The sequence below is a fragment of the Trachurus trachurus genome (genome assembly GCF_905171665.1).
Source record: "Trachurus trachurus genome assembly, chromosome: 6".
Lineage (NCBI taxonomy): Eukaryota > Metazoa > Chordata > Actinopteri > Carangiformes > Carangidae > Trachurus > Trachurus trachurus.
This window is the reverse complement of record NC_139897.1, coordinates 36,090,576-36,203,995: the sequence shown is the minus strand read 5'-3', so window position 1 is coordinate 36,203,995 and position 113,420 is coordinate 36,090,576. Positions and strand designations below refer to the sequence as shown.

General features: G+C 43.8%; 2 protein-coding genes across 2 annotated transcripts; one reads left to right on the top strand and one right to left on the bottom strand.

The window, feature by feature from the left end:
* Window positions 1-15,528: 15,528 nt before the first annotated feature.
* On the top strand, window positions 15,529-62,735 carry LOC310987981 (sodium channel protein type 4 subunit alpha B-like). Its single transcript, XM_083974450.1, has 32 exons — window positions 15,529-15,688; window positions 18,967-19,096; window positions 19,837-19,974; window positions 22,986-23,115; window positions 28,684-28,768; window positions 28,944-29,072; window positions 30,592-30,680; window positions 34,184-34,354; window positions 41,082-41,150; window positions 41,249-41,312; window positions 41,523-41,664; window positions 42,398-42,604; window positions 42,700-42,751; window positions 42,845-43,041; window positions 43,827-43,898; window positions 44,006-44,107; window positions 44,198-44,554; window positions 53,358-53,565; window positions 53,709-53,842; window positions 53,935-53,977; window positions 54,959-55,113; window positions 55,214-55,387; window positions 56,086-56,205; window positions 56,521-56,805; window positions 56,909-56,962; window positions 57,067-57,208; window positions 57,380-57,477; window positions 58,070-58,340; window positions 59,262-59,853; window positions 61,361-61,505; window positions 61,587-61,655; window positions 62,493-62,735. Exons 1-32 carry the CDS (start codon window positions 15,600-15,602, stop codon window positions 62,634-62,636), a joined length of 4,857 nt encoding a protein of 1,618 aa, XP_083830576.1. The 5' UTR covers window positions 15,529-15,599; the 3' UTR covers window positions 62,637-62,735.
* Window positions 62,736-68,873: 6,138 nt separating this feature from the next.
* lamb1a (laminin, beta 1a) lies at window positions 68,874-107,893 on the bottom strand (the record flags this gene model as incomplete). The annotated part of the gene is made up of 33 exons (XM_083974449.1): window positions 68,874-69,697; window positions 69,875-70,034; window positions 72,158-72,334; window positions 72,907-73,048; window positions 74,478-74,685; window positions 75,163-75,307; window positions 75,783-75,989; window positions 76,986-77,227; window positions 77,870-78,054; window positions 78,774-79,143; window positions 81,492-81,588; window positions 83,218-83,435; window positions 84,001-84,225; window positions 86,835-86,998; window positions 88,603-88,834; window positions 89,317-89,460; window positions 90,806-91,058; window positions 91,849-91,969; window positions 93,262-93,389; window positions 94,549-94,707; window positions 95,201-95,336; window positions 96,463-96,542; window positions 96,713-96,825; window positions 97,036-97,212; window positions 97,951-98,139; window positions 98,610-98,730; window positions 98,811-99,010; window positions 99,671-99,734; window positions 99,835-100,023; window positions 100,293-100,366; window positions 102,653-102,791; window positions 104,029-104,231; window positions 107,863-107,893. The coding sequence occupies 33 exons, from the start codon at window positions 107,891-107,893 to the stop codon at window positions 69,558-69,560; spliced, it is 5,433 nt and encodes a 1,810-aa protein (XP_083830575.1). The 3' UTR covers window positions 68,874-69,557.
* Window positions 107,894-113,420: the final 5,527 nt, after the last annotated feature.

Here is a 113,420-nt window from a genome sequence, read left to right as displayed (position 1 = left end):
CGTCCAGGGGGGGGGGGCAAAGTCCGTAGATGGAAACAGACACGATTCAAATTGAAGATGAAGATACAAAACATCTGGAGTGTTGTTCATTGTGACTACAGACCCCGGATGTTGATAACAGCTAACCCCGGACTCAGAGGGGAATAGCACTAGCCTATCACAACTACATATTGGTGAAATGAAGGAGTTTCTCTGCAGGTAATGTGTTATTTAGAGGCTGTAGCAACCAATAACGTAATAACAGCCAATAACGTAATAATTTTGGCCATTTTAAATGTAATAAAGCCAATAATGTAATAACGTGCCAATAATGTAATAACATTTTTGAGCCAATAACGTAATAACATTTTGCCAATAATGTAACAAGTTATTACATTATTGGCTGGTTATTACGTTATTGGCCTAGTATTAAAAAAAACTTTGAAAATGTAAGAATTGGTGCCAATAATGTAATAATACATAAATATGACTGCAGTTCTTGGAAATAAAAAGCTTTTTTGCAGTTTTGTGCAGTTTGCTAATCAAAAATAGGTAAGTGGATGACATAGTCGTCATATTTATTCATCCAAGATGTAGGCTACTATCTTTCACCTCTCTCTCTCTCTCTTCTACCATGCTTAATGATATGTTTGCAAACTGAAGAAGTAAGCATTGTAGGCTATCAACAACCTCCAAAACATAACCAAACTTGTGTATTGAATGGTGTCTGCAGCCAGTTTATGTTTCAGTCATGTGTAACTTCCTGCCTCAGACAAACCATTGGGAATAGGTCATGTTAAATGTGATAATTCCAGCATGGCTCGGAGGAGCAATGGCGTTGATTTGGTTTTACCATTGATTTTTTTTTTTTAAATTAACATTTAGCCATGATTTGTCCAACTTGATGAAACTTGAGTGAGTGAGTAAAGATAGTACATATCTTGGATGAATAAATATGACGACTATGTCATCCACACCTATTTTTAATTAGCAAACTGCACAAAAACTGCAATAACCCTTTTTATTTCCAAGAACTGCAGTCATATTTATGTATTATTACATTATCGACACCAGTTATTACCAGCCAATAATGTAATAACTTATTACATTATTGGCAAAAAAGTTATTACGTTATTGGCTCAAAAGTTTTATTACATTATTGGCACGTTATTACATCATTGGCTTTATTACATTTAAAATGGCCAAAATTATTACGTTATTGGCTGTTATTACGTTTTTGGTTGCTACAGACCCTGTAGACTCCATTATACGGATATACGCTACGCTAACGCTAACGCTAACTGCCCTGTAGACTCCATTATACGGATATACGCTACGCTACGCTAACTGCCCTGTAGACTCCATTATACGGATATACGCTACGCTAACACTAACTGCCCTGTAGACTCCATTATACGGATATACGCTAACGCTAACTGCCCTGTAGACTCCATTATACGGATATATACTGGTATTGATAGCGTTATGGGATACGCAGGAATGTCATGCACAAATCAGATGTAACGTAAACATTAGCCTGCATGAAGTTGTGAACAAATTGCGAGCATCCACGCTACACGGATATTGTAACCCGAGCAATATGAGATCTAACAACAGCTATCCTTGTCTGCTATCTATGCAGGGACTCCAGAAGAAACCAGACGGCTCATCCGCTTCAGAGCTGAGAATGAGCAGCGTTTCCTCAAATCGAAGGCTGCTTCAAAACAACTTTGGGAGTGAGTAATTTGTTTTAGGTTGCTTGACTGCATACATAATTTTTTTTTTTTTTAATCTTGCTTTTCATTGTTTTTACATCACTCCTCATGTTTGTTATGATACAGGACGTTGATGAAAGAGCTTGGCCTGGAAGGCAAAATTACTTGCCAACAAATCTCCAAAAAGTGGGAGAATTTGAAAAAAATATATAAGGTAAGCAAGAAGCACTGTAGTTCTAATTTAGATAGATGCCTAATTGTAATCTGTAATCTTTCAGTTAGCGCTGCAATGATGAACAGCATATTTATACGTTTTTTTTTTTATTATTGCAGGAGCTGAAAACTCCAAAAACAGGTTCTGGAACAGATGCCGGTGAAAGCACAGCATCTACTTGGCAATTCTACGAGGACATGCATCAGGTCTTGGGAGCCAGGCCATCCATGGACCCTCCTGTTGTGGTCGCATCATATGGTCCTGATGATCCTATCACTCTTCTTATGGTAAAGATACAGCCACATCATGTATTGTTATTGATTATTGATCTTTTGATATGAAAATGATAACGTATATGTTGTTCATTAGAACCCAGCATCTTAAGAAATATATTTTCAACATACATGTTGTTATTATGTATTGTACATACATACACATGGCCATCATATCACCTACTTCAGGAATATAATACCTTCTCAATTTGCTTTGTTGTTTTAGGAGATTGTCGAGCCCACTACCCCGGCCACAGCTTCTTCCGAGGCAGCCAGTTGCTCTGATGCTCCTACCTCTGTTCCTGCTACGGTGGCTACGCCAACCCCAACCCCCTCCCCCAGAAAAAAGAAGAGGAAGGTAAACCACATTGTGGATTTTCTGGCACAGGAAAGTGTCAAGGAGCAGAAAAGACACGAGGAAAGTGAGGAGAAAACAGAGCGTTTTTTAGGCCTGTTTGAGCGACTGATTGATAAAATGTGAAAGAAAAAAAAGTGTTTTTTGTGCAATATGTCCCCTGTTTTATCACACTAGTTCCTGTGATGACTATTGTTGCACTGTTCTGATGTTTACCTCAGAAGTACTGTTGTTCTCAGGACCAAATTAAGAAATGATGTGTTGTCCTGTGTGTGTGATAACTTGTTTACTTGTTTTACTTGTCTACCTCAAAAGCACAGCTGACTGTGTGTGTGTTTTTTTTTCTTTTATTATAGTTCTTAAATATTTGTAAGACAAACTAAATTGAAATGCATCTGAATGTGATGTCAGTGACATAATAAAGTGCAATATTGTTTTCTAATACAAGTTTGTGAGCATGAATATCACACCAGCTAAACATTAATAACACCTGAAACAAATATTAGCATTAAAATAGATTTATTCAAAAAGAAAAACTTCACACATCCCTGAGGTAAGATAACAAAAAACTATATACATTGTCCATTTCCGGATCAGTCAGCGTCTTCATGGGGCCTGCACATTGCCTGAGACCAGGGCAGCCAGTCTGTCCCTTGTTGCATTGCCAGACCTCTCATTAGCTGCCAGGGGCTCACGGGGAGGTTGGGGGTCTAGCATATCCTGTGCAGCATCGTCATCTGGCTCAAGCATGTCCCCATTATCCAGACACACATTGTGAAGAAAGGCACAGGACGCAATAACCTGAGGTGCAAATGTTGGTTTTACCTCCAAGGCTTTGAAAAGTGTACACCTCCACCTGGTCTTCATCATTCCAAAGGCCCTTTCGATTATGCTGCGGCCCTTGGAATGATAATGATTGAAGCGCCCCTGTATTGGTCCATTAACTGGCTCCTTGTACGGTGTAATCAGGCAGATTGGTATGTCCAAACATGGGTAGCCACCGTCTCCTAGAAGAATGTAGCCTGTGGGAGGGTACCGTCTTGCTCTGTAAAAGCTGCTGTTCTTCATGACTCGTGTGTCATGAACTGACCCCGGGTAACCAACAAAGATGTCCAGGAATCTTCCACTGGAATCACATATTGCCTGCATGTTTACTGAATAGAATCCCTTATAATTTAAATAGTCTATTCGGTGCTGTGCTGGTGGTTTTATCCTAATATGGCTTCCATCTATTGCACCCACAACATTGTTGAATGCAGGGGTCCCTGATAGGTGGGCAAATCCTTGTCCAACTGCATGAAGCTGTCCTATCTGGGGGAAAGAGATGACACGCTTCAGGTTGATCCATATAGCATTCACTATTTTGTGGATGATGCGGTGGACTGTGGATTTGGGCACATTGAAAACACAAGATACAACTCGGTAAGACAGTCCATGAGCCAGCCAGTAAACATAGATGAGCACTTCTAGCTGACTCCCCCAGCCATGGTCCTGTTCACTCTGCAGCAGCCTCTGCAGACTATTCATGGCTCTTCTGCTGAGGCGAAAATCCTGCTGCAGCTCTGCCTCCACGTTAAACCACAACCGCAGGATGGGCACGTTGTGGTTCAGTTTGCAATATGATGCAGGGTGACCAGCCTGGAAAAAGAAATATGTTCATGTCATTAGTCTCAATTAGAAGGATTTAACTATAGTTTTATCTGCAGGACATTTGGCTTTTCCCCACCGCAAAAACGCATTAATAACATCTACAATACAGTCATGCTACGTATTTATACTGTATTTTATCTTATCAGATCTGCCCACTGATAAAGTGAGCACATTACATGTGTATCACAAACGGTAGAATGCAAATGTTATACATACTAACGTTAGGTTAACGTTACCAAGCTTTTGTACAAAACAGACTAGCGTTACCGATGTTAAAATGCTATCGTTAGCATGCTAACGTCGGTAGGAACACAGTGATTTCTATTGCACACAAACGTTCTCCATTACGTTCTACATACCATAACATAATCCACCAGCATTCCCAGGCGTTGAAGACGTCTTCGTTTTCTTGCATTGCTCCGTTTAGCTGCAGACAACCGTAAAAGGATGCCAATAGCCCACGCAAGAGAGATCACCACAGCTGTAGACGGCATGATTTCCCAAGATTTCCGTAAACAGCTTGTCGCGGCTGCCTACGTAAGAGCCAGTGGCGACTACTGATGACGTACGCGATTGTCGAGGGGTGTCCCAATTCGGAGGGCTTGAATTTCAGCCCTACCCCTTGGCACTCCGTTTCAAGGGGCGAGGGGCAAGGGGTAGGGGTACAAAAGAGAAATGGGATTGGGCCTAACTGCCCTGTAGACTCCATTATACGGATATACGCTATGCTAACGCTAACGCTAACTGCCCTGTAGACTCCATTATACAGATATACGCTAATGCTAACGCTAACTGCCCTGTAGACTCCTGTTACACCCCAGCTAGGGGTGTCTGAGGAGCAACATGAAAGTGTGACATTCTCTCCCCAAAACTCAAGCAGCCACAGAGCCAGAAGTAAATAAACCAATATTTATTGGTACAGATTAAATGATAATTAAATAATGACAGGGTTCAGTAACTTCTGGGTGGACCTAGGCCAAAATAACAAACAAAAGAGGATCTAACTCAGAGGGACAAACTAACCTGCAAAGGAAACCAAAAACAACAGAACACAGGCTGACCTCCCTGACTTAACCAAAAACAGGAGAGAACTGGATAACTCAAATGGCAGTCCACCCCTACGGGAGAACACAACAAAGACTAAAGGTGGCTGGTTGGGTGAGGGGGAGGAACGCGTGGTCTGCCTCGCTCTGGCCCAGCTGCCGACTGCCACTCGGGGTTTTTATGCCAGGACCCAGGCCCGCTCTCAGACGCCGCACCAATCACCCGCCAGCTCAGAAGCGCCGCACCAATCCCCAGCCAGCTCAGAAGCACCAATCGGGACCAGAGGGGGAGGAGTCTGGCCACCCGACTAAGGAGCTGCAAAAACATAAACACACACGCAGGCACACCTACACACATACCCAATACACACCAAGCCAGCGACGGCAGAAATACATATGCACCCTTATAATCACCCAGGCCAAACGACGGCAGTCGTAGCACTCCATTATACGGATATACGCTACGCTAACGCTAACGCTAACTGCCCTGTAGACTCCATTATACGGATATACGCTATGCTAACGCTAACGCTAACTGCCCTGTAGACTCCATTATACAGATATACGCTAATGCTAACGCTAACTGCCCTGTAGACTCCATTATACGGATATACGCTACGCTAACGCTAACGCTAACTGCCCTGTAGACTCCATTACACGGATATACGCTAACTCTAACTGCCCTGTGGACTCCATTATACGGATATACGCTACGCTAACGCTAACTGCCCTGTAGACTCCATTATACGGATATACGCTACGCTAACGCTAACGCTAACTGCCCTGTAGACTCCATTATACAGATATACGCTAATGCTAACGCTAACTGCCCTGTAGACTCCATTATACGGATATACGCTACGCTACGCTAACGCTAACTGCCCTGTAGACTCCATTATACGGATATACGCTAATGCTAACGCTAACTGCCCTGTAGACTCCATTATACGGATATACGCTACGCTAACGCTAACGCTAACTGCCCTGTAGACTCCATTATACAGATATATGCTAATGCTAACGCTAACTGCCCTGTAGACTCCATTATACGGATATACGCTACGCTAACGCTAACGCTAACTGCCCTGTAGACTCCATTATACGGATATACGCTATGCTAACGCTAACGCTAACTGCCCTGTAGACTCCATTATACAGATATACGCTAATGCTAACGCTAACTGCCCTGTAGACTCCATTATACGGATATACGCTACGCTAACGCTAACGCTAACTGCCCTGTAGACTCCATTACACGGATATACGCTAACGCTAACTGCCCTGTGGACTCCATTATACGGATATACGCTACGCTAACGCTAACTGCCCTGTAGACTCCATTATACGGATATACGCTACGCTAACGCTAACGCTAACTGCCCTGTAGACTCCATTATACAGATATACGCTAATGCTAACGCTAACTGCCCTGTAGACTCCATTATACGGATATACGCTACGCTACGCTACGCTACGCTACGCTAACGCTACGCTACGCTAACTTGGCTTGAGTTGGTGGACAAAAGTGGCTGATTGACTCTTCTTCTGAATCTTCTTCTCATCTTCTCTTCTTTTGTTTTTGTTTTTCTTTAAATGGGGATTATTAGTGATGCCTTGCTATATTTGTGTTTATATACTGGCTGTTGCGTTGATCGGGAGATGTTTGTCTTCCACATTGTTTACTTCTGGCTGTCGCAGAACAAATGCGTCACTTCCCCAAAAGACGTTTGTGAGAGGACCTCGTGGTTGTCATGGGTAGGCCATGATGCTGCCAGTGCATAATAATTTTTTATTCTCTCTTTCTCATTGCAGATATTGTAGTTCTTTGTTTGTTTTGTTTTGTTTTCTGCTTTTTCTCTGCAGGCTATGATTATGTATGAACATGGGAGTGTGTATTTTTTTTTTTTTTTTTTTTTTTTTTTTCTCCTTCTCTCCCTTTCTCTGTAAGCAGACAGAGCATTTTGAGTCCATAGTGAATCCTTACTGGTATGCCCTGGGCTATGGAACCCATGGAACCTGATGCTACCTGGGTTAAAGCTTGGGCATCCTCTATTGATTTATCTTTTTATTTTTTTGTTATTTGTTGTGAGTGTGTGTTTTGTGTGTGTTTTATGTGTGTTTTGACTTATTGCAACCTCATTTTTGTGTTAACTATTTTGTCTGGTGACGGTATCGATAGCATCAAAAAATACAATGGATGATATTAAAGGATTAAAAGTAATTCACTTAAATATCAGAAGTCTTGTACCCAAGATTGATTTACTGCGTGCGTGGGTTTATTTGCACAAACCAAGTATCATTACACTTTCGGAAACATTTCTGAATAGTGACATCTCTGATAATGAAATCAGTATAACAAATTATGTATTATATAGGGCAGATAGACTCACTAGGCATGGAGGGGTGGCTATTTATGTTTCTGCTGACATTGTATCTGAACTTATTACTCCCTCTGTTGCTCCACAGGGCTTTGAGTCGGTTTTTGTGAAAATTGTTTTACATACTAACAAGAGTTTACACATAGGCAGCATATACAGACCACCCTCTTCTCCAGTGGACTCTTTCAAAAATTTGATTTCAACTATTACATCCATATCTGCCATGAATGAACTAATTTTACTGGGTGATTTCAATAGAAATTGGCTAGATAAGTCATCCGACACAATTAAAAGAAAATTCATTGGCATAAATCTTACCCAGCTAATAAATGAACCAACAAGGGTCACCAAAAAAACAAACTCTCTACTGGACTGGATATTGGTCTCACATCCTGACAGGATTATTAAATCTGGAGTTATGTCGGACTGCTTTAGTGATCACTCGATCATTTACTGTATATGGAAAATTAAGCTCCCCAAATCACCACCAAAGCTGATCAAGATCAGGCAACATAGGAAAATGGATCCAGAATTATTTTGTAATGACTTAATTAATATAAATTGGGACCGTTTTCAGTTGATACCCAACGTTCAGGATGCCTGGGACTATTTTTTCACTGAATATAACGAAGTGCTTGATAAACATGCTCCGTGGAAGATGATCAAGGTCAGAGGCCAACATCTTCCCTGGATTACCCCAGAACTTATCAGTCTCTTCAGGCAGAGAGACAAAGCATGGTCTGTTTATCGGAGAACAAGAAATAATGCTGACTGGGAAGTGTACAGACAACTCAGAAATCAGAGTAAAATTATAACTCGTAATGCCAAGTCTAATTATTATAATGAATGTTTGAACTCTGAATTCAAAAATCCAAAACAATTTTGGCGGAAGATGAAATCGATTACAAATGATAAAGAAAAGCATATAATTAACAAACTAAGAATTGATGGTAATATTTTGCATGATTCTTTATCCGTTGCCCAAGCATTTAATCAGCATTTTTCTTCTGTCTGTTCTACTCTTCTTCCTGTCTCGAACACCAATGAATGGTATGGCAGCACTTCACCTCCTGTCAGTTCATCTTTTTCATTTAGAAAAATCATGCCAACCGAAGTACGGAATGCTATTAAAGAATCCAATGGTAATAGTAGCGCTGGACTTGATGGACTAGAAAATAGATATATAAAATTAGCTGTCAATGTTCTTATGTATCCTCTTGCGGATCTGTTCAATCTATCATTTTCAACAAATGAATTACCTATTATCTGGAAACTGGCACGAATCACACCGCTCCACAAAGCAGGTGATGTTCTTGACTGTAATAATTATAGACCCATATCTATTATTTGTTCAATTGCAAAAATCTTTGAAAAACTGGTTCATTCTCAACTCACAGATTATCTCAAGACTAATAATATTCTATCACCCGCTCAATCTGGCTTCAGATCCAATCATTCAACAACCACTGCATTGCTGAAAATAACAAATGACATCTTCACTGCTGCAGGCAATGGAGAAGTCACAGGTGCAATATTTATTGACCTAACCAAAGCATTTGATTTTGTTGACCGGTATTTGTTATTAGATAAACTGTACAATATAGGTCTATCTAAGAATGCAATTTTGTGGTTTAGTGCGTTTCTCCACAATAGAAAACAATGTGTTGCATTAGATGGCAAATTTTCTGACTGTCTGATCCAGGAAAGAGGAGTGCCACAAGGTTCTACCTTGGGACCCCTTCTTTTTTCTATATATGTAAATGATTTACCATCAATCTTCAATAATTCCTCTGTACAACTGTATGCCGATGACACGGTCATCTATACATCAAAATCTGACCCACTGGAAGTGCAGGCCATTCTTCAATCTGACTTTAATAGACTTGAAGACTGGCTCTCGTGCAACAAATTACTTCTTAATAAAAACAAATCTGTCACTATGATCTTTGGTTCTAACTTGAAATTGAAATCTATATCAAGCTCACTGTCTATATCCTGTAACGATGGCACACTTCTGCAGAAGGTCGACAAATTTAAATATCTCGGTGTATGGATGGATCCCACCTTGTCATTTAATACACATATTGAAAGTATTGTACGTAAAGTGAATTGTCGGATAAACATGTTACATAGATCCAGAAAATGTTTTACAAATCGTGTTAGAAAGAGACTGGTTGTGCAACTGATCCTTCCGATATTTGACTATTGTGATGTTGTTTACTTTTCCTCTTCTAAATGTGTTTTAGCTCCTCTTAACAAAGTGTACAATAGAATCTGCAGATTTATACTGGACTGTCCTTATCATACTCACCATTGTTCAATGTACCAGTCTCTTCACTTCCCTTCTCTTCATACTCGACGACAGACACACTGGTTGCAATTTATATTTAAATGTATTTATTATGATTACCCGCCTTATTTAAAACAGTATTTTGTACAACTTACATCTCACTATCAAACCAGGCAATCTACTTATCCTTACTTTGCAGTGCCTCACAATAGAAAATCAATAGGTACAAAAGCATTCATGTTTAAAGGTCCAAACGACTGGAACCATCTACCTGTAGTTATCAGATCATCGCAATCATTAACCTGTTTTAATCAAGTCCTATCCACTTACCTTGAAACACCCTGCTCCTGCTTTCATTAACTCTGTCACCATATTTTTATTTTTATTTTCTCACCTATTATTTTCTCATCTAATATTTGTTCAAACTCTGGTTGCAATTTTGTCTAAGTAATTTTTGTATATGTCTGTCTTGTTTGTTCTCTTGCTTTGATCGTTTGTTTGTTTTTTGTCTTGTTTTAGTGTTTGTATTGTATTGTATTGTATTGTCTTGTTTCCTTTCATTGTATTGTGCTGAGTTGTGTTATGTCTTGATGTTTTTTGTGTAGGACCCCCTCGTAAACGAGTTGTTACAACTCAAGGGGCTTATCCTACTATAAATAAAGAACTTCAACAACAACAACAACGCTAACTGCCCTGTAGACTCCATTATACGGATATACGCTAATGCTAACGCTAACTGCCCTGTAGACTCCATTATACGGATATACGCTACGCTAACGCTAACGCTAACTGCCCTGTAGACTCCATTATACAGATATACGCTAATGCTAACGCTAACTGCCCTGTAGACTCCATTATACGGATATACGCTACGCTACGCTACACTACGCTACGCTAACGCTAACTGCCCTGTAGACTCCATTATACGGATATACGCTAATGCTAACGCTAACTGCCCTGTAGACTCCATTATACGGATATACGCTACGCTACGCTAACGCTAACTGCCCTGTAGACTCCATTATACAGATATACGCTAATGCTAACGCTAACTGCCCTGTAGACTCCATTATACGGATATACGCTACGCTAACGCTAACTGCCCTGTAGACTCCATTATACGGATATACGCTAACGCTAACTGCCCTGTAGACTCCATTATACGGATATACGCTAACGCTAACTGCCCTGTAGACTCCATTATACGGATATACGCTACGCTAACGCTAACTGCCCTGTAGACTCCATTATACGGATATACGCTACGCTAACTGCCCTGTAGACTCCATTATACGGATATACGCTACGCTAACGCTAACTGCCCTGTAGACTCCATTATACGGATATACGCTACGCTAACGCTAACGCTAACTGCCCTGTATACTCCATTATACGGATATACGCTACGCTACGCTAACGCTAACTGCCCTGTAGACTCCATTATACGGATATACGCTACGCTAACGCTAACTGCCCTGTAGACTCCATTATACGGATATACGCTACGCTAACGCTAACTGCCCTGTAGACTCCATTATACGGATATACGCTACGCTAACGCTAACTGCCCTGTAGACTCCATTATACGGATATACGCGCCTCTCGGCTGGAGCTCATTTCATCACAACCACTTGTAATGACACCAAAGTTATCTGGGGGAGGAAATGATTGGATTTTATGATAGAAATAAGGTCCAGATTGTAAAAAAAAAACACCCAAAAGGACCCAATGACTATGTCAATGTTGTTGAACAAAGAATTACAACACTTCCTCACAAAAAGTGTTGTAACTCTGCACCAGTGAGTCTTTGAGGGTTAATGTTGCTGTTGAACAGTTTGGACCCGAACGGATGTGAGCCAATCACACCAGAGACCGAAGCAAGGCACATCCTACACACAGACATGTGGAAGTAGAGGAGGGGGGGGGGGGGGGGGGGGGGTCCAGAGGGATGAAGATACAGATACAAAACATCTGGAGGATGAAGATACAGATACAAAACATCTGGAGTGAGGCAACAAGACGGGAAGAAGTTAAAAGATGCAACATGTTGAATCCAAGACGATGTGAGAGAGAAGAGCTGAAGACCAGAGGTCAGGGGTCATTCCTATGTTCCCTCAGCCCTATGTTCCCTCAGCCCTTTGGTCCCACCATTGGTTGGGTTTAGGCAATGAAGAAAGGAGTTGGTTTATTTATTTATGTATTGGATCTGTAATGGTCTGTACTGGTCTGTACTGGTCTCCAATGGCCGTCTCATAGGGTAGGATGATTGTTTTTACCAACACCCACACTACTGTTGCTGCACCATTAAATGAAACAGTTTCAGCTAAAATGTATAGCTACGTTTCTCTGGAGTTTGTTACAATATAAAGCAGCAAGGAGTTCCACTGCAGAACGGCTCTAAACAAGGCAGATTTCTTCAACACGTTGGTATTTGCCCGAGGCAGAATAAACCTCCCTCTGCAGCAGCATGTCTCGTCAAATAATAGTGTTGACTCAACTGATGTGAGAAAAGGCAGAAAAAAAGTTAGGAGACTTATTCACAATAATATTCCTGATCAAGTTCAACAAAACATAAGAACTTCTTCGAGTGACACTTAGCCAACCAAGTCGCTCATGCATGTGTCACATTTGTTCTATACGAGCACTGCAGGACGGTAGAGAGAGTCCTGTGGGAACATAGGGCTGAGGGAACATAGTGCTGAGGGAACATAGTGCTGAGGGAACATAGGGCTGAGGGAACACAGGGCTGAGGGAACATAGGGCTGAGGGAACACAGGGCTGAGGGAACATAGCGCTGAGGGAACATAGTGCTGAGGGAACACAGGGCTGAGGGAACACAGGGCTGAGGGAACATAGTGCTGAGGGAACATAGGGCTGAGGGAACATAGGGCTGAGGGAACATAGGGCTGAGGGAACACAGGGCTGAGGGAACATAGGGCTGAGGGAACACAGGGCTGAGGGAACATAGGGCTGAGGGAACATAGGGCTGAGGGAACACAGGGCTGAGGGAACATAGGGCTGAGGGAACATAGGGCTGAGGGAACACAGGGCTGAGGGAACATAGGGCTGAGGGAACACAGGGCTGAGGGAACATAGGGCTGAGGGAACATAGGGCTGAGGGAACACAGGGCTGAGGGAACATAGTGCTGAGGGAACACAGGGCTGAGGGAACATAGGGCTGAGGGAACATAGGGCTGAGGGAACACAGGGCTGAGGGAACACAGGGCTGAGGGAACACAGGGCTGAGGGAACACAGGGCTGAGGGAACACAGGGCTGAGGGAACATAGGGCTGAGGGAACACAGGGCTGAGGGAACACAGGGCTGAGGGAACACAGGGCTGAGGGAACACAGGGCTGAGGGAACACAGGGCTAACCCCCTTTATGCTAAAGCTCTGGTTGCTAATTGTAAAACTTAAACACAAAAATTGTGTAAACAATCGAGAAAAACTGTAACAGGTCATCGAAAATATACAGACACACAATGAAAAGGGTTGGGGCATATTATAGCTACTGGTAACCATGACAACACCGTTTAAAGTTAATTGAAAACTGATGAGAGAATCAAGTAGCCTAGTTCCAGTGTCTAGGTAGTCAGGTGCAAATATGACTTGACCCCAAAAAAATTCTAACAAAAGGTTTCTCAGTTGTTTTTTATAGTATTAGATGTCCTTAATAACATACTAAAAGTTTACCAAAGTTTGACCACTAGAAAGGTGTCATTTTCAAGATGGCGTCCAAGATGGATAGGAAGCCTGAGGAGACACCACAGGTGAATAGGGTAAAATTTTTAACTAACAGATATCACCATGAAACTTCCCAAGTTTATCACTGACATTAAGACAAATATTTTTTGTATTACAAGTTTTGTCAAATTGTATGTTTAAATATGTAAATGAGGCAATATCTCATTAAATATGCGCTAATTTGCATACATTTCCAGAACCAAAATCTGAACAATGGATAAAAGCCACTTTCAAAATTCTTGTTTTATTTTGTTGACATACTAGAGTCAGAAGTTTTTACAGAGGGGATTTTGGATATCTCTCTTTATCACTCTGTAAATGAGAAAATACTGTCACCAGCCCTAAAAATTCAAGTTGGTCGTGTTTTTAGGTGTAAAATGTTGTATAAATCAGGCTATGAATGATATATCAACAATCCCCTCTGTAAAAACCTTCAGAATATAGAAAGGGATCAAACTGGAAGGTTTGGTGTCTGTAAGTGCTGCTGAAGTGGAGATTTCGGGCTCTTATACAACATTTTACTCCTAAAAACACGACAATATTTGAATTTTTAGGGCTGCTAGTATTTTCTCATTTACAGAGTGATAAAGAGAGATATCCAAAATCCCCTCTGTAAAAACTTCTGACTCTAGTATGTCAACAAAATAAAACAAGAATTTTGAAAGTGGCTTTTATCCATTGTTCAGATTTCGGTATATGCAAATTAGCGCATATTTAATGAGATATTGCCAAATTTACATATTTAAACATACAATTTGACAAAACTTGTAATACAAAAAATATTTGTCTTAATGTAAGTGATAAACTTGGGAAGTTTCATGGTGATATCTGTTAGTTAAAAATGTTTACCCTATTCACCTCTGGTGTCTCCCCGGGCTTCCTATCCATCTTGGACGCCATCTTGAAAATGACACCTTTCTAGTGGTCAAACTTTGGTAAACTTTTAGTATGTTATTAAGGACATCTAATACTATAAAAAACAACTGAGAAACCTTTTGTTAGAATTTTTTTTAGGGTTAGGTGTTTTTTTTCATATATGCACCCGCCTAAGGAGCTGACACACACACACACACACACAATCCTCCTGTGTTAGTGTGTTGTTCCATGTGCTTGGACCATTGTGTGTGTGTGTGTGTGTGTGTGTGTGTGTGTGTGTGTGTGTGTGTGTGTGTGTGTGTGTGTGTGTGTGTGTGTGTGTGTGTGTGTGTGTGTGTGTGTGTCTGTGTGTGTGTGTGTGTGTGTGTCTGTGTGTGTGTGTGTGTGTGTGTGTGTGTGTGTGTCTGTGTGTGTGTGTGTGTGTGTGTGTGTGTGTGCTGCATAGCTGAGTGTTGGCCGTGTGAGGGTCCTAACAGACAGAGTGAATAAAGCTTTTGTGTCTTGTTCTTCTCTTCATATTTAAACTGTATGTGTGTGTGTGTGTGATTCTGTGTGTGTGTGTGTGTGTGTGTGTTACAGTGTGTGTTACAGTGTGTGTGTGTGTGTGTTGCTGAACCACTATTAGGACGGCAGGAAGTTGGACTGATAGTTTCCAGGAATCTGTGTGTGTGTGTGTGTGTGTGTGTGTGTGTGTGTGTGTGTAGAAGACAACAGAGAGGATGGACCGAGGCAGAGCAGCAGCAGAGTCATGTGGAGCCTCGGTTGGAGCAGCAACATCACAGTGGATTATGGGATGGATGTGTAATGTGACTGTCTGTTCTGTCTGTTGCCGTAGCGACGAGCGGCCGCGGCGCCTCGAGGCTGCGTGACCCCGAGGACGAAACACTCTGGATGAAGAAGAAGAAGATAAAGACTGAGACCAGAGCAGAGGACCAGACCACCAGACCACCAGACCGCTGACTGACTGACGGACAGACAGACGGGTGGACGGGTGGACAGGTAGTGAGACAGACAGGTGGATGGTTAGAGAGACAGACAGGTAGTGAGACAGGTAGTGAGACAGGTGGACAGACAGACAGAACGATGTCTTTCTTTGACTGGTGGACGAGCCAACGGGAGCGAGGAGAAGTCCTGAGGAGAACCAATCAGCTGAGACTCCGCCCTTCACACCTGTAAGTCTGGACAGAGAGAGAGAGAGAGAGACAACACCTGTGTGTGTGTGTTTGTGTGTATGTGTGTGTGTGTGTTTGTGTGTATGTGTGTGTGTGTGTGTGTGTGTGTGTGTGTGTGTCAATCAATTTGTTTATTTCGGGCATGTCAATTTAAATCATCATCATCACACTTCATCTTAGTTCGAGTAATACAATACATACACTTGTACAGCTACACATGTGAGGACCAGTTTGAGTTTTAACCCTAGAACACCAACGTCGGGTGATTTTCACCCATGAATTATTGTTTCATAATTGTCATGATGTAGCTGTTGTCTGAGTTTCATGGTCCTGTAGCTTCATGCTGCTCACTGACGTCACTGAAGGTCGGCATGTTACCATAACCCTAACCCTAACCCTATCACCATGGATGTATTATAGATCCATGCATGTTTCCCTGCTCCCATCCCTAGGTTTTTCAGCAGGCACATGTCCGGTTTATTTCACCCAACGTTAGTGTTTATGTATTAAATCTGGCGACCGTTTCGGGTGATGCTGAAAATTTTTCTTTTTTCTTTTAACTCCACCAAATAAGGCTCAGATGGGTGGTCTGAAGGACAAAGTCCCAGCTCCATTAGTTTTTTTTTTTAAGGAAGTTTTTGTTAAAAAAACAAACAAAAAATCACAAATTTTGGACATTTTTTTATAGGGTCACCATGATACCTTTTTTTCATTTTGTGAAACATTGTATAGTGGAAAATTAAGGAAGTGTACTTCAATTTGCCATGTATTGTTATATTTTAATATACTTTGATGAGAAATATTTTTTTATGGGTATATTATATCGGGTAAAAAATAGGCAAGGCAAGGCAATTTTATTTGTATAGCCCGTTTTTACAAACAGTTTGTCTCAAAGGGCTTTACATCCCATCATAACAACATCCTCTGTCCTTAGACCCTCACATCCACTGAGGAAAAACTCCATGGAAAACCCTTTTAACAGGGAAAACCAGGAGAAAGCTCAGGGTGAGCAACAGAGGAGGGATCCCTCACCTAGGACAGAGATGTTGTTACAGACAAGAAAACTGTTTACAGTTTAGAAAACAGTTTACATACCCGGCGTTAGTGATGATGTTACTATTTTAACGTTAGTGAGGACATTTTGGGCGGTCCTCACGTTCTCAGACCCCTTCTAAGGCTGTTTGAGGGTTAAGACTTCATAACAACTAGGTTATTATAATTAGGTTAAGTTAGGTTTAGAGTAATGGTTAAGTTTAGGCATTTGTTTTGGATGGTTAAGGTTAGGGTTAGGGGCTAGGGAATATGAGTGTCCTCACAACGACTGCTGTACAAGAGTGTGTGTGTTTGTGTGTGTGTCTATGTGTGTTTTTAGTATGTATGTGTGTGTGTTTAGTGTATGTGTGTGTGTGTTTAGTGTGTGCGTAGGAGACAACATCTGAGATCGATCACATCATTTCAGACTCATGGAAACTGACTTTATGTTTACTGATGTAAAAACCTGTGAATGCATTCACACACACACACACACACACACATACACATACACACACACACACATGCACATGCACACACACACACACACACACACACACACATGCACATGCACACACACACACACACACACATACACATACACACACACACACACACACATACACACACCCACCCACACGCGCGCGGCCACACCCAGCGGCTGCAGAACAGAGCGACACAGGAAGAGGAGGAGGAGTCAGACTGAACTGTGTCTTTGTGTCTCCGCTGATGATCGCTGCTCTCATCGTCATGGTGACACCGAGGGGGTTTGTTTGATGTAAACGTCACGGTTACCGGTAACGTTTGACCACTGGAGCTCAGTGTGTCGTAACCACAGCAACACTGAAGCAGTTATTTTGATTTGATTTGAAAACCTTCAATGTCCCCGAAGGGCAATTTGGTTTGAGTCAACACAGTAGAGCTCACATAGCACACACATGATACAATAAATACATATAGATACATATAGATACATATAGTCATCACAGATTACAGTACTGTTATGATGCTAAACAACAATAAACAGAAAACTCTGTCCACTAACCATCTGCTTTACGGGGTTTTTAGATAGATAGATAGACACGGTGGGAATGCAGGACCCAAATGCAGACAGGTTCAGTGCAAAAAAGGGATTTATTATGAACTCACACGTAGGCAAGGCAAGGCATCTTTATTTATATAGCGCATTTCATACCAAGGCAACTCAATGTGCTTTACATAAAGACAAAACATTAAAAAAAGAAGACGCATAAAACAGAATAAAAACAAACAGAGTTAAAAGCAAGAGCAAATAAAAGTAAAATAAAAGAAAATAGATAAAGTTTAAAGCATGTGAAAAGAGAAATGTTTTTAACCCCCAAGGGTTAAATTATTGAAAACACCACACTGGCTCATTCACCAACAATGCAGAGATGTCAGTTCTTGGGCGCTTTTGCAAAACCCATATTCCTCCACCAGGAGGCGCTTCCATTGGACCAATGCTGTCCTTACTCTCTCTTACAGAGCTCTAGTTGTACGGGAACACGGGAGCATGAAGCCACGGGGACAAAGACAAAGGGAGACACTGAGGTTAAATACATGAGCCCAGACTCTGCCCAGCCTCACGGTCTTCCCCTCGACCCCCTTCCCCTCGACCCGTTCCCTCCGGGGCCCCGTTCCATTGCTCTTCCCGTCATTCCCCTGGCCTTGCCCCTAGTTCCCTCCTCCGGACCCCCTCCACCCACCCTGGTCGGTGCTGTTGGGGCTGTCTGGCCAGTAAGATCATCGGGGTCACATTATCCGATCTGTCCATAATCTCTCACAGGAGGATCATCTCTAAGGCTCAGGACACTATTCTGAGTTTGAGCTCCTTCCCTCCAGCAGGAGACTCAGATTGCCAAAGCCAAATCAAATAGACTGAAAAACTCATTCATAACACAAGCCATTATCCAACTTAATTCAAATACTAAACAGTTATGATACACTCTTATTAATGTATTACTTTTTTTTTACCTTGATTGTATGGCACAGCTCCCAGTTTTCCCTCTGGGGTACTGCCAATTAATGTTGTCCAATGTTGTGTAGAGTTTGTGTGGATGTGCTCTATATGTTCTGTGTTTTTTGCCTTTCTGCAACATGAATTTCCCTTTGGGGACGATAAAGTTGAAAGTTGAAAGTACAATGAGGCTATAAGGAGATCGATAGAGACTGTTTCGTTGCTATGGTGTTCTGACTCGATGCCCCCCCCCCCCCTCCGTTTCCCACAGGAAGCGGTTGCTAGGTGACAGTACAGTTCGTGCAGAGCTGCATGATGTCAGGACGGTGTCTCTGCTGCCTCCTGTTGGGACGGAGGTTTTCAGACGTTTCACGTCGGCCTCGCTGGAGAAGAACAAAGAGGTACATCGATCAATACATACGGAGCGCACTGATCAATACGGAACATCGATCGATACGGAACATTGATCGATACGGAATGCATTGATACGGAGCGCATTGATCGATACGGAACGCATTGATCGATACGGAGCGCATTGATCGATACGGAACGTATTGATCGATACGGAGCGCATTGATCGATACGGAACATCGATCAATACGGAACATCGATCAAAACGGAGCGTATTGATCAATACAGAACGCATTGATCAGGTGTGAGTTTTCACACTGCAAAAACTCAAACTCTTACCAAGAATATTTGTCTTATTTCGAGTCAAAACAATCTCATTATACTTAAAAGCAGCTTGTTTTTAGACACTTTTTACTTCTTTCAAGCAGATTTTCACTTGAAATAAGTAGAAAAATCTGATAGTGGAGCAAGTTTTTCTTTCTTATTACAAACACAAAAAAACTTGCTTTCACTGGCAGATTTTTCTACTTATTTCAAGTGAAAATTAGTTTGAAACAAGTGAAAATGATCTAAAAACAAGTTAATTTTTAGGTGATGAGTCTTATTTAAAGTGGAAAGAGATTAGTTTTGACTAGAAATGAGACATTTTGACAAGAAATAAGACAAATATTATTGGAAAGATTTAGAGTTTTTGCAGTGCAGTACTGAGGGATCAATGATGACCAGATTCTGTTGACTATAAGTCATGTTGTCCCTCCAGCTCACGGCTCAACTTCTCTCTGATTGACAGGTGGAAGAGAAAGGCCCACCTGAACAACCTAATCACCTTGAGGCTGAGAAGCCCCTCCCCTTCATATACGGAGACCCGCCCCCTGAACTCCTCAACACCCCATTGGAGGAGCTGGATCCCGCCCACCAATCACACAAGGTCGCTGTGTTCATACGTTTAAAATGAGATTGAGACTAAGGGCGTATTCACACCAGGAAAGTCTGATAGTTCACTTGCTTTGGTGCGGACTACATTTTTTTTTTACTTGGTGCGGTTTGTATTCACATCGCATTTTTTCACAAGCGGATCAACTTTGTAAACAAAAGCACGTGTGTCCCACAGTCGCTCAATCATTGGAAAAAAATAGCTACACAGTGGAGGTCATGAATGTGTTTCTTGCTGCCTTTTTCCAGTTGCACCTGTCCTGTGTTTATTCATCACTTGGAGGCTATGTGGCCGTTATGCAGCCGTCCCCGTGAAGGACGGTCAGACAACAAACACACACACGTCTGCATGTGCGTCTGAAGGATGGTGCGCTAAAAAAAAGAAAAAAAGGACGGCACAGGAAAAAACAAAACACAAAAAACAAAAAACATAATCATTCTCTCAGGATGCCGCGTTGTCGATCGGCATAATCCTAGTCACATTTATTTCTGTTAACGGTTATTAATCGGATAACGACTTTCTGTTACCAGTTTAAAAAAAATATTAAGAATGTGCATCGTTAACGGCGACGGGTGCGTCCTCTCCAGCATCTGATAAATGTTTTCCACTGACCAGATATCAAGGCAGCGTGTCTATCTGTGCTCCATGTCGACCCACGGCTCATTGTTGAAGCCTGTTGAATCCAAAAAGGCGCTTGGATTTTGCATTTGGTTCGGGAAAGGTTCGGTTTGCGTTCACACCGTACGCGAATCGCACCAGGGTTCGTTTGGGACTCTGGTGTGGATCAAACAAGTGGACCGAGTCCCAGCTGCAGAAGTGGTCTCGGTTCACTGGTTTGATCCGCACCAGAGTCCGCTGGTTTGTATTCACACCTCCCCAAAAAGTCCGCACCAGAGGAAAAGTCCGTTTCAAGCGGACCAAACGAGCCTGGTGTGAATACGCCCTAATAGTACCAATACTGACCAAAAGAGTCGAGGGCTGCCACATGTTGTAGAAGCTGCGTGAGGAACCTTTCAAGATTTAATTATCTCTAATGCACTGTAATACGTCCTGCATCCATTTATTATGAGTCATGATGGCAGCTGTTTATTAAATCCAAAGCAGGCAGGCGAACACAACACCATGACATAAACAAGAATCACACAAGGAACTGAAAGAAACACAAGACTAATGCTGCGTTCGATTGCACAATTTCCGAGGTAAACGCGTTTCATTGGAACCTCTGAAAACATGGCTGGGCCACAGTGAGCTGACGTCTTCAGAGCATCACAAAGTAGCTGCTGCTGGGGAAGAACATTAGCTGCTTGGGGGAGAGAGAGAAAGAGAAACGTCACTTCTGCAACACACGGTCTTGAACGCAGCAGCAAGGGGAATCCTGCACGTGTCACAGCGAGCCGTGCAGATTCAACTCTTGCTGCAGTAGCGTAGAACTAGGCGAGGGAGTGAATTCCAGAGGGTGGGGGCGGCAACGGAGAAGGCTCTGTCCCCCCAGGTTTGGTGCTTGGTCTGGGGGGGTAGGGTCAGGAGATTTCCTGCTGAGGATCGGAGGGCACGGGGGGGGGGGGGGGGGGGGGGGGGGGTTGTAGTGGTGAAGAAGGTCTGTGAGGTAGGTGGGGGCAGGTTGTTAAGTGATTTGTAGGTGAGTAGGAGGATTTTGAATTGTATACGGTGTGCGATGGGGAGCCAGTGCAGTTTCTGGAGGACAGGGGTGATGTGTTCTCGGGAGCGGGTGTGGGTGAGCAGACGGGCAGCAGAGTTCTGGATGTATTGCAGTTTATTGAGGAGTTTGGATGATGAGCCGTATAGGATGCTATTGCAGTAGTCCAGTCTGGATGTGATAAAAGCATGAATCAGGGTTTCAGCAGCAGAGTTGGTGAGTGCGGGGTGGACACGGGCAATGTTTTTGAGGTGAAAGAAGGCGGTCCTGGTGATGTGGTTGATGTGGTGGTCGAACTTAAGCTGGCTGTCGAAGATGATTCCAAGGTTCCGGATGTGTGGGGAAGGGGACAGAGTGCAGTTGTTGAAGGTGAGGCTGAAGTTTTGGGTTGTTCTGGTGCAGGATGTGGGACCGATGATGATGATGTCTGATTTGTTACTGTTTAATTGGAGATAGTTTCTTTGCATCCATTTGTTAATTTCGGTGAGACAGTTACTGAGTGTGAAGTGGGTGGAATTGGTGATGGCTTTGGTGGAGATGTATAGTTGGATGTTGTCAGCGTAACAGTGAAACTGGAGTCCGTAATGGTGGATGATTTTTCCGAGGGGGAGGATGTAGAGGATGAAGAGGAGGGGACCAAGCACCGATCAATCAGTTTGTCCAATAATGTAAGACAGGAAATAGAGGAGCAACATTAAGTTCAGGAAGTAGTGGAGCTGTGCATAGAGTCCATTGAATGCAGCATAACAACAGAACTAATCAAAGCAACAAGCAACAGGTGAGGAGACAGGAGGGCAAAGAAAGCTGATTGGTGAGACACACCAGGAGCAAGGCCGGGCTGACGGTGTGCAAGGAGAGTGTGGAGGGAAAATAAAGGAAGTAACACTAGAACAAATGCACAAGAACTGAACTACAAAATAAAACAGGAACTGAAGAAAACAAGAGTCCAAAACAACAGAATTCGACACCCGCGGGGGTTAAAAACCTTCGAAAATCGCCTCGGTCATTTTCTCCAAAACCTCTGGCCCGATTTCAACCAAACTTCTGCGTTGGACTCCCCTCAGCCCCCCAGATGACATATCCGAATTTGGAGAAATTTGATCTTTGGTCAAAAAAAACTTTCGACACCCGCAGGGCTTAAAAATCTTTGAAAATCGCCACGGTCATTTTCAGCAAAACCACTGGTTTTCGGTTGGAGCGAATCACATTCAGTACAGCAAAGACCGGTATGCCTGTCGTAAAATAGCGCTTGCTCAGAAGCGTCTGAACCGATCTTGTTCCAGACGCTGACCTCTGACCCCTGACCTCTGAACTCTGAACCCTGACCCCTGACCTCTGACCTCTGCAGACGTTCATCGTGCTCAGTAAAGGAAACGTCGTCCACAGGTTCGATGCCGGCTCACCCTGTTTCCTGTTGAGTCCACTCAGTCCAGTGAGGAAGGCTGCCATCGGGGTCCTCACTCACTCATATCCTTTATGTCACATGACCCTCTGACTGTTGACTGACTGTTGACTGACTGACTGTTGACTGACTGTTGACTGACTGTTGACTGACTGACTGACTGACTGTTGACTGACTGTTGACTGACTGACTGACTGACTGTTGACTGACTGTTGACTGACTGACTGACTGACTGACTGACTGTTGACTGACTGTTGACTGACTGACTGACTGACTGACTGACTGACTGTTGACTGACTGTTGACTGACTGACTGACTGACTGTTGACTGACTGACTGACTGACTGACTGACTGACTGACTGTTGACTGACTGTTGACTGACTGACTGACTGACTGACTGACTGTTGACTGACTGTTGACTGACTGACTGACTGACTGACTGACTGACTGTTGACTGACTGTTGACTGACTGTTGACTGACTGTTGACTGACTGACTGACTGTTGACTGACTGACTGTTGACTGACTGTTGACTGACTGTTGACTGTTGACTGACTGTTGACTGTTGACTGACTGTTGACTGACTGACTGTTGACTGACTGTTGACTGACTGTTGACTGACTGACTGTTGACTGACTGACTGACTGTTGACTGACTGACTGTTGACTGACTGTTGACTGACTGACTGTTGACTGACTGTTGACTGACTGTTGACTGACTGACTGACTGACTGACTGTTGACTGACTGACTGTTGACTGACTGACTGACTGACTGTTGACTGACTGTTGACTGTTGACTGACTGACTGACTGTTGACTGACTGACTGACTGACTGTTGACTGTTGACTGACTGTTGACTGACTGTTGACTGTTGACTGTTGACTGACTGACTGACTGACTGACTGTTGACTGTTGACTGACTGACTGTTGACTGTTGACTGACTGTTGACTGACTGTTGACTGTTGACTGACTGACTGTTGACTGTTGACTGACTGACTGTTGACTGTTGACTGACTGACTGTTGACTGACTGACTGACTGACTGTTGACTGTTGACTGACTGACTGTTGACTGTTGACTGACTGTTGACTGTTGACTGACTGTTGACTGTTGACTGACTGACTGTTGACTGTTGACTGACTGTTGACTGACTGACTGACTGTTGACTGTTGACTGACTGACTGTTGACTGTTGACTGACTGTTGACTGACTGTTGACTGTTGACTGACTGACTGTTGACTGTTGACTGACTGACTGTTGACTGTTGACTGACTGACTGTTGACTGACTGTTGACTGACTGTTGACTGACTGTTGACTGACTGACTGTTGACTGACTGACTGACTGACTGACTGACTGTTGACTGACTGTTGACTGTTGACTGACTGACTGACTGACTGTTGACTGACTGACTGTTGACTGACTGTTGACTGTTGACTGACTGACTGACTGTTGACTGACTGACTGACTGACTGTTGACTGACTGACTGACTGTTGACTGTTGACTGACTGACTGACTGACTGTTGACTGACTGACTGTTGACTGACTGACTGTTGACTGACTGTTGACTGTTGACTGACTGACTGTTGACTGTTGACTGACTGACTGACTGTTGACTGACTGACTGACTGACTGACTGACTGACTGACTGACTGACTGTTGACTGACTGTTGACTGACTGTTGACTGACTGTTGACCGACTGACTGTTGACTGACTGACTGACTGTTGACTGACTGACTGACTGACTGACTGTTGACTGACTGACTGACTGACTGACTGTTGACTGACTGACTGACTGACTGACTGTTGACTGACTGACTGACTGACTGTTGACTGACTGACTGACTGACTGACTGTTGACTGACTGACTGACTGACTGTTGACTGACTGTTGACTGACTGACTGACTGTTGACTGACTGACTGACTGACTGACTGACTGTTGACTGACTGACTGACTGACTGACTGACTGACTGACTGTTGACTGACTGTTGACTGACTGACTGACTGACTGACTGACTGTTGACTGACTGTTGACTGACTGACTGACTGTTGACTGACTGACTGACTGTTGACTGTTGACTGACTGACTGACTGACTGACTGACTGACTGACTGACTGACTGTTGACTGACTGACTGACTGACTGACTGACTGACTGACTGTTGACTGACTGACTGACTGACTGACTGTTGACTGACTGTTGACTGACTGACTGACTGACTGTTGACTGACTGACTGACTGACTGACTGACTGACTGACTGACTGTTGACTGACTGTTGACTGACTGACTGACTGACTGTTGACTGACTGTTGACTGGCTGACTGACTGACTGACTGACTGACTGTTGACTGACTGTTGACTGACTGACTGACTGACTGACTGACTGACTGTTGACTGACTGACTGACTGACTGACTGACTGTTGACTGACTGTTGACTGACTGACTGACTGACTGACTGACTGACTGACTGACTGTTGACTGACTGTTGACTGACTGACTGACTAACTGACTGACTGTTGACTGACTGTTGACTGACTGACTGACTGACTGACTGACTGTTGACTGACTGTTGACTGACTGACTGACTGACTGACTGACTGACTGACTGACTGTTGACTGACTGTTGACTGACTGACTGACTGACTGACTGACTGACTGACTGACTGACTGTTGACTGACTGTTGACTGACTGACTGACTAACTGACTGACTGACTGTTGACTGACTGTTGACTGACTGACTGACTGACTGACTGTTGACTGACTGACTGACTGTTGACTGACTGTTGACTGACTGTTGACTGACTGACTGACTGTTGACTGACTGACTGTTGACTGACTGACTGACTGACTGTTGACTGACTGACTGTTGACTGACTGACTGACTGTTGACTGACTGTTGACTGACTGTTGACTGACTGACTGACTAACTGACTGACTGACTGTTGACTGACTGACTGACTGACTGTTGACTGACTGACTGACTGTTGACTGACTGACTGTTGACTGACTGTTGACTGACTGTTGACTGACTGTTGACTGACTGACTGACTGACTGACTGTTGACTGACTAACTGACTGACTGACTGTTGACTGACTGACTGACTGACTGACTGTTGACTGACTAACTGACTGTTGACTGACTGACTGACTGACTGACTGACTGACTGACTGACTGACTGTTGACTGACTGACTGACTGACTGACTGACTGACTGACTGTTGACTGACTGACTGACTGACTGACTGTTGACTGACTGTTGACTGACTGACTGACTGACTGACTGTTGACTGACTGTTGACTGACTGACTGACTGACTGACTGACTGACTGTTGACTGACTGACTGACTGACTGACTGACTGTTGACTGACTGTTGACTGACTGACTAACTGACTGACTGACTGTTGACTGACTGTTGACTGACTGACTGACTGACTGACTGTTGACTGACTGACTGACTGTTGACTGACTGTTGACTGACTGTTGACTGACTGACTGACTGTTGACTGACTGACTGTTGACTGACTGACTGACTGACTGACTGTTGACTGACTGACTGACTGTTGACTGACTGTTGACTGACTGACTGTTGACTGACTGTTGACTGACTGACTGACTGTTGACTGACTGTTGACTGACTGTTGACTGACTGACTGACTGTTGACTGACTAACTGACTGACTGACTGTTGACTGACTGACTGACTGTTGACTGACTGACTGTTGACTGACTAACTGACTGACTGACTGTTGACTGACTGACTGACTGACTGTTGACTGACTGACTGACTGACTGTTGACTGACTGTTGACTGACTGACTGACTGACTGTTGACTGACTGACTGACTGACTGTTGACTGACTGTTGACTGACTGTTGACTGACTGTTGACTGACTGACTGACTGTTGACTGACTGACTGTTGACTGACTGACTAACTGACTGACTGACTGTTGACTGTTGACTGACTGACTGACTGTTGACTGACTGACTGTTGACTGACTGTTGACTGACTGACTGACTGTTGACTGACTGACTGTTGACTGACTGTTGACTGACTGTTGACTGACTGTTGACTGACTGTTGACTGACTGTTGACTGACTGTTGACTGACTGACTGACTGTTGACTGACTGTTGACTGACTGTTGACTGACTGTTGACTGACTGACTGTTGACTAACTGACTGACTGACTGACTGTTGACTGACTGTTGACTGACTGTTGACTGACTGTTGACTGACTGACTGACTGTTGACTGACTGTTGACTGACTGACTGTTGACTGACTGTTGACTGACTGTTGACTGACTGTTGACTGACTGACTGTTGACTGACTGTTGACTGTTGACTGACTGTTGACTGACAGACTGACTGTTGACTGACTGACTGTTGACAGACTGACTGACTGACTGTTGACTGACTGTTGACTGTTGACTGACTGTTGACTGACTGACTGTTGACAGACTGACTGACTGACTGTTGACTAACTGACTGACTGACTGTTGACTGACTGTTGACTGACTGACTGTTGACTGACTGTTGACTGACTGACTGACTGACTGACTGTTGACTGACTGACTGACTGTTGACTAACTGACTGACTGACTGTTGACTGACTGTTGACTGACTGACTGTTGACTGACTGTTGACTGACTGACTGACTGACTGACTGTTGACTGACTGACTGACTGTTGACTGACTGTTGACTGACTGACTGTTGACTAACTGTTGACTGTTGACTGACTGTTGACTGTTGACTGACTGTTGACTGACTGACTGTTGACAGACTGACTGACTGACTGTTGACTGACTGTTGACTGTTGACTGACTGTTGACTGACTGACTGTTGACAGACTGACTGACTGACTGTTGACTAACTGACTGACTGACTGTTGACTGACTGTTGACTGACTGACTGTTGACTGACTGTTGACTGACTGACTGTTGACTAACTGTTGACTGACTGTTGACTGACTGACTGTTGACTGACTGACTGTTGACTGACTGTTGACTGACTGACTGTTGACTGACTGACTGTTGACTGACTGATTGACTGACTGACTGTTGACTGACTGACTGTTGACTGACTGACTGTTGACTGACTGTTGACTGACTGACTGACTGACTGTTGACTGACTGTTGACTGACTGTTGACTGACTGTTGACTGACTGACTGTTGACTGACTGTTGACTGACTGACTGACTGACTGCTGACTGACTGTTGACTGACTGACTGTTGACTGACTGTTGACTGACTGACTGTTGACTAACTGTTGACTGACTGTTGACTGACTGACTGACTGACTGACTGACTGACTGTTGACTGACTGACTGTTGACTGACTGATTGACTGACTGACTGTTGACTGACTGACTGTTGACTGACTGACTGTTGACTGACTGTTGACTGACTGTTGACTGACTGACTGTTGACTAACTGTTGACTGACTGTTGACTGACTGACTGTTGACTGACTGACTGTTGACTGACTGATTGACTGACTGACTGTTGACTGACTGACTGTTGACTGACTGACTGTTGACTGACTGTTGACTGACTGTTGACTGACTGTTGACTGACTGTTGACTGACTGTTGACTGACTGACTGTTGACTAACAGACTGTTTTTGTTCCTTAAACCAAAACTTTGTTCCGTTTGTTCGTCTTTTTGACGGTCGTGACCAACTGTGTCTTCATGATGATGAGTTACTCTTCAGCATCGAGGATAGCAGAGTGAGTAGCACACACACACACACACACACAGACAGAGGAGACAAGGACAGAGGAGACGAGGACAGAGGAGACGAGGACTGAGTAGATAAGGACAGAGGACGATGTTTGTTTACGTTGTTTTTATTGATGTATATACATATATTTTCTATACATTGATCATGTTGTGTGTGTTCAGGTACGTGTTCACGGTGGTCTACATCTGTGAGGTCATCATAAAGGTCATGGCCAGAGGATTCTGCATCGGACGCTTCACCTTCCTCAGAGACCCGTGGAACTGGCTGGACGTCCTGGTCGTCAGCACCGCGTAATAAGTAGTAATACACTACAGATACTAATCAATAACACTACAGATACTAATCAATAACGCTACAGACACTAATCAATATCACTACAGACACTAATCAATATCACTACAGACACTAATCAATATCACTACAGACACTAATCAATATCACTACAGATACTAATCAATATCACTACAGACACTAATCAATATCACTACAGATACTAATCAATATCACTACAGACACTAATCAATATCACTACAGATACTAATCAATAACACTACAGATACTAATCAATAACGCTACAGACACTAATCAATATCACTACAGACACTAATCATTAACACTACAGACACTAATCAATATCACTACAGATACTAATCAATATCACTACAGACACTAATCAATATCACTACAGACACTAATCAATATCACTACAGACACTAATCAATATCACTACAGATACTAATCAATAACGCTACAGACACTAATCATTAACACTACAGATACTAATCAATATCACTACAGACACTAATCATTAACACTACAGATACTAATCAATATCACTACAGACACTAATCAATAACACTACAGATACTAATCAATATCACTACAGATACTAATCAATATCACTACAGATACTAATCAATGCTGTAAAGGCCGTTTCCTTCCGTAAGTGTAACGTCCAGTCAGAGAGACACTAGTTGTAACCGCGGTGAAAATAAAATATGAATATTTGGTTGGATATACTGTATTACCCTCTAGGGTTATTTAAGCATTATACCATGGTCTGGGTGAATACTCGATTCTGATTGGCTGCGGGGTGACCCATTAAGTAAGGGATAATGTCCGACGAGGTGTCCATTAAGTAAGGGATAATGCCCGACGAGGTGTCCATTAAGTAAGGGATAATGTCCGACGAGGTGTCCATTAAGTAAGGGATAATGCCCGACGAGGTGTCCATTAAGTAAGGGATAATGCCCGACGAGGTGTCCATTAAGTAAGGGATAATGTCCGACGAGGTGTCCATTAAGTAAGGGATAATGCCCGACGAGGTGTCCATTAAGTAAGGGATAATGTCCGACGAGGTGTCCATTAAGTAAGGGATAATGCCCGACGAGGTGTCCATTAAGTAAGGGATAATGCCCGACGAGGTGTCCATTAAGTAAGGGATAATGTCCGACGAGGTGTCCATTAAGTAAGGGATAATGTCCGACGAGGTGTCCATTAAGTAAGGGATAATGCCCGACGAGGTGTCCATTAAGTAAGGGATAATGTCCGACGAGGTGTCCATTAAGTAAGGGATAATGTCCGACGAGGTGTCCATTAAGTAAGGGATAATGTCCATTATCAGAAATGAATGGACGACGCTGAGGCGTGAACCGTCTGACGCGAACGAAGGGCATTTATCCATTACAGGACCGAGGCGCTCGCACCGCGGTCCGCAAGCGTCACTGAAGAATGATGATGATGATGATGATGATGATGATGATGATGATGATGATGATGATGATGATGATGAAGGTGTGCTTGTTGCAGGTTTCTAACCCCTGACGTGGTCGACCTGGGGAAGGCGGCGGTGCTGAGGATCGCTCCCCGGGCGCTGAAGATGATCTCAGTCTTCACAGGTCACTGTGTGTGTGTGTGTGTGTGTGTGTGTCTGTCTGTCTGTGTGTGTCTGTGTGTGTGTGTGTGTCTGTCTGTCTGTGTGTGTGTGTGTGTGTGTGTGTGTGTGTGTGTGTGTGTGTGTGTGTGTGTGTGTGTGTGTGTGTGTGTGTGTCTGTGTGTGTGTGTGTAACCTCTGCATAAGAGTGTTACACCAATACATCACCAAAGTCTGGACCAGTGAACACATCCCACAGCAATGGCAGAGATGCCAACATTATCACCATTTACAAGAGCATCCGTGGCAACCACAGAGGCATTTCACTCCTCGCTGCTGCTGGTAAGAGGGTGAGTAGAGCCGTTACTCCCAGAGTCACAGAGCGGCTTTAGAAAGAAGAGGAGCAAGAACAGTCGACATGGTCTTCACAGCCCGGCAGCTTCAGGGAAAGTGCAGGGAGCAACATCAGAATCTCTTTATGGCCTTCGTCGACCTCTCCAAAGCCTTTGACGCTGCGCAAAGAGACCTCCTATGGAATGTCCTCCTTAAGTTTGGATGTCCAAAAAGTTTGTGAACATCCTCCGGCAGTTCCATGATGGTATGAATGCTCGGGTGACGATAGGGGGACAGGGGTCTGCCTCCTTTCCCGTCTCTTCAACATCTCCCTCATATGTGTCACGGCTTCTCCATCAGGAGAGTCAGGACAGCAGTGGGGTGTCAGTCGCTCATAGGCTAGACGGTCACCTATTTAACATCAGGAGGCTACAAGCAACTACGCTGCACAATGAAAGAGTCCTTGAGCTTCAATACGCGGATGACTGCGCTCTGGTGGCTCCCACCCCAGAAGACCTCCAGGCTGTCCTCAACGCAGCGGTTAAGGCAACAGAAGGATGGGACTGACCATCAACACTGTCCAAACAGAAGGATGGGACTGACCATCAACACTGTCAAAACAGAAGGATGGGACTGACCATCAACACTGTCCAAACAGAAGGATGGGACTGACCATCAACACTGTCCAAACAGAAGGATGGGACTGACCATCAACACTGTCAGAACAGAAGAATGGGACTGACCATCAACACTGTCAAAACAGAAGGATGGGACTGACCATCAACACTGTCCAAACAGAAGGATGGGACTGACCATCAACACTGTCAGAACAGAAGAATGGGACTGACCATCAACACTGTCAAAACAGAAGGATGGGACTGACCATCAACACTGTCCAAACAGAAGGATGGGACTGACCATCAACACTGTCCAAACAGAAGGATGGGACTGACCATCAACACTGTCAGAACAGAAGGATGGGACTGACCATCAACACTGTCAGAACAGAAGGATGGGACTGACCATCAACACTGTCCAAACAGAAGGATGGGACTGACCATCAACACTGTCAGAACAGAAGGATGGGACTGACCATCAACACTGTCAGAACAGAAGGATGGGACTGACCATCAACACTGTCCAAACAGAAGGATGGGACTGACCATCAACACTGTCAAAACAGAAGGATGGGACTGACCATCAACACTGGCCAAACAGAAGGATGGGACTGACCATCAACACTGTCCAAACAGAAGGATGGGACTGACCATCAACACTGTCAGAACAGAAGGATGGGACTGACCATCAACACTGTCAGAACAGAAGGATGGGACTGACCATCAACACTGTCCAAACAGAAGGATGGGACTGACCATCAACACTGTCAAAACAGAAGGATGGGACTGACCATCAACACTGGCCAAACAGAAGGATGGGACTGACCATCAACACTGTCCAAACAGAAGGATGGGACTGACCATCAACACTGTCCAATAGGGGTGTGCATTGGCACTGCCCTCACGATTCGATTCGATTACGATTCAGCAGGTAACGATTCGATTCGATTCGATTCTACGATGCATTGCAATGCATCAAAATTCTACTGCACACAACACGGCAAATTTTTCATCAGTCATGAAATATTGAACAACAGATTTTATCGGCTGCTATGTGTGTGTATTATCACTCTCCTGTATCTTTGACATAAATGTAATAAAATAAAATAAAATTGAATGATATTGGATATGGGATTTTCAAACCTGAAAAAGAAAACATAAATCACTTCTAGGGCTGCCCCCAAAAATTAGCCGACCAAAATTTCATTGGTCGATTGGTCGCAGGAAAAAACAAACAAACCTTATCTATATGAAAGACTACGGGGCTTTTATTTTGAAGGGCCAGATACAGGAAGTCGTGACACTTTCTGTTGTGGTTGTTTTTACACGGCACGGCAGGTCCCCCATCTCAGTCACTCACCCTCCTCTACTGTGTTTATCGGTGATAAACGGGCATACTGCCTGTAGTGACGGTAAAACCCGACCGGCTTGTTGAATCTCGGACCCAACACGGCCGGACTCACGAGCGTTAATTAATTAATTCTCAACCCGACCGCGGGTGAAAAAAAAAAAAAGGAAAAAGAAAGCCAGCGGCAACACTGCTACCAAAGACGGTTTATAAACCATTTATTGAATATCTTTGCTGCTACTGCTGGTGCTGCTGCTTAGCATGTAGCTACAGGCTGCGCATGTCGTTGCTCCGGAAACGCCCCCGGAGGTAATTGAAACTTTACAACTTTATTTGAGGCCAGAAAATAAACAGTGACATAATCGATTATGGCACGTTGCCGCATCGATGCTGAATCGTGCATGTCCCGCATTGCAATGCATCGCCGAATCGATTATTGTTGACACCCCTACTGTCCAAACAGAAGGATGGGACTGACCATCAACAATGTCCAAACAGAAGGATGGGACTGACCATCAACACTGTCAGAACAGAAGGATGGGACTGACCATCAACACTGTCAGAACAGAAGGATGGGACTGACCATCAACACTGTCAGAACAGAAGGATGGGACTGACCATCAACACTGTCCAAACAGAAGGATGGGACTGACCATCAACACTGTCAGAACAGAAGGATGGGACTGACCATCAACACTGTCCAAACAGAAGGATGGGACTGACCATCAACACTGTCAGAACAGAGGTTGTTTGCCAGTGGAGCACCAACATCCCTCCTACACTCCCCATCTTCACTGTCGCCAATAAACAACTGTCTGTCGTACCATCATTCAGATACCTGGGGAGCATCCTCAGTGAAGACAACAGCATTGATAACGAAGTCCAGAACCGGGTTCAGCAAGCATCGACTGCATTTGGGAGACTCAGGCGTCGGGTCTTTCAAAACAAGAACCTGCATCTTGACACAGAAGTACAACAGACCACCGACTGACAGACAGAGAAGACACAACAGTGGATCCATGATAGGGTTCTACAGCCGTCAGAAGACCCACCGTGAAGACAGAAGTGGACGTCATCGTCGGCTTCAATGGACAACAACAAGCGTCTGTGTGTGTGTGTGTGTGTGTGTGTGTGTGTGTGTGTGTGTGTGTGTGTGTGTGTGAGTGTGTGTCTGTGTGTGAGTGCGCCCCCCATCACAGGTTTTAACTTCAACCCTCTCAAACTCTTCAGGTGTGAAGACGACTGTTGGAGCTCTCGTCCAATCAGTGAAGAGATTGGCTGCGGTCGTCATCCTGATGGTGCTGGTGTTCGGACTCTTGTCTGTGATTGGTCTACAACTCTTCATGGGAACTCTGAGGAACAGCTGTGTCATGTGGCCTGTTAACATCACTGAATACCCATGTAAGACCACCTGTCTATCTGACCACCTGTATGTCTGAACACCTGTCTGTCTGACCACCTGTCTGTCTGATCACCTGTCTGTCTGACCACCTGTCTGTTTTTTTTTTTTGTCATTTAAATTTTTATTGAACTTTTAAGAAACATACAAATAAGTACAGGTTCAAGATACACATGTTTTCTTTTGTGGGTTTTGGTGCTGACATCCTCTCACATACAAAAAGGAGAGATTATGAAATCCAAACAAATATGACACATAAGGAATCCACATGAGAAGAAACTGAGTCCATCAAATAAATGATATAAGGTGTTGTATTTAGTCTTTGGTCTGCTTTGTGTGACTCCAAAAAAGTTCCCAAGAGCTCATCCGGTCTTCCTCTTTGCCTTTCAACCTACAAAGCATAGCTTCATAGGATGCTGTCTCCACCATTGCACCCAACCACTCCCTCAGAGTAGGAGACACAGCCGTCTTCCAATGTCTTAGAGTCACTCTGGAAGCTGTAATCAGGCCCACCATGATAACAGAAAATGTTCCTTTAGATATATTTGGTAACTGAGACCTGTCCCCTAGAAGACACATAACAGGAGTCAAGGGGACTGCTGAACCACACCATTCACTCAGGAAGTCCACAACTTCTACCCAGAATGGAGCCACTAGTGTACACTCCCATATACAGTGCAAAAAAGTTCCCAGTCCTGTTTTACATTTCCAACACTTATTGTCATTCAACAATTTCATTCTATGTAATCTCACAGGAGTGTGATAATATCTGTGTATAATCTTATACTGTGTGAACTTCCCTCGTGCCTCTTTTACATACTTCCCACAGCCTGCCAACATATCCAGCCATTTCTCCTGAGCAATATTTGTCCTCAGGTCCCTCTGCCATAGCAACTTCACATTAGTGCACTCCTCACTTACTGAAAAATTTGTTGATTTATAAAATTGTGAAGCTGTACAGCGTTCAAGTGGCATATTCATATAGTCCATAATAGAATTCTCTGAGGAGTTACTAATTCGAGATTTTACACAATCCCTGATTTGTAAATATTTCCAAAAATGTTGTTTCCCTTCAAGTTTAAAATGACTAATTAATTCCTCATAAGACAAAAATTGTCCATTTTTGTATAGATCTCCTATTGTACATATACCTCTTGAATGCCACTGCTTCCAGTACACCGACACTTTACCAATATGAATGGCAGGATTAAACCATAGTGAAGCGTATGGCTGTACATGATGTGAAACCTTATACATTTTATGTGCTTTGGCCCATACTGCCCTGCTAAGCCAGACCGCAGTAACTACGCGAACAGTGAAACTGAGAAAAATGGCTTTAAAGTTTTTTGATTAGCCTTCCAAATGTGTTGTAGGTAGATTAGTGAAAATACACAGATTTGACAGGTTTTCATTAAGTAATATTTATGCAATAAAATATATGACCACATATTTTATATTTGACCCCTAAAAAGCAGATACTGCGCTCTGGTGCCAGGTTTCCTTAAATAAATACACAGGTAATGCTACGGCAAAGTGCAGTAACTACAATGTTGTTGTTTTTTTCCAGCATGCTTCTAGCCTGTCTAGCCTCTACCTGGTCTTTTTACTGAACTTAACAAACTTCTTTCTTCATGGCCTAAGCTCAACCAAAGCATCAGAGCAGAGAAATATATTTTTTTCTCCCCCATCTGCTGTCAACAGGAGCGGGGGCTGCAGCAGACTCGCGCCCGTGTGGGCTGAGCTCAAGCCGCATACAAGCCGGGTTCAGCCGCGCTGAGCGGAGCGGGGAAGGGAAAAAAAAGTGTAGCCTACCGGTATTTCTTCTACTCTGTGGGACGGTAGATCATAACGGAGGGGGGGAGAAAGCAAGTGGGACAGATCTGCCCAGTCCCTGCAGCAGCGCACGTTTCACAGACAGGCGCACAGTGTAAACAACGTCACCGGTTCAGCACCATGGATAGCTGGGGGGGGGGGGTCCGACGGTCCGAGGGTCCGGGGGGTGGGGGGGAGACGGGGGGGGAGGGGGGGGGGTCCGATGGTCCGGGAGGGGGGGGTCGGAGGGTCCGAACAGCGGTGGGGGGGGGGCGAACCGGTCCCTGTGCTGGTGCTAACCTGCCGAAGCTAACGTTAGCTAGCTACCGTAACTGGCTAGCGGTGTGTAATAGAGCGCAGTAACTACAGCTGGAGTGCAGGCGAAAAGAGGCAGAGTGCAGTAACTGCGCAGTTACTGCGGTTTGGCTCAGTTTTGAGCGTGATTTTGTACAGGGAAACAGATACAGAGTGCAGTAACTGTAGTTACTGCGGTTTGGCTTAGTTTCAAGAGTGATTTTGTAGTTACTGCAATTTTTCATACCTCATAAAACTAAAACTGAGCAATATTGACCGCTGAAAATTTTACACAAGATAAAACATTTATTGACAAGTTAAATTTCACAAAAAAATCAATTTCGAATTTTCGGTAGTTACTGCGGTCTGGCTTAGCAGGGCAGCATACTTCCCTAGAGTGGACTAGCACTGGACTTTTTATGTCACTGCGCTGAGATAGTATCTCCTTTACACTGAATGGTGAACACAACTCATTCTCAGTATCTATCCAGTCTAGCCTGTTATCTGTCAGCTTCCAATATTTGGCCAATTTAGCCATTTCAAAAGATATGGCATATAACCTTGGGTCTAATCCCCCTTTTTCCTTAGGAGTACAAAGTTTACTTAGTTTAATTCGAGCTTTTTTCCCCTCCCATAAAAACTGTTTGACCACATCATCATATTTCTTAAAAATAGCAGGTGGTATTGTGATTGGCAACATCATTACTAAATAATTGAATTGAGGAGCTATTATCATCTTGATAATATTAATTTTTCCCCACAGCGTAAGTTTAATCTTTACCCATTTCTCCAGATTTGTTTTAATTTTTTGTAATAAAGGGTTAAAGTTTAACCAAGGCAGCTCTCCCAGATCTTGACTGAGTTTAACACCAAGATATTTGATACCTTTAGGTACCCACTTAAATTTAAATTTTTCTACCATGTAAGGGAGGCATAATGGAGTCAATGGCATTGCCTCAGATTTATTCCAATTAATTGTATAACCTGACAGTTCAGAGTAGGACTGAATAGTTTCCATCAAACATGGCAGGGATGTCTCAGGGTCTGTCACCACAGCTAGGATATCATCTGCAAATAACAGCAGTTTGTGTTGTTGGCCACCACACTCAATTCCCTTGATACCTGTATTCTTCCTAATACTAACAGCCAGAGTTTCTAAAAAAATTATGAACAATAGGGGGCTTAAGGAGCACCCTTGACGGGTCCCTCTAGAAAGGCGAAAAAAGGGTGATATTACTCCATTAGTTATTACTGCTGCCTTTGGTTCTTTATATAATATCTTTACCCATTGAGAAAAACAGGGACCAAATCCAAAATGTGACAGAGCAGAAAAGAGAAAGCCCCATTCTACCTTGTCAAAAGCCTTCTCGGCGTCTAAAGAGATGGCGGCTATAGGGACATTTTTAGAATGGGCAAGCCACATTAAATGTATTAATTTCCTCATGTTATCTGTGGAAGATCTATTCTTCATGAAGCCAGCTTGATTTCCATGTATAATGATGGGCAAAACTTGTTGAAGACGTAGAGCCAACACTTTGGTCAATATTTTAGAGTCCACATTAAGCAAACTTATTGGTCTAAAATTAGCTGGGTCTGTTATGTCTCTATCTTTTTTTGGAATCAGCGATATTAGAGCTTCATTAAATGTTGGTGGTACATGGCCTTTCTCAAAAGCCTCCTGATATACCTTAACCAACACTGGAGCCAGAATGTCTATGTATTCTTTATAATACTCTGCAGGAAATCCATCATTACCTGGAGATTTCCCAGTGTTCATCAATGATACAGCTTTCCTTATTTCTCCTTCAGTTATAGGAGACTCTAACTTCTCTGCTTGATCTATGTCAAGTTTGGGCATATCAATATTGGAGAAAAACAGTTCCTGCTCCCTTTGGTTATCATTACAGGATACTGTTGATGTATAGAGTTTCTCATAATAGTGTTGAAATGTCTTATTTATGTCTGTTGCTGAGGTTACCAATTTATCCCCTTGTTTAATCGCTGAAATTATACTTGAGGTGTCTTTTCCTTTCACTTGTCTGGCTAATATCTTACCCGTTTTCTCCCCACCCTCATAGAAATTAGTTTTTAATCTATATAGGGAGTATTCTACTTTTTTATTGTAGATTTCGTGCAGCTGAAACTTAAGCTTACAAAGTTCCTGATATTTGGATTCTGAAAATGTTTGTGCCAAATCATTTTCTTTTAATTTAATTTCACCTTCCAATTTTCTAATCTTGTTTAGGCTTTCTTTTTTCTTCAGAGCTGAGTGGGCTATCAGTTTCCCTCTTATATAGGCTTTTGAGGCTTCCCATACTGTTGCAATATTCTCTGTACTGCCTATGTTTAGCTCAAAGAAAGATTTCAAATCTTCACCTAACAATGTCCTAAAGCCTTTATCTTGTAATAAGGAGGTATTCATTCTCCATCTGGTGTTCTTACCCATATCCGGTCCTGCAATCATACACAATTCCACCGCTGCATGGTCTGTAATGGCAATAGATCGTATATTACAACTACTTACACTATTAATTAAAGGGCTTGCAATTAAAAACATATCAATTCTAGAGTGTGATCTATGGCGATGGGAGAAAAAAGTATATTCCCTCTCCCGAGGATTAGTAAGTCTCCAGACATCTACAAGCGCCATATCCTCTTTTAACATGTGTATTGCTTCCCTATCTTTTGTCATCAGTGGACCTTTAAACCGACTTTTATCTAAGATAGGGTCCATCACTTGATTAAAGTCTCCTGCCAGTATTATTTGCCCATCCATTTCTCCTAGAACCTTATTCACCTCGTGAAAAAAGTGTGGGTCCCCTTTATTTGGTGCATAAATGTTGCACAGTATCACCTGTATACCCTCTATTATTGCTTGCACACATATCATTCGTCCCTCTGTGTCTTTAACCTCTTTAAGCAACACAAAATGTATGTTTCTATTGACCAAAATCATTACCCCATTGCGTGAACTTGACAGTGAGCTATAAAAAATATGTCTGACCCAACCTGTTTTAAATTTTTCTGATTCCCCCTCATTTAGGTGGGTTTCCTGTATGAAAACTATGTCTGCCTTATTAGTCTTCAAATATGATAGAACTTTACGCCTTTTGACTGGATTCCCACTCCCATTAATATTCCAAGACATATATCTATATATACATCTCCTTGTCATAATTGTTCAGATCTCTTTCCATAACCATCTATAACACTGTGTATGATCAAGATGTCTACACCTAATGGTATCCTTCTTAGAAGCCCTGTACTTTACAAAACATGAACACATAAACTGGAAAAAGAACGTTTCCAATACAAAACAGGAAAAAAGAAAACGAAAACAAAATTCAAGCCAGACAACGTCTGACAGTCCTGAAGCTGTCATGTGTGCAGCTTTAAATGTCCAACAAAAAAAAAACCTTATCTGGTCCGTGGGTTACTGCTCCTCCCGCCTGTATCCCCGGTGGCAGCTTTGCCCAGTGGAACTCCCCCCGACGTAATCTTTACAACACGTATGGGCTCTTGAATACAAACTTGCGACAGATCTCCTCCCTCGTAGATGTTCAGCCTTCATCCTGGTTGTTGTCGTTGATGAACTTGTCCGCCGCCGTTGCTGTGGTGAAACTCACGTTTTTCCCCTGCCACTTAAACCGCAGTGTGGCCGGATAGGCCAGTGTGTACTTCACTTCCATCTCTTGAAGCTTGCGCTTTACTGATGTGAAGGATTTTCTCTTCTCCGCCAACTCTTTCGTCATGTCGGGGAACACCGACAGCCGACATCCTTCCCATACGATGCCACGCTTTTCTTTTGCCGCATTTATCACTTTATCTCTCGCAGACTGTCTCAGGAACCTAATGAGCACCGGTCTCGGCGGTCGTTCTGGGTCCGGCATAGGTGCGAGCAGGCGATGTGCTCGCTCAATTTCAAACTCAGCAGCGTCAGCCCGAATCCCCAGTCCCTCTTCTAAGATCTTCTGAACACAGCTCAACAATGTCCCATTGGTCCCAAATGTCTCCCTCAGACCTACCAGCCTCACGTTATTCCTTTTGCTGTGATTCTCCATGACTTGAATGCGCACCCACATTGCCTCCATTAGCTTACTTTTCTTGTCCTCGTCAGTGAGGGACTGCTCCGTAGCTTCCTCCAGGCGCATGATGCGTGTCTCGGCTTCCGACAATCTCTCCTGCATGGCCCGCACTGTTAATTGTCGAGACATCCGTCGCGACGCTCGACAGTGTTGTGCTCATTTTAGTAATTTCTGTGAACAAACAGTCGAGGGGGGGAGATGAGTCACCTGCCGAGCTTTCCTCATGCTGGGGGCTTAGCCGGGTCGCCATGCGGTCTGTACTTTTAAAATACTTCGACGACGACATTTTGCCTATTTTCTGTTGTTTCGTTTCAATAAAACAACACCAACCCTATTCTCTTAAAGGCGGAGGTAAATCTTAATCAAATGCGAGCCTCTATTTTGAAATAATTAACGATTTTACATGTCGGGGAGCGGAGAATCCCTAGACAGCCGCCATCTTGTTCGCCGTACCCACGTGACTCTCCACCTGTCTGTTTGATCACCTGTCTGTTTGATCACCTGTCTGTCTGATCACCTGTCTGTCTGATCACCTCAGCCTACGATGACACAGGGCGAGTCGAGACGCGGTTCAGGTTCGACTTCAACACATACATCAACAACAAATGTAAGAGGAGGATGTCTTTCTGATTACCTGTCTGTCTGACCACCTGCCTGTCTGATCACCTGTCTGTCTGATCACCTGTCTGTCTGATTACTTGACAGCAAATCAATACTTCGTCCAAGGTCACATTGATGCTGTGCGGTGTGGAAACGCTTCTCAGGCCGGGTACGTTTTTGTGATACTGATACTATTGTCAACATCAACAACAAGTTGTGTATAGGTGTTCCAGGTGTATATAGGTGTTCCAAGTGTTCCAGGTGTATATAGTTATTCCATGTGCATATAGGTGTTCCATTTGTGTATAGGTGTTCCAGGTGTATATAACCCCAGAGCCGTATGTACTGTGCACTGAATGATGGTCATGTGACTGTTTAGGACGTGTCCTGAAGGCTTCACCTGTTTGAGGACTCAGTCAAACCCCAACTATGGATTCACCAACTACGACTCCATCGGCTGGTCGCTGCTCAATGTCCTCAGACTCATGATGCAGGACTACTGGGAAGACCTGGCCACCCTGGTGACCTCACACACACACACACACGCGCACACGCACACACGCACGCACGCACGCACGCACGCACGCACGCACGCACGCACGCACGCACACACAATGAGGTTCCATCGATATCAAAATAAGCAGAGTGCGTGCATGACTGTGCAACTAACTGAGTAAATACTGTATTAAGTATATTTTTTTGGGGTGGAGGGATTTTGCGTAGTAGTAGAGAGAGACAGGAAGTGGGGAGGCAGAGACAGACATGCAGCAAAGGGCCGCCTGAGTCGGGATTCGATACGGGGCCGACTGCGGCGAGGACTACAGCCTCTGCACATGGGGCGCCTGCTCGACCAACTGAGTCAAACGATGCCCCTAACTTAGTAAATGTTGTTGTGCGTGCCTGCGTTGTTAGGTGCAGATTGTATTTCACGCATGACAAGAAGCTGCGTACTGTACTAACAGCGTGTGCACGTCCATCTGTCACTGTTTGACAAATGTTGTTAAGTGTTCACACGCGCGCTTGCATTTTCTGACACTACGCAACTGGAAATTGATCTTACATGAACGCCTCACATATTTGGCCTTTTCATTTTATTGAGTTAATGGAACACAGAACAACTACGTGAGGTGTTCATGTACGCAGAGTGGTGCGATTACCGGCGTGCGCAGTCATCACTTATATCAAGAAAACACATGACAAACATTTTTTTATGGCTCCTCAAAGTATTAACTTGACAACTCTGTCTCTCTACAGATGTTCCAGACAGATGGTAAATCCCATGTCATCGTTTTCCTGCTCCTCTGCTTCTCCAGCTCATTCTTCCTCTTCAGTGTCATACTGGCCGTGGTTGCCAAGGCGCTTGTTGAGAAGGACAGAGCTGAGGTCGCCGAGGCCGAACAGAGAGAAGACGAGTTCAATAAGATCCAGGAGGTGATGAAGAGGAGGGAGGAGGAGGGGGAGGTAGGAGCTGAGAGTCTGTGATTTGTTAGAATGCAGCTCAATCTCAGATCATAAATAATATTAATAATACAAACACGTGTGTTTGTGTGTTGAAGAGCTCAGCTGCAGCAACAAAGAGCCATGAAGAACAACACTGGGCTGTGGCAGGTACACACACACACACCTGAGGACCCATAATGCATTGTGTTGTCTCGTGTGGACAGTCAGGGGACAGTCAGAAGACAGCTGTGTCTCTTGCAGGGTGTCGTCGGTGCTGCGTGTCCTTCCTGACGTGGACCTGCTGTGGTTGCTGGCAGCAGCAGCTCCACACCTTCGTCTCAAACCCGTTCTTTGACCTCATCGTCGTCGTCTGCCTCGTCCTCAACACCGTGCTCATGGCCATGGAGCATTATCCAATGACGATGGAGTTCGAGGAGCACTTGTCCATCTCACAGCTGGTCAGTGGTGAAGTGAGAACACAACAGTGTTACCATGTGGGTGTGTAGCTTGGCTGAAAGATGCCATGAACGGAAAGGAAGGAGGCGTGCATAACAACAAAATGATTTTCAATTGTTACCAGGCCCGGATAAAAAGGAAAAATACCATGAAAAAATGAAACACACAAACAACTTAACGCAGGAGAGGCCGCCTGACTAACCCTAACCCCTAACCCTCTCCCTACGGCCCAGAGAGCCACTGAGCTGTTCTTTTATCAAACCTGGTTACATGCTGTCATTCCGACATCCCACCACTCCGACATCCCAACATTTAGACATCCCACCACTCTCACATCCCACCACTCTGACATCCCACCATTTAGACATCCCACCATTTAGACATACCACCATTTAGACATACCACCACTCAGACAAGTGTTGCCATTTAGACAATTAGAGGCCTATGTCGGACTGGTGGGATGTTGGAATGGCGGTTGCCCCCCATAAAACCTGGCCCCACCCGATCCCAGAGCTCCGTGTCTAACCACCTGGCCCCTCCCCCAATCAGCTGGTCAGGCTCACACTTACACTCTGATGGTCAACAGGCCTCTCTTCCCGTGTAGATCTTACATCAGTATTCTACAATACGACTCAACGAGTGAATGTTACAACGATGCTTCTCAGTACAAATGTGACGTAATAGACAGGAAGTTAATTAGTCTGAGGCTGCAGCACAAAACAACACTCTCAACTGGATTTGTCCTCAATCTGACCTCTGACCTCTGACCTCTGACCCCCCCCTGCAGGTGTTCACTGGGATCTTCACAGCTGAGATGTTGCTCAGACTCGTGTCCATGGGACCGGCTGGCTACTTCAAGGTCAGACCGTGTGTTGTCTGTTCCTGTGTGTGTGTGTGTGTGTGTGTGTCAGTGTGTGTGTGTGTCGGTGTGTCAGTGTGTGTGACTGTTCTGTTGCTTGGTTACAGGTGAGCTGGCACAGATTGGACTTCATCCTTGTCATCTTCAGTCTGCTGGAGCTGGGACTGGCCGACGTTGAGGGTTTATCGGTGATGCGCAGCTTCCGAATGGTCAGTGTGACATCATCATCCTCTTCATCATCATCCTCATCTTCATCATCATCACAACATACCTGTCTCTCCTGTCTCTCTTGTGTCCAGATGCGTGTCCTGCGGTTGGCCCGCTGGTGGCCGGGCTTCCACCTGTTTCTCCGGATCGTGTGGTCGGCGTTCTCGGCCCTGAGGAACCTGACTCTCATCCTGCTCGTCATGGTCTTCGTCTTCTCTGTGGTCGGCACGCAGCTGTTCCGCGACGACTACGAGTGCGCCGTCTGCCGCATAGCGGAGGACTGCGAGCTTCCCCGATGGCACATGACCGATTTCTTCCACACGTTCGTCCTGGTCTTCCGGGTCCTGTGTGGAGAGTGGGTGGACACCTTGTGGGACTGCATGCAGGTCTCCAGTCCTGGCCTGTGCCTGACCTTCTACATGGTGGTCGTGGTGGTTGGACACCTGCTGGTGAGTCCCACGTGCAGGGCCGGCCACTGGTATCAACCCTCTATGCTGTTGTTCAGGGCCACAGCCGTTAGGTGGGGGGCCACATGATCAGAAAGGTACCGGGGTTCATCAAGTCATTTAAACATCCTGAGGTCTGCACGTGCAGCTATGAGCTTTATATGTAATGTGAAGTCAATATTCAGCTTCTTTTATCTCACATTTGAGACATTTGGTGAAAATAGAATGGCAGAATGAGAACATTTGTGCTCAAAAAGCAATCTTACGGGGCGGTGCGTGGCGCAGTGGTTAAGGCGGCCGCCCCATGTCGAGGCTACAGTCCTCAACGCAGGCGTCCCCGGTTCGAATCCCGCGTCGGGCAGACCTTTCCTGCATGTCATTCCCCCTCTCTCTGCCTCCCCCTTTCCTGTCTATCTATACTGCGTGCTATCAAATAAAAAAAAATTAAAAAAAAAGGCAAAAACGCCCAAAAAAATATACTTAAAAAAAAAAGCAATCTTACAAATTTTCATTTTAGACTTGTTTTCTACACTTGTATTACTATTTCTACTAACTTATATTACTGTATTCATATCCTATTTCAAGCACCAAAAAAGTTCATTCTCATGACTGAAGGTGTGTTTTCACAAGGGATTTGACATTTTTCCAAAATACATAAAACACTTGAGTATTGTTACATCAGCAAGTATCTTAAAAAGATAAATTAAAGAAAATATGTAAAAGTTGAGAAAATGGCCTCAGACCTCAGAGGGCATAAACACGTCTGTATTCAGTTTTAACCAAGGTGTTTGCGCTTAGAGTGCAGGCCACAAACAAAAACCTTGTTTAGGGGCACCAAAATCCTAGGGCCGGCCCTGCCCACGTGTCCGCCCGTCCGTCAGAGACAGGGTCCGTTGGGCTGCCGTGTGGCCCAGTGGTAGGAACACATCCCATGTTGGCATCGTCCCAAGAGGGGACTGTGAGGTACCATTTAGATGCACAACATTTTCTCAAAACGTGTTATCAATCCAAGGATGCTTGGAATGGAACAAGCTACCCATCAATATTAGAGAGTGTCCGACTTTTAGGACTTTTAATGCACAACTTATAGACTGGATACTAGACTAGATACTACCAGGGGTGGAAAGAGTACCAAAAAAATCTACTCAAGTAAAAGTACAGTTACCTTGATGAAATTTTACTCAAGTAAAAGTAAAAGTACTGGTGTAAAAATCTACTCAAGTAAAAGTAAAAAGTAGTTCATTTAAAATTTACTCAGAGTACAAGTTACTTAGTTACTTTTTTTTTTTTTTTGGGGGGGGGGGGGGGGGGGGGGTATAATGGCCAGAGATTGGCCAGAGATTGGCCTAACATTCTCTGTGCATGTCTCTGTGTTCCAAGTTTGTCCCTTCTCCATCGATACACTGTCTCCATCATCTTTGACTTGATTCTGACCTTCTGACACTGCAGTTGTCCAGAGCCAATCAGATGGACAGTTACAGTTACTGGCACTAAGGTTGTCACGATCATGATCATGATACTAACATTTTCAACTCAATATCGATATTAAGGAAAATATTCGATACTCAATACCATTTTCAATACGAATAAAAAAAGAAAAGAAAAATCTCTCTCTCCCTCTTTCACTCACACACACCTGTTTTTTTTACTGTCTTTCCTGTCTGCTCTCAAGGAGGAGGAGGAGGAGGAGGAGGGGGGGGGTTACTGTAGGTTCTCTCTCTCTTGCCTCTTTACTGTAACTGCTCTGAAGCAGGGGGCTGCTTGTCTGTTCCTTTGAGCATGGCCATGGATCTGACTGGGCTCCTACATTTAACTCAACGGACCGCCGGTCCGGCCTTCAGCCCCGGTGTGTCTGGCACGGTCACCGTAAACGTAGCCGAATAGATGGACATGCCTGATAACGTTGTCTTTAATCATTAACGTCAGCTTTTAACCGCTAGCTGTGGCTAATGGCTAATATTAAGACGACAACATAGCGACGAGCCCTGTTATGCACTAACTCACGTAGCAGGGAGGGGGAAAGAGGTGTGTAGCTACCTGCTGCTGCTGTGAGAGAGGCGGCAGCAGCGTAGCTACTTTTGACGACCCACACAGAGTTATATATTTTTTACTTTGTAACTTAAGCTATTTAAAATGTAACTAAGTAAATTTCTTCCAACAATATGTACTCAAGTAAAAGTAAAAGTACTGATTTTAAAAATTACTCAAAAAAGTACAAGTACACAAAAAAGCTACTTAATTACAGTAACTTGAGTAAATGTAACTCGTTACTTTCCACCCCTGGATACTACTATACTATACTATACTACTAGATACTTGGGTAACGCTTTATATTAAGGTCCTTGTAATAAGCATTAGTTAATAGGTAATAAGGCCCTTATAAGTGATTATAAGATGCTTATTAACATTATTATGCATTTATAAGACTATATATGTATTAATAGACTCATTATAATACAGTTAATAGCAGACTATAAGAGATTTATAATAACTTATAATAAACTTAGTTAACTGTTTGTTGATGCTTATGAACATTAATAAAATCCTTATGAGTATCTTATAATTGTTCATAATAACATTACAAACACATATATTGACTCAACTAGCCCAATCATTATGTCTTTGTTATGCCTTTATTAATCCTAAGGTATGTGTAATAAGCGTTAGTTAATAGGTAATAAGGCTCTTATAAGTGCTTACAAGTATTAATAGTCTCATTATAATATAGTTAATAGCAGACTATAAGAGATTTATAATAACTTATAAGAAACTTGTTAACTGTTTGTTGATGCTTAAGAACATTAATAAAATCTTCATGGGTATCTTATAATTGTTCATAATAACATTACAAACACATTGAGTGTAGCCCAACCATGATGTCTTTGTCATGCCTTTATTGATCTTTTTTGTTTGATTTATTAACATTAATATATACTTTATTGCTCATCTATTATAAATTAACTATGCACTTAGTTAACTATGCTTTTTGCAGGTACTGGATCTAAAGCGAGAACAATGTCTTATTAAGGCTGATAAATATTTTATTGTGCATTATTATGCACTTATTATCAGTTAATTATGCACTTGTTAACAGTTAACTATGCTTTTTGCAGGTACTGGATCTAAAGCGAGAACAATGCCTTATTAAGTCTAATAAATCTTTTGTAATGCATTTATTAATGGTTAACAATGATTTTCACAAATTCCACATCTGTAATGAACAATACATGTGGTCAAGGTTGATAAAATGTAAAGAAAAGATTGCATAGTAATACAAATGTTTCAACAGTGAAGCCCAACATTGTTTTAAGTAAAGAGACATTTTACTAAAAATGTATAAAAATAAAAATCACCTAAAACAGGTAGAAAGCACCTTTAAAACATTTAGGCATATTATACAAAACATAATTTAACTCAAAAAAGTGCAATTTTGCAAAGTGCAACGTGATTTTTATACTTAAAATGTATAAAAATAAAAATAACCTAAAACAGGTGTTTGGGGAAAAAAAGTACACTTTTATTTTTATTTTTTTTTAATTCCATTGAACATTTAATTGCTGCTCTTTTGCACTCTTGTTTGCATCAAAAGCAATTCCCTCTTCCTCTTCTTCTTGCCATCATCTGAGGTTGAGGAGCTTGAGGAGAGGAGGGGTCTGTAGAGAATGAGTATGGAGGAAATTTACATCTGAGTTTTCATAATGGCATTTTTTTTATATATATATAAAAACATAAAAATAAAAGTCTCGATATATCCTGCAATAACACTTTACAGTTGAATTTTCAAGCATTTTAAATAGAGTCTTAATGTAGCACATTTCATTAAACTCAAATGACTGTGCTGAATGTTCACAGCAGTAAGTACAGTAGGCTATCATGTACAGAAAAGTGTCAAGAACATATCAGACAATGCACAACGAAAGAGAGAAGTTATATATTTCGACAATGTACACTGTATGTACTGTATATAAGCCTAGCTGGAGACAAAATAAACTACATTTTAATATAAAAACTTTCTCACTGATACACAGAGGAGCGCTTCCGTAGGGCAGCAACAGTCATGAGGCGGCTAGGTCTACACTAGCTTCGGCTAACGTTAGCTATGCATGTTTGAGTTTGTACTAACTAGTTAGCAGCCGTTAAACTTACCAGAAGAGTCATCCTCCGTCTCACAACGCTTCCTCTTGTCAGCTGCTTCTTTTCGAGGCCCAGAATGGGTTTGAATTCTATTCGGGGGCAAAAATGTTGGGCAACTAACTCCATCTTACACATGGGCATGTGTTAAGTTATCAGCGGCTAGCTTAAACCGGAACTTCCGGTTTTGCTGTTTGCCTTCAAAATAAAAGCGAAAGAGGTAGACGAATCACTCAACAGCATAGACTATACACAGACTGAGAAAAAGCAGAAAAGAAGCGGTCCCTCAAAAACACTGGAAGGAGGAGGGAAAAAAAAAAGTGTCTTTGCCAGACACACAAAACAAACTCAGAAAACTGATTTTTGAGAAGAAACTGTGCAGGAGTTTCTCTACAAGTCTGCTCTTCTCCTCCGACGCACTTTTCTGAAAACCAAAATCAAATGCATAATAAAAGATTTATCAGCCTTAATAAGACATTGTTCTCGCTTTAGATCCAGTACCTGCAAAAAGCATAGTTAACTGTTAACAAGTGCATAGTTAACTTATAATAGATGAGCAATAAAGTATATATTAATGTTAATAAATCAAACAAAAAAAACATTAAGGCATGACAAAGACATCATGGTTGGGCTAGATTGATACTCATGAAGATTTTATTAATGTTCTTAAGCATCAACAAACAGTTAACAAGTTTCTTATAAGTTATTATAAATCTCTTATAGTCTGCTATTAACTCATTGAGTGCCGCGCTCCTTTCCAAAGTTTTAGTCAAGTGTACCGGCAATTTAGACCATTTTTGACTTTTTATGTAGAGCCACAGTGTATTCTATATTATTGCCACCAACACATACTGTGGCTCAATTGAAAGGTTTACCTTAATGCTTCAAATGACCACAAACCGTTTGTTTCTACGTGCCTCTGTTCCTGAGAAAAGTCAAGCTAAACATGGCTGGGTTTCACCAAAATCCCTCCTTTTTTTCTAGAAAAGGAGATAGAGCGTCTTTTATGAAAGGTGCTCTGTTTGTGTCTGTCGCTCTTCTGACACTCGCATTTCTGGATCAAAGGGCTCGTATAAGATAAATATATACAACAGTTGTTGTTCTATTCACAAAACCACCATCGGGGGCGGGGGGGGCGCCACTAAACAACAATAACACAGGCGCACCGTGCCGTGTCACAGCTTCTCCCCGCGGAGCGTGAGGGTCAGTCGGCCACCGCGGCTCGGGAAGACCGGTCCCGCCGGTGGTCGCGGTCCTTCTGTGGTACGGGTCGGTGATGCCGGTCTGCTTTGGCCCAGAGACCATCAGATTTTACCGCGGGAGGACTTTGGGGAGGACACGGTGTTGCTCCAGCTGAAGACCGGGCGGACTGTCGGCTGAGAGCTTCCTGGTTCAGCTCCGAGCAGCTGGAGCAGCTGGAGCAGCAGCGCGGGTGAGAGCAGAGCAGCTGCTGCATCTGCGCTGCATCTGCATGCAGAACTCCGTTTGCAGAAGCTGAGTTATGATAAAAACTTCCAGATCATGAGCTGTCATGTGACTTTGATCGTCATCTATTTCAGTTCTCCTCGTCGTAGAGTCCCCAAATTTACATATAATGTGTATTAAAGTGTCTATTTTCATAATTTAAAAAAAAAGCAAAAAACGTAAAATTACGTTGTTGGCACTCAACGCATGGGAACGAAAAACGAGAAATTACGTGGTTGGCACTCAATGAGTTAACTATATTATAATGAGACTATTAATACTTGTAAGCACTTATAAGAGACTTATTACCTAGCAACATGGGTCTAAATAGACCCGAGTGAGTTTTTTTGTGCTATATCTTTGCGAAAAATTTATTTCATCATATAGAATTCCAGGTATTCCTCAATTAACTTGTTTTTGATCATAATACATCCTTATTTTATTTTTTACTTTTTCACTTTTTTAATAAAAACACATTTTGTATCACTACCCCTCTAATGCGCAACATGGGTCTAAAATGACCCACATTCATTTCCAATGTGATTTCATGCTGAGTGATAGTTTCTTTGCTGTAACTTTTGAAATCTATCTATTTTATGATTGAATGTTCCAAGTATTATTTAATATGTTGTTTTTTATTAGTGGGGTCATTATTTCCATTTTTCATTTCTTACTTGTGAACAAAAATGAACAAAAATGTCTCTGTGAGTGGACCAGTTGAAAAAAACAAGTATAGCAAGAATACTTTAATTTTAGCATTTCCTCACTATCTATACCAACAACAGACCATTTTTTCCTTGATTACAATAATGACTAGTCATTACTTGTCCTTTTCCCCCCATTAATAGCTCTGTTGACATATTCTACTGTGGTCAACAGCTAGCCATAGTTTATTCTATCTGAGTAGGCTATTTCAATGTTATATCTTTGAAATCACTGCACAGTATTTATCATTTTCTTCAATCAATCAATCAATCAATCAATCAATCAATCAATCAATCAATCAATCAATCAATCAATCAATCAATCAATCAATCAATCAATCAATCAATCAATCAATCAATCAAACACTTTATTTGTCCCCAAGGGGCAATTTAAAAAGGCATAAAGAGCAGCATTAGGACAAACAAGACATCAGACAACATAGAAACATTCACAAAGTGCTTCAGTTAAAAAATTCTAGCAGCTGTCAATTTCAAAGTGCTCTGTGCATCATGTTAAAGTGCTATGTGCATTCAGTCTGGCGGGGGCTGGGCAAAGTTGTTGAGACAGGGAGGGGTCATTGTTCATAAGTTGGACTGCTGTGGGAACAAAGGTGGCCCTCCTCCTTTGTGTCCTGCAGCGCGGACAACGCAGTCTGCGTCCCGATGGGAGCCACTCGAACACAGAATGTAATGTGTGTGAGGAATCGTGTAGGATCCTGTGAGCGGTGCGGAGTGTTTGCTGGTCACAAAAGGCAGACAAAGCTCTAACAGGATGTCCAATGATTTTAGAGCAGACTTTGGTGATGCTGAGTAAGCGTGTCCGGTCTTGCAGGCTGATTGAGTGAAACCATGAGATGAATGAGAATGTAAGTACGCTCTCAATGAAGGAGTGGTAGAAGGTCAGGAGAATATCTTTGTTCACATCAAACGATCTCAGCTTCCTGAGCAGGTATTGTCTCTGGTGGCACTTCTTGATGATCTCCTCGGTGTTGGAGGAAAACCTTAGAAGGCCGTCGAATGCCTAAATATTCTTTTTTAAGCACATATAATCATATTTACTTGTTTTACAATTATTCCAATTTACCTAAAGAAACATTTGATGACTCATTAAAGATAACTGTGCATAATTGATAAGGTTTTAGTTACCTTGAATAAGTATACATTACTTGTCATAAAGGGAAATACCTTAATATTAGCAAGTTAGCTAACTGTTAACATGATGACATGTTCTAGCTGGTGTCAACAATAGAATAATATTCTATTGTTGTCACCAGCTAGAACATGTCAACAGTTACCCAGCTAGCTAGCTGGTGACATGTTCTACTGTAGTTAACTAATACAGTATAATGTAGAAATGTCAACAGCTAGCTAGCTAACTGGTCCACTCTCTGAGACTTTTTGTCTATTTGTTCATAAAATAAGAAAGTAAAAATGGAAATAACACCCTGCACTAATTAAAAACAAGATATTCAAATGATACTTGGAGGATTCAATCATAAAATATATAGATTTTAAAAGATACCACAAAGAAACACTCACCCAGCATGAATTCACATGGAAAATGAATGCGGGTCATTTTAGACCCATGTTGCGCATTAGAGGGGGTGTGCATATGTTGTGCATCAAAGGGTTAACTAACGCTTATTACACAGACCTTAAGATTAATAAAGGCATAACAAAGACATAATGATTGGGCTAGTTGAGTCAATATATGTGTTTGTAATTTTATTATGAACAATTATAAGATACTCATAAGGATTTTATTAATGTTCATAAGCATCAACAAACAGTTAACTAAGTTTATTATAAGTTATTATAAATCTCTTATAGTCTTCTATTAACTGTATTATAATGAGTCTATTAATACATATATAGTCTTATAAATGCATAATAATGTTAATAAGCATCTTGTAATCAATAAGGGCCTTATTACCTATTAACTAATGCTTATTACAAGGACCTTAATATAAAGCGTTACCGATACTTGTGAGCACCCGTAGTCATGCTTAATCTGGGTCTTTCTTGTGTGTGCAGCTGTATGTCTATGGCCGGTGCGTGTGCAATAGCGTAGTCAGTGTCCAATCATGTAACCATGTTCAGTCTGGGTAAAGTAATCATATCTAGTCTGAGCGTGTGTAATTGTATGTTTTTATAACTCAATGAATCATGTCCAATCCTCCTGCAATCATGTAAATCTACTTATTTTGTTATCTATCGGTCCTCTGTCTTTATAGACCTTTTATGTCAACTGTTGTCTTGTTTGGGGACTACAGATGAAATTTAGCAGCAGTGCTAAGTCCAGTGTATTTACAGTGAGTACTCATGTACTCAGTGTCCATTAATATGCACTGTCCCGTCTAAATAAACAAATAAATAAATCCGCCCTAAAGCGGTTGATGGCCTGTTGCCCCAGATAGTCTCCTACGTATCTGGACAGAGGTCACTTTCATACGAGCAGCGTCAGTTCACCGTTCCTGGTTCTGATCCGGTCCCTGATCTCCCTCCAGGTCTTGAACCTGTTCCTGTCGTTGCTGCTGAGCTCCGTCGCTGGGGGTCGTTTGTCAGCTCCAACAGAAGGACACAACAACTTGTCCAGAGCCGTGAATCAGATCAGAGGGTGTGCTGCTCGGACCAGGACCTGGGTCCTGGAGGATGTCGTGACTCTGTTTGGACAGAAAGAAAACCATGGCAACCGGGACCGGGGACATGAGACAGGTAGGTCTGTAGGTTCAGGTAGGTCTGTAGGTTCAGGTAGGTCTGTAGGTCTGTAGGTCTGTAGGTTCAGGTAGGTCTGTAGGTCTGTAGGTTCAGGTAGGTCTGTAGGTCTGTAGGTTCAGGCTGTCCTGTGTCTCTACCAGATGTTTGTGTTGATTGTTCTGGTTCCTTCCTGTCAGACGTCGACCTGGGCTTGACCTCTGTGACCTCAGACCAGCCGGGGTCAGAGGTCAAGGTCAACACACCTGAATGTGAAGACGACGACAAAAAGCAACAAGTAAAAAACATTTATCAGCACATATGACATCATACATAAACAACAACAAACAGACATCAACAAACATGTTATTTGTTTGTTTCTGTTTGCAGGACGGAGACAAAGGAAACACACCTGAAGACTGCTGCTGCCAGAGTACGAGCACACACACACACACACACACACACACACACACACACACACACACACACACACACACACACACACACACACACACACACACACACACACACACACACACACACACACACACACACACACACACATTCTAAGGGACTGAGTGTGTGTTTAGTTTAGTTTAATAAGTTTATTTGTATCAGAGACAATGAACAAAATAACATTAGTCTGAAAATGAGAGGAGATGCTTTGTACTGGATTTATCTTGCTAGCTACTTTCCATCCGTCGTCCCTGGTCAGGTGAGTAAGAACAGTAAAAAGATAAAGATTGTCAACTTACATAATAAAACAAACATCCATACATGTGCATGTACACACCTATACACACGTCACAAACACTCAGGTATAAAACATATCTCAAACAGAAGGAAATAGGAACATACAGTTATTAAAATACTACTTCATACTTTGAGAAAGTTTAAAATAATTTAGGCTTGAACCTGACAAGACTGATTCCTTAGAATCCGGTTTTTGACTTCACATGAAAAAACGTTGAAGTCTTTACAGAGTTTCAGATGAGTTGGGAGATTGTTCCATGAGTTGACAGATTTAAAAGAGGAAGCAGACTGAGCAAGGGCAGAGCTACGTTTGGAAATGTCTGATCTTGACGATAGCGTGTTCAGAACGGAGCTTGACAAAGATTTTCATTGAGAGAGGAGCAACATTATGGGTAATTTTGTAAACTAAACGGACATCAGAATACGTCATTAAATTATCAAAGCTAAGCGTGTAATATTTGCTTTCTGTCTAAGATTTTCAGGCTTGTTTGAGAAGAGACCTTGTAGCAACCAACCTGGTTGACAGATGCACCTGAGACCAACAAACAATAATTAAAATGAGACAGAATCATGTTCGAGGCTTCAACTGTTAATGAGTTCCTGATGTTTCTAAAGATCCATCAATTATATTACAATGTGTGGCTCATTTTCTTCGTGTCAGGTTGTTACCGTTGCTGTCGGTTCCTGGATGTAGACACGTCCCGGGGCTCAGGGAGGGTCTGGTCTAACTTCAGGAGAACGTGTTTCACCATTGTGGAACATACATCCTTTGAAGCCTTCATCATCTTCATCATCATCCTCAGCAGTGCAGCTCTGGTGAACACACTCCTCATTAAATCCTATTATTAGTTATTGATTAGTTAGTAAATAGTCATCACATCAGATCACTGAGCTGTGTGTGTGTGTGTGTGTACAGGCCTTCGAGGACATCCACCTGCAGCAGCGGCCCGTCCTGCAGACGGTGCTGGTCCAGGCCGACCGGGTCTTCACCTTCCTGTTCCTGGTGGAGATGCTGCTGAAGTGGAGCGGCTACGGACTCAGGAAGTATTTCACCAACGTCTGGTGCTGGATCGACTTCCTCATCTTGGCTGTAAGACCCTGATCAATGACTCTGATTATACCACCACTCTGACATCCCACCATTTAGACATCCCACCATTCCCACATCCCACCGTTTTGACATCCCACCATTTAGACATCCCATCATTCCGACATCCCAGCACTCCAACATCCCACCATTTAGACATATCACCATTCCGACATCCCAGCACTCCAACATCCCACCATTTAGACATATCACCATTCCGACATCCCACCACTCCAACATCCCACCATTTAGGATAGGATAGGATAGGTTTTATTTGTCATTCTTATGCGTCACATAAAAACGAAATTATGTTTCACACATCCACCATTCGAGATCATGATCAGTGCATTAATTTCAACAATAAATAAGTAAAACATGTATAATGTTTAGACATCCCACCATTTAGACATCCCACCATTTTGACATCCCACCATTCCGACATCCCACCACTCCAACATCCCACCATTTAGACATCCCACCATTTAGACATACCAACATGTAGACATCCCACCATTTAGACATCCCACCATTCCGACATCCCACCATGGCTGATCAGTGACTCTGACTATTGGCTGTTAGACCCTGATCAATGACTCTGACTCTGGGTTCAGAGGGTCTGCTGACTAGACTGGGGCTAACCCAGTTTGATGAGTGTGTCAATAGTTGAATGATAGTTGAGTGAGGTATGATGTCATCACCAGATGTCTCTGATGTCATTGACCGTGGACGTGCTGGGAGGCTCAGTGGGGCTGATGCTGATGCTGAGGCCGCTGAGGGCCCTGAGGGCCCTGAGGGGCCTGTCTCGCTCCCACGGCCTGAGGGTAAGACACACCTGTTTCTTGCATTAGTCTCAGAACTGAAGAAGCCTCTTGGATGAGGGGTGAAACGTCTTCAAACAAGAGAAGAAGTCCAGTTGCTTTTTTACTAAAACTCCACAAGAACGACAAAAGTTACGCACTACAGTGTTAATAGGTACTTACCTTTTGGGGCCCCAATAGTCACGGGGCCCCAAGCAGGTGCTTAGTTGGCTTATGCCTTGCTTATGCTTATGCCTCACCTGGTGTCTCTGTCCTGTCTGTCCTCCTCCTGATCACCTGTCTCACCCTCTCTGTCTCTGTGTCCCCTGTCTGTCCCAGACGGTGCTGCGGACCGTGGTCGTGTCCTTGCCGTCCCTGGCCGACATGCTGCTGGTGTCGCTGACCGTGTGGTTGATGTTCAGCGTGATGGGGGTGAATCTGTTTGCGGGGAAGTTCAGATTCTGTTTCAACGAGACGTCGGAGGAGTTTTTCTTCAGCGAGGACGTGAACAACAGGACTGAATGTTTCCTACTGAAAGAGGCCAACTACTCTGAAGTCAGATGGAAGAACTCCAGGTTACACTACGACAACGTGGGAGCTGCGTTCCTGACGCTGCTGCACGTGGTCAGTCTGAGTGACATCACACAGGAGTGTAAACAAACACAAGTGAGGTAGCTCATTGCAGTGAACACATCTTTGTGTGTGTGTGTGTGTTTGTTTTTGTCAGGCGACGTTCAGCCTCTGGCACGATGTCATGCTTTCAGCAGTGGACACCCAAAAGGTTGGTCGGCGCACACACTAGTTTCATGTGTTTCACTGATTTCACTCACACAGCTGCTCCTACTAAACTAGTGTGTGTGTGTGTGTGTGTGTGTGTGTGTGTAGGTGGAGGACCAGCCTGTGTACGAGGCCAACCTGTACATGTACATGTATTTCATCCTCTTCATCATCATCGGCGGCTTCTTCACCTTCAACTTCTTCATCAGAGTCTTCATCGACACGCTGCACAAACTGAGACAGAAGATAGGTGTCTGCAGAGAGAGAGGATGTGTGTGTGTGTGTGTGTGTGTGTGTGTGTGTGTGTGTGTGTGTGTGTGTGTGTGTGTGTGTGTGTGTGTGTGTGTGTTGGGGTTAGGGTAACCATGAAAACAGGTGTGAACAGGTGTGTCATGTCTCTGCTCTGCTCTTTACTTTGGAGGGAAACATCTGTGGATGACGGAGGAGCAGCGCTACTTCTCCCTCGCCGTGAGGAGACGCTTTTACAGGACGACGCGTCCGTCTGCACCGCGACCTCAGGTGTGTTACTGACTTCCTGTCCAGGACTGACTTCCTGGAGGACAGGTGTGTTACTGACTTCCTGTCCAGGACTGACTTCCTGGAGACAGGTGTGTTACTGACTTCCTGTCCTCCAGGACTGACTTCCTGGAGGACAGGTGTGTTACTGACTTCCTGTCCAGGACTGACTTCCTGGAGACAGGTGTGTTACTGACTTCCTGTCCTCCAGGACTGACTTCCTGGAGGACAGGTGTGTTACTGACTTCCTGTCCAGGACTGACTTCCTGGAGGACAGGTGTGTTACTGACAAGGCGTCATGCAACCAAAACATTGGAGGTGAACTGTGCAATAGGAAAAATCTTTGGGGTGGATGCCCTCAAATCACTTATTTTGGGCACTAACTAGTGCTGGGGACCGAAAAGTTGGTAAACTGAGTTTTTTTTATTTTTTAATAGGTACCTACCTTTTGGGGCCCCAATAGTCACGGGGCCCCAAGCAGGTGCTGAGTTGACTTATGCCTTGATCCGGCTCTGGAGACTCACCCCGTGTCTCTGTCCTGTCTGTCTGTCCTCTTCCTGTCTGTCTGTCCTCTTCCTGTCTATCTGTCCTCCAGAATGCCTGCCGTGCTCTGCTGTTCGACCTGGTCACCAAACAGGCGTTCGAGGTCTTCATGGTGGTGGTCATCTGCCTGAACGTGTTGTCCCTGACGATAGAGACGTACGATGACAGCGAACACATGTTGATGGTTCTCCACTGGATGCACTTCACCTTCATCCTCATCTTCCTCACTGAGGTCATCGTCAAGCTCATCGCATTCGGACGCCACTTCTTCTCCGACGGCATCAACATCCTGGACTTCGTGGTCATTGTCCTTTCCATCTTTGGTTAGTGGGCCATGTGGTGATGTCATTGACCTGTCTGATGATGTCATGGGCCATGTGGTCAAAGTCAAAGTCAAAGTGTCTTTATTTGTCCCAAAAAGGGAAAATTGATTTGCAGCCAGGAAGATCCACACATTCAAACACACACACAAATAGACAACACCAAATAACATGTAACATGTAACATATAACATATCATGGGCAGATTAAAAGGACCTACTGCAAGATAAAATATGGTTAACAAGTGCCAATAATGTACACTGTACAAACAAATAAATAATAAACAGCAAAGGGTCTAAAGTGCAAATGCAACAGGTTACAACAGCAGTGAACAGTCTGTATACATACAGTACATACGATTAATTATCTACTGTTTAGCAACTGAATGGCCGTGGGGACAAAGGAAACCTTAAATCAGGCACCTTCCACCGACGGCCTGAGGGCAACAATACACACTCAGACTGGAGGGGGTGATCTACACACTCCAGAATCAAGGAAGACTTCCTGAGAACTTGCCTGCTGTACATATCACTAAGCTGCATTTGACTCCTCGCTGTAACCTTACTGGCCACTTTAACAAGGTTGGCGAGCCTGTTTTTATTGGCCAGAGTCAGGTTTCCATACCAGGCAACCACACAGAACATAAGAACAGATTCAATGAAGCTTCTATAAAAGAGGGTCATCATCTCAGAACAGACATTAAAAGAATACATTTTTCTCAGAAAATAGTGCCGTTGCTGTACTTTCTTTGTTGTGGAGGCAACGTGAGCGTCAAAACACAATTTATTGTCAACGACCACTCCCAAATATGTATAACTGTCCACCAGCTCAATCTCTGCACCTTTAATGCTGGTTAGTGCAGGACAAGGTGGTGATGTCATTGACCTGTCTGATGATGAATATGCCCCTCCCCCTCTTTTTCAGGTCTGTTCGTGTCTGAGTTGTTGGATAAATATTTCGTCTCGTCCAGCTTCTTCGCCGTCCTCAGATTGGTCCGTCTGAGTCGCGTCCTCCCCGTGGTCTCGTGGCTCGTGGCCTTTGTGATGTCACTTCCTGCCCTCTTCAACATCTGCTGCCTCCTCCTCATCCTCATCTTCACCTTCTCCACCTTCGGCATGTTGAGCTTCGCCTACGTGAAGAAGGAAGTCCTGATCAACGACTGGTTTAATTTTGAGACGTTTAGCAGCAGCGTGATGTGTCTGATCTCCATGACGACGGTGACGGGGTGGGGGGGTCTGCTGAGCACCATGACGACCACGCCCCCCGACTGTGACCCGGACCTGGAGAACCCCGGACTGCCGGTCGGCGGCGACTGCGGCAGCCCGGTCCTCGCCGTGGTCTTCTTCACCTCCTACGTGGTCGTGGTCGTCCTGCTGCTCGTCCACATGTACACCGCCGTCGTCATGGAGACCTTCAACATGGACGACGCCCAGAGTCTGAGCGACGGCGACCTGCAGATGTTTTATACAACATGGAAGGAGTTTGACCCCGATGCCTCAGAGGTCATACCGTACAGGTGAGTCTGACCCAGGTGTAGAACCAGAACCACAACCACAACCAGATCTAGACTCCTCTTGTCCTCATGGCTGGGTCAAACTTTTAACTTTCAGTGGTCTCTAGTGGTCTCTAGTGGTCTCTGATGGTCTCTAATGGTCTCTAGTGGTCTCTAATGGTCTCTAATGGTCTCTGATGGTCTCTAGTGGTCTCTAATGGTCTCTAGTGGTCTCTAGTGGTTTATAATGGTCTCTAGTGGTTTCTAGTGGTCTCTAGTGGTTTCTAATGGTCTCTAGTGGTCTCTAATGGTCTCTGATGGTCTCTAGTGGTCTCTAGTGGTTTCTAGTGGTCTCTAGTGGTCTCTAATGGTCTCTAGTGGTCTCTGATGGTCTCTAGTGGTTTCTAGTGGTCTCTAGTGGTCTCTAGTGGTTTCTAATGGTCTCTAGTGGTCTCTAGTGGTTTCTAATGGTCTCTAGTGGTCTCTAATGGTCTCTGATGGTCTCTAGTGGTCTCTAATGGTCTCTGATGGTCTCTAGTGGTTTCTAATGGTCTCTTATAGTCTCTAATGGTCTCTGATTGATTGATTGATTGATTGATTGATTGATTGATTGATTGATTGAGATCTTTACTGACAACAGACAAATGTTTACAAAAGAAAACATACATCGACACAACTGCTGCCAAAGGGATAAAAACACAAAAAAGCGTTCAGCTTATTTCCATTGTAGTCCCTCGAATGGTCTCTAATGGTCTCTAATGGTCTCCGATGGTCTCCGATGGTCTCTAATGGTCTCCGATGGTCTCTGATGGTCTCTGATGGTCTCCGATGGTCTCCAATGGTCTCTAATGGTCTCTAATGGTCTCTAATGGTCTCCAATGGTCTCCGATGGTCTCTGATGGTCTCTAATGGTCTCTGATGGTCTCTGATGGTCTCTATTGGTCTCTAATGGTCTCTATTGGTCTCTAATTGTCTCCAATGGTCTCCAATGGTCTCTAATGGTCTCTAATGGTCTCTGATGGTCTCTATTGGTCTCCAATGGTCTCTAATGGTCTCCACTGGTCTCTGATGGTCTCTAATGGTCTCTAATGGTCTCCACTGGTCTCTAATGGTCTCTAATGGTCTCTGATGGTCTCTAATGGTCTCTTATGGTCTCTAATGGTCTCTGATGGTCTCTATTGGTCTCTAATTGTCTCCAATGGTCTCTAATGGTCTCTAATGGTCTCTAATGGTCTCTACTGGTCTCCAATGGTCTCTAATGGTCTCCACTGGTCTCCACTGGTCTCTAATGGTCTCTAATGGTCTCCACTGGTCTCTAATGGTCTCTAATGGTCTCTGATGGTCTCTAATGGTCTCTTATGGTCTCTAATGGTCTCTGATGGTCTCTATTGGTCTCTAATTGTCTCCAATGGTCTCTAATGGTCTCTAATGGTCTCTAATGGTCTCTACTGGTCTCCAATGGTCTCTAATGGTCTCCACTGGTCTCCACTGGTCTCTGATGGTCTCTAATGGTCTCCGTTGGGTTCTGCAGTCAGCTGTCGGACTTCTGCGACGCTCTGGAGGAACCTCTGAAGGTTCTGAAGTCAAACACCATCAGACGGATCAACAGGGATCAGTCTCTGCTTCCTGGAGACAAGATCCACTGGACTGATGTGTTGCAGGCCCTCGCTGCACAGGTAGCCCGCTTTTTAACTCTTATTTTTTATTTATTCCTTTATTTTTTATTTCGTTTTTTCATTGTAATTATCTGTTTGCAGGTGATGGGGGATTCGGTACAGATGGACGCCCTCAAAGACAGAATGAAAGAAAAGTTCAACTCATCCAAGGTTCTGTTCTGTTCTCTTCTATCCTAGGCTGCACTCACACTACTGATGTTTCAACAAATCATACAGTCATTTTAAAGCAGAGTTTATTTTTAAAAGGTGAGACTGAGTATGTTGTTAAGATTAAGATTAAGATTAAGATATACTTTATTAGTCCTTCACAGGAAACTCGTCTTGGGCACAAGTGCTGACACAGCTGCATCTAAAACCACACATGCATCTAGCGAGCCCTTGGTACTCATACACCTGCACATCCACATGTACACATAGTGTACGCACACATCCACATACTCGCAGAGAGCATAATTACACATGGTGTACACATACACGTCCATATACACACGGAGTACATATGTGATGAGTACATATATGTGATGACTCTCAATCACAGTTCTGTTACTTTATCGTGGACCAAGAATATGGAATTTATTACCTGCACATTTTTTTGATTTATCTTTACAACAATTTAGGACTCAAAGCACGTGAGTCTCTCCTGCTAACCAGTCAATACTTTCCACATGGTCTGCCTATCTGGGATTACTTTATATTTTTTATCATATGTTTATCAAGCTTTGTATTGCATTGTACAATGTTAAATCATGTTAAACCATGTTTGTATTTATTATGTATGAACGACTTTTGTACCTCACAAATGTAGCTATGCTCATTAGCTTAGAACTGTAGTCGGAGAATGCCGCCCTACAAGCCCCTGGAGGGTTTTTTTTGGCATTTCAACCTTCACATTGTTTTGGATTTTATATGTTATATCTTTTTTTAACTTTGATATGTGAAAATAAACAAACAAACAAACAAACAAACAATGACCATGGTTTTCTGCAGGCGGCCCAGGAGCCAATCAGCAGCAGCCTGCGGGGGAAGCAGCAGGAAGTGGCGGCCACAGTGATCCAGAGAGCGTTCAGGAAACACCGCGCTGAACCGGCAGCTGGCGCTTCAGGTGGGCAAGGCCACCCTCACCAAGACTGACCTCCCCTCTGTTCCCATGACGACGCCTCCTCCCTCTCTACATGGTGGGACTGAGCCAAGACCAGTTCCTGAACCACAGAGGACTCGAACCAAGAACCTGAAATCACTTTTTACTCATGATGTGTTTCCATCATTAACCTCATATTATTCCCTGTGGTTTTTAAACTGAACCTCAGTCCAAATACTTATTAACCTACATTATAAGCTAACCCGCTAACCCATTAGCTAACAGCTAACCCATTAGTTAAAGGGATAGTTCAACATTTAGTCAAATTGGCCCATTGCCATAACCCCTATAGTCATAGCAGTAGCTTCGTTACCTTTAATTGTCTCATGGGATTTCTTGGTTTCCCTCATCAAACTCATCAAATACACAATCCAACAACTCCACAACGCTCTGGTGGACAAGTTGTGAGCTGCACATTCACCACGCTATGAGATAATAACACAACGTTACCACACAGAGTTGTTTTAGAGGGAAATTCATGTAAAACCACTGATGCACGTTACCTTCAGGGACAGTTTTTCATCAAACAGTCTCTGCATTTCCCTCTAAAACAAAGAAGTCTCTGGTAAGAGTTTGATGAGGGAAACCAAGAAATCCCATAATGAGCCTCTGTAGCGTAGCTCTGAGCAGCTCACGGCTCTGCTCCGCCGTTCTAAAAATAGCTTGCACTGCTATGACTATAGGGATTATGGCAATGGGCCAATTTGACTAAATGTTGAACTATCCCTTTAACAGCTAACCCACTAAGAACAGTGTCCTGCAGAGACACACACTGGGTCTCATTCATGAAACGTGAGCAGCACGGATTTGTGTGTAAACCCTGAGCAGCGCAAATTTATGTGGATTTCCGCATTCATCAATCTTTTAGTAGTGCTGATTTTTTCGTAGCTACTCACAAAATCTACACCTGCTCCGGACTGTTTGTAGCGCTTGTGTAAATGTAGGAATCTGTAGCGTAGCCAGGTAGGGGGCGTGTGGGGCGGGCGCCCCAGGCCCAGGTTCACCATAGGCCCACTGACAAGGGGGTTCTTGAGGACCGATTGCTAGAACCACAGCAAATATGTTTGCTTTGCTACTGTCAATTGAACCCGTCGCAGTACCCCTTGCAGCCCCCCTCTTCTTCGCTCTTTTCCTCCGTGCACTGTTTGTGTTTGTGTGCACTGTGCAGGCCTTTACAGTCTATGGTGCAGGCTCATACAGCACCGCAAAGCACTTTGCTCATCAAGCTAGAGTTGTAACGGGCCTACCCGCGGTCGTTGAAGTGCAGACCCGACACGGACCGATACGCTGATTATTGGGCCGAGCCCGGCAAAAAAAAAGAAAAAAAAGGAGAATAAGCCAGATGGCAGCCCGGCCCTGGCCTGACCGAGTCATTACGAACCCGGCTCGAACCAGCACGTCGGGTTGGGCTGTTTATTTAATTGACAGACACTATCATTTCGCTCTGTGCACGTCCTCACACATAGAGATAGACTCATAGGAGCTCAGCTTCACGACTGAGACACGAATAGCGTATTTCCTCAAATAATAGCCGGCATTATTCAATTAATAGCTGGGTCTCACGGATGTTCAGTCAGGGGAGGCATTTGAGGCAGTGCCTCACCTACTGTCAGGAATAATTAAATTATTTAGTTAATGTAAGGTTTAATTATTTTTTTTATTTCAGATAACTTTACCACAGGTTTAAATGTGTCAGCATTTGGTGATTTTCTCTGTTAACCTCCGGTCAGAAACCACTGTACGGTGTGTGTGTGGCTGACGCTACGTTACCTCATTGCGTAACTCTACTATGTGAGCGGCACGTACATTCACGTTGCTTTCGTGAATTGTAAACAAACAGACGCCCCCTCGGTTTTAGCGTCCAGCAGTTTAGCGGCTAATTCAAAAGCAGTGATGGATACCTGTACCGGAGAGGATCAACAACGTTTTTTTAAACTTCATTTGAGGAATAAACGGCAGCTTTTACCTGACGGGAGACCGACACCTGAGCTATGGCAGCTAACAGCTAACAGGTTTTACCTACTTTTCTCTCTCTCCCTCCCTCCCTCTCTTCTTTACACACACACAGCCCAGGTTGTCTGTCATATCTGTTGTAAACCTTGTAATAACAGCTTGTTGAGTACAGTTAACACTATTGTTGCTTTGGTTTGAGTATGGATTAATTGTTAACGGTTTGTTGTGTAATGTGAGCGGTGGTTCAATATCGCGATCCTGTTATTGATGAGTTGGATTTTAATAACAGCTGATAACTGTGTAGATGGCGTGGATTGTGATGAGAAGGTGTTGCACACATTTTAAGACTTATCTGTGCAAAACGTGTTTGTTGTGACTTTCTTGCGTGATGAGCTGATTTGCTGACTGTGAAGACTGAGGGGAGGGGACAGCATTGCACTGTCGGACCTGGGTTTCTGCTCCGTGTCCGGAGACGGACTGCAGAGCAGCTGTGAAAATGTTCTGATTGATGGGGAGTGAAGCGCTGCGCCGCAATGTGGTAACTTATTGTTGATTTCACGGGTCTATTGTCAGTCTCATGTAGACAGCTGATAGTCTGTGTATGAGTCGGCAAGAAGTTGAGCACATAGTTACAGTCTGTCATGTGCGCATTTACAGTGGGGGGGGGACGACTCTCTTCCTCCCGACTGCGTCCCAGAGGCTATATCGTCCCAAATACACATTTTTATGTCCACGGGACAGCGTTGGTCTGGAGCCCTGTGTATTACACTACATTTGTATCGCGCATTCCTAATAGGCCCACTACAGGGTCTCGCCCCATCTGCATGAACCAGTCAGCTACGCCACTGGTAGGAATGCACATAAATACTGCTTGTCACTGTTGAAAATTACAATTTTAATCCGTATTACTCTCTCTCATGTTCAAAATACGCCGACGCCTTTGAAACACGTCATTTAAACATGACAAACAATTAGACATATTTGGAGAGAGAGACGTTTTAGGGATCAGACACGCATAAACACGTCAAGGCTCCATACTATGATGATAATAATCTGATATAAAACCGGAAAAAACTTTTTTGTGTTGCTACAGTATACGCTTGGTGGACGCACACTTCACCCTGCACAGCAGAGCAGTCGGCACCGGTTTGGATGGAGCTGTGACAGACGGCTGGTGCTTCTGTAACAATATAACCTGCCTATATAACTTCATGTGTTGATCCAACCATGCTCCTCTACAGCTGAGGCTGTGAAGAGCCTCTTCCTCCCGTCGCTGCTGTAGCTCTGGAGTTGTGTGTATTTTTTTTTTTTTTTCCAAGTTTCATATCGAACTATTCTGGCTTTACTTCTTAAACGGTTCTTTAATCAACCAAGGATAGGCCTACTTAATTCACTAAATCTGTTTCTTCCCTCCAGCCTTTGACCAGTCCAAGTCACACCACTACTAACAGAAGAGAATTAAATATTTTTTCTGGACTCCACTTCACCCAAAATGACTTTGATCCGTGATCTCTCTTTTTTTCTCTCTCTCCCTATTTCCTCGTTTGCGTCATGGCTGCAGGTGAGCAGGTTGCACCTAACTCCTAATATGGTGGTCAGGATCTCCTTATATGGCTATTCATGTATGGAGATCTATGCTAATTGCTGATCACCGGGGGCGTGTTGTTAGTTTACGATGGGTTGGCATTCATGAAGTTACACACGTGTTTACGATCAAATCTGAGTTTCCCGCACCGTTCATGAATCCGGAGTAGAGTTTTAGTAGAGTGAGCTTTTATGTGCAAATCTACACACAGATTTACTCACGTTTCATGAATGAGACCCATTGTGTTCACATTATTTTAACAAGAAAAGAACATCCATCCTGATACTAACTGATCATCTAATGCCAATATTGATTGATTATCTAATCCTAATAACGCTCCAATGTAACTGGTGATGATCCTGTTGCCTGGTGACATGTTTACACCGATGTCACTTCCTGTGTTTGTCATTGTTGTCACAGTCTACCTGTGTGAAATAAAGCACTATGCAGTCATTATTACAGTCCAAGTCATTGTCTCGCTGCTCTGAGGTCGACTAACCAAGTAAAGCTGGCTCAGCCTTTATGTGCTATTCATCCTACACGTTACCTAGGTAACCTCATCCTCTGTTCTCTGAGGATTAACGACGGTCCTTTGTTACTTCTACTCCATGATTACAACAGCAGGTGGCAGAGTTGTCCCATTCAGGACGGCGTCCCTGTGGACTCGGCTGTTTGCCTTGTGACTCGTGCCTAGTCCACACGAGCCCAGGTATTTTTGAAACCGTAGTTTTGCTCCGCGTCCACACGAGTGGTGTAATAAAAACACTCCGTACACACGCAACCGTGGAATCTGCTACCAAGTGACGCAATGCACGTGTGGAAGGCTGTTTTAACCAATCAAAATACAGTGGAAACCGCTTATGGATCAAAAGGCTTGGGGCGGAATCATTTCTATACAAATGCTGTTTAAATAATTCATTATCAAGAAATCCGCTTATAGTGTTCATTTCTGGTCATTTTATGGATGAAAACATGCGCAAAAACAATCTCAAAACTACGTGCAGCCTCAGCTATTTATTATTTATTTTCGGCGGTGTCCCTTTGACGTGCTCTGCTGCAGCAGCCTGCACATGTTGCTGCGCTGTGTCTTGACTCTTGTGCTGTGTGTTGTTGTGCGCTGTGTCTTGACTCTTGTGCTTTGTGCATCACCTGGCTGGCTGAGGCGACAAGGCTGTCGGTGCGGCGCAACTCATTATCACTGGCTGTTGTGTGTCAAAACATGGATGAATGAAACATATCCACTTTATATCGACCGCGGACGTCACAAATAAATGTTCGGCTTTTGGCTCGTTCCTCATCTCCACATAGGCTCTTTTTATCACTGCATGACAGCAGTGCGACCCCCCCCCCCCCCCTCCCGTCGTACCCGGTCTGACAGTGACATAGGCTATTGCCTGTTCATTCATGAAAATCATCCCGAAAAGCTCTCAATCAAACAAGGTGGGGAATAAGAAACTGCGGCGCTACTGTAGTAGTTCTGTCATTTTAAAAACAGCTGATCTGTAGCGTCACTGTTACTGTAAATGATGCTGTGTGGAGAAGCAGCTGTGTTCTGTGATTGAGGGTGAGTTTGGAGCTGACAAGAGGATCGCCCTGACGACCGTTTCGTTATATTTTTCTCATCGAAAAACTATACAAATAGCATTTAGATGATGTAAAAAAAAAGAAATAAATAAAAGTGATAAAAATCCACTTTGTCACCTCCATTTTTGCGAGCTCACGTCAACTTCTGCAAACCGCTGCAAACAACCTCTGCAGCTGGCAGTGTTTACATCAGCACGTGTGCAGCTATGACATAAACGAGAAAAACAATCACGGTTGCCGTGTCCACACGCACCCGGTGAAACCAACCCCGGCCCAAAACCCCACCCTGGACTCCGGTTTCAAAAAACCACGGTTTCAGGTTTCCAAAAGCACGGTTGCGTGTGGACAGGACATACAACCGGGAACATATGTTCACGGTTTCAAAAATACCCGGGCTGGTGTGGACAAGGCATCGGTCTCTAACAGACTCGACGATGTAGCCAAACTTTGTGCAAAATTCTATTTTTGAGTAAATCCAGGATGAAAGTGTGTATTTTTTTTTTCGCATTGGATAATGCAGGCGCACGGATTATACGTCAGCCTGTACACGATTCACCAGCCACTGATATTGGATCCGTCAACCGTCATTCAAACGTCTGACAATTCAACTTCTCACTCAAACTCACAACTCAACTTCTCAAAAATAGGCAAAAATATGCAAAGTCACAACTCCACTTCCAGGTACGGGACCAAAAACTGCATGTTCCCCGGGTCCTTTTGGGGAAAAGCGGGGAACATAGGACCCTTTTTCTAAAAAAAGGGTCCTATGTTCCCCGGTCCCATAGGGATGATCCCTTCACCACAGCTCTCTGCACCGTTACAGTTACCGTGTGTGTTACTGTTGTAGTGTGTGGACTCTGAAGTGAAAACAACTGATCTCAAGTCATTTTATTCAGTTTTGGTTTCTTATAAAAACATCAAAGTAGAAAAAGTGATTGGATTACAACACAATGAAACCATAGTAACAGACGTGTACACAGTGAAACCATAGTAACAGACGTGAACACAGTGAAACCATAGTAACAGACGTGGGACCAACAGTTGGGTGTTGCTCTGATTGGAACTTTGCTGATTAAACATCGACTCAACAACTAGATCAATAAAACTCCTCAGAGCAGTTCTGAGAAAAATGAGTTGAAAGTATTGTTGTTGTCCAGTCAACTGTATTGAACTTAGGATTCTGAAAACTGGTCAAATCCTTTCTTTTGCGAGTAGTATTCTAGCTGTGTAAAAATATTTAACTCAAACTTAACATTTGACCCTTATTTCAGAGTTACCTCTGTCTGTCTGTGCATTGAGGCTAAATATAAGCTGGACATACAACACAAGAAAGAGGAAACTAACTCCTATTGGTTCATAATGGCAGCAGCCTGTTGTACAGTAGGAGTGTTGATCGTCTACACACAGAGAGAAGAAGGTAACTCATGTTACTGTGTTCTCTTGTTGTTTCACTGCAGTTTTTGGGAGTTACAGTGAAAACCACCCTCAGATATAAATACATCCCCAATAAGAAAACGTTGAGTCCAGATATTTATCCATTTATCCTAATCTTTAATGTCCCAAAAATGACAAAATCTCATTTTTGACAAAAAATGAGTTACCCCCTTTCTTGCGTTGTAGGGCAGTGTAGACGGTGGCCTTGTGGCTGGTCTGGGGTCAGTTAGAACAGATTGTGGCTGGTCTGGGGTCAGTTAGAACAGACAGATTGTGGCTGGTCTGGGGTCAGTTAGAACAGATTGTGGCTGGTCTGGGGTCAGTTAGAACAGACAGATTGTGGCTGGTCTGGGGTCAGTTAGAACAGACAGGTGCTGTAGACAGTAACTTTCTGGCTGATCTCCTGCAGCAGCTCCTTCACCGCCGCCTCCAGCTCCACCAGCAGCTCGGCCTTCAGCTCTAGAGTCTGTTGGTTGTCTCTGTAGGAGGTCTCCAGACCTGCAGGGACAGGAAACAGGAAACAGGCAGTTGGACGCTGCTCCCATGTCATGTGACTCACAGCTGGTTAGTCAACACCTTAACCAGCTGTTTAATTCTTCTAAAATCTTTATTTCTTATTCAGTCAGAGAGATGATGTCAGTGTGATGTCAGTGTGATGTCAGTGTGATGTCATACCTTTGAGCAGCTGCAGCTTGGCGCTGGCTTGCAACAACAGCCCTTTGGCTTCCTGTTGCAGTGACTCCGCCCTCTTCTTGGCCTCGGCGACGCCCCCGGCCTTCTGACCAATCAGCTGGTCCACGGCGGAGTACCGCTCCCTCAGGTCCGAGTCCAGGTCCTAAACACAACAAGGCAAGGCAGTTTTATTAGTATAGCCCGTTTTCACCACCCTAACCCTAACCCTCAAAGGGCTTTACATCCCATCATAACAACATCCTCTGTCCTTTAGTCTACTTGCCAACAATGAGTACCCGGAAATTTTTACTAAACTTAACCACTCCCTACCAAATATTTAACACTAATTCCTTACCTAAAATTAACCCAAATTTACCTAACTTAATTCAAAAAATGAATAGCCCTACTTTCAAAACTAAATTAAAACTTAGACTTATCGAACAAATACCCATACACTTTCCCTCTTTAAACTCCCACTCCTAGAACCCCAAGGAACATGGACTTTTCTTGGACTCCAATAAACAAACCTCCTGGAAACTAAAGGATAACCAAATGGAAACAACCTCCCAGGAACTAAGGAGAACCAATTGGAAACAAATCCAAACTACATGGACTCTCTTTTAGATTCCCCCTCCCCTACTCTACCCCTCTTTTTTTCTCTCTCTTTTCTACTCTAATATGGCTCATACGTAAATGGGAGGCGGAATGGGACTGACCTGCGTCGGCCCGTGCCTTGCCGTTGTTATCCCGATAACCGATCTGGCGTTGGCCAGAAAGGGGGAAACCCTGTGTATTTCCTCACTACACCTAACCCTCAAAGGGTTTTACATCCCATCGTAACAACATCCTCTGTCCTTTAGTCTACTTGCCAACAATGAGTACCCGGAAATGTTGAGTACCCCAAAGTTTTATGTTAGAAATAGATAGTATGGGTCCCCAGTATTCAGAAACTGCCGGATGCTAACTTATATATATTGGACAATTAGCATAACTGACATAATTAGCATAAATTAGCATAATTGCCTATATGGGCAATATTTCAACAAAATTGACTTGGCTGATCTGGGCAATATTGGAGTGGTTTTAGGGGTTATTGATGATGCTGAATCCATTTCTGACATTTTCAAAATTCAAAATGGCTGTCTAAACCGGAAGTGACCAGATTTTAACTGCCAGTGGGCCGATTTTGATGGATTTTAAGCCAAATCTTAAGTTTTAGAGGATGCTGGTTGGACATATAACTCATGTATTTGAAGTAATATATAGTATGGGTCCCCAGCATTCAGAAACTGCCGGATGCTGACTTGTATATAGTGAACAATTAGCATAATTGACATAATTAGCATACATTAGCATAATTGCTATGGGCAATATTTCAACAACTGCTTGGCTGATCTGGGCAATGTTGGAGTGGTTTTAGGGGTTATTGATGATGCTGAATCCATTTCTGACATTTTCAAAATTCAAAATGGCTATCTAAACCGGAAGTGACCAGATTTTGAAATCCATCAAAATTGGCCCACTGGCGGTTAAAATCTGGTCACTTCCGGTTTAGACAGCCATTTTGAATTTTGAAAATGTCAGAAATGGATTCAGCATCATCAATAACCCCTAAAACCACTCCAGTTTAAACCCGCTAACAATCGGCTTCTGGCCCATGGCAACGACTCTGCACTCGACACGTGTTTTAATGAGCTTGGCTCTGATTGGCTGGCGGTGGTGGCAGCTCGCCGGTGGGAGATCAGACCCATATGCCGATTGTTAGCAGGTCGACCTGCTCATCTCAGTGGGAAACAGAAACACAAATAGATGGTCAATGATCTGGAGTGGGCGTGGCCTAATGATCTGGAGTGGGCGTGGCCTATTGATCTGGGGTGGGCGTGGCCTACTGATCTGGGGTGGGCGTGGCCTATTGATCTGGAGTGGGCGTGGCCTAATGGTCTGGAGTGGGCGTGGCCTAATGGTCTGGAGTGGGCGTGGCCTATTGATCTGGAGTGGGCGTGGCCTATTGATCTGGAGTGGGCGTGGCCTCCTGATCTGGAGTGGGCGTGGCCTAATGGTATGGAGTGGGCGTGGCCTATTGATCTGGAGTGGGCGTGGCCTATTGATCTGGAGTGGGCGTGGCCTCCTGATCTGGAGTGGGCGTGGCCTAATGGTCTGGAGTGGGCGTGGTGGGCGTGGCCTATTGATCTGGAGTGGGGGTGGCCTAAGGATCTGGAGTGGGCGTGGCCTAATGATCCTGAGTGGGCGTGGCCTACTGATCATGAGTGGGCGTGGCCTCCTCACCTTCTGGACCTCCTCAGCCATCTGTCTGATGCTGGCTGCGTCCTGATTGGTCCGCTCGGTGCTCAGCGAGACGTTGGCAGCTTTGTCTTTCAGCAGCGTGACGTCCTGCTCCAGCCTCTGCAGCCTCTGGGTGGCGTTGTTCAGCTTCACCTCCGCGTCCGTCGTCTCCGACTGCACCTGTACACAACACAGACCAACAACAACATCGTCTCTATGTTTCTGCCGTGAGGTCAGTGAACGTTACGTGAGGTTTTTATGGCCCTTTTATGGCATAAAAGGGCTCTCACACCATCCCAACAAATAATCAGTACACTGGACTTCTGCTCTCTGTCGATTGGACCACTTTGTGACTTTGTGACTTTGTGACTTTGTGACATGCCAGGCTACAAGATGAGACTGTTGTTCACTCCTGACGGACAAATATGGACACATGTGCAGACACACACGTAATCTGTATGTACTGTCTAGAGCTAGACTTCAGCTCTGTAGGCTATACTACCTACTGCTGTAACACGTTAGGTCAAAATGTAAAAAGCAAAAGAAAAGAAAAGATCACGATAAAGATTTTATTCTGTGGGTAATGGGGGCGGGACTAGATCAGCTTTAGCTTCTCCTGCTTTCCCTTTCGGCCATGTGTACTGTATTATTGAACTAAGATGAAGTGTGATGATGATGATTTAATTGACATGCCCGAAATAAACAAATTGATTGATTGATTGATTGAGGTGAGTGTTGCCGCGGCGACCGACCGAGGACAGCAGCTGGTTGGTGCTCTGGATGTCGGCGGACGCCTGTTGGATGGCGCCGCTGGCCGCCGTCTGCGCTCGCTCAGCTTCTTCCAGAGCTCTCTTCACCGTCTCAGCCGAGTCCCTCACGTCCACCGCCTCGTCGCTAAGCAACACAGGAAGTCACAAGAGGTCAATCTCAGGACAGGATGTTGGACAAATAAAACCCTAACCCCCGATTTCCACCAACTGCGGAGCATTCGCTCCCATTAAAGTCAATCAGAGCATTTCAATTAGTGGAACAAGAAACGTATTAAAAGCTCATGCTGACATCCTGCATGTAAAGAGTTATAATAAAACATTTCAAACTCCACGTGCAGCTCGGTTAAATCAAAGTCTGTTGGTCCAGTCAGAGATTTTGTCATTGTAGTTTTCTTAAAATATTGTCTCGTCTCGATCTTGTAAACCCAATATCGTGTCTCGTCTCGTCTCGTGAGCTGAGTGTATCGTCACACCCCTAATCTCTAATGGTCTCTCGTGGTCTCTAGTGGTCTCTAGTGGTCTCTAATGGTCTCTAGTGGTCTCTGATGGTCTCTAGTGGTCTCTAGTGGTCTCTAGTGGTCTCTGATGGTCTCCGATGGTCTCTAGTGGTCTCTAGTGGTCTCTGATGGTCTCCGATGGTCTCTAATGGTCTCTAGTGGTCTCTAGTGGTCTCTAGTGGTCTCTAGTGGTCTCCGATGGTCTCTGATGGTCTCCGATGGTCTCTAATGGTCTCTGATGGTCTCTGATGGTCTCTAGTGGTCTCTAGTGGTCTCTGATGGTCTCTAATGGTCTCTGATGGTCTCTAGTGGTCTCTGAAGGTCTCCAATGGTCTCTGATGGTCTCCAATGGTCTCCAGTGGTCTCTAATGGTCTCTAGTGGTCTCCAATGGTCTCCAATGGTCTTTAATGGTCTCCAGTGGTCTCCAATGGTCTCTAATTGTCTCTAATGGTCTCTAGTGGTCTCTAGTGGTCTCCAATGGTCTCTAATTGTCTCTAATGGTCTCTAGTGGTCTCCGATGGTCTCCAGTGGTCTCTAATGGTCTCTAGTGGTCTCTAGTGGTCTCTATGGTCTCTAATGGTCTCTAGTGGTCTCTGGTGGTCTCCAATGGTCTCCAATGGTCTCTAATGATCTCTAATGGTCTGTACTGGTCTCTATTGGTCTCTGTTGGGTTCTGCAGTCTGCTGTGGGACTTGTGCGACGCTCTGGAGGAACCTCTGAACCTCTGAACCTCATTTCCATCTCAGCAGAAATACGCAGCAGGTCTACAGGTCTACCATCAACCCATCAGATCGCCCCACACAGGAAGTCAAATGCACAGAGCATCCGCTACATTTCAAAATAAAACACTTTCTGATTGTAATTCATCACTTTGTCAGCGCTATATAGATGTAAACCATTATTATTATTAAAACTAACATTTGTTCAACTCATGGAGTTGGAAAACCGTATGATTTTATACACAGCTGTTACACAGTAGGTTGTAGTTCCAGCTGGAGTTGGACTGGGTCGGGTTTAGACCGGGTTTGGACCGGGTTTGGACCGCGAGTACTCACCTGACTCTCCGGGCCTGGTCCAGCAGCCTCTCGGCTCTCTGGATGTCGTCGGCGCTCTGCTGCAGGATCGATTCCACGTGTCCCAGCTCTCCGACCTTCTGCCGGATCTCCTCCGTCAGGTTCTGCAGCTGAGCCGGCGTGGTCGGCATCTGCATGGCCAAGACCTCGTTGGCCACCAGCTCCACGCTCTCCAGGTCGGCCGCGTCCTCTGGAGGAGCAGCAACATCTGGTCAGACATCTGGTCTAACATCTGGTCTAACATCTGGTCTAACATCTGCTCAAACATCTGATCAAACATCTGCTCAAACATCTGATCAAACATCTGGTCAAACATCTGGTCTAACATCTGCTCAAACATCTCCTCAAACATCTCCTCAAACATCTGCTCAAACATCTGGGCAAACATCTCCTCTAAAACATCTGGTCAAACATCTGGTCAAACGTCTGATCAAACATCTGCTCAAACATCTGATCAAACGTCTGATCAAACATCTGGTCAAACATCTGGTCAAACGTCTGGTCAAACATCTGCCCAAACATCTAACAGGAAGTGGTGTTTACGTGTAAAAGTCAAACAGGAAGTGGTGTTTACGCGTCAGAGTCAAACAGGAAGTGGTGTTTAGGTGTCAGAGTCAAACAGGAAGTGGTGTTTAGGTGTCAGAGTCAAACAGGAAGTGGTGTTTACGTGTCAGGAAGTCTCGGATGTCTCTGATGAGGCTCCTCAGCTCCTCGTTGCTGCGCTCCACCTTCTGCTTGGTGCTGTTGGTCTTCATCAGGACCTCGCCGGCGCTGAGCCGCGCCGCGTCCGCCTGCAGCCGCGCCAAGGACACCTAGGACAGAGGACAGTTAGAGACAAAGACACCTAGGACAGAGGACAGTTAGAGCTGGCTAGACCTGACTGAACTAAGGCCTCATCACCATCTTTTATCTCTAGAGCAACAACTCTGTGGAAGAATCTACCTCACTACCTCTGTTGTGTTGAAAGGAAACAGGTTTTTAAAAAGAAATAGAAATGTTATTTTGTATGAACTGTATACGAGTTAGTGTGGTTCCACTTTGTTATCTAAGAAGAACTCTGTTGAAGGTTGGTGGAAATGTTCAAATGTTTGTTTTAACTTTTTAACATTGAGGTTGTTGTGATTGACTGTAAATGTAAATGTAAATGTAAATGTATGATATGTTGTGTATTTGTATATTTAGTGTTGTTCCTTGTGGACCCCAGGAAGACGAGCTGGCTACTGAGGTACCAGCTAACGGGGATCCTTCAGAAACTATTCTAAAAGGACCAGGACCGGTCAGACTCACCATCTTGGAGAGTTTCTCCACTTCTCCGACGGCGCTGAGGATTTCCTGCTGAGACTCCTGAGCCGTGTTCCAGACGCTGCCGGCGCTCGTCACCACGCCGTCGCAGCCCGGACCGCCACACGCGGTCCGACCCTCCGAGTCCACGCAGCCCAGACCGCCGCACGACGACGAGCACCGGTCCTGACCCGCAGACGGACTACCGCAGGTCTAAAGAACAGGGACCAGAAGGAACCGTGAGTTCAGACTGAGGCCTGAGACCAGGTGAAGACCAGGCCAGGCAAGATAAGATCAGATATACTTTCAGAGATGGACAGAGTACTCAACCCCAGTACTTGAGTCAGAGTAAATGTCTTATTCTCCACATCAATGAATGACTCTAATAGTTTCTAAATGAATGTAAGGAGCTTTTAACTCTTGTTAGTGAGAATGAACTCTTTGAAAGCAGCTGCACTGATGTGCTGCTTTTAGGGGTTAGGGTTTCCTTCTCTGACAAACACAGCTTGTGTCCAATAGGATTTTAGAAAAAGACCTGAAAGTAACCAGTACTTTTCAGCCGTACTACTAATTAACTCCAGTAAAAGTACTAATATTTGTCTTGGAAATGTATTCAAGTAAGAGTAATAAGTACCAAAGAAATCTAATACTCCAGTAAAGTACAAATCCTCTGGATATGTACTTAAGTACAGTACTCAGGTAAATATACTCTGTTGCTGTCCACCACTGTCTACTTTATTGTCCCAGAGGGAGTTCCTTGGCTACGGACCTTGTGGCTGAGCTCCGACAGCTCCAGCGTTTGCAGCGTTCCCGCCAGGTCGTCCAGCCGCATCTATCTATCTATCTATCTATCTATCTATCTATCTATCTATCTATCTATCTATCTATCTATCTATCTATCTATCTATCTATCTATCTATCTATCTATCTATCTATCTATCTATCTATCTATCTATCTATCTATCTATCTATCTGTATCTACGTTCTTGTCCCAGAGGGAGTTCCTTGGCTACGGACCTTGTGGCTGAGCTCCGACAGCTCCAGCGTTTGCAGCGTTCCCGCCAGGTCGTCCAGCCGCATCTATCTATCTACCTACCTACCTACCTACCTACCTACCTACCTACCTACCTACCTACCTACCTACCTATCTATCTATCTATCTATCTATATCTACGTTCTTGTCCCAGAGGGAGTTCCTTGGTGCCGGACCTTGTGGCTGAGCTCCGACAGCTCCAGCGTCTGCAGCGTTCCCGCCAGGTCGTCCAGCCGCTGAGCGCGGTCGTCGTGTCTCCTCAGGAACTCGTCTCTGGTGGCGTTCAGTTTGTCCGTCGTCAGCCGCCGTAGAGCGGCCGCCGTTTCCACGGCGCCGCCGGCGTCCGTGGTGGAGGCGTTGGCTCGGGCCTCGGCCTCCTGAGACTGCAGGAAGTACTTGGTGACGCTGTTGGTTGCCCCTGGCGACAGGCAGGAAGAACACATGAGTTGTGAGATCACCCCCCACTGACCCCCGACCAATATTTTTTTTCGTAGGATAGGTCCGGGAAAGTCCCGCCTTTCCCGCCTCTGATTGGCTAGATGAGCTGTCCTCTGATTGGCTGGTCCAACATCAGCTGTACTGCAGTAAAACTAAAATAGCACTAACTGAAATCTTTAGTTTAGTTTCTGACGCCATGGCGAAGCGGTTTGCGTTTTCCCCTGCGGTGTGGTGAATCCCCGCTGGTTTCACATTCCGAAAAATTTTGTTTTTAAATTTATATTCCAAGTTTACATTTTGAGTTTGAGTGAAAAGTGTAGTTGTCCCATTGGTTGGGTTTAGGCAATGAAGAAAGGAGTTGGTTAAGTTCAGTAAAAAGAGCCACATAAGTAGAGAGAGTCCATGTTTACATCTGAGTGAGAAGTGTGAGTGGAGAGTCCGTAGATCTGTGCTCTTATCACCATGGATGTATTAAATTATCATGCAGCTTATCAGCCTGCGTTTCACAGCCAAAACAAACAACCAATCAGGCGAGAGTCCTTCTAGCCAATCAGAGGCGGGACAGATGGGAAAGGCGGGACTTTCCCGGACCTTTGAGTTTTGAGCTTTGAGCTGCTCTCACCTGTGATGTCAGAGTTCTTGATGGCCTCCACCTGGTCCAGCAGCTCCAGAACCGTCCGCTCCAGTTTCTGAGCGTCCGACGTCACCGAGTCCAGTTTGGTTCTAGCTCCAGAGTCCTGGTCCTGGACCTGCTGCAGAGTCGCCTCGGTGTGGTTCAACACCTGGCTCAGGGCCAGCACCAGGTCGCTGGGGGGACAGAGGGGTCAGGGGTCAGGGGTTAGGGGTCAGAGGTCAGGGGTTAGTGCAGACTAGAGCTCTGTAACAGAGCGTAAGGACAGCATTGGTCCAATGGAAGCGCCTCCTGGTGGAGTAATATTACTGTTAGCCGATTGGCCGTTTGCCCCAACTACACAGCTGTTAGCCGATTGGCCGTTAGCCCCAACTACACAGCTGTTAGCCCCAACTACACAGCTGTTAGCCAATTGGCCGTTAGCCCCAACTACACAGCTGTTAGCCGATTGGCCGTTAGCCCCAACTACACAGCTGTTAGCCGATTGGCCGTTAGCCCCAACTACACAGCTGTTAGCTGATTGGCCGTTTGCCCCAAGGCTGTTAGCCGATTGGCTGTTAGCCCCAACTACACGGCTGTTAGCCGATTGGCTGTTAGCCGATTGGCCGTTAGCCCCAACTACACAGCTGTTAGCCGATTGGCCGTTTGCCCCAAGGCTGTTAGCCGATTGGCTGTTAGCCCCAACTACACGGCTGTTAGCCGATTGGCCGTTTGCCCCAAGGCTGTTAGCCGATTGGCTGTTAGCCCCAACTACACGGCTGTTAGCCGATTGGCCGTTTGCCCCAACTACACAGCTCTTAGCCGATTGGCCGTTTGCCCCAACTACACGGCTGTTAGCCGATTGGCTGTTAGCCGATTGGCCGTTTGCCCGTTACTCATATCAGCTTCTACTGACCTGGCCTGGTCCAGCAGCTGCTGGGTTTCGCTCAGCGGTTGCGCCGCGGCGTTCTGGTTCAGCAGCACGCGGATGCGCTCGGCGCTCCGCTCCACGCCGTCCACGGCCGCCTTGTACGGCCCGCTGACTCCGCCCGCTTTGATGGCGTTGACCTTGTTGACCAGCCGGTGCGTCTGATTGGTCAGCCGGCCGATGACGTCGTCCCACTCGGCGAAGCACTGGTGACATCGCTGACAGTCGGGGAACGTTCCAGAGAATCCACGGGCGCAGACGTCACAGCGGCGTCCGGCCACGCCGTCCACGCACACACACTGACCGGTCGCCGGGTCACACTGTTGCTGGGAAACGCCACGGGGGTCGCAGTCACAGGCTGCACACACACACACACACACACACACAGTTAGACACACTGTTACAACAGTAGAGACGACACAAAGAGTAGCACACAACCCGACAACCTGAACCCGGCAAAGAAAATAAAAAAACAGCGAAAGCGCCGATTGAAACCAGACCGGACCGGACCGGACCGGACCGGACCGGACCGACCCACCTGACCTGCAGCCTCTTTTCAGCCCAAACCGGCCAGGACTGGTGTGTCGAGTTGGGAACTGAAGTTGAGAACTCCAAGGTTGTGTCCTAACCCCCTCCTCAGTTGTTGTAGTGGAATGTTTAGTGATTATTAATGTTCACTATCTAGTGACTGAATCTATCCCATAATTCACCGCAACATGTAGTGAACATCCGATGGTCACTAACCGGAGCAAGATATCCCATCATGCATTGCGGTCACGGATGGCCGTTACCACAGCGACCCAGAGCGACCGGTGTAGCTACCAAATAAATGAAGTAGTGACCGGTGTAGCTACCAAATAAATGCAAGTAGTGACCGGTGTAGCTACCAAATAAATGAAGTAGTGACCGGTGTAGCTACCAAATAAATGCAGTAGCGACCGGTGTAGCTACCAAATAAATGCAGTAGTGACCGGTGTAGCTACCAAATAAATGCAGTAGCGACCGGTGTAGCTACCAAATAAATGCAGTAGTGACCGGTGTAGCTACCAAATAAATGCAGTAGTGACCGGTGTAGCTACCAAATAAATGCAGTAGTGACCGGTGTAGCTACCAAATAAATGAAGTAGTGACCGGTGTAGCTGCCAAATAAATGAAGTAGTGACCGGTGTAGCTACCAAATAAATGTGTCGTGGCTTCCACAGACTCCCAAAACAAACGTCGGAGCAAATTTCCTAACAAGCGTTATAAACTGACCACAGACTCTGGATAGAGAGGCTAATTTCTGTTAGCCCGTCTATGAGATTTTACATTATACGTTAGCATTAAGCTAGCTGACTTTATGCTTAGGTGTGACACTGGCTGTGTGTGTTTTGAACGTGGTTTCAAACTATGTGGGTTTGATTGAACATCTTTGATGCTTAAATATATATATTACCGCATATTGCTTTACTCCTCTTTTTATGTTGGTACCTATATACCCGTAGGTCTATGCTACACCGGCCGTTACCATGGTTGTAACCATGACGGTGGCAAGGAAGAGACACCGCCAGGTATTAGATTCTCTCTGTGAACTGGGACGAGGACTGAACTCTGAGACGACGCTCAGAAGGAGCAGAGAGCAGCTGTAAACAGACTGACTGACACACACACACACACACACACACACACACACACACACACACACACACACACACACACACACACACACACACACACACACTGTAACACACACACACACACACACACACACACACACACACACTGTAACACACACACACACACACACTGTAACACACACACTGTAACACACTCTTTGCTGACTTGTTTCATTTAGAGTCAAAACAGGAAAAGTCTGAGACAAACTCAGACATCACAGGACAGGATGTTTGTGTGTGTGTGTGTGTGTGTGTGTGTGTGTGTGTGTGTGTGTGTGTGTGTGTGTGTGTGTGTGTGTGTGTGTGTGTGTGTGTGTGTGTGTGTGTGTAACATCTGGTTCATATTAATCACAGCTGAAGCTTCTCTCAGAAAGAACAACAACTCCCCTCCCTTCACCAACAAAGCCTCTTTGTAGATCTCAGGATGGTCTCCACGGCAACAGGCCCAGAAGGCTGGAGAGAACATCTGGAACTGATACGAGGCGCAGCGTGTTGCAGCACGGCATGCTGGGAGCGGTAACGTTCCCACGATGCAACGGCACAACAGCTGAATAGTCTTGTTTCCTTATTTATTATATTTAATTTTTTTTATCTTAGTTTATTTATTACTGAGAGCGATGTTTTTACAGTTGTTTTATTTTAAAATGTGTGTGTGTGTGTGTGTGTGTGTGTGTGTGTGTGTGTGTGTGTGCGTATGTGAGGGTATGTGAGGTATGATATTTTTTATTTACGTCTGTGTTTCATTGGTACAGTCGAGAGCTTGGTTTTTTTGCATTTCACTGCACTGTTTTTTAACTTTGGTTTTAGCTTTGATGTGACCAATAAACTATCTATCTATCTATCTATCTATCTATCTATCTATCTATCTATCTATCTATCTATCTATCTATCTATCTATCTATCTATCTATCTATCTATCTATCTATCTATCTATCTATCCATCATCTATCTATCTATCTATCTATCTATCTATCTATCTATCTATCTATCTATCTATCTATCTATCTATCTATCTATCTATCTATCTTCTGTCGTCTCCATGGAAACCTACCGTGACATTTGACCTCTGGGTCGCCCCAGAACAGCTCTCTGCACTCGCTGCAGGTTCTCCCTCCGAAGCCGGGACGGCACGAGCACTGGCCGCTCACCTGGGAACGAGAGGGGCGGAGCTTAGAGGGTTAGTAATAAATGATAATAAATGACAAATACAAACCAACACATTAATACATAAAAACTAAAATACATACAGAAAACACACATACAAAACAAAACATCCAAGACAAACACTTCACATCTGTTACCCGCTCCTACACTGAATCACTACACAACAAGGACGCCAAGACCCAATTTACAAATACAGGCTACTAATGGGTAGCCTCGTAAACCCGCCTCTCCCGGAACTGCATTTCATTTCATCTCTGAGGGAGAGTCTGGCCTCATCCCCGCTCCAAGCGTTTGGCCTGAAACCCTCAGAAGGCCAAGCCAATCAGCGTCGCCGCTGTGATTGACACAGCACGTTGGCCAATCAGGGACCGACTGGTGCAAAGCCCCGTCACTACACCAACTTGCTGATTGGCTGAATGGGGTTGTCTGTCAACGCTACTACTCCCAACCAGCTCCCGCCCCCAACGCTTAGAGGGGGAATGAGGCCAGACTCTCCCTCAGAATGAAATGAAATGCAGTTCCGGGAGAGGTGGGTTTACGAGGCTAACTAATGGTCACAATAATAATCTCTTAGTTTCATTTAAAACTAACCATGTTTCTTTGTTGTGTAACATAATTCTAAAGGGCATTCCACTCCTTCATAGCTCTGTATAATACTGTACGTTGGGTAAAATAAAATAACCTCCAGCAGCGTCCAGTTGAGTAATTATGTATGTTTGAACTAAAAGATAATTTTCTATACTAAATGTATGGCATTTTAGTTGTTATAATATTTCTAAGAAAAACCATCAACAAATATGACGATCTGTGCTGAACATCCAGCCAACAGAGACCGGCAGCATTTGACAAATATTCAACCTTATTCCACACATAAGTGCAACACGTGCTGCTTTGTTTTGTAGAAGTTGCAGTTTTCTGATGTTGGCTAGTGAGGGATTGGACCAAACAACTGGACAATAAAATAATCCAGATGTGACAAAACCAGAGCTTGAATGACTTGTTTAGTAACTTGTGTTGTTAGATATTTAGAGCAGTGGTTCCCAACCTGGGGGGCGCCAAAGATCCAGGGGGGGTCGCGAAACCCTCTTGATTTTAAGGGGTTCAATCATTTTAATGTAATTAAAATGTTAAATAAATGAGTAGGCTAAGCATTTAATTCATATATGTGACAAAATCAACTAAATTCAAGGGCCACATTAAACATTTATTCATATATTTAAATAGATAAACAAATAAATTATAGGCCTATATCAATAGATGATTGAATATCAACAGTTTTAAAACATTAAATACATAATATACAGCAGGGCAATATCAGGCACAATGAATTTGAAAAACGGCAACGGAACAATGAGAAAAAACCTGTGTAAAAGTACAAGTTCTGAAGAAATATGTTGTAATCATACACAGGTTCTCCTGATTGTTTGTTCCATGCTGTTATTAAATTACTGAAATATAATAAAGTATTTCATGTAAAAGAAGTTATGATGTTCCTTATTTTATTTTATTTTATTTTACATCGTGGGGGGGGGGGTCACCAAAGTTTTCAATGGTAAAAATATGGGTCCCTTAAGAAAAAGGTTGGGAACCACTGATTTAGAGCGTGTCCTCACCTCGTCACATGAGCTCCCGTACGAGTGTTTGGCGTCGCAGTCGCAGCTCTGACAGCCGCCGCCGCTCGCCATGTTCCAGGTGTCGGCAGCGCAGCGGTCGCAGTTCTGACCCACCACGTTGCCGAGACAACGACACTGCCCGTCGCTACGGTCGCAGTGGCAGTCGCCAGGTGACGGACAGCTGGAGGGCTCGCTGCCCAGCGCGTTGCAGACGCACTCTGACGAGAGAAAAGATTCAGCAGCTCCAGTTTCAGCTTCATCAGATTCAGTTTCAGTTTAATCAACTTTATCAGCTTTATCAGATTCAGTTTCATCACTGCAAAAAATCTAATACCTTACCAAAAATATTTGTCTTATTTCTAGTCAAAACTAATCTCATTCTACTTAAAATCAGACTCATCACATTAAAAGCAGTTTGTTTTTAGACACTTTTTACTTCTTTCAAGCAGATTTTCACTTGAAATAAGTAGAAAAATCTGATAGTGGAGCAAGTTTTTCTTTCTTATTACAAACACAAAAAACTTGCTTTCACTGGCAGATTTTTCTACTTATTTCAAGTGAAAATTAGTTTGAAACAAGTGAAAATGATCTAAAAACAAGTTCATTTTTAGGTGATGAGTCTTATTTTAAGTGGAAAGAGATTAGTTTTGACTAGAAATGAGACATTTTGACAAGAAATAAGACAAATATTCTTGGATAGATTTTGAGTTTTTGCAGTGATCAGTTTATTTTACAATGAACGAGTGAGATCAAACAATGGAGACGGTTGCCAAGGTAACTCACTCCTGCAGTCCTGTAGCAGAGCGTTGCCGTAGTAACCGAGCTTACAGCTCTGACAGGCGTCGCCCTCGCTGTGGTGAAGGCAGCGCCGACACTCGCCGGTCCGGGCGTCGCACGCCTCAGGGTCCGACATGTCGATGTTACCGTGGCAACGACAGGGCTCGCACCGCCCGCCCGCCTCGCCGGGGTTTCCATGGTAACCGGGCGAGCACTCGTCACAGCGAGCGCCTGGGGAGGAGGCGAAAGAAACATTCAGCATTCATCTCCTTGTTAATAAAGAAACATTCAGCATTCATCTTGTTGTTCATAAAGAAACATTCAGCATTCATCTCGTTGTTCATAAAGAAACATTCAGCATTCATCTCCTTGTTAATAAAGAAACATTCAGCATTCATCTCCTTGTTAATAAAGAAACATTCAGCATTCATCTTGTTGTTAATAAAGAAACATTCAGCATTCATCTCGTTGTTCATAAAGAAACATTCAGCATTCATCTCGTTGTTCATAAAGAAACATTCAGCATTCATCTCCTTGTTAATAAAGAAACATTCAGCATTCATCTCGTTGTTCATAAAGAAACATTCAGCATTCATCTCCTTGTTAATAAAGAAACATTCAGCATTCATCTCGTTGTTCATAAAGAAACATTCAGCATTCATCTCCTTGTTAATAAAGAAACATTCAGCATTCATCTCGTTGTTCATAAAGAAACATTCAGCATTCATCTCCTTGTTAATAAAGAAACATTCAGCATTCATCTCGTTGTTCATAAAGAAACATTCAGCATTCATCTCGTTGTTCATAAAGAAACATTCAGCATTCATCTCTTTGTTAATAAAGAAACATTCAGCATTCATCTCCTTGTTCATAAAGAAACATTCAGCATTCATCTCGTTGTTAATAAAGAAACATTCAGCATTCATCTCGTTGTTCATAAAGAAACATTCAGCATTCATCTCGTTGTTCATAAAGAAACATTCAGCATTCATCTCCTTGTTAATAAAGAAACATTCAGCATTCATCTCCTTGTTCATAAAGAAACATTCAGCATTCATCTCGTTGTTCATAAAGAAACATTCAGCATTCATCTCCTTGTTAATAAAGAAACATTCAGCATTCATCTCCTTGTTAATAAAGAAACATTCAGCATTCATCTTGTTGTTAATAAAGAAACATTCAGCATTCATCTCGTTGTTCATAAAGAAACATTCAGCATTCATCTCGTTGTTCATAAAGAAACATTCAGCATTCATCTCCTTGTTAATAAAGAAACATTCAGCATTCATCTCGTTGTTCATAAAGAAACATTCAGCATTCATCTCCTTGTTAATAAAGAAACATTCAGCATTCATCTCGTTGTTCATAAAGAAACATTCAGCATTCATCTCCTTGTTAATAAAGAAACATTCAGCATTCATCTCGTTGTTCATAAAGAAACATTCAGCATTCATCTCCTTGTTAATAAAGAAACATTCAGCATTCATCTCGTTGTTCATAAAGAAACATTCAGCATTCATCTCGTTGTTCATAAAGAAACATTCAGCATTCATCTCTTTGTTAATAAAGAAACATTCAGCATTCATCTCCTTGTTCATAAAGAAACATTCAGCATTCATCTCGTTGTTAATAAAGAAACATTCAGCATTCATCTCGTTGTTCATAAAGAAACATTCAGCATTCATCTCGTTGTTCATAAAGAAACATTCAGCATTCATCTCCTTGTTAATAAAGAAACATTCAGCATTCATCTCCTTGTTCATAAAGAAACATTCAGCATTCATCTCGTTGTTCATAAAGAAACATTCAGCATTCATCTCCTTGTTAATAAAGAAACATTCAGCATTCATCTCCTTGTTAATAAAGAAACATTCAGCATTCATCTTGTTGTTAATAAAGAAACATTCAGCATTCATCTCGTTGTTCATAAAGAAACATTCAGCATTCATCTCGTTGTTCATAAAGAAACATTCAGCATTCATCTCCTTGTTAATAAAGAAACATTCAGCATTCATCTCGTTGTTCATAAAGAAACATTCAGCATTCATCTCCTTGTTAATAAAGAAACATTCAGCATTCATCTCGTTGTTCATAAAGAAACATTCAGCATTCATCTCCTTGTTAATAAAGAAACATTCAGCATTCATCTCGTTGTTCATAAAGAAACATTCAGCATTCATGTCCTCGTTAATAAAGTTGTAACATTGTAACAGCTTGTTGTTAATAAAGTTGTAACATTGTAACAGCTCCTTGTTAATAAAGTTGTAACATTGTAACAGCTCCTTGTTAATAGAGTTGTAACCAAGGGGACAGTTGTCGGTCTGAGAAGTGAAGCTCACTTCCGCGTTCAAAAAGCTGCAATCCCCCCGGCTGTCGCTGGGGGCTGGCTCCAGAAGGGAGCAACTCCAATCGAGCCCCATGTTAAAATAGCCGATTTTACAGCTTAAAAAAACATATTTACAGCCTGGTACATTTCATTTTTTTGGTCTCAACCGATAGTTTCTACCCCCGCACACACTCTGAGGGGGGTGAATTTTTTTTAAACTCTACAGTTTTACTATTATTAGGTTTAAAGTTCTGGCCAATCAGGGCGCAGAACCGTTGAGTGACAGGTCCGGCGACCGCTGCTACGAGGCCAGTGGGCGGGCTCTCGGCCGGCCAACGGCCGCACCGCTCCAAATATGGCAAGTAGAATCCAACATGGCGCGGCTCAAACCCCCGTAGTAGCGGCACAAAACAGACTCCCCCAAACCAATGGGTGACGTCACGGACGCTACGTCCATTCTTTTTACAGTCTATGGTTGTAACATTGTAACAGCTCCTTGTTAATAAAGTTGTACCTGTGTATCCCGTGTTGCAGACGCAGACGGCGTGCTGCGAGTCGTTGCCGCGGTAACAGCTGGCGGCGAACTGCCTGGCGCTGCCCGGACCGTCGGGACACATGCAGGGACGACAGTGGTCGCCAGAGCCCAGCACCGGGTTGCCGTAGTAACCATCCAGGCATCTGAAAGCAGGAGGAGTTGAGATCGTCACGGTGACAGAGGAATCAGACCTGCGATCTGGACCGGTGTCGGTACCAGATGTGTCCGCGACGGGCGGCGACTGGCGATGACGTGGCGCATCGTGATTGGTCGTGAGGATTTATAAACGTTGTAGGTAGACGACAGTGAAGCTGTTTATATTTTCTAATGATACATTAAACATTTACACGACTAACAGCGACCACAATGATTAAAATACTGTAACTAGCGCAGACGGGCGTTAGCTAATGTTTGTTTAGCGTTGCCATGGAGATCTGTGTTTGACGTTGCCATGGAGATCTGAGCCAAATCTGGCCAGAGTGTGTTGTTGAGAAGAGATGTGTCTGTGACAGATGAGTCCAGTATTTACTATAGACCAGAGCGGCATTTTTATGCAAATGAGAGTGACTGATGCATCCTGGGTAATTGAGGGGCAGCGCCCGGCATCCCTCCATTGAAAAGTTCAGCCTAACTGTCTTGACAAACTAACTAACAAAAAGTTGTGTATTAACAGGCTGTTTACAGACAACACTGAGCCAAAACCTCCCGGTGATTCCACCAAATACGTGTAGATGTCTGGGTCAGACATTTCTGGCCACTGTGTGGAGTCATTGATCACTGTGGGAGGCTAAAGGAGCATACCGCTAGATTCATTCATTGTAATTTTTCAAGATAGCGTGAACGGTGGGTTTCAAAGAGGGTGTCAAAATAATGATGAGACATAGTGCTACAAAAGAAACACAAAATAAAACATTCAGATTGATTGTTAGTTAGTCTACGCTCCATCAAAACACAAAAAGACACTGAGTGCAATGTAAAAATGCCGGGCGCTGCCCCTAAATTACCCAGGATGCATCATCATTTGCATAAAAATGCCGCTCTGATGGGGCCAAGTGACTAACTTCACTAACATCCGCGGTAGCATCCAAGTAGCTAACGCATTACGCCACCACGACCAATCACGATGAGCCACGTCATCGCCAGTCGCCGCCCCGGACGCAATATTTTTTTCCGTAGGATAGGTCCAGGAAAGTCCCGCCTTCCCCGCCTCTGATTGGCTAGAAGGACTCTCGCCTGATTGGTTGTTTGTTTTGGCTGTGAAACGCAGGCTGTCGGCAAAGTGTGATAAGTGCCTAGATCTACCTGGACTCTCTCTATCTATCTGGCCTGTCTAGCCTCTACCGGGTCTTTTTACTAAACTTAACCAACTCCTTTCTTCATTGCCTGAACCCAACCAATGGCACAATTACACTTCTCTCTCAAACTCAAAATGTAAACTTGGAATATAAATTTAAAAACTAAATTTTTCGGAATGTGAAACCAGCGGGGATCGAACTCGGGTTCACCACACCGCAGGCGAAAACACAAACCGCTTCGCCATGGCGTCTGATCACACCCAGATCTTCAGTTGGTGTGTATTTTAGTTTACTACAGTACTGTTGTGAGATGACGTCAATCGGAGGAGAGCTCATCCAGCCAATCAGAGGCGGGGAAGGCGGGACTTTCCCAGACTCATCCTACGAAAACAAATATTGCGCCCCGGACACATCTGGTAGCGACAGCGGCGGTAAACATCTGTCTGTCTCACCGTTCACAGCTGTGTCCGGTGCTGTGGTCTCTGCAGTCGCTGCAGGCTCCGGTGGCGGCGTCGCAGTCGTCCGCGCGGCCGTTGCAGCTGCAGCGGCGGCAGGCGGGGAAACCCCAGTGGCCCGCGGCGCAGCGGTCACAGCGCCGGCCGCTAGCGCCCGACACACACTCACACTGACCGCTACGCTGCTCGCACAGCGGCGCCAGAGAGCCCCGAGGGTCACACTCACAGTCTGTAGAGAAACAACACACACACACACACACACACCGTTACACTCTGATGTCACTCTGACATCACTGTGACGTCATTGTTTAGTTTATAAACAGTAGTTTATATAGACAGAATCTCCTTGTTGTTTACATTCTACTTCCTGGTAGAAAACCAGCTGTAATGTGAATGAGATCAATAGTAACGAACGAGAGTTTAGCTATATATCATATTTTTCACGCCCTATCACCGTTTAGACAAATCTGAAATGATTGAAGAAACATTACTATTTCTGTGTGTGTGTTTTGTGTTGCTATAACCAGGAAGTAGAATGTAAACAAGGCGATTCGGTCTATAGAGCTGCAACTAATGGTTATTTTCATTTCGTTTCGTTTCATCAATTAAACGATTAATCGATTATAGCTTTCATAGGATTTACAGTTATATATATATAATTAAACATTAAAACACATATCTGATAAGTGTTAATTGTTTTTGTGACATCACCTCTGCAGCCGTTGGGTCCGAAGTGGAACGTGGCCGCGGCGCAGCGGTCGCAGCTCCTCCCCACCACGTTGGGCCGACAGAGGCACTGCCCCCCCCGAGGGTCGCACACCGAGCTCACCGAGCCCTGAGCGTCACAACGGCATTCTGGGAAACGCAGTCCAACACAAACCAATCAATCAATCAACTCACACCAAAGCAATGAAACAATCAAATACAAATACACCAGAAAGAAGAGCATGCTGCCCTACAACGGAGGAACGGGGTAAAACTCCTCAGAGCAGTTCTGACAGAAATGAGTTTAAAGTATTGTTGTTGTCCAGTCAACTGTATTGAACTTAGGATTCTGAAAATGGGTCAAATCCTTGTTTTTACGAGTAGTATTCTAGCTGTGTAAAAATATTTAACTCAAACTTAACATTTGACCCTTATTTCAGAGTTACCTCTGTCTGTCTGTGCATTGAAGCTAAATATAATCTGGCCATACAACGCAAGAAAGGAAACTAACTCCTATTGGTTCATAATGGTAGCAGCCTGTTGTACAGTAGGGCCTGTTGAACGTCTATACACAGAGAGAAGAAGGTAACTAGATACTGTGTTCTCTTGTTGTTTCACCACAGCTTTGGGAGTTACTGTGAAAACCACCTCAGATATAAATATATCCTAAATAAGAAAATGTTGAGTCAAGATATTTATCTACATGACGTAACAGAACTTTAATGTCCCAAAAATGTCAAAATCGCATTTTTGACAAAAACGTTCTCTGAGTTACAGGGGGTCTCGGCGTAGCAGTGCATGTCCATATAACGGTTGCAAATGGACACCAACTGCCTTCGTAACAAAAAGACACACCAAAAAACATCCAGATACCTCCATGCTGCTCGTATGTAATGTCCCTCTGGTATTGAAGCCCCAACATGAGAAATTGTCCCGAAAAAAATTAAATAAGTCAAAGAGGAGCTTCGAGAAGCTTCCGCTACAAAACAAGGTTGAAATATAGACTTATTTAATTTTTTTCGTAACAATTTCTCATGTCGGGGCTTCAATACCAGAGGGACATTACATACGAGCAGCATGGAGGTATCTGGATGTTTTTTGGTGTGTCTTTTTGTTACGAAGGCAGTTGGTGTCCATTTGCAACCGTTATATGGACATGCACTGCTACGCCGAGACCCCCTGTAACTCAGAGAAGCCACGGAGGACTCTGAAACTTCTCCCAGCCCTTAGTCCACATGAGGGGGAGGAGATCATGATTTTGGGTGAACTACCCCTTTAATAAATTCTGCTTTAACATGTCAGAATGCCAAACAAAGCAACCCCCCCCTCTACATCCTGTCAGAGATTAACTGACTGGAGGTCGGGGTGGGGCCGAGGGGCCGAGGGGCTGGGGGCCGGGGGGGGGGGGGAGGAATGTGCAGAGGAGGAGGAAACCAGTCGAGACTCGTCGAGGTCAAAGGTCACCGACCAGAGGGAGAAAGGGGGCGGGCTGTACCTTTAGCTCCCTGGTGCAACATGGCCGAGATGCTGAAGATGAAGTTCTGGCAGATCTCCGTCATCGGCGTCTTGATGACGGCCTGGCTGGTCTCTAGGCAACGGTAGCGCTGGAAGGTTTCCCAGCCGCGGTTTCCTCCGCTGTCGCCACGGTTACCTCCCACGTCGCCACGGTTACCTCCCGCGTCGCCGTGGCCACCATCAGAGCCGCCGGTGAAGATCTCCAGGTTCTCACAGTGAGGCATCAACACGATCTGAGGACGGAGAAAGAAGACGGGGTGAAGACCGGGACACTGAGCCAGAGCAACAAATCTCATTTTACTAAAAATCAGACTCATCACATTAAAAGCAGCTTGTTTTTAGACACTTTTTACTTCTTTCAAGCTGATTTTCACTTGAAATAAGTAGAAAAATCTGATAGTGGAGCAAGTTTTTCTTTCTTATTACAAGCAGACAGATTTTTCTACTTATTTCAAGTGAAAATGAGTTTGAAACAAGTGAAAATGATCTAAAAACAAGTTCATTTTTAGGTGATGAGTCTTATTTTAACAGCGTTTTCTCCAGAACTTCTTCCAGAAATTGATTTTAAAATTCTACTTATAGTTTTTAAAGCTGTGAAAGCTGCAGCTCCTCTCTACATCTCTGACATGCTGACTGAGTTCACACCAGACTGATCCCTGAGATCATCAAGTAAAGGTCTACTCACTATTTAAGGAGGATTAATAATATATTTAGGATTAATAAAGTATCTTTAACTTAACTATTCCAAGAATCCACTCAGACTCAGCTCATGGTGCCTTCAGTCATTATGGTCCTACTCTACCTCACAAACTCAGGTCTGCTACAACAGTATCTTCTTTTAAAAGCACTAAAAACATTTCTTCTTTCACAAGCTTTTAGTTTTTAATATTTTTTTTTAATTTGCAATATTTCCCTCTATCCTAACAAGTTTTTTAGTTTTTAAATTGTTTTTAATTGACGCAACATTTTCTTCTTATTGTTTTTTTATAGGCCTATGTAAAAAATATGATGTATTTTCCTCACCGAGTCGATGAGCGTGTACGGCGACTGCACGTCGCTGGCGGCCGAGTAGAGCGGCAGACTGAGGCGCACGGTGTAGTTGAGTCCAGACTGGAAGCAGACAGGCCGGGGCAGAACCTCGTAGCTGGGGAGACAGAGCGGAGCTGCCCTTTAATACACACAACAGAGATCTAACACTAGAGCGGAGCTGCCCTTTAATACACACAACAGAGATCTAACAGGGCCGGGGCAGAACCTCGTAGCTATGGAGACAGAGCGGAACTGCCCTTTATTACACACAACAGACCATAAAACTATAAAACTGCCCTTGGGACCAACCTGAGCCCAAAGTCCACAATAATTAATGTGACGGAGAGAGGTTAGAATAATTAAAACTGAGAATGAAATCATTAAAACCAATATTTTTTCTAAAAGAGAAAGAATAAAACACAGAATAAACTCAAATCAGTGAAGGAAGGGAAAAGGAAAAGAAAAAGAAAAGAGAAAGAATGATGAATGAATTGATACCCCCCCCCCTCCCCCCCGGGGCAACTGGGGCTCTAGAACAACGTTACTCTCTATTCTGACTTACAAGTCTATTTCACTTTTCTGTCATCTGTCTCTTCCCTCTTGTCTTCACCTCCTTCTCCACCTCCATCACATTCTCTCATTCCCTCTGCACTTTCTCTGCAATCTTACACAACAAGTCATTCACACACACACACACACACACACACACACACACACACACACACACACACACACACACACACACACACACACACACACACACACACACACACACACACACACACAAGAGAAAAATAAACCTTTACCTGCCTTTTATTCTTTATTTTTGCATTCTATATGTATTTATTTCTTCATTATATATACATATATATACTTTTTTCTTTTCTTTTCTTTTTTCATTTTACTAATGAAATTTACTAATTTTACTGCTAAAAAAAAACAAATTTTACTGCTCAAAAAAATAAAGGGAAGATTAAACAACACATTGTAACTCCAAGTAAATCATCACACCATGTGAAATCAACCTGGGATGATCATTGTGATTTACATTGATCATTTTTATGTTATTTTGTTCTTAACACACTCTACTATATATTGAATAACTATTTTAAACTGCAACATTTCATTAATTGAGACCTAAGATGTTGTTTGAGTGTTCCCTTTATTTTTGAGCAGTGTATTATCATATGTATATGTATGATACTGTTAGTTGTTAGGGGTGCAACGTCACCCACGTTGCAGCCCTGTAGTCTGTCTGTAGTATCTGTGTCTTTACACTATATGGCACTATAAAAATAAAATGAGCCAGAACAGATCAGAGAGAGGGGGAATGACATGCAGGAAAGGGCCGCCCCATGCGGGATTCGAACCGGGGCCGCCTGCAGCGAGGACCGTAGCTCTGGTTACCGTGAGCCGGGGTGGAGCGATGTCATCTGGTGGTCGTCGTCGGGGACGGTGTTCACGCAGCGGCTGTCTGCTGTGATTGGCCCAGGCCTCATCACCGTCATCAGCACCTCCTCCCATTGGTCGGGCAGCTGCCACGGCAACAAGCAAACTTTAAACAGGGTCGTCACCACCTACAGTACATCTGTCAAAGGGCCGTGACTGTTCTCAACAGACGACATTACAGTTACATTCACCTTTATTTCACCTGGAAGCACACGGTTTCATTTACACACATTTCTGGAGTTTTGTCTGAACTAGAGCTGTAAAAGAGAGTAAGGACACCTCCGTTGACTCCATGGTAAGGGTTTAAGGGTTTAAGGGTTTAAGGGTTTAAGGGTTTAAGGGTTTAAGGGTTTAAGGGTTTAAGGGTTTAAGGGTTTTGCGCCCCTAGTGGCAGGATATGGGTATTGCAAAAGCGCCCAGAAAACCCATTCACTCCAATGTATGTGTGTTGACCACTTGCTGCTAAATTGATGAAAACGGCCGTGTTTTTGTTTTTAGGTGTCTTGGTCATATCAGATTATACTTATAATTTGTTTATTACAAAATGTAGATTGAAACATTCATGTAGACAACGTTTTTTTTTGTTTTTTTTTACTCTCCTATGTGTTAATGTTTATCTGTAAAGGATCCTCAATGATGCTATTAACGTGGGTGATCTATAAATGTCCTTAAATGATTGAAAACACCACACTGCTCATTCACCAACAATGCAGAGAAGTCAGTTCTTTTGTAAAACCCATATTCCTCCACCAGGAGGCGCTGCCATTGGACCAATGCTGTCACTACTCTCTTTTACAGAGCTCTAGTACGATATAAAATGAAAAACCTTGACATCATCAGCTCCTCACGTGATTGGACGATGACTCAGCCACACATCAACACTTAGCAGCTTCTCCGTGTCCCAGCACATCGACGCACAACAACTACTAGAACTCAGATGCATGATCGCTGCCTAAAACCGTTAGTTTTGCGTGGCGTACCGACACTATATTATATATTATAGGTATTATCATATAGTTGTTTGTAATAATTTATAATATTCCAAGGTTTTTATAGCTTTTCTGTCCCTCATATTTTGTAGTAGCTGCATATAATATCTGATTTCTATATATCTATTTTAAACTCATAAAAATGTGTTTTTTGGACCATTTACATTTATGGATGTAATATTTTCCTTGTAAAATAAAAAGATTCAACAAAAACAATTCCTTTCCCTTAAGTGTTTTTCCATCGGCGGCGTCCTACCTGCGGCTCGTAGCGGATGATGATGTCATACTCCATGGAGCGGGGGAGGTTGTCCACGGAGAACTCCAGGAACGCTCCCTCGGGGACGTTGGCCAGTCCCATCCCGGTCCAGGTGGGACCGTGGTCCTGGGGCCGCGGCCTCGTCACCGCGGTAACGCCCTGAACACACAAGCAGTGACCTCTGACCTCTGACCTCTGGACATGTGCTGAAGGCTCAGAAGGCTTGTTCGTTTAACGTCACTATGACATCACAAACTAGCTGGGACTGACTGAAGAGCTGATTGGTTTATAGATAGATTAAAGATTAAAGATTAAAGATTAAAGATAGGACGGTGTCATCAGCATAACGTTAAACCACTGATCTGAACTCTAACAAACACAGTTGTGCTCATTAATATTCATGAGCTCAACAGTTAAATCCAACCAATGAAACTGGACAGACAGGCAGCAACAAACAGGAAATATAATATATAATATTAACTATCGTAGGGTTGGATTAACCCTTCACAGCTAAAACTAGACAAAACACAACTCCGCCCACACCAGTACGTCTTCCCCAGAATGAGGGAATAAATTATAAAAGAAAAAATAGATATTTATATAAAATAGACATTTATATAACTGCACACGTCAGAGGTTAAAAGTGACTCACGGGTCCGAACTCGGCGTCCTCGGCCTCGTACGTGTAGTGGTCCAGAGCCACGAAGTAGAAGCCCGACTCCACCTGGTCACAGCGACGTCCAAACATGTGGTTTCTACAGACGCACTGACCGCTCAGCTGGTCGCACCTACAGGGTGGGGGGGGGGGGGCAAGACAACGTATGAAACAGAGTGTTTGTTAGCGGTTAGCTGTTAGCCGTTAGCACCTAGAGGACAGGACAACATATGAGACGGAGGTTGTGTCGGAAACCCCTCCCACATTCCCTCCTCCCTACTCAGTAGTGAATTCAATATAGTGACTATATAGTGACTCACTGGTCAAATGAAAAAACACTTTCAGACACTACTCCGCCGCACAGTTAATGACGTATTACGTCGCGTAATTAAATCATTTATTGAGGCTGCTGCACTACTTGCATTTATTTGGTAGCTACACCGGTCACTACTGCATTTATTTGGTAGCTACACCGGTCACTACTGCATTTATTTGGTAGCTACACCGGTCACTACTGCATTTATTTGGTAGCTACACCGGTCACTACTGCATTTATTTGGTAGCTACACCGGTCACTACTGCATTTATTTGGTAGCTACACCGGTCACTACTGCATTTATTTGGTAGCTACACCGGTCACTACTTCATTTATTTGGTAGCTACACCGGTCACTACTGCATTTATTTGGTAGCTACACCGGTCACTACTGCATTTATTTGGTAGCTACACCGGTCACTACTGCATTTATTTGGTAGCTACACCGGTCACTACTGCATTTATTTGGTAGCTACACCGGTCACTACTTGCATTTATTTGGTAGCTACACCGGTCACTACTGCATTTATTTGGTAGCTACACCGGTCACTACTGCATTTATTTGGTAGCTACACCGGTCACTACTTCATTTATTTGGTAGCTACACCGGTCGCTCTGGGTCGCTGTGGTAACGGCGATCCGTGACCGCAATGCATGATGGGATATCTTGGTCCGGTTAGTGACCATCGGATGTTCACTACATGTTGCGGTGAATTGTGGGATAGATTCAGTCACTAGATAGTGAACATTAATAATCACTAAACATTCAGACACCACTACAACAACTGGTCACTAGATAGAGAGGAGGGGGTTAGGACACAGCCACAGTGTTTGTTAGCTGTTAGCCGTTAGCGGTTAGCTGTTAGCCTTTAGCCGTTAGCGGTTAGCTGTTAGCGGTTAGTCGTTAGCGGTTAGCCGTTAGCGGCTGTCAGACAGGAACTCACTGGTTGTTGACGGCTCCTCCCAGGTCACAGTCACATGGTCGACATCCGTCCATGTCGTTGCTGAGGCCCCAGTGTTCAGCCTGACACACACACACACACACACACACACACACACACACACACACACACACACACACACACACACACACACACACACACACACACACACACACACACACACAGAGCAGGTGTTAGAGACGTGTCATTGTGACATCACGCTGCGTCGCTCTGACATCATCGTGTTTCTCACCACACATTGGTCGCAGTCTCGTCCCGTCACCAGTCGTTTACAGAAACAATTTCCTGTCTCGCTGTCACACGGGTTTCCTCCGGCAACCGTTCCCATGGCGCTGCAGGCGCACGCTGCCACGGCGACACACAACACACACGGTGATCATCACATTCTCTTATGTGTGTCTGTATGTGTGTGTGTGTGTGTGTGTGTGTGTGTGTGTGTGTGTGTGTGTATCTGTGTGTGTGTGTGTGTGTGTGTGTGTGTGTGTGTGTGTGTGTGTGTGTGTGTGTGTGTGTGTGTGTGTGTGTGTGTGTGTGTGTGTGTGTGTGTGTCTGTACCTGTGCAGCCGTCCGGTGTGTCACCCAGGCCGTGGTAACCGTGGCGACAGCGGTCGCAGCGTTCTCCCTCCACGTGGACTTTGCAGCGACACTGACCGGCGATGAGGCCGGCGCGTCCGTCCGTCAGACCGTCACACATCCCGCCGTGCAGCGAGCCCAGGGGGTCGCAGCTGCACGCTACACACACACAGACACACATCAATCAATACAACTTTATTGTCCCTGCATGGACAGTCAAGTGCCGCAAGTAACTGCATTACATAGATACACATAACAGATAAAAAACCAGTACATTTGACATTCCTCACACAGTTCTCACATTCACACAGATACATATAAATATGGTAGATAAAAAGTACTGATGAGAAACTATTAAAAACTCAAATAAAGTGCAGGAGTGTCTGGAGCATTAAAAAGATTAAAAAATATATAATAAAAAAAGCACAGTCTCAAGAAAAGAATGAAAAGTAGGGATGACAACCCAATTAAGATTTAGTGGGTTTGTTTAGAAGGGAAATGGATGTAGGGAGGAAGCTGAGTTTGTATCGGCTCTATGCTCTGTAGGCTACCATCTCCCTGAAGGCAACAGTTCATATTCTGGATACAGAATATGTGAGGGGTCATTTAGAGTTCTGTGTGCCAGGTTCACCACGATGCCTTCGTAAACTGACTGAAGGGTCGGATAGTCTTTGTTGCCAATTATTTTCATGGCCATTTTCACCTGTTTTTCCAGCCTCTTTTAGGTACTTTTACTTCTACTCAAGTAAAGAATCTGGGTACTTTTGCCATCTCTGGTGTTTAACTAATGGCTGTGACGCCACAAGGTGCTAACGTGGATGATAAACCAACCAAACCATCTGACTTCCTGTCCTCGGTGTCTCCCACAGTAACCGTAGCAACAGTAATGAGACTCACGCTGGCAGATGTTGGGGTCTCTGACGTCTCTCTCCGGGTGCTGGAAGTAGAACGGTCGACACAGCTCACAGTTGTGTCCCGCCGTGTTGTGTTGACACTCGTCACAAACTCCTCCGCTGGCGTTCCCTGACGCCACGAACACGGCCATGTCGAAGTGACACGAGTCCGAGTGTGTGTTACAGTTACACTCTGCAGAGAGGAAGGTTAGTTTAGACCAGTACAGACCAGTATAGACCAGTATAGACCAGTATAGACCAGTATAGACCAGGACAGACCAGTATAGACCAGTATAGACCAGTACAGACCAGTACAGACCAGTACAGAACAGTATAGACCAGTATAGACCAGTATAGACCAGTACAGACCAGTACAGAACAGTATAGACCAGTATATACCAGTATGGACCAGTACAGACCAGTGTAGACCAGTATAGACCAGTATAGACCAGTATAGACCAGTATAGACCAGTATAGACCAGTATGGACCAGTATAGACCAGTATAGACCAGTATAGACCAGTATGGACCAGTATGGACCAGTATAGACCAGTATGGACCGGTATGGACCAGTACAGACCAGTGTAGACCAGTATAGACCAGTATAGACCAGTATAGACCAGTATGGACCAGTGTAGACCAGTATAGACCAGTATAGACTCACTCTTGCAGGCGTTGGTGTTGCGGCCCTCTGCTGGTCTCCATGGGAGGTCGTGGTAGAAGTCCTGACACTTCTCACAGTTGAGACCTTTAGTGTTGTGGTTGCACATGCAGTGGCCATGGACCTGCAGATCAGTTAACAATCAATAATCAATAATCACACATATGTCCAGTGAGGGTGAAGTTGGCGGTGCGGTGGACTCACCATGCCCTCCTGGGCGGCGGCGCCCTGGATGGGGGCGCACTCGGAGGCGTGTCCGTAGCAGAAGCAGTTCCCTCTCACCACCATGTCGTAGACCGCGTAGTAATACTTCTCCTTGATCTCCACGCGCGAGTCCAGCAGGTTGTCGCCCAGCGTGTGCAGCCGCGTGAACTTCACCCGCAGGTTGGTGATCTTCAACATGTCTAACACAGCAAACCATCGATCAATAACCGATCAATAACCGATCAATAACCAGTTAATAACCAGTTAATAACCGGTCAATAACTGATCAATAACCCGCAGGTTGGTGATCTTCAACATGTCTAACACAGCAAATCAATAACAGATCAATAACAGATCAATAACAGATCAATAACCCGCAGGTTGGTGATCTTCAGCATGTCTGAACACAGCAACCATCATGATCAATAACTGATCAATAACCGATCAATAACCCGCAGGTTGGTGATCTTCAACATGTCTGAACAAAGCAAACCACCACCATCAATAACCGATCAATAACCAGTTAATAACCAGTTAATAACCGATCATTAACCGATCAATAACCGGTCAATAACCGGTCAATAACCGGATAAAGAACACACATCCAAGATGGCGACTCGGTTTTGCTCTCTCTATTTGTTTATCTGGTGAAAGTAGCCTACTGCATTGTAAACCAAGACACATTCCTATCAACTTGATTCTACTTGTTGACATGGCAATAAACTTTTGAATCTTGATTAACCGATCAATAACCGGTCAATAACAGGTCAATAACCGATCAATAAGACCTACTCTGTATCCGAGGGCTAGGGTTAGGGTTAACAGATCAATAACAGATCAATAACCGATCAATAACCTACTCTGGATCCGGGGGCTGTAGGGATCGCTGATCCTGAACGCCGGGTCCAGAACTCTGAAGATCACCTGGAAGAGAGGGTAGGGTTAACACTGTGATGTCACTGTGATGTCACACACACATCAGCCGTAGCTATGACATCACTTCCTGTAGCTATGACATCATTACCTCTCCCTCGGTGGACGGCTCGATGTCGGAGTAGCGCGAGTCACAGATGACGTCGTCGACCTTCTGCATCGGACCGGAGGAAACGTGAGGGAACGACGAGTCGCAGTCGTAGGCGAAGTAACGATAAACCTGCCAGGTGTTCCCGAAGTCGGAAGACCGCTCGATCGCCATGGCAGCGGGCCGGAACGTCTGTGGAGGGAGGGAGAAGGCTGTTACCCAGAATGCCTTGTGGCGGGGACTCACCTTAAAGGTCATGATGAGGTGAGTATTACCCAGAATGCCTTGTGGCGAGGACTCACCTTAAAGGTCATGATGAGGTTTTACCCAGAATGCCTTGTGGCGAGCAGCACTCACCTTAAAGGTCATGATGAGGTGAGTATTACCCAGAATGCCTTGTGGCGGGGACTCACCTTAAAGGTCAGTATTACCCAGAATGCCTTGTGGCGAGCAGCACTCACCTTAAAGGTCATGATGAGGTGAGTGAAGTGAAACTCCGCCTCCAGGTTCAGCTGCACCGTGACGTTCTCCAGACCTGCAACACAAGAGCAGAGGATCAGTCACTAAGCTCCGCCTCCAACCGGGAACCAGCCAATCAGCAGCCGCCGTGCATGACTGACTCTATAGTGTCTCTATCCACCACTTTATTTTCCCATGATCCATTGCGTCACACCACAACGGAAGTGGGTTTTAGTAGCGTTCTAGCGAGCGGCTAACTGGTAGCGTTAGCGGCTAAGTGGTAGCGTTAGCCACCGGTCCTAGCGAGCGGCTAACTGGTAGCGTTAGCGGCTAACTGGTAGCGTTAGCCACCGGTCCTAACGAGCGGCTAACTGGTAGCGTTAGCCACCAGTTCTAGCGAGCGGCTAACTGGTAGCGTTAGCGGCTAACTGGTAGCGTTAGCCACCGGTGTAGGTACCAAATGTGGGGGCTCCGGGCTGCCAAAACCGTTTTGACTAAATCTGATGTTTGTTAAGTCTATAAAACGAATTATTGAACAAACATTACTATTTCTGTGTGCACGTTTTTGTAATTAGTCATGGTTGTCGTAGTTGTTAGCTTTGCTGCTGCTGACAGCTAACAGCAGCAGCTAAGCTAACACCAGGACGTCAGCTGTTAAAACCCTCCCGTTGTGGGACACGACATGAAACTACTCCAGTTAGCTCAGTCATGTTGGAACTAGGATATCCACTGGAAAATATATTGTTTTCATGGGCCGTTTATTGAGTTATTGTTTATTGACACTGCTAACGGCTAACAGCTAACGGTTAGCCCAGCTAATCTAAAATGTTTGTTCAACAATTGGTTTTATAGACTTCATAAACATCAGAGAAGTCACAACGGTGATGTAGTGACGTGAAAATGTGACATGAAGCTAAAACCTCGTCCGTATTGTTCTCATTAAAATGAGGTGATGATTATAAATAAAGTCATCAGGGCCGATGTCTATCAACCAGTCTATGCTGTCAACAATACAGGAACGGTGGGATGGAGCGTCATGGCGACGGAAAGTGGTGGACAGTATCTCTATACTGTCCACAGAGTCTTTTTCCCTGTTAAAAGGGTTTTCCATGGAGTTTTTCCTCAGTGGATGTGAGGGTCTAAGGACAGAGGATGTTGTTATGATGGGATGTAAAGCCCTTTGAGACAAACTGGTGGTAACAACGGGCTATACAGATAAAACTGCCATGTCTCTATATTCTATCTATACTGTCTCTATACTGTCCACAGAGTCTGTGCCTTTGCAGCAGTGATCGTCTTCTAACTCTTTTCCTTCTGCTGGGAAACTTCCTCCACTGGATTCATCCTGTTTGCCCCCCTACTCACCCTCCTCCCCTCCCTGCCCCCGGGGGCTGTTTACCCCCCTCCCCCTCCCCCATTGACACTGGAGCTTCTCTTCTCTTTCATCTCAGTGGGGGTAATTAAATTAAAGGGGGGTAGGGATGAGGGGGGCTGTTGGTTAAACAGGAAGCGTCTGAAGACACAAAGCAGAGTGGCTCCAGCTGTGATCCAGAGGCTGAGCCCGTAGCCGTAGCAACCACCAGCTGTGATCCAGAGTAACCGTAGCAACCACCAGCTGTGATCCAGAGTAACCATAACAACCACCAGCTGTGATCCAGAGTAACCATTAGGGCTGGGACGATAGCTACGCTTTTCTCCTGATTAGATTCTTCTACGATGTTTTGGATGGCGATTCGATTTAAATTGTGATTCTACGATATTGCCGATTCTCTCTATGATTTTTAGTCTTTAGCATTTTTAACATTTATCTGCACACAAATACTGTAGCAGCCTATAAATGAACATAAGCGTTTCATTACTGTTTGTATAATGCAGCCACTATTTTGTTGTGTAAACTTTTTATTTCTTTTTTTATTTATATGTAGCCTATATGTATGTGCATATGCAAGATATCCTAAGTTCTATTTTATTTTATTTTTATACATTTTTTATTTATTTTTATATATTTTTATTCTTTATTTTTCATATATATATTATTATTATTATTGTTTGTGTGTCTGTTTGTTAATTCACTGTTAAAAACTCAATAAAAATTGTTGAAACAAAAAAAAGGCGAACAAACGCACATTTCACAATATTTAAAAACATTTTCAAAAAAAAAAAAAAAAATCTTTCAAAAAAGAAAATCGTCAAAAAAGATACCGCGATATTTATGTGAATCGATTTTTTCTCCCACCCCTAGTAACCGTAGCAACGGGCAGCTGTGATCTAGTAACCATAACAACGAGCAGCTGTGATCTAGTAGTAACCATAACAACGAGCAGCTGTGACCTAGTAACCGTAGCAACGAGCAGCAGCTCACCGTTCTCCGACTGCCACCAGGTCTTCAGTCGGTTCGGGGCGAACGTGGTGACGACGTTCTCCACGCGGTGGCCGCTCGTCTGATTGGCCCCGGTGTCGTACGGCGCCAATGAGTCGCACACGAAGCACTTCTTCTCCTCCTGGAAGATCAGATAGAGATGTTAGAGTGTGTGTGTGTGTGTGTGTGTGTGTGTAGGTGTGTGTGTGTGTGTGTGTGTGTGTGTGTGTGTGTGTGTGTGTGTGTGTGTGTGTGTGTGTGTGTGTCTTCTTCTCCTCCTGTCGTCACATAGAGACGTTACAGCAGCTTTATTGTTTTCAAAATGCACATTCATTCTCAAACAGGGAAACTGTTGCATTCTTTTTTTCCAAAGACATAACTATTCTTATAGAAAATTTAATCTACAAGGCTTGGCACTGAATAATAAACAGCTATTTTAAATGCGTGGAAAAAAAAAAATTAAAAAATTAAATAAAAGATATAACACAAGTTGAAGGCGTTGTACTTATTGGGACTCTTCACAAATAAACAAATTACATCGTATTGCAATTTCCATCAGACCATTAATGTTTTCATTTCCATCTGCCAGTAAATATAAGGAACTAAAATATTTGTTTAGTTCATTTTTAAAACAGATTATTGACGGGGATTTACTTTTCTTTTTGTGTGTGTGTGTGTGTGTGTGTGTGTGTGTGTGTGTGTGTGTGTGTGTGTGTGTGTGTGTGTGTGTGTGTGTGTGTCTCTGTGTGGGGGGGGGGGGCAGTGAAGGGTTAAATGCTGAGCTGAATTCCTGACATTCCTCTGCTCCGTTGGTCAGTGGAGATGAGAGGAAACCAACTAACTCTTAACTCCAACCGGCCTTCTCTCGTTTCCAAGGAGATTCACAGTTGTATTATTGGATGTATGAAGGGTTAGGGATCAAACTAACCAAATGACATAAACATTGTTCATAATGAAAACTGTAACTTAAAACCTCCACTAGTTGCTGCTACTGGCCGTTACCTTTATATTTATAATATTTATATATATTTATATTCCAGTGAGTGGGTGAGAGGCGACTGTGACCTTTGACCTTTAGAGCTCTGTGTTTATTCCACAGGAACATCTGGACAAACATGTGTCTGGTGTTGCTTCCAATGTTTCCTTATAGGGTTAGGTGGCTCTCTCACACACACACACACACACACACACACACACACACACACACACACACACACACACACACACACACACACACACACACACACACACACACACACATTGACTCAGCTTCCTTCTCTGGAGACAAATCTCTTCCCCACCTGCAGATGGCTGACGATGCAGAACGGTTCGGGGCAGCTAACGTGAAGCTAACCTGAAGCTAAGCTAACTGTTCTTACCTGCAGATGGCTGACGATGCAGAACGGTTCGGGGCGGCTCTGACCGCAGGTGGAGGTGGACGACAGCTGGTGAGCTCGACCAATCAGAAGGTCTCCTGTTGCCGGGTAACAGCTGCCCTCTGTGCACACGTCACTGAGCTCAGGCAGGTCGCCGCTGGCGACCGAGGCCCCGCCCTCCTGAGCACCGGTACACACCTGCACAGCTGGGAGAGGACAGTTGATTAGATAAAGGTGGACTGGATTAAATGTATTTTGTAGTTTGTCTTCCTGACCAAGGGGGCAGTTGTGGGTCTGAGAAGTGAAGTCACTTCCGGGTTCAAAAAACTGCAATCCCCCCGGCTTCCTCTGGGGGCTGGTGTCAGAAAGCAGCATTCCCCATAGACCCCCATGTTAAAATAGCCGACTTTACATCCTCAGTAAACATGTTAAAAGCCTGGTACCATTACGTTTTTTGGTCTCAACCGTCAAATCCAACATGGCGCAGTTCAAACCCCCGTAGTAGCGGCACAAAACAGACTCCCCCAAACCAATGGGTGACGTCACGGGTGCTACGTCCATTCTTTTTACAGTCTATATGTTTCTGACCAATTTTGACCGTTTTATGGCAGATACTGCACTTTGCCTTGGTATTAGCTACAGATACCTTGGTTTTACTCCAATGGAATCATAGAGTAAACTAGATAAAGTAGCATTTCCTGATGGAAATGCGTGTGAATACTGAAAGCAGCTGAACGCTGTTGCAGAATTTGCAAATAGTGCAAGCAGTGATCACCATACAAATGTTTGACCGAGGTAGGAATCGAACCCACAACCTCATGGTCAGTAGACTTTCACTCTGCCTCTAGGCCACAGTGCACACACAGTTGCAAAGACTGTTGTCTGTTGATGAGCTGCACTCTGTCTCACTCTGAAGTTAATGAACCCAAAGCTGCACCTGTTGGAAACGCACTGTGTCAACACCAAGAAAGCTTGAGAGTCAAGCTTGAATGACTTACAATGAAAATTTCTGTGAATTTCAGGCTGAGAGCAGCAGTTTCAACATGAAGCAAGTTATCAGAAGTCAACAGAGGACGACTGGGAAAATAATTCACTATAATTGTTGTTGAGGCAAGATTTGAACCAGCAACCTTCAGGTCTTCAGCCCAGTGATCTAACCACTTCACCATAATTACATTAAATGAGAGAAGGGTAAAAGAAATCCCTGTACATCCCTGAATTAGCAGAATAAATTGACAAAGACATGCGGAATGACATGCAAGAAACATGTCCAAGGAAGGAAATGAACCCACAACTTAATGAGTGGTAACCTAACACACTAACCACATGGCCACCAAGGACCTGAGTTACTATCAGCTTTAAACTGTGAGGAATCAAAGACTGTCCAGTGACAGCTGAATAGTTGGAATTAGTCAAGTAAAGTCAAGCAATGACATGACTGAGGCAGGAATTGAACCCATAATCTCATGTTCACTAAACCTTTACTCTGCCGCTTCGCCACAGAGAGCACACTGTTTCCAAGACTGTTGTCATTCATGGTAATGTGATGATGTGGTGCAAATAATCAATGAGATAACGAAGACCTGTAACCAATTGAAGGCGGGGGGAGGGGAGGTGAATTCTGCCAGTGAAGTCCCATAGGCGCAGGACAAGAAATGATGGATACAAACCATTCAAGCGCTTTTCTCTGCTGCATTCTTGGTTTTCAAAGTTCCAGTGCAAATCAATCTTAGTGCAGTGGTATAAACAAGAAACATGTTAACACAAACCAAGATTGAAAGAGGTAAAGAGAATAGGTGGGGGTGCGTATGCATTATCAAGTTTGATCATGTGATGACTTACAATGAAAATTTCTGTGAATTTCAGGCTGAGAGCAGCAGTTTCAACATGAAGCAAGTTATCAGAAGTCAACAGAGGACGACTGGGAAAATAATTCACTATAATTGTTGTTGAGGGAAGATTTGAACCAGTAACCTTCAGGTCTTCAGCCCAGTGGGCTAACCACTAGGCTACAGACAGAGACGGTATGTGAGGGGCAAAGAAAACCTTTAATAAGAGGATCACTGGCTTCTGCTTCAAAAAAAAAGTAAGGAAAGTGCATTAATTAGCCACACCAAGTAAGAAGAGGACTTTTTTGTGACCTGTGACTATTTTTGGTGAATTAAAATGAATTAAAAAGCACTTAACAGCAAGTTACAAAGTTGAGCTCCTTCTCCTGCTGCTGTGAAAAAAATGCATTGGGCTGAATGAGAGCAGAGAGCTCCCTGGCTGCATTTAAAAAATATTTTAAATTATTATCTAAGTCTCTTTGCATTTTTGACCAGAATTTTAGCCAGAAGACAAGTGTGGCTACAAAACTGGAGAAAATAATGTGTTTAGAGTTTAATTTGTGGCCGTGCTGACAGTTTAGCCAGAAAAACTCTAGAACGTTTTTTTGCCGCTCTCCACTCTGGCTGACGATGTCACCACTCTAGCTCTGCTCGTTGGGGGGGAAAAAAAATCAGAAAAAGTTAAATATTTGAAAAAGTATAAACAGTATGAAAAATTTGAATACATCCGATAATGTCCAGAAAAAGCTGCACGTTTTGATATATGAATTGTTGAAATAGCACAAAGTATGAAGGACTAGAAGAAGACCGTAAAAAGGCGGAAGAAAATGGCCGAACAGAAGAACAATAGGATGTAGGGAGTACAGTAGTCTTTGCACATACTGCGCTTTGCTGTCTAGTATAGTATAGTATAGTATAGTATAGTATAGTATAGTATAGTAGCCTACAGTACAGTATAGTAGTATGAATACAGGTCTCCTCCACCAGTGTGAGACAATTACAGGTGAAGCTCCACTGGATGAGACACAAAGACAAGACAAAGGGCCAGAGGCTGCCCAAGTGCATTCTGGGTAGAGAGACCAGGTCACTGATTGGCTGCCCCAGTGCATTCTGGGTAGAGAGACCAGGTCACTGCATAAAACTGAATTTCTTTATATTATTACAACTAGAATTTATTTCTGATTAGTGACGACGATATTCATAAATAAAAATTGTCAGCATCCATCTGAATATTTAATATAACAACCTCATTACATAATCACTATAATATCATAATTACATAATCTGTCTGTCTGTCTGTCTGTCTGTCTGTCTGTCTGTCTGTCTGTCTATCTATCTATCTATCTATCTATCTATCTGTCTATCTATCTATCTATCTTTCTGTTCTTCAGCTGCAGCTTTAACTGGTTTTATCAAGTCAAGATGATTCAATCAACGTCTCAGAGTGACGTCATATCAGATTCTCTGAGGGTTTTGATCAAATCAGTGATGATCAATGATCAATGACCCCCCCCCCCCCCCCCCCTCTCGCCCCCTCCTCTCGCATTACTGATGAATGTCCGTGACTCGCTGCGGGATGAATATCGATCAGATATCGATCAGACGGATCAACTGAACTGAACTGATGTTAAACTCTAAACTTCTTTTTGCCTGATGAAGTTTCTGTTGGAGCGAAACGTTGCAATAAACTATCGATCAAGTTGTTCAGTGTCATTCTAACCCTAACCCATTATCTCTTTCCTCTATCAGCAGCTACCTCCGGACCTCCGGACCTCCGGACCTGTGGATCAGTCCCACGCACCTGAGAAAACAGATTCTTCACTAAAACTTCTAACTTCACTTCTCAGACTGAAACACAAAGACCCGCTGCAACTCAGATCAGTTCAGGACCGATGGATCAGATCAGAAACCTTCATTGATCCGACAGTAAAAGTCCGATCACAGATCAATCAGAGCCAATCAAACATCTAAACTTTCTCTCAACTCAACAAGTTGTAAAGTTTCTCACCGAGCAGCACCGCGAGCTGGAGCGACAGCATCTTCTAGTCCTCTAGTTCCTCTAGTCCTGGTTCTGGTCCTGGTCCTGGTCCTGGTCTGCAGCGACAGACCATAAACCCACTCAGCGGTTTGCAGAGTCAGTCTGAACCCCAGACCCTCAGATCTCCTGCAGCTCCTCCTCCTCCTCCTCCTCCTCCTCCTCGGCTCCACCGCAGCTTCACGGCCGAGACTTTCAAAATAAAACGGTCTATCACTACGTATTTTAGAGAGAGAGAGAGAGATAGAGAGAGAGAGAGAGAGAGAGATAGATTGACTTTATTGTCATTGAAAAAAGAATTCAACGAGATTCCCGTTGCTTCCCCGCTGTGACACCACACAACACACACAAGACAGAATAAATACAAAACATTTATAAAACATTTATATACATTTATATAACCAACATTTTTTTCAGTCAACCTGAGGCTTTTATTTTGAAAGGAGCCCTGACTTCCTGTCTGACCCCCCCCCCCCCCCCCCCCCTCTCCCCTCCTCAGGCTGCAGACAAAGACATTCCTCACCTCAACCCCCCACGGTAAACCTCACCTGCAACAACACAGCTGTGTGTGTGTGTGTGTGTTCGACCCCCCACCTGAAGATCTGAAGACTCTGTGAATGTAAATGTGTGTGTGTGTGTGTGTTGTGTGTGTGTGTGTGTGTGTGTGTGTGTGTGTGTGTGTGTGTGTGTGTGTGTGTGTGTGTGTGTGTGTGTGTGTGTGTTGTGGGAAATCACTGTGAACATGTGGAGGCTTGAACACACACACACAGATTTAAAGTTCCTGCATCAACCACAGACCAACTGAAGTAACCCCCCCCCAACAAAACCCTCCTCTTGCTCCTCCTTTACACTTTTAGTCCATTCTCCTCCTCCTCCTCCTCCTCCTCCTCTCCCCAGCCCATAATAAGGCAGCACGGTGGTATTGAGTTGTTCTACCTGATGTAACCACTGTGTGACTCCCTCTCATGGCTGCTGGTAGATAACAGGTTAACATGATGATAACAGGTTAACATGATGATAACAGGTTAACATGATGGTAACAGGTTAACATGACGATAACAGGTTAACATGATGGTAACAGGTTAACATGATGATAACAGGTTAACATGATGGTAACAGGTTAACATGATGGTAACAGGTTAACATGATGATAACAGGTTAACATGATGATAACAGGTTAACATGATGATAACAGGTTAACCTGATGATACCAGGTTAACATGATGATAACAGGTTAACATGATGATACCAGGTTAACATGATGAAAACAGGTTAACATGATGATAACAGGTTAACCTGATGATAACAGGTTAACATGATGATAACAGGTTAACATGATGATACCAGGTTAACATGATGATAACAGGTTAACATGATGATAACAGGTTAACCTGATGCTAACAGGTTAACATGATGATAACAGGTTAACATGATGATAACAGGTTAACCTGATGCTAACAGGTTAACATGATGATAACAGGTTAACATGATGATAACAGGTTAACCTGATGCTAACAGGTTAACATGATGATAACAGGTTAACCTGATGCTAACAGGTTAACATGATGATAACAGGTTAACATGATGATACCAGGTTAACATGATGATACCAGGTTAACATGATGATAACAGGTTAACCTGATGATAACAGGTTAACCTGATGATAACAGGTTAACCTGATGATAACAGGTTAACATGATGATAACAGGTTAACATGATGATAACAGGTTAACATGATGATAACAGGTTAACCTGATGCTAACAGGTTAACATGATGATAACAGGTTAACATGATGATAACAGGTTAACATGATGATAACAGGTTAACATGATGATAACAGGTTAACATGACGGTAACAGGTTAACATGATGGTAACAGGTTAACATGACGGTAACAGGTTAACATGATGATAACAGGTTAACATGATGATAACAGGTTAACATGATGATAACAGGTTACAGCATCGAGCATCAAGCTGCAGTAACAACGTCTCAGTCTTCATCAGTATCAGACTCTTTATTCACTCTAATAGTTTTTAGAAACACGGTGAACAGCTGCAGCACTAGTATAGAGGTATATATATATAATAGTATAGAGGCTCCAGCAGTGGTTCAGCTGGTCAGTGGTTCAGCTGGTCAGTGGTTCAGCTGGTCAGTGGTTCAGCTGGTCAGCTGGTCAGTGGTTCAGCTGGTCAGTGGTTCAGCTGGTCAGCTGGTCAGTGGTTCAGCTGGTCAGCTGGTCAGTGGTTCAGCTGGTCAGTGGTTCAGTCAGCTGGAAGCCTCTAAGGCCTCATCACCATCTTTTATCTCTAGAGCAGGGGTGTCAAACATGCGGCCCGTGGGCCAAAACCGGCCCGCCAGAGGGTCCAATCCGGCCCGCGGGATGAATTTGCCAAGTATGAAAATCATATCAAAGACAGAAGAGGCATAATATCGCTGAAACTGCACATGTTTTTCTCAGGAAATTTGTTTCTTCATAATATGTTTTGTCAAAGGATAAATAATATACTGTAAATATCTTAATAATGTACTTGTTTGCACTAGAACAAAAAGAAAAGTTTAGAGTTCTTGTTATTTACAGGTTATTATGCTCTTATTTTACCTGGTCTGGCCCACTTGAGATCAAATTGCGCTGAATGTGGCCCCTGAACTAAAATGAGTTTGACACCCCTGGTCTAGAGCAACAACTCTGTGGAAGAATCTACCTCACCACCTCTGTTGTGTTGAAAGGAAACAGTTTACGAGTACGAGTGGTTCCACTTTGTTATCTAAGAAGAACTCTGTTGAAGTTAGTTTTAACTTTGTAACATTGAGGTTGTTGTGACTGACTGTAAATGTAAATGTATGATATGTTGTGTATATTTGTATATTTAGTCTTTAGGAAGACGAGCTGGCTACTAAGGTACCAGCTAACGGGGATCCTTCAGAAACTATTATAAACTATTCTCCTCCTCCTCCTCCTCCTCCTCCTCCTCTTCCTCTTCCTCCTCCTCTCTTCTCCTCTTCCTCTCTCCTCCTCCTCCTCTCTTCTCCTCCTCCTCCTCTTCCTCTTTTTCCTCTCTCTTCCTCCTCCTCCTCCTCCTCTTCTATCTTCCTCTCTCTGTGTTCAGTTATTAGACGACTGAGTCTTCTGACCTCGTCATCATTTTTCTACATATTGTTTTCCAGCTTCAGTCTCTGAACTTGGATGTTAGTTGGATTTAAACGTGGTGAGTTGATGTGTCAGTGGATCAACCCTCTTTATGAACGTGTTAATAATTATGAGGCAACACAGAGTTTCTACTGAGTCTTTCAGATGGAAGCAGCGTGTTATTATTATATTATAATTCTTGATGTTTCAGCGTGACAACGACTTCCTGGAAACTTCACCGATCAAACAGGGTCAAGAAAAATGTGTGGAGAAAAAAAGACACAAATAAATAACTAATAAAGATTTGAAAATAATTAAAGGTTGATTGATTGATATCTTTATTTCAATCATGTAAACAACAATGTAAAAATAAAATAATAATATAATAATAAGGAAATAAGTGAACAGCAAAAATGTAGCTATACACAAAAAAGTAACATCTCATAAGCAGTTTACATGAGTGAAAAGGAGTAGGAAGAAGTATAAACTTATCTAATCCTACCCCTATCATTTTAATTATATGTTCTAATTAAAATCATAGCACAAAGACATACATTTATTACTTCATTCCTCCATTACACTACGTTGACTATTGGCAACAAAATGTTTGACTTTTCGTTCATCATGGCCCAGTAATGTAGCTGCTTCCCTCTGGACAGCATTTTACAGTTTTTTTTTAAAACTTTTTATTAATCTACATGAACAAAGAACATGAGATCATCATGGGTGGTCCAGTTAAAATCAAAATATTATATCACACATACATACATACATACACATACATCATAGCCAAATGTCACACTATTCAAGGTGCATATTCGATCCATTTTTCCCAGCGTTCCATACACTTCTCCAACTGAAGTCTTAAAACAAAAGTAAGTCTCTCCATACAGTGAACTTCTTGAATGATCCCGTGCCACTGGATCAGTGTTGGAGGATCTAGTTGCAACCACTTTCTGGTTATGACTTTAATTCCTACCACTTGCCAGAAGAATCTTCAACAAGTACCTGTCCTTATGCAAGACTGTGTTTGGAATTTTACCGAGATATAAAATAACAAAAGAAAAATCTAAATCCACCCCTATTATTTTATTTATCTCCGTTGACACCTCCTTCCAAAATAACTGGATTTTCAGACAGGCCTAAAAAACAGTAAAGTGGTTAGTAGCCACAGAGGTTCGTAGTGCTGTTCATTTAGGAGTTATGAAAACTCTCACTACATTCTTGCAGCTGAACTCTCTTAAAGATCTTGAGTTTGCAGCGGTCGCTTGTGTCTCACATATTTCTATCCAGGTCTCTTCTGATATTTGTGTTTCTGACTCCTTCTCCAGCATTTTACCTTTTTAATCTCTTTTTTGACCCAGAAGAAGTTGCCTAATAATTCTGCACATGTTACAGTTTTCCTCACATCACTATTAATTAACATTTGCACAACAGCTGCATTTCTCAGAACAATGAGTTCAAACTGTGGAAACTTGTTCAGAATGGAAAGTTCAAACCTCAAAAGCAACTAAAGTATTTATGTCAGTGAAACATGAGAAGTCCTGACTCATCGTTATGAACAAGATAGTTGTAGTGTATTGATACTACGTAGAACTGCTTAGCTGCTGTATGTTACAGTTTGTGTTGAACCAGCGCCATCTAGTGGTCATTTGGTAATACAGCAATAAAGTAAAGTAAAGTACCCATACCCAGATGTTTACAGGTTTCCAGTCTGAGAACTGCAGTAAAGACGTGCAGACGTGTACAAGTATCTGTTATGGATATTAACAGTGTTATATGAGTAGGGGAGAGTGGGGTAAGTTGAGCCACTTTTTGTATTCAGGATCACTACATCAAGACAATTATAGTTTTGTTGCTAACTAACACATCTGCATATATTTCAGGATGTTTTGCATCCCTACAAATTAACAGAATGAGTGTAAATATAACTGTTTTTAAAATATAGCATGTTAAAAAAAAGTGGTCTTGTGACTCAACTTAGTTGAGTCACAAGACCATAGGAGTGGGGTAAATTGATCAACCCCCCCTTCTTTCCTTCCATCCATCTCCTACCTCCCCCTTTACTTAATATTTCATCTGTCCAGGTTACAGGTGAACACAAACTGCAGGGACTTCCTGCTGAGCCACCAACTCACTGAGATTTGGGGAGTTTTGTAATTACGTGGCATCTTGGGAAGAATCAGAGATTTTTCTTTGAAAGTAAAGTTTGGCCTCACTATAAACAACTTTTCCTGTTTATAGGAACATACTTACTGTAATCACAAACATACAGAATCTTGATTTAATCATTTGGACATATACAGCCAAAATATATTCACTAAGTGTATAGGATAGGTGGCTCAACTTACCCCACAGCTACCTTAGCTTGGGTTTATTGCTCTCACAGCTAAAATGGTGC

What these genes read in the sequence shown, in the direction of transcription:
- LOC310987981 (XM_083974450.1), top strand. Translation starts at nt 15,600, where the DNA reads ATGTCTTTCTTTGACTGGTGGACGAGCCAACGGGAGCGAGGAGAAGTC. An exon ending in CACTCACTCATATCCTTTAT is followed by an intron (nt 23,116 to 28,683) that starts GTCACATGACCC and finishes AAACCAAAACTT; the next exon opens with TGTTCCGTTTGTTCGTCTTT. An exon ending in TCGACTTCCTCATCTTGGCT is followed by an intron (nt 55,388 to 56,085) that starts GTAAGACCCTGA and finishes TGTCATCACCAG; the next exon opens with ATGTCTCTGATGTCATTGAC.